Source organism: Sinohyriopsis cumingii, chromosome 12, assembly GCF_028554795.1.
Source record: "Sinohyriopsis cumingii isolate HCF-2022 chromosome 12, ASM2855479v2, whole genome shotgun sequence".
Taxonomy (NCBI): Eukaryota; Metazoa; Mollusca; class Bivalvia; order Unionida; family Unionidae; genus Sinohyriopsis; species Sinohyriopsis cumingii.
This window is the reverse complement of record NC_142972.1, coordinates 68,973,187-69,117,365: the sequence shown is the minus strand read 5'-3', so window position 1 is coordinate 69,117,365 and position 144,179 is coordinate 68,973,187. Positions and strand designations below refer to the sequence as shown.

The following is a 144,179-nucleotide window of genomic DNA, read 5'->3' as shown; positions in this document are numbered from 1 at the left end:
TTCCCAAACTTTGTTTATGAATGATGATATTGTCACATCTCTGTTTATGTTTGTAGTACAACTTCTTCCCAAATGCAGACATGTTCCCTCTTACATCATAACGTGCGACAAAACAGTTTAAATAAGATCACCCCACTTGCCTGACTGTACCTAAAAATGTCTAAGTATGTTATCATTGAATTTGCCACTAAGCATTTTTTCAAGGAATTTATACAATAATCTGCAATGGAATTTTGATGAACAAGGCAAAAAATAAATGGAATAAACACGATTTAAAGGAATTTGTAATCAAAATCTCCAAAATGACACCTATATCTGCAAAAAGTGACTTAGAACACATACATAAGCTTTGTGAGTTGTACTATATTTTTGTAATTCACAATGACTTTGATCTTTCTTTTCCTCCAATCATAATGACTATTATCAAATGACCAATAAAAAGAATCTGGTGATGGTATATTTAGTAAAAAACAGCATAAAATGTAGGAATTCAAATTCCTCTTGCTACAACACTGTGAGCTTACCTTTGCCTTTTCAATGCTGTTGTTAGTTTTGTTGTATCATGAGCAACAATGCTTAGTGGATATGCATTAAATACACTTCTCAGATCACAAACACAGTGAAGCTGTTGTGTTGCAACTTGGTTGTGTTGTTGCAGGGACATTTTCTGTACCTCATTCCACTATAATGTGTGATTATTTATTAAGTTAGGAGGTCAGTGACAGTTTTGTGTGACAGAATTTCCCCTGGGTTCACTCAAGGTGCATCAATGTCTTGACCTCTGACCACAATAACCAACAGGGTTATGTGGGAATCAACAAACTGTGCATGATAATTGGATGACAGCAACCCATAAACTAAATTTGGCAAAGGTATATGAAACAATTATCACCTACCATATAGAAATCAAATTGTTATTAAAAGAACTGAGAGAAAAAGGTGGATATAACCATAAAATAATGTGCCTCAACATATGTGAGTTAATTAAAAATGAAACAAAATTAAATGAGGCATTGTTATCTAGACTGTATAAATATCCATATATACTAATATTCAAATTGATATGTTAGTCATCCACTTTCTCCAAAATGATTAATTCAATTTCTTTATTCATAATTATAAAATTTCTGTGGTAAAGAAAGTGTTAGGATTTATTAAATGTATGCAATACTGCAAGATTCAAAACATTCTTGTTAAAACAATATTAATTGACAAAGTGCTGGAGTGAATCTGATCACATGGCCTCCTTATCTGCTTCTTAAATTGTTCAAGATTGGACAGCACATCTCATTTTTTTTCTAGCAAATATTTCAACAGGTTTTGCCACAAATAGATTTGAAGTTATTTACTCTGTTTTCCTTAGGGAATAATAAATTATGTTTACTTACCTATGTGAAGTATCCAATATGTCATGACTAACACTTCGCAGGATCTGAAATCATACAAGAGTCCTGAAATTATACAGTAACAAGTTCATTATTTTGAAAATTTGAGTGCAAAGGAATATTATTTACTACCTAATAAGTAGTTGGACTGTAATTCTTTTAATTTAATCATGTTGCCTTTCATAAACTGTAACTGAACAACCAAGCATTTATAATACCACAAATATTTTAATCTTTTTCATGATTTGTTCCCCACTAAACTAAAAGTTTAATCAGCTTAATAGCAAAAAAACCCAATCTTAATGAAAGCAGATTTAAAAACGTTTCATTAACCAAGCTATCAAATCTTTAATGATGTGCTTTAGATGCTGATTCCCTGTAACAGTCATTCTTACAATTTACTCAGTTTGTTTTTAAACTTGCCTAATCTATGCATGAAATGGTATGATTTCATAATTTATTTTCATTTCTTTTAACTGTGTAAATTTAATGTGACATTTAAATTATGTCATAATGTGACAATAATGTGACGTTTAAATTTTGTCATAATGTGACAATAATGCGACATTTAAATTCTGTCATAAAGTGACATTTAAATTCTGTCATAATGTAACATGTGACATTTAAATTCTGTCATAATGTGACAATAATGTGACATTTAAATTCTGTCATAAAGTGACATTTAAATTCTGTCATAATGTGACATGTGACATTTAAATTCTGTCATAATGTGACATGTAATACTCTTCATATTCATCAGAAATCATAATTACCACTATCCATCCTAATCAGGTATTTTGTACAAGAGGCAATGATTGAAACTGAAGGATTTTCATTGTTATTATTATTATTATTATTATTATTATTATCACCTGACAGTGAATTGTTCAGAAAAATGACATGCAGGGTCATTTTCTTTCTAAAGAGAATATGTGGGTCTGTTTATATCTGATACAAAAGCAGTATGTATGTATGTAATTTAACAGTAAAAGAGCTAAATAGTATTAATAAAATTAAGTTACATAAATGTAAAGGCCAAAAACTAAGAAAATAAACTCACCAACACATATGCATCACACACCCAATGAGAGAGAGAGAGAGAGAGAGAGAGAGAGAAATGTACTTCATTTCCTTTTGAAAGAAGGCCAATGGATGTTCTTACATACAGCAGCTTATCTTTGCATATCTTTGTGATAAAATATCCAGTCATCTCCTAGCCAGCCTCCAGTGATGGTGGTAGAAGTCTCTGATGGACAGAATGCAAAAGCTCTAAACTGAAAAAAGAAATATTCTTTGTAATTACTATTTGATTGTTGAAATAATCAAGTTTTCTAATTTCATTCATGCAATGAGTCTTAAAACTATTCCATTGTTTAAAAGTTACTAAAGGATCACATCACTGTAAATCATGATTCCAATAAAGCAATTAAGAAAAATGTACTATTTTCAAGGCCACATTATAAGAATTTAATATGCACTGTTATTCCTCCATATTTTTAGAACTCATTTGGGATACTGATAACTCTCATCCTGTATATCCATCCATTAGTACATGTTTGGAATACTGATAACTCCCATCCTGTACATCCATCCATTAGAACCTGTTTGGGATACTGATAACTCCCATCCTGTATATCCATCCATTAGTACATGTTTGGGATACTGATAACTCCCATCCTGTATCTCCATCCATTAGTACATGTTTGGGATACTGATAACTCCCATCCTGTATCTCCATCCATTAGTACATGTTTGGGATACTGATAACTCCCATCCTGTATCTCCATCCATTAGTACATGTTTGGGATACTGATAACTCCCATCCTGTATCTCCATCCATTAGTACATGTTTGGGATACTGATAACTCCCATCCTGTATATCCATCCATTAGTACATGTTTGGGATACTGATAACTCCCATCCTGTATATCCATCCATTAGTACATGTTTGGAATACTGATAACTCCCATCCTGTATATCCATCCATTAGTACATGTTTGGGATACTGATAACTCCCATCCTGTATCTCCGTCCATTAGTACATGTTTGGGATACTGATAACTCCCACCCTGTATCTCCGTCCATTAGTACATGTTTGGGATACTGCTAACTCCCATCCTGTATATCCGTCCATTAGTACATGTTTGGGATACTGATAATTCCCATCCTATATATCCATCTATTAGTACATGTTTGGGATACTGATAACTTCCATCCTGTATATCCATCCATTAGTACATGTTTAGAATAGCTGTATGTGATTTAAGCAACTCTGATCATTAGTTTGCCTACGTCATAGACCTTTTCAAAAAAGGTACCAGTTTTTACTTATCCCATGAGGTTGCTGAAACAAACATTTCTCTTTCCTTTTTTCAAACCTTGGTACATGCAGTCAGTCATACCTGGCAGACACATCATGTATATAAGGGGTTAATAATTCTTACCCTTGGATCATGGTGTTTTGGGGTGGTGCAGGTATGGACCATTATGGTGGGAAAGAGGAATGTGTCAGTGTAGATGTGAGCATCCACTGGAGAGCAAGCAAAGTTAATCTAGTGCTCTGCATTGTATTGGAAAATACCATGTCAACATTAAAAAGGTATATGTAACAAAAAAATCATGGTTGTGCAATACAGTCATGTTTATCTTTAAGTAAAGAAAGAAATCCAAAATTGCTATTTCAGATAACAACTTAATTTTAAAGTTATAGAGAGATTTTGGCATGTATACTCTAATTCTTCTACTACTATTCTCTGTACAATTACTGTAGGAAATTATACATATTTAACAGACAAAATGAACAGCAACTTCTGTTAAGAAAAATTTAACTGACTTCAAACATCAATACTTACTATAACTATATGATAAAAGATATTCATGTAGGTGATGACCAGTACAAGGTCAGACCTCTGAAATGAGATTAGATGGATATTCAAGAAGGTACAAATACAGGCTTCGACCATAATATTAAGTTAAACATAATTTACTTGAGTATAGATAGGCCATGCAAAAAAGCAAGTTCATAAGTGAAGGTTATAACCCAAGTCCACAACTTCTGTTCATTATTCAATATGTGGTGATCATCCACAAACTTTACTGTATTAATGATAGGGATGCTATACACTCATACACTTTATATAATGCATTTACTGCAATAAAAAGACATTTGGAACATGAACAGTAATATCTATGTAATATATACATGGTAAAACTCTCCCTTAAAAGGAGTGAACATGTATAATTGTAACCATCATTATTAAACAGTGGCATATATATCTTCAGTGAAAATATTGTTGGAGACATGCACTAATGTAAACTAAGAAAGTATGGCTTGAAAGCATAAACAGTTATTTACTTAGGTGGTGTCATCTTGGCATAACTGGAATATTATTATTATTATTATTATTATTATTGTATTTTGCACACAAAAAACTGGGTCATGTAACATACTGACAAGACAAATGTTGATAAAATTGCCAAATTTTGTAAGAGGTGTCTGGTGGCCTCATCATCAAGAATGGGCTTATCATTGCATAATGATGATCCTCACTGAACAGATCAATGAAAAAAACATGATTTGCACAACGAATTGATTTTAACAAAATACATGTACTGACTTGATTCCTGACACAACATAAAGCATCTTGCTGCTTGATAAAATATGTAGCTCATATTGAAAATTTGGCATTACCATTTACTATTAAAACTGTTTAATAGTGACAAAAGAGCAGGTGCATGGCCCTTGGATTAAAGCCTTAATAAATGACATTATTGTGCATTATAAATAGCCTCTTCTGGCTGCCCCAGTGATATGTTGATTTTGTCCTGTTGTCTATTTTCAATACTGTTCATTTCATCTTTACAACTACCCAACATTGAAAATATTTTTAAGCAAAGGACCAATTAAAAAATAAAAGATGTACAGTAACAAATCCATCAAAATTTTATGTTAAACTACTGTTGCGGTGAACAACATTATTACAATGACGTCTTAAGATGCCAGCAAATTATTTGACAGTAAAATTTGTCTAAAAAGAGCACCTGGCTTGAGACATGATACTCTATGCACAAATGAATCAAGCTGTTATATAGAGAACTTACCTCCAATTATGAAACATGTGTCTTGACAGACTGTGTTTTATTAGCACAAAGGGTTGTCTCCCAAAATACAAATCATGTATTCATAAAAAATTTCAATGACAAAATCATTTTGTTTAGGAAAACATTTCTTTTTTCACAGTTGTCTGCAGGAATCTGTCAATTTATCATGAAAGACATCATGAATTTTCTGAAGGATATGGTCATAAGACCATTCCTTCAAAAAATGAATGCCTTGCTTATAAAACCCATTATCCTGGATCAACTTGAACCTGACACCCTGCCTTGGCACAAGCTCTATCCTAGGATCTGGGATCAGCACCAAATCCTTAACAAAGGGTCCATTTTAACTAAATCTGCTGCCTATATATATATATATATATATATATATATATATATATATATATATATATATATAAAGGCTCCACAAAACAATTGTATTTGTAAAAGATGTATGCCCCCAATGCAGATTTGTAGACCAAACTAAGCAACAAAAAGGAACCTCATTACTACATGTATGGAATTCTTATTATCTACCTCGATTCTTGTATACGATGAATATCAATGTCCAAAGCTGATTTTGTCTTTTTTTTTAGGATCTTGTAAAATAATGATAAACATGTCCAAGCACAAAAACTTGTTCATGCAAATACGTGAATATTTTTGATGTTTGGAAAAAAATTCATCAATAGTTATTTCTTATTCTGTATAGATGCTCCAAAGAACATTATTCCACACAAGTTTCACTGGCCATAATCTGGCATTTATAGTGAATTTACAGTAATCTGAACTAACCATTCTGCACAGTGATATTACTAAGATGCTGTTAGAATTTGCTGAGGGGAGTATTTACATAATTTACAATCAGAAAATGTGTGATGTTTCCAGACAAAGGTAAAACAACTAAATTTACTTTTCATCTTGTGTACTGATATATGGCTTGACAGAGAGATAAATGACAGAACATCACTATTACAATAAACTGTGTACCTTCAGTTGGGAGGATATTATAACTGGAATACTGTTCAGAGAATACATAAAAACTCTGTCTAAATAATATATCTTGACTTGAACAGAACTCTCTGTGCCTGTGAATAGTATCGCTGTCTAAATAATATATCCAGACTTGAACTGAACTCTCTGTGAATGTGAATAGTATCAGTCTAAGTAATATACCCAGACTTGAACAGAACTATCTGTGCCTGTAAATAGTATCACTGTCTAAATAATATATCCAGACTTGAACAGAACTCTCTGTGACTATGAATAGTATCAGTCTAAGTAATATATCCAGACTTCAACAGAACTCTCTGTGACTGTGAATAAGCATCTCTGTCTAAATAATATATCCAGGCTTGAACAGAACTCTCTGTGACTGTGAACAGTATCAATCTATGAAATTTTCCTTGTTCAAAATTAACGTATTAAGCAGCAGAGAGGGCGAACAGGCTCTAATTGGTTCACCCGTATTTTCGCAAAATACGACTTCCTGGGAGATCGCAAAAAATCGCGATATTTTATAAGTATCCGCGTTGAGACGGTGTTGTTCGCCGAACTTAATAGACTCCAACCCCACTTACTGGTTATCGCGATTACCAGCGACAACACCGAAGGAAAAACGCGATAGTGTCAGTGACAAGCTGGAGCCGCGCCCTCTCTGCTGCTATGAATTAAAAAAATTGTTATATCATAGCATGGTGCATCCGGACTCTTACACAGCTAGACTAGCTAGAGAGCGGCTAAAAGCAATCAAAAAATTTATCCCCGTAAGAGATGAGTTCAGAAAAAACGTGCAGTCGCGACAAGAAGCACAAGTTGAGTACGCAGCGGAAACGGAACAGTTATTTAAACCCGTCACTGCGGTTACTGGAGAGGTTTTAACTTCTATTAGGGGACCTAAAAAGGAAGAGGGTGAGAAGGAAGAAAGTCTTATTCAAGTATTAAAACAAACTGCTGAAAAAATAGCTGCCGCACAACCTCAACCTGAAGGTGCTGTTGGTGAAGAACCAAAAAAGGGAAAAAAGGGAATCGATTTTAGGGAGAAATTTACTGAAGGAGGCATAGCAGCAATAAAAAAATTTCAGCCACTAAAATACAATGAATTAGTCGAGCTTGGTGCGTTTGCTGCTGTTGGTTATAATTCAAAGGAAGTTTTTTTTAAAACCCGAATATGTTAAAACTACAGGTCGTGATGAATGGATTGATTGGGTGTATAAAATAAACCGAAATATTGGTCGAATAAACAAACGAGAACAATTTTATAGGACATATTTATCAGGAATAGACAAACATGATGAAATGATGCAGAAACTAGAAGAACAAGAAGAACAAAAACAAGAACAAATAGAACAAAAACGAGAACAGCGGAGACAAAAAGAGCAGGAAAAACGATAAAAATGGAGCAACGACAAAAGAAAAACAACAAAGCAACAAAAAAAAAAAAAAAAAAAAAAAGCACCAGGAAGACCCCTCCTATCCCTCTCCTCCATCTCTGCAAGAAATAGAACGTCAAAAACCTCAACCCAAACCTCAATCCAAGGAATCAAGACCCCTTCCTGTAGAAATTTTTACCGATGAGGCTCTTGGTCTTCTTGCTGACCGGGATGAATACTCAATATTGCTGCACATGGTTATGATTCTAGACAAAACTATCTAAAATCTGAATATCTTGAAAAAGTATCGCCTGGAGAGTGGATTCCTGCATTATATTTTGCCCCCAGAAATTCACGGATTAATACAAAGAATCCCGAGTATCGAAAATTTAAGTATGATGTGGAAACCCATAGACTATCACAATCTCTACCAAAAGATGAGTTTTATGATGCGTCTGGTGCTACTGGCAGTGGTTTGGGAGATAATTTTGTTTGTCCCGATAATATTTTCAATGACGTGCAACGATTAGAAGTTTTCATAGGAGGGAAACGAGCTGGAAATAACTCCCCGGAAATAATTAATGAAGCAGCTGATATCTGTCGACGATTATTTTAAAGTGGTGTCATAAACACTAATATTTAGCGAGAGCTCATTGATGAACTCGTTGATGATTACAGCGATTAGATAAACAAGAGCAAATAGCATAACATGGTCATATTCAATAGACACTATACACACGTACAGGTCAGAGCAGTAAACTCACGATTACCAATCTACAGAGCAACTTACGGAGATGGACTCTGTGATGTTGTTCAGGGGTTATTTGCGGGGTTAGCGCCAAAAGTAGGTCCTCTTGCAAAGCAATTATCAATGAAAGCTATTAATGTTGTTAGTGAAAATGCTCCTGGTGCAATCGTCGATGTTGCTGGTAAGGCGTTCTCGGCGATCAAAGAAAGACTAGCACGATTAATAAAACGAAAATCACCACCGGTAAAACTGGCAAGCACCGAAATTATGTCCGTGGATGTCAGTAAGGTGATAAATCAAGCTGAAAATCAGAAACTAGCAGCGTTGATAGATCAAGGGGTATACGCAGAAAGAAATATAACAGCGAATTTGATAGCAGGAAGTGGACTTCGTGTGCGACGACGATAATCACCATATGGAAAATAGGCATTTGTATAAAATGTTCAAACGCATATCCGACCCAGCATTAAATATAGATGAGCCGGTTCAGCCAGATAAATCAGTGCGTGATTATCAATTGTATTCCTATGATGCAAACAAACCGGATCAACGAGGGCGTATCGAACTTCAAGTTCATGACACAAGTAGATATTACCTGCCCTGTGAGGCGTTTATTGAAGTAGAAGGTGAACTTGTAAAGGCGGATGATAATGAATACGATGCCAATGACAGAGTTGGTTTTGTCAATAATGGTTGTTGTTGTTGTTTTTGTGGGGTTTAACGCCATTTTCAGCACACGATAGGCTATAGATGGCGGCCAGTATTAATGGTGGAGGAAGAACCCGGGAAAACCCCGGAAAGAACCACCGACCCACGAGAAGCTACTGGCAAGCTTTCTCACATACCCACATTGGCTGAATCTGAATCCTAGACTCGAACCTCCGCAGACAGAGGTGAGATGGCAGTGATCCGTAACGAAGAACGCTTTAGACCACTCGGCCACTCGGGGCCCCCTGTCAATAATGGAATTATGGCACTGTTTAGTAGCGCCACATATATGATTGATGGAAAAAATATCGAATCCATTCAGAATGATGTTGATGTTGCTACAACAATAATTGGCCTAGCAAGATATTCTGATGATTACACAAAATCAGCTGGTCCATCGATGATGTTTGCTAAAGATATTACCAATCACGCCGATCATAATCCACATGTTGCAAGACGACCAAAAAAAGTCCTGGTGGTGGCGCTGATGACGCAGATGTGGAGCCGATAATTATTAGTGCTAACCCGAATCACAACTTAGGATTTGCAACACGCCGATTAATGTTGAAAGGAAATAAAAACAGTTTTTCGTGCGCGATTCCACTGTCTCACATCTTCGGATTTTGCAGAGATGTTAGAAAGGTTATTTTTGGAGCTAGACACACAGTTGTGATTTTTAGAAAAAGTGATGACAATGATGCGATCTGGAAATGGTGTCGATGCTGGTAAAGTAAATATAACAAAGCTCTCACTGTGGATCCCGGTATTAACTCCGTCGGTCACGGAAGAACCGCGATTACTCTCTTTTATGAATCAAGGCGGTAAATTAATGCTATCGTGGCTAACAGTAACCACAGACGCCACCCAAAGTGCCGTCAGAGGTTTTTTTTACTTGGCATATAGCATCACAGCAGGGTGTTTCTGCGCCGAGACATATTTTTATTGCGCTGCAAGATAAAAATCGGTTAAATAGTCAGGAACGCTCCCATATGATACTTGACAAACTTAAAGTTACTGGGGTTTCGTTGAGAATAAAGGGACAACAAGAACCGTCTGAGGATATATCATTAAATTTCGACCATAATCATGTGGCGCGCGCATACAATCGCTGGCTGACGTTTCTGGCGCGTAATATAAATATAGATACTGGGACGCGAATATCGCAGTTTGATTTTACAAAGCTGTACCCGATTTATTACTTTCCGTTGGAGCATCTTGATCTATCCAAGCAATCGCGGTTATCCTCAGCGACAAGGCAATGTTACTTGAAGGCATTAGTGGTCGAATGAGAGACGTTTGTGCGCCAGTGGAAAACATGTAGACAATTAGATCAATCGCGTTAATTATAAAAATGTCATACAATCACGTTAATGTCACTCTGACTCCTGATCAGGTAAAAAAATTACAATCAAAAAACGCGAGCGCGTGTGGGACAACGATAACACTAACGCGGGATCAAATTGCTAATGGCGGCCCAAAAAAGTTATCGTTGACTAAAACTCAACTAAATCACCTCAACAAAGCAAAGAAAGCAAAAACTGGAATTCAACTTAATTTTACTCCAAAAGTCATCAGCGACATGATTAAAACCGGTGGTATATTTCCACTTCTCGCAGCGTTACCAGCGATAATAGCTGCTGTTGCCCCAGCTGTCGCAAAATCAGCTGCGTTAGGTGCTGTTGGAACAGCTGCTGCAATGGCATTAAAGAAAGCAACTGGGCAGGGATTTAAAAAAGGGACGGGTCTAAGACTTCCAGGAACTCCGCCCTCATGGTACGGAAAGGGTTTAAGACTTCCAGGAACTCCGCCCTCATGGTATCCCAAACGCCGCTGACGCCAATGTTAAATTTTGATTTACTCGATGCCGCTAAACAATTAAATATAAAAAATTTCAGAGGTGTTTTTATGAGAGATCAGTTACCGAGACAACCGAATAATCCAGAAACTGGAATTATTAATCTCGATAACAGCGATGGTCCAGGAACTCACTGGGATGCTTACGCGATACATCCATGTGAAATTGTTTATTTCGATGCATATGGGTTAGCACCTCCAGTTCAATTTCTAAAATACGTGCAAAGTACTCCCATTCCAGTTTGGTATTCAACGCTACCAACACAAACATTAACCGATCCACCAATATGCGGCCGTGAAGTAATTAATGTGCTTGCAGCGTTATCTAAATCAACCAAACCACCTCACAAAGTCGTGCACGAGTATACCGCGGACCGATTTAACATTTTAAACAATCCCTAAAGAATAATGGTTGATATTTACGGAAGATCTTTCATCGAAGCAAAGAAAAAAAAAAAAGAAAAGAAACGCGGCGATATAGATTTATCAAAATATGCGACCAAAGATGAAATCGACAATCTTTTAACGTTATCCGGGATAGCCACATATGAGGTTGTTATTTTTCAGAACCGACATGGCAAGCTAAAACTAGCAATATCAAATGGAATGACATAGTTCGCAGGGTTCTTGGAGCTACCGCGGACAACATCCCTGTATTTATTGACAGCGGGAAAATCAGGGATTCAAGTATATCGTTTACAACCATCAGAGATTAAATCATGCAGAGAGTTACTAATCGCGTAAAAAATACCGGTGACACAATGACAGGTGAACTCAACATGAACGGGAACAAAATAGTGGTTTTAAGAGATCCAACCTCCCCGGAAGATGCCGCGACGAAAAAGTATGTTGACGTGCTATTTACAACCGTCGAAACCATATTCGCTACTCGTTTGAAAAACACCGGTGACACAATAACAGGTGAACTCAACATGAACGGGAACAAAATAGTGGTTTTAAGAGACCAAACATCCGACGAAGATGCCGCGACGAAAAAGTATGTTGACACCGTTGACGGTAAATTATCCACGTTGCGGGCCGAGTAGGACGTTCACGTAAACGCGTTTGCAAATCTCTGTAGAAACTTTAGAAAAATTAATGAAACCGCAGAGGAATTCTTTGGTACTCCGCCCACCGCTGGTATGAAACTTTCTGATATCAAAACTAACACTGACACGATCAAATGAACACAAGATGATGTCGTAAGTGGAATTCCTGAGATCGTTAACAAAATTAATCTGATTAAAATCCCACATGGAGTTACTCCCGGGCACATTACCAATATCGTATACACGGTGTCATCTGGATTTGCAACATGGTCAAAACAAAATAATACTACCAAATATACCGCAACAGTCACTGGCATGTACATACTGTCTGTGTTCAGTGCTGCAAAATTTGAGATATTCACAACATGTCCCTGGCGACATTCCACCGACAAGTTTTCCGAGGTTGTGACTATCATATTAAATAAGGGAACCGAAGAAACATTTATACTGGAAGCAGCTGATAAGAAATTAACCGCAACATCTTACTGGTGGTGTTTGGAATTCGTAACTGAAACACCTCAATTGGTTACTGCATGAAATAATAAACGGTGTTGACAGCGTCAATGACAGCATCAACAACAACATTGGATGGGCAACAATATAGATACGATCAAGTGCGCGAATGGCAGTCAGAGTTAAAAAATACCATCAAAGAGTATACGTTGAAAGTAAAAAAATACAAGCGGCGTGTAATTATCCTGGATGCGTTAGTGTACTCGGTATCCGCGTTAGCTGCATCCACTGAAGTAATATTATCAGCGCTAACGCCAGTAACAACTGCAATCTCAGTAACAATATGCGTTTCATCATCAGCGGCCGCGGCTGGTGTTTTTTATATAATCGCGAAAAAGATATCAACATGCACAAACACAAAACTACACGACGCGGTTACACGATTAAACACAGCAACAGCAGCATACGCAACATTGTCGTTGATATCATCAAGTCTCAACCACGAAACAACATCAGATTCCAAATTCACGAACATGGCAAACACACACAAACAAATTCACGTTTTGAAGGAAAATAAAATAAATAGCAATGACAGAATTACTGCAGCAGATAGCCACAAATACAAGCCCCGTGAAAACCTCAATGATAACAGTGAGCTCAACCAAGCCTGAATTCAGTATTAATTTTCCAACTGCGATTCCGGTGAATGAAATCGCGCTGGCACAGTTGAGAGTATATCACAGTTGGCCCAATATCAGATCAAAATCATTTCGCGGATTACCAGCAAATAATTCGTTTGTGTTTGCAAATAAAAACCGACCAGATGGTACATCCGACTGGAATGTCATTGGAATACCAACCGGGAGCTATCAAATCGAAGAAATCAATGAGGAATTACAACGTCGAATAAAAAATATCACTGGAATAGAATCCAAAATAGCAATAACCGCTCATGAACCAACGCTGTCTTCTGCAATCGAGATAAACTCTCCTGACTACGCCGTGAACATATATCATAGTTCGATCAGAACAGTGTTAGGATGGCCTGAAATTCAGCCACCAACACCACCAATGCCACCAGAACCTAAAAGGTTTGATTATGTCACGGATAAGACTTCACACCACGGAATTGAACCATCATACAAAGATCGTTTACTTGGGATAAAAAGTGCAAGGTTCACTGATAGGTTTTTATTCTTCAGCAAGGATAGTATGGAATGGCGTTTTGTTTCTGAGAAAGGTCCCATAAGAGAAGGAGGTCTTGCTTTTGGCTCAAGTCAAATCGTTGAATATTTTAAAATCATTAATCAAGAACATAAAACACAACGAGAAAAACTACGCCAGAGTTTACATAAGCATCTTTTTGATTTGTCATCGTCACGCGGCGAAATCATTACGCGAATTGAGATATTAAATCAGCTTGTATCCGACATGGAATATATTAACCGGCGATTAATTCAAGCAATAATTGGTGGCGTCTTCTACGACAACGCTAAACAGAAATTTTTAACTGCATATTCGTTAACAGAAGCTGATTTACCGAATTTTAAATTTCCAGGGTATAACGCAGACGAACTAAAAAAATCAGTCAATGATATCATCGATGAGTTCTTTCCTGATATACATGCCGAGTGGAGAAAAATACTGCCATCGGCAACTATTCTCCGGCACAACAATGACCGAACGGGGCAAGGACGACATGTATCCCCGGAAATCACAAATATAACTACTGTGGTCGCGGTCAATCTTGTGTGTGATTTAATCGATGGCAGCTACAGCACGGACACGACAGTATCAAATCAAGCCCAGCAAGGATTCATTCTTTATTCATTCACACCAAAAGAACCACCTGGATTTCTGATTGTGCAGGAGCCGATCAATCCGGTCTATCTACGATGCCATAGTCGACTGTCATCAAGAATAAATTTCAAACTAGCTGACCAATCAGGCCACTTATTGGATTTAAGTAATGAGACGGTTAAGATTAATTTACTTGTGAAATCCTAAGGATCTTAGCTTAGATTTTCTCAGGCGGATGTTACATTTTGCACGATTCGGAAAGTAATAAGGTCGTCAAAACCATGCGAATTCAACGTTTTTCAGTAAAAAGCAAAAATATTGAAATCTGCAAGTGCATCATAAGAAATTTATTTTTTACTGACAGACCTTGATTTCTAACTTAAATTAATCAAGCGAGTATCATATAATGTACCAACACGTGAAGGTTTTCATACACGACAATCAAGTACTTGAAAACTACATCAAAAAAGTGTTCACACAGTTTCTAGTCGGCCCAGTTGATCTGGTTATTGATGCATACGATAACGAAGATTTTTTATTGACACAATCGCATTTGGATAAACTACAGCGAGAACATATTTCTATGGCCACGTGTGATAAAGATCAGATTCTAAATTATGCACACTCTTGCATTAAATTTGATCGACTTAAGGAAATATTATCTAACTTATCAGATTGGTACAAGTAAAAAAATATATTGAAATCTGCAAGTGCACAAACAATATTATATTTTTTTACTGCACATGACACGATTTTGTTAATTTCATAGGAGTGATTACTAGTCAAAATCATGCACATCGACTGATTTGCTAATTCTGATTTGGTATTTACTAGTAAAAATCATGGAAATCGTCCGATTTGCTAATTCTGATAGGGTATTTACTAGTAAAAATCGTGTGCATCAACTGATTTCACAGGCGAGTATAATAATTTTATTTTTTGTGCACGGGCAACAGAAAAATATTTTATTTATATATATTTTATGCACATCGACTGATTTGCTAATTCTGATAGGGTATTTCCTAGTAAAAATCATGACAATCGTCGGATTTGCTAATTCTGATAGGGTTGTTACTAGTAAAAATCGTGCAAATCCAGCAATGTTCAGTGAAAACAAAAAAAAATATTGAAATCTGTCAACGGCGAAGGAAGTCTAACTTTCATTTTCGATCGATTCACGATCTGACATAATTTTCTTAGTTGCCTGAGAATTAATTATTTTCTTTGATTCGTATTCAAGAGATAATTCCGACCTAATTTTTTCAATTGCACGAAACAACAAAACAAAATCCTTTATTCGTGTTTCTTCTACTGTGGCTAGTGATTGATACATAGCCGTTTGAATGTTCTTTATAAATCTATACTGTGATGGCAGAGTATATCTTCCTTGTTGTTTATCCTCTTGCAGTGTTTCAAAATCATAAATGATTTTTTCAGGATTTAATTCATCAGATAAATTTATACCGCCATGTTCTAATTTTTTAATAGCAACAATTATATCATTGATATTTTCGTAATTCATTATACCGAATATTATATATTTAAAAGAAAAATATTTTAGACCAAAAATAAACAGTAGCTATGATGAGCGGTTATCAGTCATGTGTCTTTCATAGGAGTCCTTTGTTTGAGACTTTTGTCTTTGTTTGAGACTTTTGTCTTTGTTTGAGATCTTTTTTTTTGTTTGTTGATCTTCTCGGCTCCCATGACCGTTTCTTTTTGGCCGCATTCTTTCTGCAGGGTACCCATGTGACTTAGAGCTTATGCATCCACGCTACTGTTTATTTTGGGCGCCAGCAAAACGAAATGTCTGTGCATGTACACCCCCCCCCAAGATCAAATCCCGGGGCAAGGTCAAAAGACGCACTTACCACGTACCTGACGTGATGAGAGGGGGTACATGGGGCTGCTGATGCTGGCGCCCCACTTCTATAGGAAAATACAAATTATTACCGTCGACAATATGCCCGTTACGAGACTCGAACCGCCGACCCCTTGACAACGTCAAGGAACGAAAGTTAGCTGCTCTACCACTTGCGTCAATGGCTCTAATCTACTGATATAGGATTTTAAAATTATTATATAGTTAACCGTTTACAGACAGTTAACAATTCGCAGCTGAATTTTATTTCTGCACTGGATTTTAGTTGTAAGTTCTAAACATTACCCGTAGAAAAAGCCTACCTGTACAATTCTTGATTTTAGCAACAGGGAATGTTAACCTTACTGGTGCAGTGTGTATACAATAAGACGGTTACGCCACGAAACTATATGGCTGTAAAAAAATAACTGTATACAGTTCTGCCGCGCTGGATAATATATTATCTGTAAATTAGGTAATAATGTGTGTTGCACAATCTCAAGGGAGTATTGCGCAATCTCAGGGAGGTAATTGCATCCTTGACTTTTACACAATCGCTGCAGAGTTATCTCCGTTATCTGCATCTACATAGCAAAATGAAATCCGGTTTCCAAGCCGGTATGTAAAAGCTGATTTTGGATACTTCAACTGAAACACGTTGGACCGAACGCGGGTGAATACCGAAATACCTGCCAGCCGCGCCCATTGACTGAAAAATTCTCTCTTCACCGGTCGCTATATTTAAAGATTGAACCGCTCTCTTTCCAATACTCTTAAACCGACCAGTATTTCCTCGTGCAGAATTTTCGCGTTGTGTGATAGCTTGTAAATTTTGAAGAGAATTGTTCTTAGAGTTTCCGTCAATATGATCGATCACAAGACCGTCTCTGATCTCTCAAAAGAAACATTCAAATATGAAACGATGATAGTAATAATGTTCCCCCCCCCCCCCAGCGATAAATCTAAGATAACCAGAATTATTAACTGTACCAACTGGTTCCTTCAGCAGACAATTTCTAACTATTCCATCACGAGACGCTTCATAATCCTTGATGATGGGATGTCTGACAAATTCTTGATTCATTTATACAATAATGTATTTGTTTAAATTATAATTTGTCAGAAAACTTATTTAAATAATCCTCTTCATACGCTATAATTCTACCCCTGACTTTGTCAGGGACAGAGTCTGGTATTTTTTATCATAATATCTTTTGAGTTCCCTGTATCGCTTACCACCGAAACTCGCACACAACTGTGTCTTTCCCCGGACTCCGACACCACATCCTAAGCAGGGTATTGGACCTAAGCTTCCATTACGAACACATTGTGAATGTTACCCGCATAATTCGTTTACGCAGGATTTGCCACATGGAGTCACACATCTTACCTTAAGCCACTTGCACCGATTTCTTGTTTGAGACATTGTATATATAATATTTTTTATTTAAATGTTTGTCTTAATTATATATGGATGAGTTTGAGAGATTATCCAGAATCAAGCCCTGGAAGGCTTCTAGATCTGATCTTGACAGACTAACCCCTGACTCGCGGAGGCGAGCCCTGACTGATCTGATTGATATTATCAGAGGCGCCAAAAAAGAATTTCGTGATGATGGAGCATCTCACGTGTGGTCTACATTTAAAATTATACGCAATGCTGACGACGTCGACTCTGTCACTGATGCTACAATGAACGATGCACGAGCGAAAGCGATTATCGATTACCTCAATCAGAAATATCTTTTCAGAATAAAGTTTATTGTGCAAGCAGATTCCGATACGTGGATTATCCGTGACAAACTTGACCCTGTCCTTGCTAATGGAAAAACTGCTGTGTTAAGTACAGATTCCAAACCAGGAATGTTAACTGGGATTGACAGACCATATTACGCTCGATCGTATCCTGTGACCGCGGCTATTTATGGAATTTATCAGTTAAATGATAGACCTAACATTAATGATCTTGCCCCGATGAGATTTTCAAAGTTGAATTGTGTAGCCGAGCGAGTAATTGAATATTTTACAAATGCGAAGCGTGGAAATGGTTTAACTGATCTGCGACGTGAAAAAATAGCGAAGTGGGCTAAATCGGTCAAGGATATAGGAGCGTCAATAAACTGTGTGGCTGAGTTATCAGGCAAATTAAAATTTCCAATGGTAGTAAAAACGTTAACGGGGGAGGTTTTATATGAATCACCGAATAAGTCGAGAGGGACTCCAATTGAAATTATTGACCATAACACTCATGCTTGGACCAGTGCAGTAATAATATTTCCACGAGATCATATTGTGAGATATTACTCGTCAGAGAACTCTGGGGAAAACATATTTGATGCTATCAACCGGATAAGTAAACACGATCCCGTGCCAGTGTGGTTGTTTAAGAGCGTTGAAGATGGCGAGTATGACCAATTTGTAAGACCTAACGGTGAATTATATCGTAAAGAATCTCTACACGAAGAAATGAAAAAACTCGCACGGAAATATTCAGAAAACACTGAGCAATTATTAACCAATTGTTTTACAGTGCCGTCAGTTGCTGCCCATGCTGTTCGAGAAAAGAATTCATGGAAACCAACACGCGCTGAGTTTCTCGAAGATGTCCAGGCGAGTTGTGTCGAGTATGGTCACGGTGGTTTATGGAACACTCAGTATGATATCAAGGAGATGATTTCTGTGGACATGACCGCGTGTTATTTGGGAAGTTTTCTCAGAATGGGCGAGTGTAGTGAGTATTTTGCGCGATTTGGACATCTCACAAACGAGATGACACCAGTGGCGATTAATGGTCCATTACCCGATTTCCCCCTGACAGGATTCGCTCGCGTAATATCGTTTGAATTTGCTAAGAATCTTCATCCGTGTTGTTATATTTGGTTTGGCAGACACTTGTCGGAGCGACTCTGGGCACCAATAGTGTTATTGAAATATATGATCGACAACCGCGTATTGATATCGTTCACGGTCAGTGAAGCGATTATATCATATCGGAAGTAGACTTCGGTTTGGCTACCAACAACGGAGCGTATCAGTCTCGATGAAGTCATCGTAGAATATGCACGGGAATGCCCAATTACTCCTATTGATGTCATTGTTAATGATGCTCCTAATATTCTCAGGATTAAACTCAGCAACAGTGAAAAAGCAGCAAAAGATTTTGGTAGAAAAATAATCGGTAAATTTACTCAGGATGGTGCATATGATCACAAACGACACTGTACGAAATTGATTATGGATGATATTGAATTAGATTTTATAATTGCTGATGCCGCTATGAGAAATATATTTTGTATCGGGAAGATGCTTACTTGTCTGACGGAACACGGTTGGGCACAATTGTTACTTACACCGATGGAGAATCTCCTCAGTATACACATTTAAGATCTTCGATGCTCGCTTATGTTTCTATAAATTTGCTATCGATGATAAATAGATTTCCTCACACCGCAGTTAGAGTTGCAACAGATTCATTTTACTTGAATAAAAAATATTTAGAATTACTAGCTCGTTTCACAAGCAATGATGAATCATGGGGTTCGTGGAGAATAAAAAAGGAAATGCTACATTGTTATTGTGAATCCTCGGATGTTGCGGTTAAAGATAGTTATCGCAAATCAGAATTATCAGAATTGCCGTCGGAGCCATCCGTGTATGATCCAGTGTCCAGACACAAAACGGTTTATTTGAACGGGCCGGGAGGGTCTGGTAAGACAACTCGGGTAATCGAATTATTTCGACAGAAACGCGATGATATGATTGTGCTAACACCAACACACAGACATGCCAGGGAGATGAAACAACCAGGAGTCAATTCTTGTACTTATCAGTTTTTTTCAAATACAGCGGCGGTGTGTGGACTCTAGATCGAATGGAAGAGAAATATATTCCAAAGATCATCATTTGGGATGAAGTGTGCATAGTGTCGTTGGAAATATTAAAAACATTTCTCGATTGGTTGTTATTGAAAAATACAGACAAGATTATGTGCGGCGATCACGGTCAACCACCGCCGTTTGTTGGGCCATTTCCACACGATTGGTTGAAGAGTTTTGTTGATTATTACTCGGAGATAACTGATGATTATAGATCTCTTGATGCAAAATTAAACGAGTTTAAGAAATTAATCAGACTGCAAAATTCAATGTGAAATAGCGAGTAAAATAATTTCAGAAACTTCTATGAACGACTTTTGGGAAACATGGAGACCAAACGATTTAATAGTGGCAAGTAGAAAGATAGTCAGAGACACACTTCAAAACCGGTTGTTTCAGATACACAAAGAGAAATTCCCAACACTGCCAGTGCCATTGTGCTACAGACCAGCTGATACGCGACGGCAGAATATTGACATTGATATACCAGGACCCTTGACAGAGTCAAGGAGGAAGCAGAATCTTGTGTTAAATGATATTGTCGCAGTTGATGTCAATGTTGTTGAGAATGCTCTACGCGCTGATAATTCCCCGTGGACGCTAGGATATGCGATGACAATTCACTCATCACAAGGACTGACTATCACTGACATAGTTGTTTGGATCGTTGATGATCGCATCGAATGGTCGAACTTAGTTTACTTAGCGGTGTCCAGAGTTAGAAGAATATCTCAACTGCGAAGGATTATCTTAGATGAGTCAATGACCAATCAAATTAGCGACGATGACAAGTGCAACGAAGATATAATAAGAAAAAACTTAACTGGTTATAAACAAAGTGACAAAAAAATAATCGCGACTTTGATCTTGACGCTGAATTTATTAACGCGCTGCAACAACAGCAGAATAATCACTATGCGAGCTGTAATTGTGTAATGTTGTGGCAGTACTCGAGTAATAATCCAAGACAATTTACCGTAGACAGAAAAGATAATAGTCGCTGTCATACACGAGAAAATGTGATGCTGACCTGTCTTGAGTGTAATCGACGTAGGGGTGCTAGCTAGTTAAGTGATCTGGGCGGTAATTGTGTGTCCTCGGGAATTACTTGTAATTGTTCACGTGTGAATCCACGTTGAGGGGCAATTGAATCCAGCCTGTAGATTGCTGGCCTACCAGTAGATCTAGTTATGTTAGATATCTTGTGTGTCGTGATGCTCCAGATAGGATCAGTCGCACTTTTTTTACCACCTTCAAGTTCACCGGGCTCATATAAATATCTCAGTGTCATTGCCCAGCACTGGCTGTGTTGAAAAATCACGGCGTTGTACGGGTATATTCTTTTTGGTAATTGCGTTAATAGGTTTCATGTTGGTCGTTCGAGTAATTTCATTATTTAATGCAGTTATCACGCTTAGTAATCGTGCAACCCATTCGCGAGATCTCTTGTCCTGAATGAATTCCTTCGCGTATTGATATCCAAATAACCGCTCAGCAAATGTTCGATTAAATCGTTCAACAATTGCCTGATCACGAAGAATCTCAGTTTATCCTCGTCTGATGGTGACGTTATGTTATTTCATCAACGATGATACTGCACCCTGAAATTCTTTGCCAGGATCAACTTGTAGCAGCTGTGGCCATTGTAGAGGTCCTCGTTGATAAATTCGTTTAAACGCATCGGCTACTTCAGTTGCTGTCTTTGTGGACAACAGTTCTGCTTCTTTATATCTACTTGCAACATCAACGACAGTTAGCGTGTACTTGTATGTTATTTGACGTCTTTGGATTTTAACAGTATCATGTGGTAGAAATAATATATCAGCTTGATGAACTTCATTTGGAACACTAACATTGAATGTGCAAAGTGAATTTGTTTAGGCGGTGGTTGGTAAATTTGCCATATTGCCTGTTTGGATAACCACTTTTTAGCAGTAGCACGCGTAACTTTTGCTGCTTCAGCGAGCTTACTAATCGCTGCGGTACCCTTTCAGTATCCTCTTGGGGAATAATAAATCGATTCCATTTATAAATTACCAGCACCTAGCGCTAATTTACCTTTCTTTGCAGATTTTATTAACCAACTAGCTAACCTTTCTTGAAAGATTTATCAGTGATGGAATTTACCGCGTGAATTAATCTTACATCTGCGAGATGTCTATCTTGTAGATTTTTACTTTTATAAGCTACATCATGAGCATGACACGCTTTATCAATAGCGTTTATTGGTTCCTCGCCTGGTTTTGGTTGGTCTTGGTTGTCAAGTCTGATATCAAGTCGGGTTCCAGGCCCGCAGTAATTATATCCTGGAAGATGTTTTTCTCCTGGATATTTAGCCCACGGACTTCCAGGCAATTTTCCTAATTTTGCTGCAATATCACCTCCGTGTTGCTTTTTTTTTACTTGACTTTGGCTTATCGCCCGAGGGAATAAAATTAAATTTTTTTGTACCGCATCGTTCCCACTTACCCGTAACCGCATATTTGTTATTTTTTGTTGTAATGGTTGATAGATCACCTGTTGGGGTACGCCCCCTGCATTTCACACAATATAAATCCATATTCTTTTTATATATTTTCTATATGGAAATCACTGACTTTTCTGCAACAAGGAAACGAGAACCAGTTAAGCATCATGCAGCGCTACCAAATTCTGTTCGTATGATTATTATAGGTCCATCTGGAAGTGGTAAGACGCAGTTGTTACTTAGTTTAATAATGAAGTGGATCAAGTGGGATAAGTTGTATTTGGTAGCACCTTCAGTTGATGATCAACGATGCTATGATGTACTAAAGGATTTTAATGAAAGCGCAAAATTTTGTTAATGAGAACGGAGACGACTTTGTTGAATTTATCACTGATATGGATGAAGCACCAAGTATTGATTCCATTGATGGATTTATTAATAATTTAGTTGTTTACGAAGATGTAATGTTGGATAAACAATCAAATCCAGCTAGGATATTTTCCAGAGGTAGACACAAAAACACTGATGTGATTTATGTAACCCAACGGTATACACAAATTCCTAAAGTGATCAGAGATAATTGTAATATTCTTACTGTGTTTAACGGAGTTGATACTCACACGTTACGAAATATTCATCAGACCTGGTGTAGCGGTGATATGGATTATAATCTTTTTAAAAATTTCTTTAGTTGGGCTCAGTCAACCCCGCACGGATTTATAACAATAAATTTACATGATCCTCGAACACGATATCGAGTCGGTCTTGATACGATTTTTGGATGATAGCAGCAAGAGGGCGCGCCTCCAAATTATCACCGATGCAATCGCGTATTTTCCTTCGTGCTATCGCTGGTAATCGCGTTAACCAGTAAGTGGGGTTGGAGTCTATTAAGTTCGGCGAACAACACCGTCTCAACCCGGATACTTAGAAAATATCGCGATTTTTTGCGATCTCTCAGGAAGTCGCATTTTGCGAAAATACAGGTGAACCAATTAGAGCCTGTTCGCCCTCTCTGCTGCTTAATAGGTATGGAAACCTAGGTAGATATTACCATTATAGGGAGTGTAAATCGGAACTTGCAATAATAGATTCAACAAATATAATGGAGATACATGAAGTACAGCTAAAATTATTATCAGGCAAGGACTTTTCTTTAGAAATAAACAATACAGTTTTGACAATATAAGAGAAGTGTGTATTAATAGTTATCAGCTTTACCATTGACGTCTGTCATTGTGCCGCCAATAAGTGAAAGTTCGTAATGCAAATGCTGGTGCATGACCGCTTAGCTGTTGAGGCTGGTTTTGTAGCCTTGAATAAGGTGTTCTTGGTCTGCTTAAATATAAAATGGGTGTAAAATAATTAAGAACAATTTCTATATAATGATCTTGTGCATATCCATCCCAATCAACTCATTTCAATTAATTGTTATGAAGTTTTGACACTTTAGATACAGACACTAACGAATTTTGTCAAAAATTATTCCTCTTTATCTATTTGTTAACAGCATTGATATTTCTCTGATTTCTTAGTTCCAGTCTGTCATGAAATAAAACGTCAGCCATGTTTGGATCTTGTGACCACATGATTACAATTGACAGAAATGATAATAAAAACATCAGTCAAATGGGATTTCAAACATTCAGCATATATCACCAGTGTTGCATATCCAGCATACATTAACATTGTGGCACATAAGATTCCAAGGCCAGAGGATACTGTATCTCCCACTCAATAATAGATTTTAGGGGCATGGGGGATGAATGGGGCACACATATTACAGCAACACAGGAAAATAATGCCCTAGTGGTGCTAAATTAATGTGATAATCTTAACTGCGTGAAAAATTGCGATACCTTAACTTTGTCATCTGCACTGTACTGTAATATTTTCCTTGGACACTTTTACATTATTGCAATTAGAGTTTTAACATTTCATCAGATAACTCAGAAACATTAAAATGTTTCAATATCTGCTTAACTTGAAATGAGCTGCACCATAAAATTTTCCATTCCAGATCTTGCTCCCATTTAACTTTAGTGTTCACACATTACCTACCAGCCTGTATTATAGTAAATGCCCATGTTTTCTTAAAATGCTGATTTTCAAATTAATACATCGTTATTTAAATGACAACTTATGCATTTACATAAATTTATCATTAATTTCAACCTTAAAATAAATTAGATATTCCTCGAAAATATGATACATAAGTGACCATCAGAGACTTCACAATGCGACTATGCTAACTACCACAAACTTTGAATGTTTTTATTGCCAGGTACATTGTTTTAAAATTTGTATCCACTGCCTTGTTACAGATTTTATCACCTTTAGCGACTCAAGCCATTATTAGTACCAACACAATCATCAATATACATCCATTAAGAACAGCTGAATTTGTATTCCTTGATTTTGTCATGACAAAACACATGGAAGGTGTGGAACAGGCTCAAGATTTTGGGGACATGGGCAAAGAAATGGAAAACCTGTGATTACACAATGAAAGTGCAACACTATTAATGACTATACATTTAAACAATAATGGCACTTATATTTTCAATACACAATGCAAAAAATCTTTTTCACAAAACAATTTCTTCAATATATTACTGCCGAGTAGAAAATCTCCCAAAAATATGGCAAACATTCTCAAGTTAGGTAAAACAAAAAATGTGTTTCAGGTAGACTGTCCATCCCTGTTTTTCAGTGTCAACCCCAGCACCCCCCCCAACCCCCCGGTAAAAAATGTACCTACTTATCCTAATTTTGAAAACAGTGCAATGGGAAACATCTTTTTGTCCTTATAAAAAATAATCATATATGTTTACCTACAGTATTACACAAAGATTACCTAAAGTAATAACTAAAAGGATACAAAAATTGTCAAAACTTTAGGAAGGAAATATATCTCTGGCGGCAGTGTTTTGGAGAGAAGGTTCTACTACCCCCTTCCACCCACCCCCCCTTGCAGCCATACCAGTGTGTTCTAGTATTTAAAAAAATTCAATAAAACTGACCATTTCAAAGGAAAACATATGCTTATACCTTTTGAAAATTCTACACAATATACAATGCAAGAACCACCAATTCATTGACTGATCAGTATCTTGATTAAACAAAACCAGCAATGCTTCCGTGTAAATATCGTTAGAAAATTAATGTATGCTTATATACCAGGCTTTACAGGTAAACTTGACAGGTTGCTATGGCTGACTAGTGACCATTTACACAGCCTACATTCTTCATGCAGGGATTAACAAATGAGACAGTGCTCAAACCCTTAATAAGAGACAACCTACCATGAAAGACCCTATTTTGATAACAGAAAGGGTGGTTTCTTTAGACAATTTCTTTAAAAACATTTGCCAATAGACCATCTATTTTACCAATCAGAAATACCAGCTAAATACAGATGGTCTTTAATGAGGTCTAACATTATTACAAAGCTTGTCTTGGTACATAAAAATCAAGTCTCAAATTACATGTAGTCATCAAAAACAGTGTTCTCTCAAGACATGTTGGAATGTATTGTTCACTTCTTATAGAAAATTCTTCTCATCCCTCTTTCTTTACCAAACATTTCTTAGGAGATGTATGTAAAGAATGCAGTTTATCATGGCTTGAAATTGATGCTGGCAAGCTAGCATTCAGCTCGTTACAATTCTGACATACCAGTAAATTGCTACTTGATATAAAAATATGAACTGATATATTGGATTTATATTCCAAATACAAAATATGCTAGTGGACATTGAAAATAGCCCAACATTAAGTATCTGAAAAGACAACATCAAAGTACCACTTGTACAGAGAAAACGTTAATTTTATTGACCTTCAATTTACCAGTTTGCAATTTCCATGGGCTCACAATTGCTGTCTTTAACACAGTAGCAAATAGAAAAAGACACTGTAAATCTCAATGCCTTATTCAAAAACAAATTTATGGAAAAACGAAAATAACCTGTAGGCATCTGATTTTTAGCTAATTACATTTAGATGAACGAGTTTACAGTATCAATATGGCTTGGCAGGGAGAAATGTGGCGGGGGAGTGTCACATAAAAGAATACAAAACAAGTTGGGTTTCTTTTTTTTAAATATTTCAGAGCGTTATTAACATAGACACATGTTTGAATTCTATCCGAGTACTAATTTTCAAACAAAAGTTACGTACACTTCAAAAGTTCCGTTGCAACACGTGCGTGTATCCTTTACCTAAAGAGACTCCTCGCTTCGTCTTCAACTAAAGGTGGGTCCTGCCGTTCTAGATCTTGAAGACGACCGATCAAATATGTTGTTGATGGTTGGCGCCCTTCTGTCCCCATCTAGGTCTAACAAGGTAGCAGCTTAATCCAGCCCATTCCTGTCGGCTGTTAGATTCGCTAACATGTCACTCAAATTAGGGTTCAAGCTTACCCACCTTATCAGCGTAAATGCAAGAATTTGAATGTCATTAAAAATATATATTAAGTCCCGCAGCACATTACTACTGCTTGTCAAAATAATCCTATAATCTGAGGAGGAAATTCATAGTAATTCTCGACCTGTGAATGGTAACTTTCAAACTGTAAATGATAAAAGGTAATGGCACCGCACAACTGAATACACAAATGCCGTATCTTAATACTAGATATTATTCTGAATTGTTAAAGGGGGGTATTTTCATTATGTAGTGTAACTTTTAACACAAACATAAGATCTCACTATATAAAAAAAAATTCTGACTAGCACAATAAAAGGTCCAACCACCAACAGAATGCAACAGATACAATCTTAAAACTCGACATATGAAATGGAACTTTCAACACAAACAGTTTAATTCAAGACGTGAATTAAAAATTCTCGACATATTTCAACTACTGCCGTGTATTTCAAAAGACACAATCAAGAACCTCGACATAGAAAATATAACTTTTAATCACTGCTGTTTAATTCCAGAAACACAATCTAAAATCTCGACCTAGAAAATGCAACTTTCAGGACAAGCATTTTTGATACAACACGTGAAATAAGAATTCTGGACATCTGACATTAAAATTTCAACGGCAACAGTTTGATTGGACCAGCTTTTGTCCGCTACGGCGCCTCATAGTAAACCTCTGAGAAGTGCGTTCTGTTTGACTCTTCCATCTCCACAGATTGAAAACTAAATGAGTATATTTTCTTACAGTGAGGCGGGGTCTCTCTATGTTGAAGTACAGACAAAATCCACTCAAGAGAAAATACCCCTCACGATGAAATCACTCTAGGACACAATCCCCCAAGCAAGATGAAAGATATGACATTTTCCCCTCCCCCAGTCAAAGTTTTAAACTTTTTAATCTGTCACAAATATTCTGGCCTGTTTTGAAACGGGATAGGGAAAAAAAGAAGAAATGTGACATATCATCAATATAGCTCAGATGTAATTCAGTTATGGAATTTCATGTTTTTCCAATAAATTTATGGCTTAGCTTTTAAGGACTTAAACCTTAGGGGAAAAAGAAGACATGTGACATATCATCAATATACCACATATTTAATTTAATTATTGATTTTCATGTTTATCCAATAAAATTAAGGCTTAAGCGTTTAAGTACTTCACAAAATATAACAATAATGGTCAAATACAGTAAACCGAGTATTTATGAAAGCGAGGCGACAAAGCATTTGCACGTGTAATTAGTCATTAGATCAAAATGATCCTAAGGCATCTAAATCTTCTTGTCTGTTTCAATATAACATCTTACCCCCACAGAATACATGTGACTCACTTGAGTAAACAAAAGACGTACAATGTGCGGGTTAAACGTGATATGTGATATCTATATAAAAAAAATCCACAGGTTTAACATTGAGTCTCTTTGCCCTATAACCGAAAACTGAATGTTCAAACTACACTAACTACCCAATGCGCCATCTCGAGTGACCATAACTCAGTATCTACTATCCAAAACCCATTTATCTACTAGTCAGCACTCACACTATACCATCCGTTTGGAGTGACCATCACCCAGGTATATAATATCCATCACACAGTAATATACTATCCAAAACCCATTTATCTACTAGTCAACACCCAAACTACACCATCGTCACTCTTTTTGGGGTGACCATCACCCAGGTAAATAATATACATCACACAATTATCTACTATTCAAAACCCACACTATATAATCAACTCGCCGTTCGGAGAAACTAACATCAGGTTATTTAATATCTACCACCCACATTTACTATCAAAGGAATAGGCTGAGTTGTACTGGGAGGGATTATCAGAAATGACAACACTTACATTTTCAAAATCATTTATTTCCAAAGTGAATCTAAAATTTTATTTACGACTAAGGAATTTTCACTATTAGCCACGTTTGAAGAGATTGGCTGTATTTACAAATCAATTAATAATAATAATAATAATAATAATAATAATAATCTTTATTTGTAACAGAGATCACTGGACTATAAGAAAATACAGTAACATACAGTACATGACACAAGTTATCTACACTTAGTATAGGAAATATAAAAACATTCACACAAACAACAATGTTGAAGCATGATTTGTAATTATGAATATAAGAATTAAAATACGATTCAATAATAATAATAATAATAATAATAATTTATGTGATCTTCCAATCCTTATGGTGCTTTGATCATTGTTATCTAGGAGATGATCGACCATGGATCGAGTCAACAACAAAAAATATGAAATTAATGGATGGAAGAACAGAGATCTGAGCAGATATATAGAACAGAACAACACGAGCATCCGTATGTATAATATAACAATGTAATAAATTACATAAACGAAATGAATTTGAACATGACATCTGAATGATTCACTTTCTCTTAGAAATCGATACACAAAATTTTATGTGAAATTCAATTAGCCGTTCTGTTATACATATAGAACAAATTTCATCATTTGATTGAGTGACTGATCGAACTCAAATTGCCAGCATGTCATCATCTCCTGGTTCCTTCGGGTCTATACTAAATCACGTTGCCGTATTTTTCTTCTCTCTCTCTCTCTCTCTCTCTCTCTCTCTCTCTCTCTCTCTCTCGCCTCTTCGGGTTTTCCACCGTCTTGGTTGTAGACTGTGCGCTTTCCATGGTACGGTACAGGTATGGAGCTATTATTTCTTTCAAATAAATATACCCAACCTAAATACGTGTCAGGTTTTTTTATACTTCTCTTGTGATCAAATAATATTCCGACTCGTTTTACGTCATACATAGTCTATCGTAATTCAACAGTACTAAGCTATGGTCAGTTCGACACCTGATACACACTCACCCCATTATAAAAAATAATGTCTTTTCTATCCACTACTCGGATTCCTACTGGAACATGGCATAATTAGACTTCCTAGATAAAACATTACACCCTGCTATTGGCAATAAATCACTAGTTGAACTGTATCAGTTGATACACGTTCCTAATGCTCACATCACTGATTCTCGGTTGAAAACAAATCACAACTTGATTACACAAATAGCTTATGGACTTCACTCCTGATGCTAGGTATGTTACTTTGCTAATTAGCGATTCATTGACAAATACTTGGTAAAATCGATATTTAACATACATGATATATCATTTAAGATAATTCTTCGCAACTCGAATCAAGTGATGCAAGCAACTGCTACAATACATGATTTCTATTACATCTGAAAAAGGTAATTCGAACAAATTCATATAATCCATGATTCATATAACATTCGAGACAAAATGCACGCAAACAAAAAAACTCCTGATCTCATGGAAAATTTGAGAATGAATTTAAAACTGCTAATTTAGCAAATGATTATAAACTTACATCAATGAACATACAGTGTACACTTGAGACATACTTTTCTGCCTCGCTTATCATCATAGAATTCCATATGTCTCTCCTCTGACTCCTGGTCTCTCAACATTTTATAGACCAACATTCCTAAACGATTTATTTAACGAGATTAATTACTTACTAATTCTCATCGGAGCTAACTTTAGGCTTCCCTCTGAACTTATATTGATTAAATCCGCAAGGCGAATTTCTTAAAACCTTAGATTCCAACTGGAAACACCCCCACCCCTCGTTTAGCCTAGTGAATTAGGATTGCTTTCTCTAATCGCCTGGACCGCTCCGGTGGCCTCGTGTTTGGAGAGTCGAGTCATACCAAAGACTTATACAAATGATACTTACAGCTGCCTCGCTAGGCGCTCAGCATTAAGAGGTTAGTGTTAGGACTGGTCGGCCTGGTGTCAGGATAATGTGATTGGGTGGAACATCATGCTACATGTCTACGGCATGATGCCTCAGTGCCAGACATCACTATAAACTGCCACACTGCAGACATCGTAGCGATATGACTGAAACATTGTTAAGGCTACGTTAAAAAATCCATATCACCCACCCACCCACATTCCCTAATCGCCATTTTTTTTTACACTCCCATCAAAGTCAGAATAACTCTCTTTAGACCGCCTTTATTAATAACTATTCTGGAAAATATCATATTATGACGCCTGTTTCAAATGGCCCTAAATCGTTAGCTGGCTTGTCTCAACTCTGCTATTTTTCGATATTGATCTTACTTTAATATTGGTCTCTTTGTCCCTTTGATCTGCCTGAGCGAACGGACTCAAATGAAAATTTAGGTCATCCCCCAAACAGAGCATAGACCATGCCTAGCAGTCAGCAATTTATTGCAAGCCTAGCCCATACGTCAAATTTAATGGTCACGTGTCACGCAGACCACGACAGAATTTACTTCGAAAATATATACACAATTTTGAACCAATACATTTACATCGAATGGTTCGTGTCATAAGATAAATTTAGAAGTAGGCATTTTCTAATTCAACATTTGGTATTAATAATGGACTAATAAATACAGTTTCAAAAATGAAGGAAATATAACATTTTGCCAGATTACACCCATGAATTACGCTTGTCTCGCAATACATCGCACAATTTCACTATCATCTCTTAATTGGTTGGTAGCACGTTCTATTCTAATGGATATTCTGCAGGCATCAGAGATTAAAATTTGCCATAAAATCTTTTTTTTTTTTATAAAGACGTTATGCGTTGTATCTGTATCTAAAGATTTCCTCAAATTTGAGCATATCCTCAACTTATTGTTAAAAAACAAAAATACAGTCTCCTTGTGTTAAATTTCAAAATTTTTAATTTATTTTGCTTTCTCTTCACTGTCTGAACCTCTGACAAAAATACTGATATTATCTGAAGTATCATAAGCATAATAATGTAAAATATCAGCTTGGGGAAATTTTTGGTAAGGCCGGGACATGGAGGCTGTAAATGGTGCATAGGTAATGAATGTGGAAGAGCCCATTAAATAAAATTTCCGGTCTTTTAATGTATAATTTATTTCTTTCGAAAACATTCTCTGCCATGAGTAATTTTACAAGTGTCATAATTCACCATTATCAGCAATAAACAATCTATACAAGATGATCTGGCGATGGTAATAAGGTAGTTAGACAATGATCATAGAGAAACGTTACGATTCCACGATTTCTGTCTTTAATATGTAGACCGAAAGTAAGAACGGAAAATATAAATGGCCACCAATCTCTCTCTCTCTCTCTCTCTCTCACACACACACACACACACACACACACACACACACACACACATTGCAAAATGCTTTCAAAAGAAACGATGAATGAGACCTTTCAGTGTGCATGAGTAGGATGTAAAATCAAGAAATGACGCAACCTTTAAACTCCGTCCTTACACTATTTTGCTTATACATATCGGCGATAGCACTTTTATTTGTAAACTATCAGTTTACAAGTTTTCTATCAGAAAAATGCATAAGTTTTGAACTGTGTATTATGAAATAGAATTCAATCGTATTTTGCTGATTAAACGGGGTCACGATGATATAAACAAAGTTACTAAAGAATTTGTTCCTTGATGGATGACTAATGACGAAATAATAAAATCATAACGAACGGTGCGAAGATGAACTGAGGAAAATTTGCATAAATTTATTCAAAAATATGTGTGTGTTGGGGTGCGTGGTTACGTACTTTTTCTGAAAACATATCAGAATAATGCACAATCTTTATCGGATCAGTGGCGTAAAGTTACCTTTTTTGAGGAAGTTGGTGGTAGTCATCCTGAACCAACTTTGTCAACAGAACTCTTCAGTCAGACTACAATCAGATAATTATGAATGAAAACCACGTGCCAACACGAACATGGATAGAGATTAGTTGTCCAACTAAAAATGACATCTCTTTATAAGCATCAAGTTTCATAGATCAAAAATATGATTCAATCAGTTCATCACCTTTCTTTTGTCGTCTCCGGAAATGTCAAAAGATTTGGTGTTGATATTTGTCATGAAGTAAAGTCACAGTTGATTGGTTATACTCACGAGGCAAGCCGATCTGCACATGTAGAAAACGTGGCCGTTCTATATTTACAAACGAAAATCAGATAAAGCTATCGTCTGTATTCAGTCACAAGTCAAGTCCAACTGCAAACAAAATAACTATACCTGCCGTTGCAGGGAGATTATTGTCTATGCTGCTTGCTGTACTGATTATTCCTTTTAAAAACAAACTTCATAGACCCAGATCCGGGTCTCGACAGTTTGCAGTTAGGCTCGACTTAAAAGCGATTATATGAGGCACCTCTTGGTCAATGCACCGATAAGTCTTATGGGATTGAAACATCCGTCATTTTCTACATCGGACAGGTCGAAGAACTCATCATTACAGCGTTACTGAATTAAATAACATCATCCGGAATAAAATAAACGCAATAGACCAAGACCAATGGGATAAGTCGACCATAAGTAAATAATCGCACAATAGAGAAAAGAAAGCCATTAGGAACAGAAAGTACTCGACTTTCAAAAATCCATACGATGCAGTTATTAAAATTAGGATAAGGCCAGGCAGAACCCTATAAGCAGGGTGTGCAGGATAAAACATAAAGGGACTCACAAACACAAACTGATCGCACTGCCCAACTCCGGAGACACTCGAACATGTGATAAACAACTTCCCTCACAACGATATACAAAGGGCAGAGCTACAACCCATGCAGAAAACATAGGGGAACTTAGCACATATCCGAAATTAGAGGCCAGAAACGAAAACATAGGGAGACCATACAATAACATCGCAGAATACATACATAACATAGGTAAAAGAGGGCAAATCTGAAAAATAGACAATATGCAGCTTTAAAACAATAATAATAATAATAATAATAATAATAATAATAATACAGACCCCTAACCACGGCAAAAAGGGTCTGAGTGGTTGAAACATACCCAGCTCTATAGCAACGACCTAAATTGAAACAGCGGCGGGGAAGAAAAAGCAACAATAGTTAATAGTCTTTCCAAAAGCATTGAACTCGTTTAATTTTCTCCCCCTACCCTCTCTCAAGCCATGAGAAACAAGCAATCGAAGTGATAGAAAGACACAGCTTTATAGCAACGACTCAAACCAAACAGGATCTGGTGGGGGGAGGCTTAAATATCTAATAACACAGTGTGTGTGTGTGTGTGTGTGTGTGTGTGTTTTGGATTTTTAACTGCAAATATCACCCACCCAGATAAGGAAAGTCGAAGAAAAAGGGGAGAAAAAAAATTCCTAACCAATTATGCCAAATCCGGGACAAAAATAAACAAATAAAATTCATAAGTCCTTTAACTAAATGGTCCGTCAGGTAAGGGGTAGTATGGCGACCGAGACCCATGAACAAGGAAACACCAGGGGCAGCAAGAGTGGCGATAAAGATCATGCACTAATAGAGGTCTACGATATCACAGGGAAAGAAAAAGGCACAGCAAAATAACATCAGGAACAGGAAGAGAAACAACAACAATTAAGGAAAAGCAAGAAAAGAACAACACAGCTGTACAAGGAACAGAGCAGCAGCCGATGCAAAGAAGATCAGGAGCAGGAGTTAGAGCGGAAATGAGATATTAAGAATATTAAAGGAAGAGAAAGAAAACCAGGAAACAGCACAGAGCAAGGAAAGCAGCTGCCACCGAGAGGAAAAAGCAGTAAAACAGCGAAGCAACTGCTAACCCTTCCACTGAAATTAGCCGCCCCAAAAACTTTCCTCACAGAAAAGAGATTGTCATCCCCAAATAAATAAATAAATTTAAAAAACTTACCCACTCTTCCTCCACTCCCACCCCCGACCACAATAGAAACGCACATACTTAAAAGCACACAACCATTATCACACACACAGTACATATACATCTATAAAATGACATGCAGCATAATATACACCTAACTTTCACTTCCACGGACCCTCCCCCCAATATCATATAGGGCTTTCATTCTGACCCAATAGGGCTTTCCTCTTTATAATACAACTTGTATATCGGCCCTGAAAAGACATCGATTGGTGCTGCTACAAAACACACTGAGCTGAAACACCCGGATTAGGTTCGCAAAAATCAACGGCTGTTGCAAGCCAATACGATTCGGCGAACCTCTCGGAAAAGTACGCATAGTACAGAAAAATATTAACTTTCAGTAGTAGGTAAATTCACAACTCCGGACTAATCGACTCGGATGTGACTCTCACATGTTTGGCGTTATGCTAACGAGAGGTCCGCACCACATAGGAGACTGGACATAGATTCGGAACAAACTTGTATGACTTAAGTTTGCTGCTTGTGTACAAGGTCAGAACCTCGGTCAGAAGAAGATGGCGAGGACGTTCCCGTTATGCCCTGGCTTTCAGTGGCTTGCTCGAACAGCATGGACTAGCGGATTATCGCAAAAATTAAATAGCACGCAGACGCGTACAAACTAACGAGTCGTGCATGCCTAAGGGCAATATACAACTAAAATCCAACGAACGAACACACGAGTGCATCATCCTACAAAGTTATCCGGTCCGGTATGTGAATGTTCCTCTTGTGATGGCCATCTTTGCATCAGAACCTTATTTTTGTTTTGTTCATGTGCGGTTTACGACAGCGTTTGGTTTTTCCAATGCAAACTCAGTCTCCGGTCTTTAACACTTGTTTCTGTTTGGTGGTGCAATTACAGGAACAAATTTACAACAAATATTTGTTGTATGTTTATGCTATTGGCGTTACTTACTGACGTACATCTTTAATGACTACGGCTATAGTCTCGTTTGAGTCATAAGTGCCACGTGCTACTTACTTATGATGGAAGATACAAAGAGATGGACAAGGATATACGAGGATATTACTACATATCAGACATATCACATAAAACTATCATGTATTAAGCAACTACATTTGTAGTAATTGTTATAACATGATACACAATTCATCACAGGACATATCTTAGATAAGGAACACATTTTGCATCTTAAAAGTTTGAAAGTTGTCAGCAGGCTGTAGTCTAGCTCGAGGTCTTTTCAAGCATGGACCCCAAATATTTAAAAGATTTCTTCTGATCGCCACTAATATGTACAAAGGGCTTTGAAACTGATCTTGTCACGTAACATTAATATAAATTGAGATGTTACATTTTGTTTAGGAGTCTATCTGTGCACGACTTTCTACATCAAGGAACATTTACTGCAGATGATGTGTTCTGAAGTATTGAGTAGACTGAAATGGTAGGGCATACTATCATTCAGAGAGCAGTAATGACAGTCTAAAGGTTTGTAAACACAGAGATGTGGCATTTTCTAAGCCCATCGATGCAAGCCTTCGGCAGATCACACCAGATGCTATAACAATATTTGATACGGGGAAGAACGAGAGTGTTATACAAGATTTTCTTAGCATTTATTGGAAGGCGAGAATAAAGTATGTAAGAATCCAGATAGATATATCTAATCTGTCAACAGCTTTTATAATTGTCGTTTGAAAGTTAAATTATAATATAATGCAATATTTAGGTAGTCACAGTTCTCAACTCTTAAAATTGTTCCATTATTGCGTTTTTGGAGATTAGTTTGTGTAGAAACGTTTTGCACATTTTGTGTGTGGAAAAAAGAAGCATACAGTAGGTCTTGCCAAAGAAAATATTTAGTTTGTTGCCATTCTAATCTATATACTGGCAAGCTCAGTGTGAAAAACTTACCTTTTTGGGCCAACAATTGTGTCCAGAGCTTAAAGGGGTCTCAACCGCTTACTTGTTTATATCAGCTTCTTAAGCGAGATAGTTTGATCAGGCGATGAGCTCAAGTACGCGGATCTAACACCCACTGGTTACTCCATCAAGTCGTTCCCCTGCCACTCTCGCGGAGGTGGAATTGCTGTCATCACAAAGAACTCCATGATCAAACGTCTTAACCACAACTTTCAATTTCTACCACACATCGGTTTAACTAGTCCAAACCACACTTACACTGGAACAAATACCGCCCTCCTCCTAGTAAAAAAAAAAACAAGCTGACTGAATCTCTCTTTTTGGATCAGTTTCCTAATCTCCTGGACTATGGAAATTCGATAGATGGCAACCTGATTATTCTTGGAGATTTCTCCTTTCACTTTGACTGTTCCGGATACCCAAACACATCAAAACTCCAAGATTCCATTAATATTTTCAACCCCAAACAGTCAGTTAACCAACCCACTCATAAACATGGTCACATTTTAGACTGGATTCTTCATAGACCTGATGATAATATTCTACGTTCCTCCCTCGTATTCCATGAACTTGCATCAGATCACCTCTGCATTATATGCCATCTTGACGTATCAGTCCCTAACCCTCCACCTTTATTTGCTACTAAGAGAAACCTCCGTATGATAAATAGAACCAAACTAATGCATGACATCCAAGCAAACCTAACAACTTGCCTACCTCCTACAGCAGAACAACTCAATAACTGCCTGCGTTCACTGCTCGACAAACATGTTCCAGCCACCAAGTGCAGAGTATCAATTCAAAATGTTCTCCATGGTATAGCAGTTTTAGGGACCAGCTTCGCACTGCTAAAAGAGACCGCCATAAAGCTGAGAGGCTTTGGCTTTCCACCAGACTCACTATTCATAAGCAAATCTATGAAGCCGCTAAGAAGAACGTCTCAAACGTACTCCATTGCTGCGAAATCAGCCCACAACAGTACTAAGATCATGGAAAGTTCCAGCTACAAAGAGCTCTTGAGATTACTAACACTCTAATGTCAAGGAACAAATGTAAACCACTTCCAACCACCTTCTCTCTCGTCGACCTTCCGGACCTGTTTGCAAATTTCTTCCGTGACAACGTGCAGACCATTAGAGATAAGCTTGACAACAAAAATTTAAATTGGCTCGTCGTCACCATGCAGTTGGGATACAGAATTTGAGGGGCAACCATTAGCAGCATTTGAACCTGTCTCTATGGATTTCGTACGTACAATCCTGATGAAGAGTGCATCAAAGTCATGTGAACTTGATCTAATTCCACCATCACTGCTGCTTGAGTGCTTAGATCAAATATCGCCTTCACTAACTGATGTTATTAATACCCCTCTTTCATCCTGGGTATTCCCATAATTTTTCAAAACTGCCATTGCAAAGCTCTGCTGAAGAAACCAACACTCGACCATAACGATTTAAAGAACTACCGCCCAGTTTCTAATCTCCCATTCATATAAAAAAATCTTAGAAAAGGTTATTCTATCCCAGCTTTTATCTCATCTGAATTCAAACAGTCTTTTTAGCCATGTACAATCTGCATATCGCCCTTGCCACAATACTGAAAATACTCTTTTAAAAGTAGTTAATGACATTCTCTCTGCGTTGGATAGCGGAAAGATTACAGTCCTCACCCTCCTTGATTTGTCTGCAGCATTTGACACAATATACCATGATATATTACTTCACCGTCTCCAGTATGTATTTGGCATTCATGATACAGCCTTACTATGGTTCAAGTCTCTTCATTCTGTACACACAGCCGCTCTCAAGTGTCATAGATCATCATCCAGTGTCTCACCAATTGTACACTGACGACACCCAAATATACAAATCTAGCCACCCAACTGAAGTTGATGCTACCATCCAAGGTGTAGAGAGGTGTATTTCTGATGTGAAATCATGGATGACATGTAACAAGCTGCAGATGAATGATGATAAAACTGAGGCCATTCTGATCACAACACAAAGATTTTCTCAGTCACATCCTTTACCTCAAACAATAAATATCAGTAACACCAACATTAAATTCACAGTCAGTACGAAACCTAGGTGTCACTCTGGACAGTATTCTCACGTTGCACCAGCATGTCATGAACATATGCAAGGCTGCATATCTTGAGCTGAGAAGCACCAGCTCCATTTTCAAATATCTTTCAGTTGATGCCACTAAAACACTTGTATGTTCATTAGTACTTTCGAGACTGGACTATTGTAACTCAATTATGTCTGGTTCAAGAGTGCTCCTAAAACTCACTTATTTCGCCTGCAAGAACAAACTTAAAGACCTGATAATGTTCCCTACCTTAAATATTTTCAGCATGTTGTTTTTTTATTTTTTTATTTCATGGTGTTTGTTTTTTGTAATCATATAATTATATGTTTTGTTTATGTTATAAATGTTGTCTAATGTTGTAAAGCGCTTAGAGCTTCTAATGATTAGGCGCTATACAAAGTCCTCATTATTATTATTATTATTATTATTATTTGCATAAATAACAAACACATGTATGAATGATCTTGGAGTCAGAAACGTTACCATTAATTACAGCGAGTTGTCTCTGTTTGGTAGATATTTACAAATCCACCCTAATACAGGATCCAAAATGCAATAATGTTTTAGTTTTTGCAAAATTATTCATTTAAGTCCCGAATCAGTTGAGTTAATTTTTCTAAAACTATAGTGGACGGTGTGTGTGTGTGTGTGTGTGTGTGTGTGTGTTAACTGCTATTAAAATTACTATGTTACCACTTTTCTCGTCTTATGTATCCTCGTACCTTTTGTATATAGTCTGAAAAAATTGGTAATGAAATCGAAGAAAGAAACACACACACACGCGCGCGCGCGCGCGTGAGCGGAAAGAAAATTGTGAGATATGTTTTGTCCAACAACCTTATTTGGTTTGTAGACGGACGAACACTACCAATTCGCGCATGTTAGCGATGTTCTGGTCTTTGCACTGCATACTCTTTTTCGTTGACTAGTCAGACCTTTTTCAAAACTACATTGCAAGGTTGTTGTTGAGTCGATGTTTGCAATCTGCTTGCTGTTGCTCGGTAAGCACTATATCTTACGTATGCTACCATTTGGCATTTAGCCGACTAATCAAGCCCATTACATCAATGCAAGACTAAATTTGTAATGCTTGAACATGGCGTTCTTATCTGATTGGATACCATTATGTCATTCGTAATTTGTCTGAGGCAGACCCCAGGCCGTGAAGAATAGTTCACATTAAGAAGTGTTTATTATAGGCAAGCCATTCTTATGTAATACTGACACAATTAAGCTGATTGATCAAAATTAACTTTTTAGTTAACAACATAACAATAATTGATATGTAACGGAATGAGTGCTACACATTAATTTCCATGCGTAGGTTGGAATTTAAAAACTTCAAAAATATTTAAAATTCTATAAAATGACATAAAATAAGGTAGAAGTGAAAATTTAAAATCCTTTAACATGTGGTGTTACCATTAATTACAGAGAACTACGTTCTGTTGGTAGATATCTCACAAAGCCACAGTAATTAAGCATATATAAAGACTTACTGTTTTAGTTTTGACAAAAGAATCGAATGATAGTCCTTGTTAAACAAAGGACTACCATCATGCCATTCTTAAAAGTTTATGAACATATTCAGTTACTCTAATATGTCCCAAATCCTGCTGACTATCCCTTCCAAGAACAAGATTCGATGGTGAAGATATTACATAGGAAATAAATGTAGACGTAAGAATGAATAATTCATTCTTAAACTTTGGAAAGCAGTGTCCGAACAAATATTGTGCGCCTGCTACCAGACTATGATTTTCTACCTTTCTGAAATTTATTGGATATATGTGCATTTGTCTGGATGTTTGTAATCTAAAATGAAGGATGAAAGTCGATGTTCTGATACTTACTGTATCGTCATCAGTAGGTTAGTACTGAAACACACAATCGGGAGAATCTTCATGTAATTCACTGATTGCTCGTCTATTATGACTATGTAAACGTGTGATGCATGTGCGTTCGTTATCCTAAGGCTTTGTTGTTGTAAAATGTAATTTGTATGCACTGTTCCCTCTTATGCAACCCCGTACGTTTTGTAAATAGTCAGGGAAATTAGAAATGAAATTAATTAAACTAAGACAAGATTATGGAGAGTAATTTATTGTCCAATATCGTTATCTGCTCTGTATATCTAACAACACTCCTGAATCGTCAGTGTATTACCGATGTGTTTGTCCTTTTTGTTACTAATTTTTTTTTACTGAGTTTGTGATACGCTTTCTCAGAAAGCACCAGCTTTTCCTTGTGCTGCCAAATAACCTTTAGTCACCTTATCAATTCCCTCGCATCATTGCAGGACTAAATTTGTTATGCTAAGGGCGACGTTTCAAACCTTTCGATCTTATCTGACGGCTCTTTGGATAGCATCATGACATATCGAATTTTTCAAAGGGCATACCCCAAGCCATGAGAGACTTTCCACATTAGGCGGTATATATTGCAGATAATCTGTTCTGCAATACGGAGAACACTTTGGCTGAGCATATCAGCAGCGTGAGTGCGACAATGACCTATTAAAATTCGAACCCTGACCCAGTCATACCAAAGGCTTATACAAACTGTAATTACAGCTGCCTTGCTTGGCGCTCAACATTAAGAGGTTAGTGTTAGAACTGGTCGGCCTGGTGTAAGGATAATGTGACTGAGTGAAACATCATGCAAGATGTCTGCGGCATGATGCCCCATTGCTAGACATCACTGTAAACTGTCACAGTGCAGACATCGTAGCGATATGACTGAATATTTTTTAAAGCTATGTTAAAAAATTCCAAATCACACACACACACACACACACACACAACGCATATATGAACTCAGACTGCATATCTACTCCTATTTTGTAACATAATTTGTCACCAAAGTAACAAACAAGATCACCTATGTACTATTTTACTCAGCTCCTTACGAGACGTAGGTAGATCATTTACATTAATAAGAAACACATGCACTAAAATTGAATGACTACACCTAAATGAAGCGAATTGCTTTCTGTTTGGTAGATATTCGCAGATCTCAGTAGTTCGGTATCCTTAGCATCATGCTGGTTGTTTTTGTTTTGGTGGATATTTTTTTTTTTTACTGGAGTGATGCACGGTATCAAAAAACGTTCTTGGGGTCCCGAGTGGCCGAGTTGTCTAAAGCGCTCTCTCGGATTCAGCCAATGTGGGTATGTCAGAAAGTTTGCCAGTAGCTTCTCGTGGGTCGGTGGTTCTTTCCGGGGTTTTCCCGGGTTCTTCCTCCACCATTAATACTGGCCGCCGTGTATGGTCTATCGTGTGCTGAAAAATAGCGTTAAACCCTACAACAACAACAACAAAAAACGTTCTTAACATCAAAAGCCATCATTTAATTTATTTAAAAAAATGTTCAGTTAATCTCATAAGATCTGATTCAGTTGAATACCCGTTCCTAAAACCAACACTGGATGGTGGAGAAGAGATTATTATCCGTGAATCATTTTAGAGCTGAAAATGAACAATTCGCTCTAAAACTGCGGAAAGTAGTGACATAACAGATTTTGGGCGATATTAAACATGGCGTGAGTTACAATCTTTCTTGTATTTTATCTAATATATCTGTATTTTTCAGGATGTTTAGAGTCTAAGGGGGCGCTGACCAGTTATTATGTACTTCTGAGAGAGTGGCGTATGTAAGGTGAAGTTTTTTGCATTTAAAACATGCACAGTGGAGAGAATGTTGGCATACCCCTATGCTACATTAATGTAATGTGGATGATATTTCTTTGGACATTGTACTTTTGGAAATTGTACATAATTTAAACACACTGTTAACTAAAATGACTGCTCCCTTGTGCTACAAAATCAGCCTGAATTAGGCTAAAGTACACTATCCATAGCAGCTATTAAAATGGGAAAATGAAATTTGCCAGACTAGACAATACAGCTTCTGAAAGTGCAATGAATGAATTACAAAATTTATAAAATGTAAAAAAAAAGTTATCGCTTCTTTTTTATACAATTTACCTCTGAAGTTCAGGAAGTGAAAATGACCAAGTGGAGCTAGCACTTTTTTGAAATGTGCACATGTGGAGTAAGGCCAAGCTGTATACTCTATAACCCATATTACACCCATCAATCATACACCAAAATAAAGGGAATCAAAGGTTCTTTGAATTATACCTAAGATATACAAGGTCATTTTTTTAAATAGCCAGTATAACCAGTGAGGAAACCCGGGGAGAATCTTTTCTTTAAAATCCTAACCCTCCCTATGCAAAGTACGAAACTGTAGAGCGCCACCTAAAGAGATGGATGAAAGAGGATGTTGTAGATGCTAACTGTAACGCAAATAGTGTATAGTCCGAATGATATAATCTCGAGCACGTGTATGTGATGAATTCAGTGCTTGTCTTTGTGTGTGTGTGTGTGTGTGTGTGTGTGTGTGAATTAATCGTTGCTGTTAAAAGTTCTGTACTGATGCTATGTGTATCCGTATCCTCCGCAGATAGTCAAGGAAATTAGTTTGGTTTGGTGTTTAGCAACTACAAAATCCCACGCATCCTTTATAAATAGTCATGGAAATTAGCTTGTTTTGGTGTTTAACAACTACGAAATCCCACGCATCCTTTATAAATAGCCAAGGAAATTAGCTTGGTTTGGTGTTTAACAACTACCAAATCCCACACATCCTTTATAAATAGTCAAGGAAATTAGCTTGGTTTGGTGTTTAACAACTACGAAATCCCACGCAGCCTTTATAAATAGTCATGGAAATTAGCTTGGTTTGATGTTTAACAACTACGAAATACCACGCATCCTTTATAAATAGCCAAGGAAATTAGCTTGGTTTGGTGTTTAACAGCTACGAAATCCCACGCAGCCTTTATAAATAGTCACGGAAATTAGCTGGGTTTGGTGTTTAACAACTACGAAATTCCACCCATCCCTTATAAATAGCCAAGGAAATTAGCTTGGTTTGTTGTTTAACAACTACGAAATCCCACGCAGCCTTTGTAAATAGTCAAGGAAATTAGCTTGGTTTGGTGTTTAACAACTACGAAATCCCACGCAGCCTTTATAAATAGTCACGGAAATTAGCTCGGTTTGGTGCTTAACAGCTACGAAATTCCACGCATCCTTTACAAATAGTGAAGGACATTAGTTTGGTCTGGTGTTTTACGGAAAACAATACATTTATTTTATTTTGTACTCAGGCAGATGGAGAAAATTGCCTTTCCCAAAGACACACCACGGTATATAATTCTGGTCTGGTCTGGTTGTGTGATTCGAGCAAGGACCCTTTCAGCCGCGAGACGAGCACACTAAGCACTGCATGTGAGAACTGGAAATCAAATTGATAAAAGAAAAGAAAGTAGCACATCTTCATATGGTGTGTAGAACTATCAATACAAAATACTGTAGACCTACCAATACAACAGACTGTAGCCCAATCAGCACAACAAATTGTACACGTGCCAATACAACAGACTGTAGCCCTATCAGCACAACAGATTGTACACGTACCAATACAGCAGACTGTAGACCTACCATTACAACAGATTGCATACCTATCAACACAACAAATTGTAAACCTGCCATAACAAGAGATTTTAGATCTACCAATGCAACAGACTGTAGACCTATGAACGCAACAGACTGTATACCTATCAGCACAACATATTCACGACCTACTAATACAGCAGACTCTATACCTACCAATGCAACAGACTGTAGACCTACCAATGCAACACTCAAGATCTATCAACACAACAGACCTTAGACCTATCAACACAACATACTGTAGACCTATCAACACAACAGACTGTAGACCTACAAACACAACAGATTATAGACCTCTCAACACAACAGATTGTAATCCTACCAATACAACAGATCGTAGACCTATCAACACAACACATTACAAAACTACGAACACAACATAAGCTAGACATATAAATACAACAGATTGTAGACCTACCAGCACAACAGATTGTAGACCTACCAACACAGCATAGTGTAGACCTACCAATACAACAAATCGTAGACCTATCAACACAACAAATCGTAGACCTATCAACACAACACGTTATAGACCCACGAACACAACTGAATCTAGACCTATCAACACAACAGATTGTAGACCTACCAACATAACAGACTGTAGACCTACCAATGCAACAAATCGTAGACCTACAAACACAACAGTCTGTAAACCTATCAACACAACATCGTCCAGAGCTATCAACACAAAAGATTGTAGACATACCAACACAACAGATTTTAGACTACAAATACAACAAATTTTAAACCTACCAACACTGTGGTACCGCTCCGGTGGCCTAGTGGTTAGAGCGTCCGCCTCGGATGCGGGAGGTCGTGGGATCGATCCCCGGTCGAGTCATACCAAAGACTAACACAAATGGTACTAACAGCTGCCTCGCCTGGCGCTCAGAATAAAGAGGTTAGTGTTAGGACTGATCGGCCTGGTGTCAGGATAATGTGACTGTGAGACATCATGCTACATGTCTGCGGCATGATGCCCCAGTGCTAGACATCACTGTAAACTGTCACACTGCATACATTGAAGCGATATGACTGAAAAAATTGTTAAAGCTACGTTAAAAACCCAAATCACACACACACACAACAGATTGTAAACCTGCCAAAATTACAGATTCAAACTGTATCATGTACGTTAGTGTTTTTAAGGTCTTCTTTTACTGCATGCCGATTTTTTAGACATATCATACTGTTAAAAATTATTTAAACGTTTTTATACTTAAGTTTTGATGTTTGCGACATATTTGCAGTTTCTCAGTAAGCAATTTATATCACTTGTACTGCCATCTGACTTTCATCAGGTTTATCAGACCCTCGCATCGTTGCATACTAAATCTGTAATGCAAGAGCGACCTTTCAAAACCTCGCGATCTTATCTCTGGTTGGATACCATCATGTCATAAAATAAATTCTGTGAGACGCCCCAAACCAGGTATGACTTTCCAAATGAAGCAGCATCTATTGTAAAAAAATATTTTGCAATGGTGAGAAAATATGAGCTGGATGAGTATATCAACAATGTGATTTCGGTTATGACAGTTTAAAATTATGTGTACGTTTACTTCAGCTTCTTTAAATAAATAACAAACAACTGTATTGATGAACTTGGAATCAGTAAGGTTATTTTTAATTACAGCGAATTGCATTTTGTTTGATAGAGATTCACGAAAGTACAGTAATTCAGTATCCTTAATGTTTTATAATTCTAGCTTGTAATGTGTCCTTAATGTTCTATAATTCTAGCTTGTAATCTGGTCCAGAGGTTTCTTTTGGTCAAGGACTAAGAAATTCAATTCTTACCATCAAATTATATATTGAATGAGGATGAGCCTGTATTGGTTGTAATGTACTGGAAGATAAATATCATTTTCAATAAGAATAACAAAGGTGTTGTATTGTTCGGCTTCCTTTGCCGCTAAGAAAGAAGTACATAAATTCTCATTACAGGGAAGATCCAAGTATGGTGAATTTTATTAAATTGCTACTTTTCACGATATCTGCATGTGAATCTGGGACACTAGTTGCACAGAGCACTAACTGAGTACAATAATATGATAAACACTACTTAAAATGACACAAAATTTCATGATTTAATTAATGTGCTAATAATTACACAAAATTACATGATTTAATTAATGTGCTAATAATTACACAAAAATACATGATTTAATTAATGTGCTAATAATTACACAAAAATACATGATTTGATTAATGTGCTAACTATTATTACTATTGCTTTGATGTTGTTCTGGCCCGTCACATGTCCGTTTCTTATTACATACATGATGTTCTTATTTATAGTACTATGAAAATATTCGAATACTATTTATACACTGAATACACATTGTGTGTCTTTAACCTGAAGAGTATGCATTTGGATTTTTTTTAAAAAAATGTTTATCATTCTCTACATCTCGGATATCTGACATGACCTCTCTGTGCATGAACAAAGATGTATAGAAAGTTGTGGCAAAACAAAGAGTGCACGATATTGACCTGAATCTGATTTACGACTTTTCTTAAAGTTATCTAAAACACATACGTGCTGAATGTACTGAGGATTTTGGATCCTAAATTCAAGGATGAAAGTAAAGATTCTGACGCTAACTGTATCGTCAATCTAGTGATATTCCAAATTAACTGGTGGATGTACTGATGCTAACTATCGTCGATATAGTGGGTATACTGATGCTAACTGTGTCGTCGATATAGTGGGTATTCCTGGTGATATGATGGATCTACTGATGTTAACTGTATCGTCGATATAGTGCAGGGGTGCATAACCCCCGGCCCGCGATCGTTTTCTGTCCAGCCCTCAAGGCAAATTAAAACAACACAGATATATGGCCCATGAACAGTAATTATATTTTAAAAATTAGTGTTTGCGGCCCTCGTGTGGTCTTAGAAAATGCAATCTGGCCCATGGCCGGAAAAGGTTGTGCACCCCTGATTTAGTGGGTATTCCTACTGAGACATGGTGGATGTACTGATGCTAACTATATCGTCGATATAGTGGGAATTCCTGAGATGTTTAATCGGAAGCATGTCGATATAACTGTCTGATTAAAAATCCATATTGCGTGTGATGTAAGTATGTGAGCGCGTCGGTGTAACCACTGTTCTCGTCAATGTATCCCCGTAGCTCTAAATGATCTGGGAAATTAAAGATGAATTTCAGAAAAGGAAGAAAAAATGGACACAAATTTCATGTGCAACAGTTTACCACCTTTTTCGTTTCCCTTAGATAGTACTCGATGTTCAGACTACATGAGTGGTTAGATAAAACAAATTTTGTAACCACTATAGGATTCTAGCTTAGAAAACAACACATTGAATATTGACCCTGGCATATGTTGAGATGGTTCAGATGACGAAACAACCGAAGACTGGGAGAAAAAGAAAACCACGTCTGTACATTAGCATTTGCCTTTATGTACACTCCCTCCTATCGACCCGCGGGAATGAGAATATTTTTAAATGCAGCATTTCAAGCTAACTGGTGAGTCATAGGTTGGGTTTATTCACGTTTCGATGGAGAGACGTAACACACCGTATACGACCACGGTCTAGCTGGTTTCGTGGAGAGCGGAGCATTGGATAGATTTAAATTCGTTCACGATAACTACGGGACGTAAAATTCACTATGTAGGATGTACACAGATGTGAACAGTATGTGATCTACTATAAAGAATTTTAAACACTTTATGAGGGTGTGGCGTATTTGCTTCCCATACGGATGTCTTGCGGATGTTGAGGCTGATTTAAATAGGAATATGTATAGTATATACTTATAATCGTGCCAAGATTAGTTGTTCATCCACAATTTAGAAGCATCTGGTGGATACAACATCGTCTTTTAAGCTGATGATATAAGGTAATTATTGCTTGTACATATACATGTCTTCACTTTCACATATATGATCATCTGTTGCTATTATGTTTACGCGCATCTATCTCCCTCTTCCTCCTCCTCTCTCTCTCTCTCTCTCTCTCACACACACACATACCCCCTCCCCCCTTATCAGCACTATCCATAAGGGTTTCCACCACCCACTAAAGTTAATTTCCATATGTGGATAGCATCTTCTTCATAATCTGTTACTTAAGTGTTCTGGTTTCTGTTGATCCGTTTATGCTATTTGTGTGCTGCAAATGTATATATCATCGAATTTTAGTTTGCTAACTAGGACGAGAAATTAAAACAATAATAACAAAATTTTAAAAAATTAGGGATGAGCGAGTTTAAACGAAAGTTTGAACGTAAAAATACATAAATGTTTCAATAAAATTGGGATGCCGCCGCGAGTTCAGAACTCACGCCCTCTTGATTGACAGCCGGAACATACAGACAGATGAGTGCTTATATATAAGACTGCTTTAAAAAATAAGGGCCGATTTGCAAATCTTGAAGTCATCTCTGCCCCAAGTATATGGCCTGTCTATCAAAGTCTTCACTCAACTCCATATTTTACTCAAAAACATTCTGACAAATAAAAAAACTGCATGTGTACATCTCTTGCAAGATTTACATTTGATTATGAGTATTAATCGAAGTATTTAGTACAGGTTTGAAACGCGGAGGTCAAATGTATCAGTTGAAGGATCTTTTTTTGTTCGTATTAACAAGCATATTCTTCATCACACATTAAATAAAATACACTACAGTAAAACCCCATAAATGTGAAGAACTGCATAACTCGATTTGGTTTTAAAACTTCGAGGTCTTGGTTGTTTTAGCCTGTTCTCGATGTATCATACCAGTAAAGGCTTTACTCATGACCACTCTATTAAAAAATGTTTTATTAAAAATAACACAATATTTCTAATAATAAACGTTACTCGAAATCTGGCCTTCTGTCATAAAAACTTCGAGGATGATTTCGAGTAACCAAATGTTGCAGCATACTCAAATATCTTGCTCGAAATCGACAAAATGCCGTCTTTTGATTGTTCTGAATACTTTTGAGGAAGATTCGGAATAGAATAGCTTTATGATGGAGGGAACGGAAATTATGCTTAAGATGTACAAATACAGCCTTTGGACTGGTTAGAGTATTTTCTAGTAAGATTTGTACCCCTGTAAAGTTTTATGATGGAGGCCATTGGCCCGTTATTTGAAAACCATTAATTTCCAGATTACCGTTTAGTCTGGTCAAATCTTTACATTATATTGTCGTTGATCATCAATTCTCGTGTCGTGCTTAAAAAGTGTTGTAAACAAGGGGAGAGTGATTTTGATGTTCTTGTTGTTATTATTTTACTAATAAATCTTCAAGTCTGAATTATTCGAATCGAGTCTGTCGTTATCAAAAGGCGAATAAAGTCAACGGTTTTAAAATTACGCGCATTATAAGATACTGATACTCGGGTGTATTTGAGACAAAGAGCCGATTGTTGTAATTTCTCTTCACGTCAGTTTTGCCATATAAAACAGAAGCAGGGCCGTGCGTTACTCATGTAATTGCTTATAAGATGAATCAAACTACAAACAACAACGACCCTAATATGCCGTGTCATCATGCGCCTGAAGATCAGGGGTCTATAATGTTTGTTCTACTGATTACTCCTAACAAACTACACAGACCCAGGTCTGCCGGCGACAGCAGATCTGGGTCTGTGCAGTGTGCAGTTGGACTCGTCTTAAAATCCAGCATTTATATCTGCTTTTTTATTTGATGGTTACTAGCTGCGTAATTAACTATTTCGTAGATTTATCTTTATGACAAAATCCACTTAACGCTTGTGTCTAATTAGCGTGTTTTTCTTGCTTGAATTTGTCACGTATATATATATATATATATATATATATATATATATGCACAGAGTTTAACTGCATGTCAAGACTACAACGTTTTAAAAACAAATATGGTTTGTAAAACGATACTATAATATGTACCATCTAGAAGAAATCTTATTCCAGGGACAACTTGACAACAAAGATGTTTTGTATTTTTATCTTAGTGGTTTTAATATAAATGCAACTTTAAGGACTACATCCATCTTAAGTGACTAAAGAAAGCTTGTTTTATATAAGCGTTCTATTCTGACACTCCCACTTGACATGTTATTCGTATTTACATTGTAGGCGTTAAGGAATGTGCATTGTATTTATACGGTTGCAGATGACGTGCCAAGATGCGCTTCATTAAACCGTCTTTAATCTTGCGGCTGTTTACCTTGATGATTAAACTAGATCTTCAGTCAAAGACCGTAAAGTGAACAGAACCATGTTGCAATTGACGCGCGTTACATGTGCCTTGTGAACGACAGTGTGCAATTCAAAGTCGTGAATAATATGGTGGGCCTATATCTAAATTTTAAAAATTCCATATGTTGCAGTAATTTTAGCACTTAGATTAGTCCAATTTTACCAAATTTTGGAAGATTTTTGTTTCAGTGATGCAATGAAAACCGAGGATTTGTTTATAATTGAAACTACTGATTAGAGAACATTATTTTTTCTTCCTTGGTGAAAATGTGACTGTTATTTTATGATGTGCTCTTTTACTCGTTAAATCCATCAATTGGTTATTTCATAAATGAAATTTTTTTCTAAAAGAAAATCATAATTTGTTCAAAAAATTTTTTGAAAAAAAGGAACCGAAGTAACTTAACTTACAGAGCGTCGCACTCGTAATCCAAAAATGGCCGGTTTGATACACGTACAGGCCAGCCTGGGACGGCTGCCTCCGTGTGCCCTTGGGTAAGACACTTTGGTCCCAATTTCTCGGTATGATATCCAATATTCTCTTTAAAAAAAACGTTAAACGTTTATCAAATAGCAACATTTCTATGGAAACGTGACTAATAGAACTTATGACTTAACGCATGGAAGATACAATCACTGTACGCCATGTGAGTTAGGAGTTTGCACAAGTCTAGCAGTGTAAAAACTCGGGTTAGGATTAAGGATTTTGAACTTTGGTGATTAGTTGTACTTAAAATGACTATTTTTCTGTCCATCAGTGGGAGAATTAAATAATTCAATTGAGAGAAAGGGAGGTGGAGAGTTTCCATCACTCTACTATGAAAGACAGACAAATAGCAAAACAAGTGAATGCTAGACTGCATGTGAGGCATCTGAAACTGACATTTGACCTAACGGGTAACGTAAATAAGGTGCCTCATTGCACAACAATTGGTACCATTGATTACTTGCACGATGGTGTCATATTTGCTTGAGGCATGTTGATTAATATCCGTGCGACTCTCCTTTTTTTTCTCGGACAATTAACGAGGTTTTGGCTCCGTAAGGTTAAGTGAACCATTCTAATTGGCGGGGAACACGTCCCGTCTATAATAGGTCCCGGATGTAAAACTTCCATTTTCACGTAATGACTTTCACTCGACCTTTGTTGTCCTCGTCTTTCACACTTCAGTTCAATAGTTAACTCTGAAGTTAACCATACTTTTCCTACGTACTTTTAGCACAGTTACAATAATTATAGTCATTATTTTTGGGGCTACGTGCTTTGATTTAAAGGATACCTTCTTTTATGCCATGTTCACAAGTAAGCCTTTACAATTACAAATCAAAAGTGTTATCTCAATGAGACCCTCATTTTTTTTAGTATAGTATAATCCAAGAGACGTGTACTATGGTTGAACCTGTTTATTTCTGTGAGCTTGTTGTTTGCTAACTCCGGACCATAAAATGAGTTTCATTTTAATCTCGAGACTATAATTTGTAACTTTTGATAGGTCTCTTTCTCTTTTGATTTTTTAAGGGTTGATTGATAATATATCAAAAAAATTATTTAGGTTGAAATGTTTCTTCTTAAAAGTGCAATGCAATGAATAGAAAGTTACCCTCTAATTGGTCGACCGAAATGAAGTTACTACTGATAAGATCAATTTCTTTCGACCAATGAAAGGGCATTATTTCTTTAATCGCTTGCACTTGCGTATTAAGCGGGCGCGATCATGGCCCATCTTTGCTAGCCAAGGTTCCGATATGTTAGGAACAGTGTTTAAATTTGAACAACTTAATTTTGAATGGACACGGTGGCTTGCCGCCGCATACAATGGAACTCACAGACCAGAAGCACAGAAATATCTGCTCGATCCGCCAAGTTAATATATCGGAACCTTGGCTTGCGAAGATGGATCATGAACATCTCCAGCGGTAACGTTGGAAAACGGGCTGGAATTCAAAAAGTTGAGACAGTGGGTCAAATTTAATGCAGGTTTGAAAAGTCGAATCTCTTTGCTCAGTGGTAAAAGACCGTCCGTACTATTGATACGGAAGAATGGGAACCAGTCAAAATAGAGCACATAGGTTTGTCTGGCCACGACTGGTTGATAATGTACGTACACTTTTACACTTTCAGTGAAAAAAATCTTTTGAGAGTTCATCCTATACTATTTTGAGAGTTTATCTAGATAATATTGTATTGATAGAATTTCATTGCTTTTACGGTCTTGAGTCTGGACAACTCATTACTAACATTAGCAATTGACTTTTTGGTGCGAAATTGGAGCCGCATATTTCAAACTTATGTAAATCCAGAAATTGTCGCGACTCATATGGTTTTCTCTTAACAGAATCTGTCATCAAGGTTATGTTTCCAACGATAAACAGAGATTCGATAATGACATTGAAAAAATGTAACGTTATTGAATTGTTAATATTGTGGTATTTGCATATGATATCTATGGGAGTTAAATTAGTACCGCGAGTCCGAAAGTTATTACATTACGCGAAAATGAACCTAGCTTGCAGGAGGAAATAAGGGTCATCCCGTGTGCTGTTACATAGAGAACACATATAAATCTTGTAAGGCTCTGTCGTAATCCATATTTCAAAACGTTAAAAATGATCGGTTCAAAGTCCTGTTCTAAAAGTGTCTGCGACCTTCTGCTTAATTTATAGGATACGTTTAAGAAATTAGGAGAAAATAATTCAATCAGCAGTACACAATCTTATATGACTTGAAGTACTTGTGTGTCATCAACAACTCCAAACATTATCTATAATTTACTTATTCTGGTTTTATGATATATTATTATTATTATTATTATTATTACATTTATAAATGGCTAAATTGTAAAAGTAACCAGCAAGAAGCGTGTGACAGGATTGGCCACATATACGGACGGATGTTACCACTAAACACAGCATACAGTAATGACCTTATAAAGAAGTCGCATAGAACCCATCTCTCTCTCTCTCTCTCTCTCTGTTCCGGTGGCCATATGGCTAGAGCGTCCACCTCGGATGTGGGAGATCGTGGGTTCTAACCCCGGCCGAGTCATACCAAAGACATACAGATAGTACTAACAGCTACCCCGCTAGACACTCGGCATGGTGTCAGGTTAATGTGACGGGGTGGGACATCATGTTAGATGTATACGGCACGATACGCCAGTGCTAGATATCACTAAATAGTGCCACACTGCAGAGATCGCAGCAATATGACTGAAAAAAGTGTTAAAGCTACGTTAAAATTCCAAATCACAAACACCCATCCCCCACCCCATCCACCCACCCCCGACTCGCGCGCGCTTGTAGTAGACCGTGTTATCAAGAATACTGTTGTAGAAATGTTGGAGATGCTAGAAAAACCGACAAAGACAATACAGTGGAGATCTTTTAAGGCAATCTATGTTGTGACGTAGCATCCACTTGAGCGACAAACCACTATAAAACGAACTATTACTCACATATGGTTCAGGGACCTCGAGTGGCCGAGTGGTCTAAAGCGCTCTCCGTTACGGATCACTGCCATCTCACCTCTTTTGCGTGGGTTCGAGTCTCGGATTCAGCCAATGTAATGTGGGTATGTGAGAAAGCTTACCAGTAGCTTCTCGTGAGTCGGTGGTTCTTTCCAGGGTTTTCCCGGGTTCTTCCTCCACCATTAATACTGGCCGCCATGTATAGACTATCGTGTGCTGAAAAATGGCGTTAAACCTCCAAAAACAACAACAACAACATATGGTTCATGATAATGCATGCTATTTCAATTATTATTTATGTGTGTGTCTAAATGTATACCTGCTTATAAGGACCACTTTTAGATGGTTCTCTAAGTGGTTACTGTGGAAAGGTTGTCTACTTATATATGCGATTAAGTATCGAAATGTATTATAAATGAGACACGAATGTTGTACTTTCCTTTCATACACAGGTGGTTGTTGTATGGAGGTGGGCAGTATAGCTGGGTTGAATAGCATATTAAAATACAGTACTAATTCTGAACAATATAGATGAAAATGAGTCCCAGTAACTATAATCCTTTTTTTCAAAGGAGAAGTTTGTTGGAATAACATATGCCACGACACGACACGATATGACAGTGTCAGATACGACTTGATTATTCTTTTTATTCTCTCACTTACACATACGTACACGCGCACACACACACACATACATACACACATACAAGCATCCTGCACTTCCGCAAACCAGCCTTTTAAAACATATGTATCGCAGTCGAAACACATACTTAAACAAATTCTTCGAAGGACATCAACATAAGTTAACCTGGTAAAATGTCTTTTCTTCAACGTCGTGTTTTTCTTTGAGTGTGTGTTTGTGCGATTTAGATATTTAACGTAGATTTAACATTTTTAATCATATCGCAACGATGTTTGCAATGTTGCAGTTTATAATGATGTCTACCTCTGGGGCATCATGCTGCAGACACCCAGTCGCATTATCCTGACAACAGGACTACCAGTCCTAACACTAACCCTTTAATGTTGTGTACCAAGCGAGACAGCTGTTAGTACCATTGGTATGACTCAGCCGGGGTTCGAACCCCGCAACCTCCTACATTCGAAGCGGATGCTCTAACCTTTTCTGACACCGGAGCGATTGTGTTTTCCCCTGAAGTAGGCCTACAGCTTACACTTTAATAATATGTTCCGTGAAGTTTGTTCAAGATTGTGTTGTAGAAATTGAAGGCGTTGGTAAGAAGGCATTGCACTACATACATACATACATACATACATACATACATATACACGTACACACGTACGTACTTACGTGCGTGAATATATAGACATACATTTGCTCAACTTCAATGATTGTAAATCGGCTGACTTGTCGTTATGGTAAATGATACAAGAATTTAAATCTCTGTTTTGATGGATCGTGTCTTTGTTTCCTATATGTAAATGTATACTTTACATATTTGGGGTTTCTTAGATGATTAATTATTGAGAAACGCATTGCTCAACGTAGCACGTAATGCTGTAATGCTGTGTCGCATTGTTGTTCTGGGGAGAAAAATCAATGGATTCGTCATCACTCATGCAGAATACACTCAAACATGAACTATTTTATATTCATACATAGGTACACGCTAGGACAGTCAAACGGATATAGTATCGCTTAAATCTATTGAAGATCTGTGTTATAAGCAGGTGATCTTGGTTTATCGTAGAAGAAAGGACTTCAACGCCGAATATTGTACACAGACTATCCATGATAGACACCGCAGACATGTAGCATGATGTCCCACCCAGTCACATTATCCTGACATCAGGCCTACCAGTCCTAACACTAACCTCTTAATGCTGAGCGCCAAGCGAGGCAGTTGTTAGTATCATTTTTATAAGTCTTTGGTATGACTCGGCCGGGGATCGAACCCACGACATCCCGCAATGGCGGACGCTGTAACCACTAGGCCACCGGAACGGTCTATCCATGATAGAAGACCTGTCGATCTGTGACATAACTGAATATCCAGCACTGTATCATCTTCCATTCCGTTATGTGCAACATTTCGCAAATTAAAGTAATGTATGGTAATTTTCTTCCGCGCCGAAAGTTATCAAGACATTCTCTTGCTCAAATTCAGACTGAAATCGCACAAAATTCTGACATTCATTGAGCGTTCGACAACATAATGATTAGACACCAGGCCCGCCATCATATTTTACTCGACTCCAGAGCATGCTTTGAAATTATTCTGACCAATTAAAAGGCAGTATGTGCAGGTCTAGAGTGTTTTCTTTCCTTGCCCGACATGTAACAAGTTGTTTCTTGAAGGACTCAAAGTACTTATTATACGGAAAAATGGGGACCAGTTTAGAAATATCGGAAGATAAAACAGAGTATATATATATATATATATATATATATATATATATATATATATATATATATATATATATCTGGAGGGACATGACTGGTTGATAATGAAAAGCAAAAGTTTAATAATGAATGAATATTTGTAGAGCTTATTATATTTAAAAGTAAAATAATAGTGACAATGTTTGATTGATGGAATTTCAGTCCTTCTACAAACTTGACTTTAGGATATTGACAACTGAAATTAGTTCCTTTGGTTTCAAACACATGTCCATTTGTTTAAAACTTGCATCGGGATATATGGGTTTTCTCTGCACAAAAGCTTGCATCAAGGATGGGACTATACTGTGAAATACAGGTTTTACCATGGGCATTTAGGAATTAAAAGTTATGAAAACTTTTAATATCATGGTGTTTCCATGGGTTTCCTGTGAAATTTGTGTCATGAGCCATGAAGTACTGAGTAAATTTTTATGACGGACGGACTAAAGTTGAGTCCAAGTCTTTAAAAGAACAGTTGACTGAAAGTGCGGTTGACCCCTTTAGTTGCAACCTGTGTATACTATAAATTTAGCCAGCATAGTTCTGTCTGTCTGTCTGTCCTCTCTCTCTCTCTCCCTCCCTGAGACCAAACTGAATTTTAGACAGTTTGTATGTGTCCCATGATGTGACTGTGTTCTGGTTATTGTGACCTTATTTTAAAGGGCGGTACATTGCATTACATGTGAGTTAAATGCATTAATTTGTATGTAAGACATCTGCAGTATAGTCTGATCGAACTGGACCATATTCGATATGCAGATGTAATGAAGAGGAGGGGTGGGAAACTCATAATTTGTTAAGGTAGCGCTTAGTCTTCGGCTAAGACAGTGGTTAAGGATGTACCATCTCAGCTTGAAGCCAAACCCTATAAAGGTAAAACTCTATAACCACTCACATGTACATGTTTTCAATCTCATCTGAGAATGGAGGAACCAAAATAAGTCAAACGATTTGCACAGCCAAGCCATATAAAGACCACCAGTACCACGGCATCTCTAATTGGTGACACGGAATATTCACCGATATAAAGGTACACACTAACTATGCATGCAACGTTCCATAGTAGAGTTATGCTGCGGACGGCGAAGTTAAGAGAATGGATAGTTTTAGGTCATATCACTTCTAAATTGTGATTTGAAACACTTGAAGCTAGATCCATCCAGGGTCTCGTCACTATATAATTGCACTCCAAATTCAGTTCTATTTTTAGTAAAGTTATACTGCGAAAACCATATTAAGGAAGACTGCAATCATGGGACATCACTCTACGACTGCGCATACGTTAGTAACCATAGCATGCTCTCTGGCGGCCAGGTGGCAAGGGTAAAGGTTACGGAATAATCGAGAATCTGCACTCTGCTAAAACAAAAAGGCTTATCCATCGCACTAGAAAGGAAAGACCCCTGGTATTAAAGTAAAATGTGAATTGTGTTACTTTATTTCTTACACAAAACATGTTTATTCTTATTAAATTTCTTTTATATGTAGCACTTTTATGCAAAGCGTATAGTTTACAAACGGTAAAATCCACATTAGGAAATATAATTAGGTGGTCCGCCCAGGTCCCGCTTACACTGTTAGCAATGTTCAAGTTTGGTAACGCTGCTCTACCCGAGTGCGTGACATGGGATCCAAGAGTGTGCTCTTGACCTCGTTTGAATTTCTAAGCGGCTGGCAAACACTCGTGGAACCAAAATATTGGTCCTATTAGAATGAAGTGATTGTTGGAACAATTTTCTCAGTTTATATATGTTTGTCTGACAGTCTTTTCTCTCTCTCTCTCTCTCTTGACTACATAGTTTCAAGAACAAGAGCGCGGTTAAAGTGTGTATCTTGTATTGTTTTTTTTAGTGACCACAAAGCATGGGTTTTTTACCTGGAGTTTTCCATTATGATAATTTCTGCTCAATATCGCGTTAAACTATTATCTACTCCTCAGCAACACTACAAGTTCTGTGCTTTGCCCAATTACACAAGCGACGAGTTCACTTAAGCTTGAGCTAAATATGCATCTTGTTTCATTCCAACAATCTAACCTCAAGATTCGGTGGATGGTTGGTTGATTTGTTTTTGACGGCACTTTCAACATATTACTGGCTATCTAGCTTCAAGAGTCGAGCAATGGTTGGATTGGCTATCTAGCCTCACGAGTCGAGCGATGGTTGGATTGGTTATCTAGCCTCACGAGGCGAGCGATGGTTGGATGGCTATCTAGCCTCACGAGTCGAGCGATGGTTGGATGGCTATCTAGCCTCACGAGTTGAGCGATGGTTGGATTGGCTATCTAACTTAAGTAGTCGGGGCACAGTTGGTTGATTGTTTTTTGACGGCACTTGCAGCACATTATTGGCTGTATCATGCAGAGGAAATTAGAGTTAAGTTGGATTGAGTTCGCACTGCTAATTTTATTGATATGACCTCAGAGATGTTATGTGTATGGAGACTGTTTTACTCCGAATGACCTCTGACTTTCAGAGCTCTTCAACGCGTAAAAAGCAGCATTACAAGTGATGTGTCAATAGATCTTTTCATACACTTGTGTTACCTTACAATATTTACTGTTTCAGACGACTGCACTACCAATGTACACATTGTACAATTCAGTTCTATTTTCACAATTTTTTTTAAAATTACAAAATGTAAAGTGTATTTGTAAACTTTGAACATTGATGATCACTATTGTTTGAATAAATGACCGCTATGTTGTGTATACATGAATGCTGTCTTGTGCAGACATGACCGCTATGTTGTGCATACATGACCACTATGGTGGGTAGCCATGGCAGCTATTTTGGGTAGACATGATCGCTATGTTGTGTAGACATGACTGCTGTGTTGTGTAGACATGACTGCTATGGTGTGAAGACATGTCTGCTATGTTGTGAAGATATTTATTCATATGGTCTACTGTACAACTTACGGGCGTTATTTAAAAACAATTTTGAAAACGTTTGGACTTTGTCAGTTTTGAGTGCTGTTGGAAGCAATCAAACATAAATTGTTTGTTCGTGTGACTGCATATTACATATTTGTACCGTACATGTTATTATTATCATATAGCAATACAGGTACTACTACACGCAGTTAGAAATAATTAATTTAACTAGTTACCCATTTGAAGTAATGTGGCCAAGATACGTGGTGCAGTGACAAAAGTGTAAGCATGAACATTACGATTCATCATAACACTTCGGTGACATTTTAGAAAACAACAAAATGTTGTTTGTTCATGTGGTCATTTATTGAATATTTTGATTTATTAGCTATTTACCATACAGTAATATAAGTCCTATCAACCGTTATAAATTATTAGTATGTATGAATTTTGTTAGTCAGAGCTGTTAGATATTTTGACGTGATGTCAGATGAGAACGCATTGTCTATCTTCAATTTAAAATTCGCATACAGAGCGTGGTGTCGCCATGCAGTAACAGATTACTAGCCGGCCTATCAAATTTAAACCTACACATCGAGCCATACATGCTTGAATCGATAGGAAGGTGATTTATCTAATCATATATTGCGACTACACTATGTCTTTAATCCGCCGACAGTCGAGACGAAACTACAGCGTTGATGAACTTTAATTTGGTACTCACCATTTGCATTGCTAAACACGTGTCGACACAGATCTCGCAGCTTAAATGCTCATAACATCAACAGTCCAAAAGTCATGTGATAACAGCAAAAATTATCTTTCCTTTGATGTCCAAAACATTCAAAAATGTGAAACGAAAGTAACGTATTGTTTGTATATAAAAAAAACACAAAAAACAAACAAGTGACGCATAATTCTGAACATACTTATTATGAGAACAACGACCATAAATATGTCGCTGTTTCAGCAACCGATAGAAAACTCATTGATCAAAGCACATGGGAACACGTTAGTCATCTCAACAACAACAAAACACATCTTTCATATTCTGTTTGACCACGTGCTGATAAAGAGAAACGATGCACACATACAACATCGTCGATATTCAACATGATTGATGTAATACTGGAGAAAATACACTTTATCCAGAAAACATCCGTATGTTATAGATTTAGTCTCGCTGTTAGGGCAGTAATAACAAATTATGTATAGCGTATACCGACTAAACTGTACTTGTGCAGTCGTTTGTTATCGTGACCCTTTTGTACAGACCCCCCAGCAGTGAAGTTTGGAGAGGTTTCAGTGGCGCATCTAACTTGCTGTATGTCCCCCCATGTGAAGAAGAAACATTGTTCTCGTACAATAACATAAAACAAATTAATAATTTAAATAATAAAAAAATATCCATGTTGCCGTATCGCATGAGCTTTGGATGAAATATCTAATTCTGAAGGAGAAATGTTCCGTATATAAATATAAGAGCCATTAGAAACAAAGGTAGGCCTCTGTGTGTGTGTGTGTGTGTGATTTGGATTTTTAACGTAGCGTTAACAAATCGCTACGATGTCTACAGTGTGGCAGTGTATAGTGATGTCTAGTACTGGGGCATCATGCTACAGACATGTAGAATCATGTCCCACCCAGCCACATTATCCTGACACCCTAAAATATATTATTACATAATGATATACCATTTCAGGTACAACACGTTGCCATTTAATCTTGACAATCAGACACTTTATACAGACACAGTATATGCACACTCCTAAAAAGAAATAATTTCATTCACCGTGCTATAATTGTCGCTTTCTTTCTGTCGAGTACCACCGTCACAGAATGACATTAATTGTTTTGTCTGTATGGTCTTTGTGAACATTTATTTTGTTCCTACGACAAATGACTTATAGTTTAAAAACGCGGTTTATATGCTTCTCCGCACCGAAATATTGTCGTATCCAAAGCTAGATGTATATGGGGGTTTGAAGGATTAGTCAGGAGAATCTACATACAGGAAGAAAAGAAAAAGTAAAGGCAGACAATATTTCGGCAAGCTATACCGTATAGGAACAGAATTCTTCATCTGAGACGTAAAGTAAAATGACCCATAGTCTAAATATTTAAACTAAATATTCAAGAAATTAAAGTGGCAGACAAGATGCAACAACTGTCTGCTTCTCGTTCAAACCCCCCCCCCCCCACCACTTTGCAAGCAAGAACTCATGAGTATTACTCAATGTCCGATCAAACTTCATAGCGTTAAGTTGTAGACTCAGTTTCTACCCTCCCCTTTCTGAATGTGTTGAATTCACCCTGTAGAGGTCCAGATTAGACTCGATTTGACTCAACTATGCTTTATTCAGATAGAGTTAAGCCGATAAATCAGCTCTTCACCCGTGATGATATTGTTTTTCGGATGAGGGGCTGATATCACATATTTATTAAAAGCTGCAATTATCTGTATGCAAATTTGGCTGCACACATCGGTGTACATGTTATACACTTACCGGTATTTCTCGTATCTGTGCAATACCGTCGGCGGAAGGGTTCTTTGGTGACATGTAGATTATATTTTCTGAGCAAATCATGTGTTTGGTGACTTGTAAATCCTACTGGAATAGCACAACCATCTGTCATGTGGCCATTTTGAATTTCGCGCTTGATATGGCTGTTACCAATTACCGTTATGTGTCTAAAGTGTAATCGGGTTTGTTCTGGAATCATTTGCATGCAGAAAAATTGCACATTTTAATGAACAGGTGACATCATACCCACAACATCGTCCATCAGTATCAATACAGATTTGTGGGGTTGATTTATTGGACTAAGATAGAGTGGGAGCCGCCACAGTTCAGTTAGTAAAGCGTCTGACTAGTAATCGCAATGACTAGCATACCTTCCCGGGCCAGCCCGAATCGTCTGCTCCAGGATGTCCATGTAACAGATACTTAGCTCCCATGTCCTAGGCATGATATAATCTCTGTTGTGTTAAACAATATGCTTAAAACCACCCAAAAGTATAGAGATAGTGGATGAGCTGCATCCGTTTGCTTCCATATAGATACAAATATGGTGCTTATAAAAACTAGATGAAGGGAGACAGTGATATTTTTTAATTCTCATTTGATCCACTGTACGGAAAGGAACGATATTGTTTTCGCTGATTCGATTTGCTACGAACACAATTACTAGCATCTTACGGAATTATCAACAACTTATGATACATTGAGATATTTGCCCTATTGGATTCAAGATTTTGCTCTTGTTTTATCATATATGTGTGAGATAGCGTTGCGGGCTTTTTTATACGAGGAGTAACAATTCGGTCAATATTCACTCCTGTGTCAGTGCCCATAGTATTAGTCATAATAAGATAGAATATTAAGTTGTTGCATGCCTCAGAGTTCAATGCCCTTATCATTTCAACATATATAGGCCATTCGTCACAAATTAAGTGCAATTGACTTAATGCGGGATTCGTGCAGCAAATATAAATATTGTTTACATCCTCCTCAATATGGCTCTCGTTGATGTTTCTATTGTGATGTGGTTTTAACACCATTTTTCAATACATGACAGGCTAGTACATCTAGCGGAGGAAAAACCCAGGAAGAATCACCGACCCACGGTAAGCTACTGGGAAGCTTTTTCACATACCCATGATGGCCGAGCCTGAGACACTAATCCACGCTCACAGGTGATATGTCAGTGATCTGTAAAGAACAGCACCTTAGACAACTCGGGTCCCCGGGGCCCTACCTGGCTTTCATTGTTCAAACATTACCACACGAACGCTTTTATATGTGCTCTCATTGCAACGAATACTGATTCAATTACACACACACACACACACACACACACATATATATATATATATATATATATATATATATATATATGGTAGGTAAATATATAAATATATACCTGCAACGGTGAATAACTTGATCATCAATTTTTTGCATGAAATGCAAGTATACCACCCATAAATGAAAACTGAATCATTCGATGAAGATAAAGAAATAAGTCGGATTGGGAAGCTAGTGTTAAATATAGATGAAATGCAATAATTTCAGTCACTGACACCTAAGGATAACCCATGTTCGTTTCTCCGTCAGTTGTAGACTCTACTTTTGTACTTGTTATATTCACCTGTAAGTTGCGTCCAACTCCAAATTGCAATCAGTCGAACAAGCAACATGGACCATGATCTGCTCGTACATTAAGCAATGTCATATAAGGGCCATAGATGCATGTAGTTGGACCCGGCGAATATAAACAACATGATCTGATGCGTCTTGGTGAGTTAGATTCTTCTGCCAAAACGGAACATAACCTTACATGAGGACAGAACAGAACCTTTATCAGAAACACATTTTTTTTTTACCGCCACGTTTCCCCGAACTCAGCGTAAAATGAAGTTGTTTAAACTGGATGCCAGAATGATCATGCCACGGCGGTAGTTGACTGTTATGTATTTGACAGTACAATAACAGAAATAAAGGTGCAAATGTTTTTATTTCTCTAATTGTGTTGGGAGCATAAAAAAGTCGTTAATTTAATAAGCTGCACCCTTCAATGCTTCCCACATACTATGTATGTTTAAATCACAGACAAAGTGTTGTCAAGCCCGAATGTCGTTATTTTTTGATCCATATACTTTATCGGCTAATTCTGATTTAAAGGATATATGCTAATTACACGAGCTCACTCAAACATTTTTGTGTGCTGTATTAAGATGAGCCTGAAGTGAAGTTACTTCAGAGGATTAATAATGAATCACCATCCTTGATGACTAAAACCCATGTGCTATTCCCTGTCATATTTTGTTTTATTGATCAGCCTGTCTCCCGACCGTTTTTTTTCCTTCCAGTTCTTTGCTGTAGGTTTGACGGAACAGCAATCATCCTGTCTTAGTCTCGTATCTAATATCGGGATCGACAGGAGTGAAAAGTGCTCACAGTCTGAATGACATCGGCTATTTCTACGAGACAAAAATATGCCCTGGATGTATATCGACGCAGTCATTTACAAAAAGATGATATATTTTGTTCGCCAGAAATTTCATCACAATAAAGAAACCGCAGTATATTCGGACTACATTGGGTATATTTAAGACTGGATTGATCGCAGGACTTACACAGAAGTTACGAATGAATAAAAAAAATGTTTATACATAACTGAGGTGGTCTGAGTGGCAGCTAACAGGAGCTATCGGCGTACATTCTGGGTATGATCTGCAAGACTCATCCCGATAGTGCAAATGGTGCAAATGAAGTGACCAAAGAGAAAGAGAAAAAAAAAAAAAATCATTACATGAATGGACAGCTAAAAAGTAAAGGCTGTATCTATGCTTAGAAACTTGTTTTAATTATGCAAGAAATAGTCTTATTATGAAAAAGTGCTCTGGATCTTCTGTAGAAGGTGATTGACGATAGCAGCAATTACGTTTATGAGTATTTCTTTCTTAATTATTTTTCTGAAAAATCCGTGTCTTTGTTCTTAAAGGTATATTTGTACTGTGAAGAGTTTCTAAATGATATAGTATTCAACTCCGGCAAAAAAAAAAAAAAAACAACTTTAAAATCCTTCGAAAGATCTATTTACGCTATCTACACTGCATATGTACAATTGCATAACGCGTTCAGTATTTTCATAACCTTATATTACCATTGTGCATGCTGTGATTGTACATTTAATATTTATATAATTGCGATGGTGTCATAAATGTGTCACAAGTTCTAAAGTATTTCACAAGAAATGGAATTTTAATTAAACGTAATTCCAGAAGCAGTAACAGCCTATATAATATGTGTTACTTAATATTTATTTGAATAAACGGCAGTAGATTAAAAATGTTCGATAAAAATATGTCATGGTAGCATAATGAATCTCACTCAATTGTCTAAAATCATTTTGCTAACATGCTATAGGAACCGCATTACTAGAAGAAGCTGTATGCTCGCTTACTTGATACCGCAAGGCCTGGCACTTATTTCGTGAGAAACCACAGCTCTGTCTGGATATCAAAATTTAATAATATCGTTCTTACAGGAAATGCTAAACAAGCTGTTTCAGCTAAAACCCACACGTGTTGCAGGCTTTGTGTTTTAAAGGTTGATGGCAGATTAGCAGTTTTAATCTTTTGAGGATTGGTCGTTGGGGGGTGGGGTGAGGGGGACACATGCGAGTACATTACAGATTGCGTGAGTAGGCATAATTCAATTTAGAACAAAGGTAGAGATACAGCTTTAGAGATAAATAATTCATATTATTCACGGAATAGAATGGAAAATGCGAAGGGAATGGAATTAACGGAACGTAAGTTGGTTTACGGACTAAACGAAAGCAACAACAATAATTTCACGATAAGCATTTATACTCAGTATTTAGGTTATTATTCTACAAGAATGTTTGCATGATATTTTCGCAGTCCCCTCGAGTCCTTATGTGCCTCTTGCTCTTTACATTTGGGACATTTTGTTTAGCTTAAATGTTGATACCGGTAGTTAGATATTTGAATATTAATTTAATAAGTGCTTGGGGTTTTAAAAGAAGAATAATCCAGTCAACAATGGCCATGCAACGTGGATACAAATAAATATATTCCGTATAACATTACGGAATATATTTATTTGTATCCACGTTGCATGCCATTGTTGATTGGATTATTCTTCTTAAAATGTAAAATGGACATTTTCTAAAATTTTCTAATTTGAAGAAGAGTAAACTAATTTAAGTTTTACTTGATTTATCACTTTATTAAATAAAAAAGCTTTGGTTTGGTTTGGTACTTTACGTACCAGCAACACACGTTTTTGTTTTTGTTTTTTTGTTTGTTTTTTTTTTTTTTTTTATAGTGCAAATGCAAATGGAGTAAAGTGCACTGCAACGGTAGTCAACCTGGACTGATCCGATGATAGGATTTGAATTCGCACCTCGCTAACCAATGAGCCGACGCTGCTCATTTTATTAATACAAACCCAGCCCCCACCCCGCACCAGGGTACGTGTGCTGTTGTGTGAATGTCACTGCAAACAAGAACATTGTACTGCGTGTCTATGGAGATAGTTTTCCAGTTATCAATATCAAGATGGCACATTATTAGATTTATGTTTTTGGCTTAAAAACCTATATGAAATAATTACTATAGATTTTATCATTTACAGTCTTCTGAATAGAAACTGTGTTAAGTCTTCATCACCTGGAGCTAATCATCTGGCAAATGTCTGTCTATCCAACCAACACCATCTATACCTCACCATCGCTTATCGCCAACGAATCGCCAATCCCACCGTCATGCCGCCAACTACGCAACTACACCAAGTGCATACCGTGCCATTGTCCCTTGAGAGTGGAACATATTGTTGTCGAGTAATTCGACTTCCAGTTTGTGAGACATAAATCTTTTCATGCCAACTCAGTCAAGGAAGCTTACGATGATGTTTCAGCAAAGAAAAACCTTGTACTTTTTGAGGGAATGAGCATTATATAAATTATTTTGACCTTTATTTCCGGATGCTATGTTTCTACCTTCAATGTTTTATATACCTTTGACAGGATTTCAACGTCTTTTGATATATAGCTGCTATGATCATTTGAGTACAGCAGACACTCGCACAGGGACGAATTCCAAATATGTACTGGTAATGAGAAAAATCTATGATCGATAGTGAGTGCGATGTTAAGGCCGACACACATGTATTTTGTACATAGTGATGTACAATTCTTTGCGTAAATATTCTATTTAGTTGCTATACTTTTTGTAAATTTTAAATATGTACAACTGCAATGTACAATAATAACTCGACCAAAACCTTCAAGTAAATAATGCGGAACAAGGTACATATGTATAACATATACTTTTGACTAAATGCCACTTTTGAAATACATGCCGACATTAACAAGCACTGTGTCGTTTTAACAGTATCGAATAACGTTGATTCTGATAACGTGCTAGCTATGAAATATTTGTCTTTTGTATTTTCCTCTTTTATAAGAAAAAATGTGCAAACTGACTTTCAGAAAATGTCTTTCGTGTTGAGATGCAGTTTGAATACAGCTTCTATCATTATTATTGTTGTATATGTTAAAGAAATATTTCATATATTTTTAAAATGTGGAAAATGTGTAATTCTCTTCGTATATATTCTGACCTAAATCTAAATGATTATGTAATGAACCCCTCTGTCTGAAAGATGGCAGCCATTGAGACATATACGATGGTTAACTGATTAGCGGAATTTCGTATGGATTGGGAGTCATTGTGAAGTCCAAGCTGTTTACTCTGGTACAGTAATGTCCGTCTTTTGGAAATACTTGGTTTAAATTAAACTTGTCTATATTATGAAATCATGCCGGTAAAATATGTAGCACCTTTACATGGCCCATGTATTTCGATAATTAACTCATTTGCATGTCAGGTTCAGAGTGTTGGCAATCTCTCATTTTCTACCCACGTACATTCTGTATTATGTACAAAAAGTGTTAAGATCGGGGTTTAGCTTGAACTTTGCAATTGTTCATTTAAAAATTATTTTAGCAACGTGTTTTGACAGGGTACAATATGTACATGGCAATCAAATTTAAAAATAAATTCCACAGAAAGTATTGTGAATAAACAGAATTTGTATGAATTGTGCAGTTATGCACAAATCCTTGTAATTCCGGACCATTTTTGTCAGAACATTTTCATCCATCTTACGTGAAAACATAACGGCAGTTAATCTCAAACATTCAGTTAATACCTGGAATCAAAATAACAGTACAGTCTGCTGGAGGTTCAATTCACTTGTAAAATGTATATAATTTTGTTACTTGGTATATATATATATATATATATATATATATATATATATATATATATATATATATATATATATATGTGTGTGTGTGTGTGTGTGTGTGTGTAATCACCTAACAATATTATTGAGACAATAGTAAGACTTTTAATGTAGATTGTACATGGTTTGGTTGAAACCCTCCAATCTGAGTTCTGACAAGACGGATTCTTGGATTAATGGCAAATGAACATTTGTACCTTTTAATTTCTTTTTCGTCTTCTTAGATTAGCTCATTGTAATTTATCAGCACATTTAAGCGTTACCGTCACATATTTCTCGATTTAATAGGAGTTTGAAAACAGTAAATTATTCGAAATTGCGATATTTTTATAATCTTTTGAAAACCAAAACATAGCATGATATTAGTGACAGTTGCAAGCATGGTCACCCGCACACAGGGGCAAGCCACTTCCTCCCCCATTTCGCCTCTAAACATGTTTATACCTATATCAGTAAAACTTCATGTTGCCCTCCCCCCCCCCCAATAATTCTGCGGACGCCTCTGGTTACCAGTCTCATTTTTTAAAGTTTGTATTCATTCATGTAAGTCACAGACTTAACTGGTGTACAATATATTGTTTCCCTTTGGAGAGACATGTTTAGATTGAGTTACTAATAAGTGACTGTTTTGTTTTTAAACAGTGTTTTACAAGAAATCGTTTAATATAGATTTCCATTTTACATAGATCACTAAAAAATAGATCTTGTTATGTATGCATAGTTGTCACAAAACAGCGATTCTTCTGTAGTTAGTGATTCATTGCATAAGAGTAGTTTTAAATGTTTTTCTGCCGTATGAACGAACGATTAAACGCAATCCACTCCTTGTACAAGAACTTCATACCCATGCTAATGCAAGCATCAAAGCTAAATCCTACATCACTAAAAGAATTACCCTATTGTTCATTGATACATCTGATATATTTTATAGAGCGTTATAATGATTACTGCATTCCAGAATGATTTCCATTCAACAGGGACGTAGCCGCAATAGTATAATAATGTACGATGTCCTCTCTTCAGTATTTCACAAGTATTTTAATCACATCATTTTTAGATGCATTTAATTCATAGCATGGTACCAACGTCACTGGGTAACATAATATACAGATCACGTGCATGAATATGCAGGGTGAATACTAGTATTTTAAGTTTATGCCAGGTGAATTCTTATATTCTAAACAGACATATTGGTGAACTGTTTGCTAAAGCATTATTTAAATTATAGATTATATAAATCGAGTGCGCTGGTGCATGGAGTTAGGTTGTCTGGTTCTTGACTGATTCAGTGCTCCCGGGTTCAAAATTGATTATACTGAATATCTATTTCTGCAATACCTGTATTTCATCTCCAACCAACAGATTTACAGTCTTCAGAAATAATATTAATAAGAGATGTAAGAATTTGTGAACTATGAAATATCATTCCGCAGGAAGAAAACGAATAAAATTAATCGCAGACAACTGCTAGATGCAGAGGCAGACAACTGCACACATACTGGGAGCAATAGCGGTTTTTCTCTCTGAGAGAGCTTTCAAATTGTGGAGGTATTTTACGTTATTCAAGTGGACATTTTCAATACGATTACGACTAACATTTCAGATTTCTTGTGCAGGTAGAAGGTTATCGTCAGCGTCTCTGTCCTCGTTCGTTTCATCTCCAGTTCACAAGCCCTAGTCTGGTTCCCTGTTCGTTATGCTTCCCACGTTGCACTCTGCAATACGAATAGTGGAGTGCAGCGCAGCTAGCATACGAAGCAGGGAACCAGGCTACACAAGCTCCTGTGTTTGTTTTGTTGGTTTAAAAATATTCTTCACAGAATTAAACGAAACCGAAAATGACACATTTATGTTTAATCTGGATCCTGTTATTGACAGCCCTGCACTATCGACAATTTAATTGAACTCCACGAAGTAAACAAACAAACGAGAAAGCTGTTACTCCGGTCTGGTACGGTCTTCATAATGCCGACATTTCTTATTAGCTATCTACAGAGGCTTGAGCTTGTTTGTATTTCATTTATCGGATTTATTGGTTGACTGGACGAGTGACAGGCAGACCAGCAATGATACGTGTCTTTTCCCCGCTAGGAGATAGATGCCTAACATATCGGTAGACTAGTGACAAGAGATGTAAATTCATTCTGCAAGTTGGCCATGCAACTCTACGACGATGGATTTTCTCCCTGTCTAGACGGATCAGGCAGAAATGATGATTATAATACCTTTACACAGATTAAAGACGACTTTTGGGCATATGTATTTTCTATTCCACTTTATTTTCATCATATGTAGTACGTGTAAAGTCGAAGTACTGTGTGAAAATGGAAAGTGCGCCATGTTCTGATGTGTATCAGGAGCTTTATTGTTGGTAAAATATGTTGACATACCGTATGTACTCGCTTATAAGCCAAGTCCAACGGCAAATTGCACAGACTCAGATCTGCCGTCGCATAACGCGCCGTCAGACATGAGTTCTATGCAGTTTGTTAGGAGTAATCAGTAGAACAAACAACACATATCCTGGTCAGCAAACGCATTATGGCAGATAAGGATCATTTTTGTTTGCAGTATGACTCAACATGTAAACGAGTACATACGGCAATTATTTACCAATGAATGGGTTCTGCAGTTAGGGTTTCTTATTTTATTTTGAGATATGAGATAACACACACACACACACACACACACACACACACACACACACACTGTAGATAGTTTATGGTCATCTTGGTCCGTGATCAGTACTCTACCTACTCCTTTAAGTTCCCGAGGGAACATTTATTTAGAGCGGCCTTGTCTCAACCTGCCCGGTCTGTATGTGCATACATATTTTTCAGATATTACACTGACAAAATGTCAAATACTGGGCACTATTTGGGACTTGGATCTTATTCCATCAGTTAAGTATTAGCATCAGAGAGATAATGACGTTATGTACTTTGCATGACTCCAAAAATATTGCTAGGGTAATGAACATCTATATTTTGCTCTTACAAAACTCTGTATGAATGAATTTTCTTTTTTAAAGTTGTTTACCTTAAATATTTTCATTGGTAAGCTCTGTTTTCTAACCTAATTTGCGTTAGATCATGCTTAAGCTTATAGCGCCTTCTATCGACCGAAATGTTTGGAACCTTGCTTTCATTTCGATTCGTAAAGGCGAAGTGACTTAGGCTAAGAATCACAACGTCCTCTAACTTTTCTATCACATGCTAGAAAAAAATCAGATGTAAATATTGATTATTTCGAACTTAACTAAAACCCGAAATTATTACGTAATAATAACTCCATAACTTCACGATGTGTCATCACTAATTGCAACAACTACAGACAATTTAAACATTTTTATTACACATTTGCAGGAATAACATTAAAAATATAACGTTGTCTCTTTTTATCAACCAATAAGATGAAAGTGACCCTAAGCGGTCGCTGTCAGATCTTCACGTAGTACAGTGGAGATCTAATTTTAATCAGATTGGCAAAAACTTACCAATTAGGGAAATATCACTATGATTACTTCCGTTCCCTCTCAGCGAGTCAAAGGTCATTTGGCTCGCATTGCATAAAGACGATGATATCCCGAATGCCAGCATAAGGGACATTGGGAACACTTCTGCTTTTATGCGTATAAAATAGCGTCTCGAATGTGATTGTCAGATTTACTTGCTATATCGAAGTTGTATCGTTCTATCTGATTCGCGCGTGGCTCCATGAGATCCCCGCCACGCTAGGGAATCTCAGAGAGTAGTTTTTTTTTTAATGATCTATTGTAACGATTGAAGTTTATTAGGTATAACTTAGTAGAAGTAAAACAACAAAGACATATATAAAGTTTCAGTCAGCACTTAGGTTGTTTAGGTTTGTTTTGCATATGGGCCAGATCTCCGTGATAAATATTTCGGACGTGTAACGTCGCAGAAGTTGTTTAGCTAACCGCATTGGTTTAAAATTCAGGCACATCCCCACAATCAAGTGTTTAGAGGCGGATCTCGGCCACAGCAGTAATGCCCGAGGTGTTCCGTGTAAAGCCGACCTCAATCATTCTTAATGTTAAAAAATCCGCGAGGTTTTCTGAAATGGCCGAAATCTTCCACGAATGTAACTGCAAGAACATATGCAAATTTCAGAGAAATGTTAGCAACCTGGGTCACCAAGCCCGTTTCGGCTTTCATCGCCTGTAATGGATGTCAAGTCCAGACCTGGGAGGAAATATACAATCACAAAAGAAAATTAAATCTGATAATGAAAACAAAATATGTCAATTTACTTCTTCAAGGTTAAGAAACTAAATATGTATTTCATTATGGAATAATGCTGCGCAATGGGTGCAGTTGTCTGTACCTCCGACAGATCGCTTCAAAATCTCGCTGTCGATACATTCTGAGCATGCCGTTACTGAGACAAATGTGGTTACTTCGAAACCATCTGGGTTGCTATTCGCCGAAAACATACATCACCGAAATCTGGATATAGTAATGTAGACAACAGATCACTAGTTTGTGATACAACTTTGTAATACATTTTTTTAATATGGAATGACGTGAAGAAGATAGACTCTACAAATGAAGTGATATTAGGCATAAAAAGTAAAACTCCGACTGCAGCATTATATGACCTCATAAACTACACTGCTTACTGCTTAAATATATTTCAGTAGGAATCCTGGGGTCTACTTGCCAGAACGGGAAAAGAGCGATAGTATCGTCTAGTGAAGTCCTTATTTCATGTCACTTGCAAATGAATGATTATGGTGAAAAAGGATGTTTAAATTTCAGAGACACTTGAGATTGTTTAAAACTCTACTGTCACCCCCCCCCCAACAAAAATAGCCATTACCCACCCCCACCCCCGACATAAAAAAACTTTTGATATTGTGTAACACGGGGGCTTGGTAATGTAGATTTTGATGTTTCCTGTTTGCTTTATTTGCATTGTACTCCAACACAATTATTGTATATCAGGTCTATGGACAAAGGTCGAATATGTATACATTATTCCTGTGTGCTATTTATAGAATTCAAAACTGAAGTTGCCTTTTATAAAATCTGGAAGTTTGACTTACATGCAAGACAAATGTTTGACATTTACTTTATACAGCAGAAATTTGTTTTTACGAGTACAACACTCCTTTAGAGTTTCCTGGAATTTTATATATTTTCATATTATGCAGTAGTGTTCCATTAAACGACGATATATTTAGAACCGCCGTCACACAACACAGATGTATCTGATATTCATTCGACCTACAGATCTTCCGTTGTTCTGAAAATTGATACATGTTTTATTTTAGTTTTTGTATGGTAGTGAGTGCTGACTCTGAATTTACAAGTGGTCACCATAAAACACTTATATGCAGTAATGAACGAGCCTTGTAATTCTTGGAGAGAGAGAGAGAGAGAGAGAGAGAGAGAGAGATTTCTTGGATGTGTGTGTGCACATTACTTGCAACTTAAATTGAAATATCAGATTAACCAAACCGTAAAATTGTAAACAATTGAACAACATTCTAGTTTATGGTATATTAGGACTTTTTATATTTTTGGTTTCGTACAATGGGAATTAGCATTACAGCCCCCCCCCCCCGGGTCAGATTACGTACAATGGAAATTTAACATGGCGAAAAATCGTGGGTCAGATTACGTACAAGGGGAATTAACATGGGACTAAATCGTGGGTCACTTTACGTACAAAGGGAATTTAACATGGGGAATAGATCGTGGGACTGTCTAGGGACAATGGGAAATTTAACATGGGGAATAGATCGTGGGACTGTCTAGGGACAATAGGAAATTTAACATGGGGAATAGATCGTGGGACTGTCTAGGGACAATGGGAAATTTAACATTACGGAAACCCTTGGGGGATATAGCCTCAAGGGAATTTAACATATGGAAATTGAACAAGGTGGATCTGTATAGCGTCAAGGGGAATTGAACATGGTGGGACTATCTAGGGACAATGATGGTAGAGGGTCAAACACAACAGAGACAGAAACATACATACACTAGTACAAGCGTGGGATTTATATATAAAGCATTACCAAGACCTGAAATCTTGCTGGGGTGTTCAAAAATTTGCATAATTTGTAATGATGCTATAGCTATAATCAAGGAAATGCTCAACGACAAAATGGATGTGACTAAAAGTAACGTTAAAATGACGAAATTGTCCCAGAATTTAAAGGAAAATAAACATATCCCGGAAAATTAAGTTACAATGGTTTAGACTAAAATGGATAAAATTAGTAACTACTTACAATATCAACTTCTGTGACGATCGTGGATAAATACCTATGTATCTATAATCAGCTGAAATTCCTATGAAATCCCACTATCTATTTATAGCTCCAACTTGTGGGTTTTTCCTTTGGAAAATCCCACTATCTTTTTATAGCCTCAGCTTGAGTGACGTTCCTGTTTATGAATTCTAGTATATATGTATAGCTACAAAATGTGGAAATCCCCAAGTCGATATTTATAGTCTCAAAATTTCCAGCGTCAGTGACGTCACTGTACTGAACACTAGGGGATAAATGGCAACAGTGTTGCAAGTGGCTGACCTGAATACGTGCTACTGTAGGTAGGTAGGTAGAGTGTATCTGCTAGGGATAAAGTGAGTTTTATAGGGACAAACAGAGACCAATACACACACACACACACACACACAACATACGCGCGCAGACACACTCACACACACACACACACACACACACGCACACACACACACACACACAAACACACACACACACACACAGAGGGAAGAGGAAAAAACAAACCCCAAATATACTGTCCACACTCGGGAGGAAGAAAAAAAAAACAACCAAATATACGATCTACACAACGTACGCGAACACACACCCACACACACACACTATAAAATGGATAAAATTAGTAACTACTTATAATATCAACTTCTGTGACGATCGTGGTTAAATACCTATGTATCTATAATCAGCTGAAATTCCTATGAAATCCCACTATCTATTTATAGCTCCAACTTGTGGGTTTTTCCTTTGGAAAATCCCACTATCTTTTTATAGCCTCAGCTTGAGTGACGTTCCTGTTTATGAATTCTAGTATATATGTATAGCTACAAAATGTGGAAATCCCCAAGTCGATATTTATAGTCTCAAAATTTCCAGCGTCAGTGACGTCACTGTACTGAACACTAGGGGATAAATGGCAACAGTGTTGCAAGTGGCTGACCTGAATACGCGCTACTGTAGGTAGGTAGGTAGAGTGTATCTGCTAGGGATAAAGTGAGTTTTATAGGGACAAACAGAGACCAATACACACACACACACACACACAACATACGCGCGCAGACACACACACACACACACACACACACACACACACACACACACACACACACATACAGAGGGAAGAGGAAAAAACAAACCCCAAATATACTATCAACACAGAGGGGAGATAATACAAACCCCAAATAAACTATCCACACAAACGTACGCGAACGCATACAAACCCCAAATATACTATCCACACAAGGTCGCTAACGCATACAAACCCCAAATTTACTATCCACACTCGGAAGGAAGAAAAAAAACAACCAAATATACGATCTGCACAACGTACGCTAACACACACACACACACACATAAACACACCCACCGCACACACACACACACACACACACACACACACACGCACACACACACGCGCGCACACCACAGAGGGAAGAAGAATAAAACCATTATACACTATCCACACGGAGTGAAGAAATAACCCTTTATATATACTATCAAGAGAGAGTGAAGAAAATAACCCATTATATTCCATCAACACAGAGTGAAGAAGAAAAAGTTTTTTGAAAGCACCTAAGCCCTCACCTGCAATGACCAACTCTGCCAAACACCTACACCCCACCCCACCCCCACTCCCAACACTACAAAACCCATTTAACCCGTTATTTTATGGCATCAGTGTGTGCTTTAGGAAACATCAAGACACAAAAATGATGGATGAATAGACTGACTATTGTTTACGGACTTGCATGCCTAAAGAGCGTGCGTGAAGGAAAACATCCTTCCATTTCAATTCTAACTAAAACATGATCCAAAGGGATAGAGAGAGGTGAAAGAGCACAATTTCATAAAGTGTGAGTAAAAACAAAACGCGCCATCCTTATTATACAATGTCAAGACCAAGAGACACTTACGTTTTCTTTCTGGTCTATTCTCTTTTAGAAGGTAGTATGAAATTTCACATCAGGGCCAACGCATCGGCTCACATTGTCAATTTTTCCATTTCCATGTCTTTACTGGCACAAGTTCTTCATCATCTTCAATTTCTTCTTCTTCTTCTTCTGAATCCCTCTTCTCTGTTTCGTCTTGTTTTTTGTTTCTTCTCTTTTCTCGTAGGGCACTCTGAATTCCAGTGTCCTTTCTCCTGACAACGATATTAGGTATCTTGACTTTTGTCTCTCTTTCTTAGACGAAGCAGGTATTTTGGAGACAAATACCCATTTACCTTTGCAGATATAGCAAACTTCATTAGCACACACTTTCGTATGACTCTCATCAAATCAACGACCAAAAGAGTAAGTTTTGTTGCCACTTTCGCCTGTGAATTATGCTTTCGTATGACTTTTAGCAAATATTTGACCAGCAGGTCGATCTGTGCTGACTCTTCCATCTTCGTGATCGTTTGAGAGCGGAATGAATACTCTGACGCTAAGACACTCTCCTTATATACAGGGACCTGCTGCGTATGAAACCTAGTCAAATGTAATTTTGCAATAAGATGAAACGATTTCATTGAGGAAGTAAAAGGCAATGATGTACCGTATCGCCTTACACAAAACCTGAAGTGTTAGCTCAGATCCGTGTCAGCAATTTCGAAGACGACATAACTGAGCTTTCATCAATGCTCTCCAATTATGCCACAAAACCACGAGTCCTGATTCACGCCAAAAGAAATTTCGTTCGGTCCATAAAAAATAGTATCACATCTGAGAAACGCAAAAAACGAACTTCCAGAAAACTGAGAACGACGGCTTACACCTACAACTTAAATGTATGAGTTCAAGTAGTGCGTAAAACTTAGTCAAATTAAATTTTTATAGTCAAGACGAAACGATCTCTTTTCGAAGAAGAAAGCAGACACCAAGCGACAATGGCAATCCGTGTCACACAACACTTTTCAAAATGTATATTATCAGAGGTTTGTTCTAGCGATCTGCACGGTTAAATTAAATGTTGATGTATTTTGCAATAAGACGGACACAATTTCCATGGGATCGCCCATGGTACGATTGTTCGTGCATTAGTTTAATTTTTAAAAAGATTTTTTATATAAATCGCCTATAGGATAGACCCAGTAAAGCATGGCCATTCTCGTCACTGTCTGAATAGCTACTCAAGTCAATTCGAAGTGAACACGGTAAGAAAATAAGTATAGCCAATGAAATGGCTTACAACGGGTGATGCATTGTTTTGTTCTAGGACTGTGTGGCATAATAATCCCTATGTTCTTGCGTTGTTACCATTACAGTGCAGACCGACTGAAATGTGAACTTACAAGCCCTCTTTGTCTGTGTTGTACCATTTCTTCTTACCACATCAAAATACTGAGCGTCACAGTATTGGTTCGCGTTTTCAAGCTGACCATTTTTTTATATCTCACTTAAACATTTTAACATAAACACTCACACTCACATCGGTAGAGTCAGAACAGATGTGTTACAGTACTGAGGGGCATGTTATCTTTTTTTTTCAAACTAATAAATTTGGGGTTTGTATGAAGTAAAGAACCGAAAGTACAGTGAAACTCAAGGATGATGACCCAATCTGTCTGTCTATTGATGCGTGTATTTACTTAAGAAGAAATATGACCTCTAAAACACAAAGAGATACGGCAAGCATGATTAGAATGAACATAACGATGTTTTCCTTCACGCCCGTGTAATTTAGAGCTTCAATCCTCTTTGAAGACAAACTTGGTCTCCTTTTGTAGGGCTTGAAATAATAAAAAACCTGAAAAAATCTTAAGCACTTTGCTATAGATAATTTCATCAACAGACTAAACAACATAAATACCGTTACAACACTAGAAAGCCTTAAATCTTCTATCAAAAAGAAATGCATCAAAAAATTAAAGATTAACGATAACTAACCAATGAAACCGAATTTAACAAAGGCAGTGACATGTGAAGAAATGGCTCTCACTTTGGAAATGTAGGCGAATGTACTCTGTCATGCACCATCAACTTGAAAAAGAATTATAAACAGAGAGAAACCTTAATTCAAAATTCAGTTGTTTTTTCTTCAAAATTGTTTCGTCTCTTTTTTCTTTTTTGGAACAAATCTAAGCACTAATATAGAGTGGAAAAGGGAAAATGCACATGCAAGCTTTGATATTTCTGAAAAAATGAGGGGATATTCCTAACGTTCATAACCACCTATATATGCTTGGACTTGTCTGTGACTTATCCACAAAACAAGATGTACATATTTCTGGTCAAGCTGCAAGTGTGTGCGTGTTTTTGAAAATGGTAAAAATTGGATATACAATTTTCTCGTGACACTTATAAAGTGAAGAGTCTGTGCAAGTGTCAAAAGCCAAAGTCATATAAGTTTTGTATTTTGTACGGCTTGTAAAGATTTCCACTTTAGAAAATGTGAAGTATCACAAGTTATTATCACAAACAGAAGTGGAACATAGGGGCTTGCAAGAAAGAAAATAACCCAGACAGTTGGTGTCATCAAGAGTGCTAGAGACGGTGCCCGAACTTGCTTGCTTGCTTACTTGAATTAAAGTGATTTTCGCTCTAATGGAGCATATATCACTGGTTTAATAACGCACCGCGTGATTTTTAATTACTCCTGGGGAAGGAAAGAGAGCCTCATCCCCCAGGCTTTTATGTACTCACAGACTACTTTTAAATTTAGCCACTCAGGTGTAGGACTAACTAGTCCTTAACAACCTGACTGAAAAGCTTTAAACATGAGTGGGAATAGTCTCACCACACACTCATTTTTCTGTCCGAGCGTGGTAAAGGAGGGAAAAGGTGCTCAGCAAGACAGCCATGGGTGTTAAGTACTCAACAAAACGCTAGCCCATACTTATTTCAAATCAAGTCGTGTCACCAAAAAAGACGACGTGTACGACATCAAAGGCATTGTCAAACGCAGAAACCGTAAAGTGGATAAACGACGTGTCAAAGAAGTCAAAGTACGTTGGAAAGGATATCCACCCAGTTTTGATTCTTGCATCGACGCTTCGCACTATAAAAAGAAGTGACCATCATGCCCTTTCACACAGATTCAGCTACTGCGATCACTCCTTCACCCAATTCTTCTCTGCAAGATTTACAAACACAACCCTTGTGGGTGTGGTATGGAAAACGTGTGCCTAAAACGCAAATCGTCTTTTTCTGCCAAACCTTCGTGGTGTATTGTGTCATCGGTGCATCCATTGCCAATTTGAGTTTGCAACAAGGAGACAAACACTTGTGGACCATTGTATTGAGCAGTTACATCGGTTACCTGCTTCCTAATCCCTCCCTGAAATTCTCCTCGAACGAGAACCACGGGAACCTAGTGTCCAGTGCCAGTGTCAGTCACCAGTCGAACAACAACAACCACAACAACAACAACAACCCCATTTTGGGCGGAGACACTCCTCTAACTTCCAGTATCGCCTCGGAGAGCCACAAAACTCTGGAATTATGAGCAATAACAACCAATTTTACTTAACCTTACCCAGTGACAGTTCCATGGAGGTGTTTCCCAAGAACACGTTGTGCTGTTACACGGTCAAATTACCTCAGACCATCCAGTTAGATCACGAAGCCCATTGGGAAGTGGCTTTAGTGGAAATCATTCACCCAACACAAATCAAAAACATCACCGAAAAGCAAAACACTTTCGAGGTGGAAATCCTGAATGCCCAATTGGAGGAAGAAATCAACAAAGTCGGGTTTTTAGGGGACACAAGACCAGCCAGCAATCCAGCCTTCATTATCTACACCTTGAAAATTCCTTCAGGTTATTATTTTAGTGGTGAACATTTGGTGGACACTATTGCGGACAGGTTCAACTTAGCCTTTGGCAAAGCACTGAACAGAGCCAAAAAAAGTGTGAAGATTGAGTACCATAAAGTGGCTCATCGTCTCGTGATCAAATTTCAAGATACGGACACATTGTCCCTCAGGTTCAATGGTAGTTTGTTTGAAATTTTGGGTGGACATGCAGAAATGGTCGCAAACAATATGAGCCCCAAGATTAAAAGTAATATGGATTTTTAAAGAGCTTTTGGAAACCCGGTAGAACTGAACCAAGGACTTAATTTGATCTTTGTGTATTCCGATGTGGTGGAGTACAACGTGGTGGGACACACCTCTATTCCGTTACTGCGTGTCATTCCTTTCAAAGTGGATAGTACCACAAACAATGACCAAGAAGGTGCAAACACCTATCGCGTACACCGTGAATTTGTACATCCTCACTATTTGCCCGTCAGTAAGTCGTATTTAGACACTGTCAACATTGCTATAAAAGGAGATCTGGGACAAAATATTCCATTCTCCAAAGGGAAAGTTACAGTGAAACTCCATTTTCGAAAACGGTTCTCTAACGAATTGTAAGTCAAGACAGCGAGGAGGGACATTTTCACCCTATAAAATCCGGCCAGATGCGTGTGGAATTTCAGTTTGCAGAAAATCTACGCGCAGATAATACGGTGAACGTCATCCTGTATGCTGAATTGGACAATACGATATAAACCAACAGTTTGAGAGAAGTCATTCCAGACTATTAGAAGTCATGGAAGACTTTTATCAATGTTTGTATAGTAGGGATTCTTTGGACATGGAATGTGAAGATCCTGAGGAAGGAGAACCCCAAGACAAAGACGAAGAAGTCATCATGATGAAGTCTAGATGGCCAGAACAAGAATCACATTTAGTTTCCTGTTATGCTATAGTCTTGACAGAAAAAAAATTAAGGAATTGATCAAGAAAGATTGCTATGGATGTCATAACGATCATCCCAGTGAAATTCAACACGATAAATGCCTGATGCTGAGTCAAGAAGAAAAATTGGACGAATATCTGGACGAAGCTTGGAGTCTCATCTCGGAAGAAGACGTGTTACAGCAGTGGTATAAAGGCTTGCGTGAACATTATTGTCCTCCATTAACAACTCAAGAGATCCATCGCATCGAAGCTCTGTTGGATCAGAGTGAGGAGACAAGGTGAAGAAACGGTTACTTGTCAGACATTTTCAAGCAAAAAGTTAGGATCGAATTGATGACTTATCATTACCTGTGAAGAAGAAAAACAAAGCAAAAAATGGATACCTGAGAACGTTATTACCTTTTGAACCACAGTTTGTACACTGCTTCTTGGAATCCTGTCGTCTGTGCTAAAGATGAACTCCCTCATTGCACACCTCAAAACCATCAAGCTTATATGATCAACACGGACGACAGTCATCTCCCAGGAACCCACTGGGTAGCCGTCTACTTTCCTCAAGAAGGATGTGTGGAATATTTTGATTCCTATGGACTGCCCCCTTTGGAAGACGATATCATTGACTTTATGAGAAGAAATGCTCAGACCACACGATTCAATAATGTGAAATAACAAGGCACATATTCCTTGGTGTGTGGACAGTACTGTGTGTATTTTCTGCATCATTGCAGCCTGGACTATTCTTTAGAACATTTAGTGACTCATTTTGATCCTCGTCATTCTTCTAGAAACGATGTGAAAGTTGATCGATGGTTTTGTGACCAGTATGCTTATCTTTTGTCTCTAACTAGGAAACGTAGTGTCCATCAATGGCCTAATGACTTCCAACAGTGGAAATCACAATTTCATTCACAACGTTGTCAGCCCTGTTTAAAGTAGAGTGTGAATTGAAAAAAAATGTTTGGTATTTGAAAAAAATGTTTGATGTTATAGTGTTGGATTATTGTTAAAAAAATGTTAGAGTTGTTTGTTAGTATGAATAAAAAAATGTTGTGTTTTGAAGAAAAAAATGCCTTTGTGGTTTGTTTGGCTATAGGAATCTTGATTCATGCTCTTTGACTTCTCTCTATCCCTCCCATAACACTATTTGAACGTTCCGGCTAGAAAACCGTGTAGTAATGTTTTCCTTCACGTCCGCGCTTTGACTTTAAGAACCGGGGAAGTTTCCAGTCTGCCCGTCCATTGTTAACTCATCCTCCTACGAAGATGTGCTCCAAACTAGCTAAGTTAAACGAAGCTTACGTGAATTTGCACAGGTTCAGACACAGTCTGATACCGAAGCCAGAAGAGATAGAGAATGTGAGAATGCTAAAAGTCACTGAAGACCTGATAGAAGAGCTCTTCAGAGAAGAAGTGAAGAGGTAGAAAGAAGAATGGACAGAGAAGTACAGACTTCATAAACAGCAGAGAGAGCAGCAACAGCAGCAGCATGAACCTGACAAAGGCTTTGTCAACAGTTGTATCGACACCAAAGAGTTCTTCTTCTCTTTTCCGAAGAAGCAGACCTTATCCTGTGAGAAAGCCTGTCGTCAGAGGAGGTCGCCATCTTATAACCTAAGCGACCGCCATAGCTTCAAGTTCCAAAAAAAAATATTCAGGGCTACCCCATACTCTCGAAAAGAAATAACATTCCATTGCCTATGATATGTTAGTCAGTTAGAAGAAAAAATACAGAAGTGAGTCTATCAGCACATGATTTCTTTATCTTGGTTAGAAAGTGCGACTCTAAGTCCTTCGTTTCCGTCGCTTATCAAAATTTTGAAAATAGTAATGTTCTGTAAAAAAGTGAGTGAGTGTTTCTTTTAGGTTTGTGCGTTTTTTTTTTGTTGGTGATAATATGGATAATGTAAGTTCGGGTACAACGAAATTAAAAGAATTAGGCCCATAACTCGGTGTGGAGGGAAGAAATATACGCAACAGTAGCGGGAGCAAGAAATGCAGACCTAGCCAGTTAGCACTCCACCCACCTCGAGAACACAAATAACATCTAGTCAACATCCGACTATACCTAACAAACAACCTGCCCCGGAAAGAGTGGTGGCAAAACAAAGGGCCAATTATGTTAGACAAACGGTATGGCAAACTCAAATGTAATTATCGGAGGCACTACGTTCTTTTCTGGGGCCCCGAGTGGCCGAGTTGTCTAAAGCGCTCTCCGTTACGGATCACTGTCATCTCACCTTTGTCTGCGTGGGTTCGAGTCTCGGAATCGGCTAATGTGGGTATGTGAGAAAGCTTGCCAGTAGCTTCTCGTGGGTCGGTGGTTCTTTCCGGGTTTTTCCCGGGTTCTTCCTCCACCATTAATACTGGCCGCCATGTATAGCCTATCGTGTGCTGAAAAATGGCGTTAAACCCTACAACAACAACAACGTTCTTTTCTCACTCCGATACTACAGGCAATCTCAGCTGAAAGAACAACCACAGCAACAATAACAGCGACAGACACCATAACAGCGGATTTGAAACTATCTACCTCAACTAAAGAATTAGTATCAGAACCAGAAGAGGAAATTGAGGCGATTGAGGAGGAGGAGGAGGGGACGCTGACACTCTTTGAGAAGTACACCGAAATGGGACTAGATCAAGCATTGTATGACGTCAACAAAGCAGGGTAGTTTATTAGAGCCATACAATACGTTGCCTACAAATCTCTAGACACCTTTAAACCAAGACCTTCTCAATGGGGATTAGGGTCAGAGTTCTTCCCCAATTCTACAGACAAACCTACACTGGATACCCCCTCAGTCAACTGGTAGAAGCCGCTGCTTACATTGCCGCCCATCATGGCTACGCATTTCCTGATATCAAGAATCATGAGACTAGGAGTGCGGGAAAGAACGTGAAAGCAAAAGAGAGACGTGTTACCTTCTAACAGAAAAAAACAGCCTTTTTTAGGGCTCCAAAAGATTGCTTTTTATTAACTAGGGAACCATATTTGGCTTGGTATCCCTCCTTGACTAAACTATTCTCGAAACAAACTTGACCCATTGGAACACCGCAACAAACTTAACTTTTTAAACCTAACAGTGACCAAACTGGTATATGTCGCTTAGACATAATAATTTAAATAAGATCAGTATGGCTATTTTTATGCACACTAAGTACTAATATTAGATAGATATGTTAGGAAGTAGGAAATTTAACAGAATCGTTAGATTTGAACTAATTGCACAAGTGGTTAACACATTATTGGTACTTTTTACTGTCCATTAGCAAAAACGGGACTTGATTTGAAATAAGTACGGGCTAGCGTTTTGTTGAGTACTTAACACCCATGGCTGTCTTGCTGAGCACCTTTTCCCTCCTTTACCACGCTCGGACAGAAAAATGAGTGTGTGGTGAGACTATTCCCACTCATGTTTAAAGCTTTTCAGTCAGGTTGTTAAGGACTAGTTAGTCCTACACCTGAGTGGCTAAATTTAAAAGTAGTCTGTGAGTACATAAAAGCCTGGGGGATGAGGCTCTCTTTCCTTCCCCAGGAGTAATTAAAAATCACGCGGTGCGTTATTAAACCAGTGATATATGCTCCATTAGAGCGAAAATCACTTTAATTCAAGTAAGCAAGCAAGCAAGTTCGGGTACCGTCTCTAGCACTCTTGATGACACCAACTGTCTGGGTTATTTTCTTTCTTGCAAGCCCCTATGTTCCACTTCTGTTTGTGATAATAACTTGTGATACTTCACATTTTCTAAAGTGGAAATCTTTACAAGCCGTACAAAATACAAAACTTATATGACTTTGGCTTTTGACACTTGCACAGACTCTTCACTTTATAAGTGTCACGAGAAAATTGTATATCCAATTTTTACCATTTTCAAAAACACGCACACACTTGCAGCTTGACCAGAAATATGTACATCTTGTTTTGTGGATAAGTCACAGACAAGTCCAAGCATATATAGGTGGTTATGAACGTCAGGAATATCCCCTCATTTTTTCAGAAATATCAAAGCTTGCATGTGCATTTTCCCTTTTCCACTCTATATTAGTGCTTAGATTTGTTCCAAAAAAGAAAAAAGAGACGAAACAATTTTGAAGAAAAAAACAACTGAATTTTGAATTCAGGTTTCTCTCTGTTTATAATTTTTTTTCAAGTTGATGGTGCATAACAGAGTACATTCGTCTACCTTTCCAAAGTGAGAGCCATTTCTTCACATGTCACTGCCTTTGTTAAATTCGGTTTCATTGGTTAGTTATCGTTAATCTTTAATTTTTTGATGCATTTCTTTTTGATAGAAGATTTAAGGCTTTCTAGTGTTGTAACGGTATTTATGTTGTTTAGTCTGTTGATGAAATTATCTATAGCAAAGTGCTTAAGATTTTTTCAGGTTTTTTATTATTTCAAGCCCTACAAAAGGAGACCAAGTTTGTCTTCAAAGAGGATTGAAGCTCTAAATTACACGGGCGTGAAGGAAAACATCGTTATGTTCATTCTAATCATGCTTGCCGTATCTCTTTGTGTTTTAGAGGTCATATTTCTTCTTAAGTAAATACACGCATCAATAGACAGACAGATTGGGTCATCATCCTTGAGTTTCACTGTACTTTCGGTTCTTTACTTCATACAAACCCCAAATTTATTAGTTTGAAAAAAAAAGATAACATGCCCCTCAATACTGTAACACATCTGTTCTGACTCTACCGATGTGAGTGTGAGTGTTTATGTTAAAATGTTTAAGTGAGATATAAAAAAAATGGTCAGCTTGAAAATGCGAACCAATACTGTGACGCTCAGTATTTTGATGTGGTAAGAAGAAATGGTACAACACAGACAAAGAGGGCTTGTAAGTTCACATTTCAGTCTGTCTGCACTGTAATGGTAACAACGCAAGAACATAGGGATTATTATGCCACACAGTCCTAGAACAAAACAATGCATCACCCGTTGTAAGCAATTTCGTTGGCTATACTTATTTTCTTACCGCGTTCACTTCGAATTGACTTGAGTAGCTATTCAGACAGTGACGAGAATGGCCATGCTTTACTGGGTCTATCCTATAGGCGATTTATATAAAAAATCTTTTTAAAAATTAAACTAATGCACGAACAATCGTACCATGGGCGATCCCATGGAAATTGTGTCCGTCTTATTGCAAAATACATCAACATTTAATTTAACCGTGCAGATCGCTAGAACAAACCTCTGATAATATACATTTTGAAAAGTGTTGTGTGACACGGATTGCCATTGTCGCTTGGTGTCTGCTTTCTTCTTCGAAAAGAGATCGTTTCGTCTTGACTATAAAAATTTAATTTGACTAAGTTTTACGCACTACTTGAACTCATACATTTAAGTTGTAGGTGTAAGCCGTCGTTCTCAGTTTTCTGGAAGTTCGTTTTTTGCGTTTCTCAGATGTGATACTATTTTTTATGGACCGAACGAAATTTCTTTTGGCGTGAATCAGGACTCGTGGTTTTGTGGCATAATTGGAGAGCATTGATGAAAGCTCAGTTATGTCGTCTTCGAAATTGCTGACACGGATCTGAGCTAACACTTCAGGTTTTGTGTAAGGCGATACGGTACATCATTGCCTTTTACTTCCTCAATGAAATCGTTTCATCTTATTGCAAAATTACATTTGACTAGGTTTCATACGCAGCAGGTCCCTGTATATAAGGAGAGTGTCTTAGCGTCAGAGTATTCATTACGCTCTCAAACGATCACGAAGATGGAAGAGTCAGCACAGATCGACCTGCTGGTCAAATATTTGCTAAAAGTCATACGAAAGCATAATTCACAGGCGAAAGTGGCAACAAAACTTACTCTTTTGGTCGTTGATTTGATGAGAGTCATACGAAAGTGTGTGCTAATGAAGTTTGCTATATCTGCAAAGGTAAATGGGTATTTGTCTCCAAAATACCTGCTTCGTCTAAGAAAGAGAGACAAAAGTCAAGATACCTAATATCGTTGTCAGGAGAAAGGACACTGGAATTCAGAGTGCCCTACGAGAAAAGAGAAGAAACAAAAAACAAGACGAAACAGAGAAGAGGGATTCAGAAGAAGAAGAAGAAGAAATTGAAGATGATGAAGAACTTGTGCCAGTAAAGACATGGAAATGGAAAAATTGACAATGTGAGCCGATGCGTTGGCCCTGATGTGAAATTTCATACTACCTTCTAAAAGAGAATAGACCAGAAAGAAAACGTAAGTGTCTCTTGGTCTTGACATTGTATAATAAGGATGGCGTGTTTTGTTTTTACTCACACTTTATGAAATTGTGCTCTTTCACCTCTCTCTATCCCTCTGGATCATGTTTTAGTTAGAATTGAAATGGAAGGATGTTTTCCTTCACGCACGCTCTTTAGGCATGCAAGTCCGTAAACAATAGTCAGTCTATTCATCCATCATTTTTGTGTCTTGATGTTTCCTAAAGCACACACTGATGCCATAAAATAACGGGTTAAATGGGTTTTGTAGTGTTGGGAGTGGGGGTGGGGTGGGGTGTAGGTGTTTGGCAGAGTTGGTCATTGCAGGTGAGGGCTTAGGTGCTTTCAAAAAACTTTTTCTTCTTCACTCTGTGTTGATAGAATATAATGGGTTATTTTCTTCACTCTCTCTTGATAGTATATATAAAGGGTTATTTCTTCACTCCGTGTGGATAGTGTATAATGGTTTTATTCTTCTTCCCTCTGTGGTGTGCGCGCGTGTGTGTGTGCGTGTGTGTGTGTGTGTGGTGTGTGTGTGTGTGTGTGTGTGTGTGTGTGTGTGTGTGTTAGCGTACGTTATGTAGATCGTATATTTGGTTGTTTTTTTTTCTTCCTCCCGAGTGTGGATAGTATATTTGGGGTTTGTATGCGTTAGCGACCTTGTGTGGATAGTATATTTGGGGTTTGTATGCGTTCGCGTACGTTTGTGTGGATAGTTTATTTGGGGTTTGTATTATCTCCCCTCTGTGTTGATAGTATATTTGGGGTTTGTTTTTTCCTCTTCCCTCTGTGTGTGTGTGTGTGTGTGTGTGTGTGTGTCTGCGCGCGTATGTTGTGTGTGTGTGTGTGTGTGTGTATTGGTCTCTGTTTGTCCCTATAAAACTCACTTTATCCCTATCAGATACACTCTACCTACCTACCTACAGTAGCGCGTATTCAGGTCAGCCACTTGCAACACTGTTGCCATTTATCCCCTAGTGTTCAGTACAGTGACGTCACTGACGCTGGAAATTTTGAGACTATTAATATCGACTTGGGGATTTCCACATTTTGTAGCTATACATATATACTAGAATTCATAAACAGGAACGTCACTCAAGCTGAGGCTATAAAAAGATAGTGGGATTTTCCAAAGGAAAAACCCACAAGTTGGAGCTATAAATAGATAGTGGGATTTCATAGGAATTTCAGCTGATTATAGATACATAGGTATTTATCCACGATCGTCACAGAAGTTGATATTGTAAGTAGTTACTAATTTTATCCATTTTATAGCGTGTGTGTGTGTGTGTGTGTGTGTGTTCGCGTACGTTGTGTAGATCGTATATTTGGTTGTTTTTTTTTCTTCCTCCCGAGTGTGGATAGTATATTTGGGGTTTGTTTTTTCCTCTTCCCTCTGTGTGTGTGTGTGTGTGTGTGTGTATGTGAGTGTGTCTGCGCGCGTATGTTGTGTGTGTGTGTGTGTGTGTATTGGTCTCTGTTTGTCCCTATAAAACTCACTTTATCCCTAGCAGATACACTCTACCTACCTACCTACAGTAGCGCGTATTCAGGTCAGCCACTTGCAACACTGTTGCCATTTATCCCCTAGTGTTCAGTACAGTGACGTCACTGACGCTGGAAATTTTGAGACTATAAATATCGACTTGGGGATTTCCACATTTTGTAGCTATACATATATACTAGAATTCATAAACAGGAACGTCACTCAAGCTGAGGCTATAAAAAGATAGTGGGATTTTCCAAAGGAAAAACCCACAAGTTGGAGCTATAAATAGATAGTGGGATTTCATAGGAATTTCAGCTGATTATAGATACATAGGTATTTATCCACGATCGTCACAGAAGTTGATATTGTAAGTAGTTACTAATTTTATCCATTTTAGTCTAAACCATTGTAACTTAATTTTCCGGGATATGTTTATTTTCCTTTAAATTCTGGGACAATTTCGTCATTTTAACGTTACTTTTAGTCACATCCATTTTGTCATTGAGCATTTCCTTGATTATAGCTATTTATAGCATCATTACAATTATGCAAATTTTTGAACACCCCAGCAAGATTTCAGGTCTTGGTAATGCTTTATATATAAATCCCACGCTTGTACTAGTGTATGTATGTTTCTGTCTCTGTTGTGTTTGACCCTCTACCATCATTGTCCCTAGATAGTCCCACCATTTTCAATTCCCCTTGACGCTATACAGATCCACCATGTTCAATTTCCATATGTTAAATTCCAATGAGGCTATATCCCCCAGGGGTTTCCGTAATGTTAAATTTCCCATTGTCCCTAGACAGTCCCACGATCTATTCCCCATGTTAAATTTCCCATTGTCCCTAGACAGTCCCACGATCTATTCCTCATGTTAAATTCCCCTTGTACGTAAAGTGACCCACGATTTATTCCCATGTTAATTCCCATTGTACGTTATCTGACCCATGGGGGGTCTGTAATGCTAATTCCCATTGTACGTAATGTATCCCTTATTCACTACTTACATGCATACATACATACCCATCTACCCACCTACCTACCTACCTACCTACATACATACTTACCTACCTACCCACCTACCCACATACCTACCTACCTACCTACATACATCGAGTGGCCGAGTGGTCTAAAGCGCTCTTCGTTACGGATCACTGCCATCTCACCTCTGTCTGCGGCGGTTCGAGTCTAAGATTCAGCCAATGTGGGCATGTGAGAAAGCTTGCCAGTAGCTTCTCGTGGGTCGGTGGTTCTTTCCGGGGTTTTCCGGGTTCTTCCTCCACCATTAATACTGGCCGCCATGTATAGCCTATCGTGCTGAAAAATGGCGTTAAACCCCACAACAACAACAACAACCTACATACATGCATAAATAAATACACACATACATACATACAAGCAAACTAGTTGTCCTATATAGGCAAAATTCATTAAATCATTTATTTTACCTTATGCAATGATTTCTGTGGCATGGAGAGGCATCTGTTTGCAAAAATAGTATAATATGTGCAGTTAAAGTGGCGCTCTGCAGTTTCGTTTTCGTCACTGGTTATACCGGCTATTCAAAAATACTTTTTTTTTATCTTACGTATTATTAAAATAACTTTTAGTTCTCTTTATTTTGGCATATGATTGATAGGTGTAATTTGGGTTATAGATTATTCAGCTTGGCCTTACTTCACATGTGCACATATCAAAAAGCTGCTAGCTCCATTTGGCGATTTTCACTTAATAGACTTAAGAGGCAGATTTTCAAAAAGAGCCGATGATGTGTTTTTAAAAAAATAATATATAACATTTTATATATTTCGTTAATAATTCATCGCACTTTCAGTAGCTGGTGTTATCTAGACTGGCAATATTCTTTTTCTATTTTCATAACTGCTAATGATAGTGTACTTTTAAATACTTCATGTTGGTTTTTCGAGCACATGGGAACAGTCATATTGGTTAGGTGTGTGTGCTTATATCATTTACAGTTTCCCCAAGTTTAATGCCAACATTTTCTCCATTGCAAATACAGACAACTTCACCTTACACCACCTGTCACTGTCTCAGAAGTTCATATCTTAAAAATGTTTTAAAATAACTGAATTCATTTTTTAATGGTTTACACCCCCATATGACTTATTGAAGTATAGAATTTCTCTTTCACCAGGAACACTATTAAGAGATACTCAACCGATCAAATTGTCTTGGTGACCTTTTAACATTTCAAGTTGCATATATTTTTCTCTAATTATGCATTGCTTTATGTTATAGAAAAGTGGGCCATTGGATTTCTAATCAAGAGAGATATCTTTTAGGAAGAGAAATTGAAACAAAATATTAAAATTTAACATTCGTCTTGTGTTATCATGGCAGTAGACTGATATACCTGTCTTTTCATTGGAATTATATGACTATCTTTCCACACCGATATTCTCTTTTTTATTAATAATTTGTGGGATATCAATAAATAAGACTTACTGATAATGAGGCTAAAACGGTTTTATACCCCCTCCTTCCTTACTGCCATGGCCGGGAATAAATAAGTTAAACGTCTAGTATATTCTCTTCAAAAACACTGTCTTATATGATTCAATGAACATTCTGCGATTAAAAAAAAAACATACATACTTCTGTTTTAAATATGATATATGTACGCATTCTTCTTTACACAAGTAGCTAGGGTTACTCAGTGGTTATAGTGATGTATTCGTGACAGAAAGGGGTCAGGTTCGAATCCTATCAACAGCCATATTCAGCTACTGTCTTATTTTCTTGGACAAGGCACTTAAATCAAGCTGTCTCTGCACTAAATAACCAAATTAAAACTGACTGACATAATACATTAAACCATTATTTGAATTAAACAAATGAAATTATCTTTGAATACATCTTTTTAATTTTTTTCTTCAGATATTTTAATTTGCCATGTGCTTAACATTTTTTGAGTTTATGTAATTGTTCACAGCATCTAAAATACTGAGACCGTATACCACCTAAATGCTTTAAAATATGATACCTACCATTAAAAATAATACATTCTCATTAAAATGTTTGTTATGCATGTATGTATGTATATATCTATATCTATCTATCTATCTATCTATCTATCTATCTATCTATATATATATATATATATATATATATATATATATATATATATATATATATATATATATATATATATATATATTGGCGGCATCCCAATTTTAATAAAAAGACTTTTTCGGTATTTTTACGCTAAATCTTTCTTTTAAACTAGTTCATCCCAATTTTGTTTATGTTTTTTTATTCCAGTCATAAGACGGACAATTAACCTAGTTGTTAAAATAATTTAACCCAATTTCTTTCTTGATTTAAAAATGGGAAACGCATTTAAGCATTTTAAGTAAACTGTTCATCTGTCTCAAACATCGTATTGTTTCAAAACTGAGAGAGCTGTGCGAGGTGATAATAATTTAAATTATAGTCCGTTACCGGTATATGGTTTGGATTTCGCTCTCTCCGAGACAGCAGATGATAGCGTTCATACAAAACCAGTTCAAACAGAACCGGTTCTTCCTAATGCGTTTCTCTCTCAGTTTGTAAAACCAAGAGTCAGTTTCAAAGAAAGAACTTCGTTGTTCCTACTGCTATGAAGAATGTGATGCAGATGCATGCCATTTTGTTTCGAAAAAATATCGCTTGGCGTCAAAATTAGGTGATGTGTGCATGCGAAAAAGATGATGGCTTGGTATCAGTGATACAAATAGAATGCGTTCTGCTCCTATCAGCTGTTTCTGATTTCAAAAACAGCCATTTTCGTCATGAATGCTTACACATACGATCGTTGTAAGGACTATAATACGTATATGTGCAGTCTTTTACAAACAATAAAGACCAGACATATTGGAAAGTGATCTCAAGTTTCAAAATTTAAATTGCTACAAAATAAAACTCCGGACAGGCAGTCTGCTATACTATTGAGGATTGGCTATACGGTTCACAATGTCGTTCAAGTTTTGCTTGCATGTTATCTTCGTATGTTTGTTGACTAAATAAAAATCACACATGTAAGTCGCCAGAAAAAAACATCCAAACCTTTCTTTTCGACAATCACCAAAAAAACTAGCCATGTTAACTTAAGATTAAAAGCCGCCAGTTTTTGTGCTACTTGATATTCCCAAAAGTAAATCGCACACCAAAAGGTGCTGATTTATAGTTGAGTTTTTCATGGGGAAGTAGTTTTCATTAGTTTTCTTTTTGAAGAACTTTATTCGCTTATTAGAGGATGGTTCTTGGTATTTCTATTTAATTGGTTCTCGCTTAACCTGTAGTTTTTCTATTCAACGCCGATTATTAATATAAAGCTGGCAGCGTTATTTTGACACAGTTTTGAAACCTGAAGAGTTTTCTATCTTATGTAGATACAGATTAGTTCATGAAGAGTTCGCAGACTTCCTTTGACGCAATTCGGAGACGTGAACAAACTGTAATACTCCTAGGACAGGCCCCAGGTCTGACTATCTCTAGATTCTGTTGCTTGCCTGCCAGTGTTTGCTTTATCTGTCATCACCTTGTTATCAGCCAAGTGTGACTTTCACTCATGTCAAATATAATTGCTTTTAGACTCCCAGCTAACTGTCCAGTTATAATGCCCCTATTTCAGTTCCCTGTGTTTGAAAGCTAGCTTTAAATATGGGATTTCTATATTTATTGTATTGGGCATAATAAATGGTAGGTCTATATTTTGTACCAAAATAAGATTAGCTAACTGTTGTTGTGATGTATTTGATTGACAGATGCTTCAAATACATTGTCTAAATAGTTTTGTGACTTTTTACAAGAATACTTACAGTTTTATCTTGAAGACACGGAGTATGTAATATCATCAAGAATTTGAAGAGGAAGAAATGGTAAGAATTCTATATTACCTGCATTCAGTATTTTGTATTATCACTTAGTGTATCACATACATAAACTTTCTATTGTGAGTTTCTATTTGAGATACTTTATATATATATATATATATATATATATATATATATATATATATATATATATATATATGGAATTGTAGAAATATAATAGCCTTATACCACGGTCATTTGCAAAAGTTTATAGAATTAATGTATCAATCCAGTTTAAGTTCATTGACAGTTCAATAATAATAAGTTAGGTTCAATCTCCAAAATCCACAAAATCAAGAAACCCAGAGTTGATGTCGCTTTAATTCTCATGTTGGTCATTTATTTGTCTAATTGCAGCAAGAAGTAATTAAGGCATAACATTGTCTATGTCGGTAAATTAGAAGTGTATCATCATTAGATAGTAGTACTTCTTTGCCTAATGTATGATATAAGTAGCATAGATAAAGACTATGGTAATTAGCATATATGTTTGTAAATGATCATGGAAGTGTATAAAGCCTTTAATCATACATTGGAGCATAACTGACACCAGCCTTGTGTAAATAGCATTCAGGCAACAAACTGAAGCAATTGATATATGGTCATATGTGTTTGTAGTTTATATTTCTGTCCATCTCTCATATCACTGATCAATCATACTTGTAATCTTTTATCTTCCAATACATAAAATCTAGTACCAAAATTCTAACTTTATAGTTTATTATTTAGTTTGACAGAATTGTTGACATCAGATAGTTAAATAATTTCATTCTTCAACAGGTTTCCATCTGTATACCATCACTCGAGTCTCTACCTTTCAATAAAATCGAAGATGGAACTTTCATAGCCATAGATGATCTTGTAAAGTTCCTTAAGTCTAACCATTCGATTCATGACAAGAAAAAAATTGTGAAGAAAGAAAATATTGTACAAGAATTACAGCAACATGATACTGGGATAATCCAGAGAGAAGAAAAGAATTTGGTTTCTGTGTCGTCTTTCTTTCGATATATGTTCCATCACTATGATGACTTCCAGGTTTGCAAAGTGGTATGTGATGAACTCTTAGAAAAACAAACACAGTCTATATCTTCAAATAAATGGAATAAATCAACATGGAACCTTTATCAACAACTAGCGTCTGTTGAAATTTTAAGTTTGGGTCTGTATGAAGAACCAATTAATAAGCTACAACTTGAAGGGCTGAAGATTCCATCTTTAATTATTGATTATAAAACACAGTTCACCGACAGCGAATGGAATAAAATTCAATTGTTCGAATGGCATTATAGTTCCTTTTGTAAGAAAGAAGCATCAGACTATGAAGATGAGCAGGAAAGTAAATGGGAATTCTTTAGATTATGTAAAGAGTTGGCAGAAAAAGGACAAGAACTCAATCAGTTGTGCTTGAAGGTATGTCAGCGGAATGTTGCTCGAAAGTTTGCTGCTGATGCAATAAATGGAATTACTATCCATCTTGAAAGTATCCATCGACCTGAGAAAATAGAAACCGACACAGAAAATGCTCTTAGAGACATACCTGCTCCTCAGTTTCAAAATATTATTTGTTTTCAATACTCAAATGTGTGTGCACATAAAGCAGGAGTACACACTGGTATCGAATTGCAGGAATTGCAACATAATGTTGAAATGTATGATGATATGTCTCTGATAGTTCGTGCCTCTCTGAAGAAAAGTCACAATGTTTATGTGCCTGTCATACTCTTCTTTCCCAAAGGCTGCCTTCCGCCTGGTGAGCGTTTTCTTGCAAGAAGTCATCTAAAATCTGGAAAACTCCAACCCCATTATGTGTCACTTTCATCTTGTCTGGATGACCAAGATCTCCCAGAGGAATATAGAATTCTTGACTCCTTTTGCTTTCAATGTTTTAAAGAGGAGAAACATTGGCTTGCTGATCCCTTAGATATGAACCACTTTCAAATAATGAGAGAATGGCGCTTGCACGTTCCTTTACCAATCCAGTGTTTATTAGAACAAACACTACTGAACAAAGACAGCCTCAGGCGTCGATCATCAGATGATTTCTACACATCAAAACTATCCTCTTTATATTGCCATTTCGATTCATCACTGAACATACTTAACAGAAATTACAATGGTCTCATACAAGATATTGTCACAGACGAGTTGTTCATCAACTACTGTAACATCACATCTGTTTTTTCCATCACATCAGCTACCAATATGAGTCAAAGTCTACGAAATGGAGACAGACGTCTTAAGAAAGCTGCAGATCCAGACCTTTGTCACTTTAAAACGTATCTGAAACCATATCCACTTTGCTATATAAAAGCAAGTGATGTCTCATCTTCTGAACATTTGGTTTGTCTCAGAGACTGCCATCTTATATTTTTCATGGACAATCTGGTCCAGCTCACCATGAAAACTGACCCACAACCTGCTGAAAGGAGAATAAATCAACTATGCACCCTGCCCATTACAATCCAAGGCATTCCAAAAGATTCAAACGATGTATTAACATGGCATCTTCCACTGTGTGAAGAAAAAGAAGATTGTGCATGCAAGGAAGCACCACCGCTGGAAAAAGAAGATCATGAATGGGTTCTACTAAAGACGACCTCTGATGAAGAGTGTGCTTTTGAACGATTTCAGCAGCAAGCCAAATGGGGCCTGAAATACATATGGACAAGACTTACATCATTACAGCCCTTCACAAACATTCTAGGCAATGCGGCTTCGATGGAAAATTCAGAATTTCAGGAAGAAAACATGGATCTAGATGAAAGCTTTTCATCCTTGGCCATTCATGATTTGGAGAAAATGGATAAAATTAGTAATAATGATAGAACTGAAAACTTCCCACTAAACATCTCCAGTGAAGATATAGAGAGCATTAATGGAGCCATTACCTCCATTAGATCAGTTGACAGTAATGGGGATACAATCGAGGATGTGAAAAACATCCAGGATGATCCAAATGTATCTTGTGATTTGTTACCATATATTGATGTCAGTGATATAGATGAGGAGGATGTACATCCAATGTATAAAGATAAAATGAATAAAAAAAGAGGTAAAGAAGACGAAGAGGAGGAGGAAGAATATTCAAATATTAGGATAAAAGTTGGTGCTAATAAAGATATTCTCCAAGATGTTCAAGCCCTCCTTGAAGAAATACAGATACCATTTATGACAAACAAAGATGAAACTGTTGTCTGCAGTACTGATAGTAGCATACTAGAGTATCAGGATCTAAACAACACACCATCACCGCCACTATTATGCCGCCATCCTCCACCCTCCAGTGGTAGAGATGACGACATAACCACATTGAAAGTGGTTCTCGATGATTTTTTGGAGAAGGCTGAGCTGAGTGAAACAAATGATAAGGTTCTGTTTGCACCTGACTACAAGATTGCCAGAAATCTTTTTAAGCTTATAGATGAGAACAAAAAGTATGCAACATTTCTTCCAGAATTTCCAGTACTGCACTTGAGAAAGTCTAAAATCATGAATTTAATATCAGCTTATGAAACATCAGGCCTCATTCATATACTGAAATATATGAGAGATGATGATATTGAAAAAGACTGCAGTAAATTGGTAAGTATCGAGAACATCAAGACAGCCACGCGAAATGTTTGGCGATTGTCAGTAGCTTTGCATATCTCGGTTATCATCACTTTTATCAACTCGCTACCACATTCACATGCAGAGGAGCTGGAAAAAAATTTGTGTGATCAGGAGTTATCCGTCAGCCAGCTTGAATTGAGATGGGGACAAATGTTGAAAGAATTCATTAAGAAAACATCCACTGAGAATAAAACGTTTTCCCTGCATACTGATATAATGAGGCATTGTGACGAAATTGTAGCCATCGCCGTTGCTGAAAGACTAGGATGAAAAGATGGATACAACTTACTCCTGGCCGGTGTGAAGTCTTCACTTCCGTTCTCATTCTTAAATGGAGCTTCCAGTTATGCTGGATTTTGCACACGGCTTTTGATAGAACATTACAAATCAAATCACTTTCACAGACAAATGAAACATGCTCTATTCAGTACCTCTCATAATGGTAGTATTGTCAGGTTTGGATTAGACACTGCTCGAGAGATTGACCACAGAGATGCAAAGAAATGTATTCGACCAGGGGCCACACTAAGCAATGTAATGATAAAGATGTCCACAGTAGACGAGCAGAGACAAGTCCATAACGTAATCGAGTCTGTCATCTAAGAAGAGGATGCTTCAAAGATTAAGCAAGATGAGAAAAAAGATGAAGAGATAGCATCCAAAATTTCAGAAAGGTACATGGGAAGAAAAGCCAGTGATAACGACTTGGGCCATATTGTAAGAACAGTTGGTCTGATACATCGAAGAAAGGGAATGTCATCAAGTTTTGATCCCATTCTAAGAAATGTATATCACAAGGAGAATCCAGAGGTTCGGCAAGAGATGTTAGATTCAACCACAGAAGAGATAGGAACATTCATGATTCACAGATATGCAGCAAGAGAGTGTCTATTGGGTATGACACTTAGTGATTGTCCTAACATTGAATTGATAAACGGACCCAAACATCTCATTAACAGAATAAAAAGATCAAAAGGGTCAACAATCAAGAGGACTAAAGGCATACCAAAAAATACATCATGTAAGAGCATGAAAGAAAAAAGCGAGGAGAAAAGAAAAAAGACAGTAAAGAAGATGACAACGATTGTGGACTGTCTAAGCTCTTCCATGAATACTTGTCAGTCAATCTTTAAGCCAGATGGGACAAAATCATCCACTAATAAATCAGCTGGTGTGAAAAGAACTCTTCTCGAGTTGATAAAGAAAATATCTGATACCAGAGCTACAAGTGAGCAAAAGGACGATTTGCCAGACTTAGATGAGTTCATCCTAACAGATTTCAAAGCTGTTCCACCGACCATAAAGGAACAAACGAAAGCTTCAGTTGTAGAATTTGCCGGTGTGAAGTTCAAGACATCAGCTTCGACTGGAGACCAGTACATAGAGTACGTATCAAAGGCAATTCTTCACAAGCTGATAGGACACCTTCCAAATTTACGTCACATTGTTATATGTGAGGAAAAATATTCCTTCACACCAGACACACTAAAAGCACATACAAGAAAAATGCGGGATTCTAAAGGAAAAAATATCTATCTTACATTTGAAGGAAGAAAAAGAGGTGATCAGTGAAGATAAATTTCACAAGCCCTCTGTTGTGGGAACAGCGACCGGCAAGAAACTTGTAAGTTCCTATTTAGGCAATCACATTGATCAGCTTCTTCTTAAGCAAAATATTATACTGGATATAGACAGTGAAGCTCTGCTGACAGCATGTCATTGCCAAGAGGTCCCCTGCACATGTTGTCCTTTCACAACACCACTGAGAGTTCGATTTACTTCCGAATCAGGAATTGTTGGTATGGAGAAGCTGTCTAGCATCAGGCAGAGAAAGGGAGAAGCAGAAATGGCTCAACTTGATTGGATGAAGGAGCTTGACGCTGAGTTGTCTGATGGAGATTCTGTTGTCAACTTTGTATCATCAGCTGATATCGACACAGTCCTAATTCACCTATTTGGTATCAGTCTCCACTGGAAAAGAAACCAAACTGGAACCTTTACACGCCCTGTTTATGTTTGGCTACAGAAACAAAAGCCTGAGCTGTACAACATTTCCGAAAGCATAGAAAGTATTGAAAGATACTTCAATAAGAAGTATTCGGCGGCTCTGATTGCCATCATTTTGTACATGGGAGGAAATGACTTTTTGCCACGACATTATGGAATTTCACACAAAAAGATTTTAATGAAAGTCATTGAGAATCAAAGTCTTGAGCTTTTCAAACTCTTTCACATGGAAATCCATGAGACAGATGAGTCAATTTCATCCATAATGCTAAATATTGATGCATTCATTTCCTTTTTAAAGGATTTGTACTGTCCAAAGATCTACAATGCAGCTGCATTGTCCTTTGAAGAAGTAAGGCAAATGACAATCAAAATGCCTGGGAAAGAATTCCGACATCCACAAACATGGATGCCCCCAGAAAGTGCCCTGAGGAATTTAGGAAGCCGTATTCAAGTTCAGATAGATTATTTATTGACTATATGGGGTCACGAGGCCGCTTTGCCAGATCTTCTTCGATACTGTTGTATTTCCATGTGTCCAGACGGTGAAGTTTATTACAGTTTTGGAGATGATGTTCATGTATCTGACAAAGAACAATTATTATCAATACCAGAGGAGTACTCCAGGAGAAAATTAATTGTGCGAAACAAACTAGAGTACGAACATCAAAGAAACGTGCCTTGCATGATACACCATGCAAACAGAATCCGAGAAAACGACAGCCTCTAATGTCAACTCCAAGGTAAGCATACAAACATTTTTAACTCAACAAATTTCTTTTTTCTCTCTTTCTCTTTCTTTTTGGGTTCTTTATGAACAAGCTGTGCAGTTGAATTTGAATTGTAATTAAGCACACCACACATGCATACATGTACATTGCCGTTATACACAGTTTAAATTATTCTATTTGATCATAAAATGCTTCAGTAAGGTTTGTCAGATAGCTATTTATAAAATAAACAAAATTATTTTTAGACCATTTTAAATGCATAGCTACTTCTCATAGATTTCTGCTTCTCATTTTTCCTGGCAACATCTTTGAAAGAAAAACTGTTAACTTAGCCGCTAAATATGGGGAAAATTTGTACTGGACTGTTTTGGTCAAACGTCACATATCAAATGGCCAATTGTAGATCAATTTACATTTTATCAACATCAGTACTTATTTTCCTCAGTAGATACATTCTTCTTGGGACAAAAACTTTGCATGCATCTATGTGTTAATTATCCGTATTAAACTGATTTATATACCTTACCATGGTGCATCTATATATACAGTTTTGAGGAACCCATAAATCGCATTCCATCAAGATCTATTTTTGAATCTAAGTTTCATTGTTTACCATACAGCAGTGTACTTGGATGAATTTGTGTTCTTTTCCAGAAAGATGAAGTTTTCCTAGCGATCAGCAACCAGAGGTTGTAAAACACAACAAATAATGTACTACAGGACTTAGAAAGGAATGATGAAAATATTGAATGGCCATTAAAGTCCAATGCAATTCAGATAGGATAATGACTTATACCTTAAAAAGGAATTCATTTGAAATGGAAATAACACACAATGTGGACAGTGTACCCCATAGGGCAGCATTCTGAACAGTTGTAAATACTATGCTCAAATAATTCTAGGATCTTGTAATAAGCATGGATAGACGCATAGTTGATATCGTACCATAGATGTTACCTCTGATGTGTTCTGGTTCGGATGTACGAAATGTTTATGTAAACTTTGACAATACTTTTAATTTAGATATCATCATTTGGAAAATAGATATCAGATTCGTTCATTGGACTTTATTAATTTACAGTGCAGTCTGCAATAGATGTTAAACATATTTTGTACAAAAGTGTTACAGTAGAAGAGTCATATGTAAAAATGGGGCATAGCAAATGATTTTTTCATAAGTTCATGTGTTTACCATCTTAGAATTTCTAAAAGTATTATGTGATATTTTTTTTTAAAATGCACATTCATTGAAATTAAAAAAGCAGGTGCATTATTCTTTGAGACCGACAAATTACAATGTGGGATGTAACAACATTTATATGGACTATTCATAAAACCATATAGAATATTTCTATGTGGCTGGAAGAAAAATATCATATGAAGTAATAAGCCTTTATAGTACAGTAATGAAATGCATATAAAACTACACTCATTATATTGTCCAAACACTTGCTTCAGTTGCAATATTTGGAGGTTCTCTGAACTAATAACCGGGTTCATACAGTAGTTTACACCAGCCTGGAAGAACTCATCAGGCTCACACAGGCATGGGCTTGGGATGTTAATAGCAGAGGGCCATTCAGCTGGGGTGTCATATTACCTTGGATAGAAACTATCCAAATTTTTGGGGCCTGTCCTATGAGTAGTAAAGCTAAGTTGAATTCCTCCATCATACTCATAGGACAGGCCCCAAAAATTTGGATAGTTTCTATCCAAGGTAATATGACACCCCAGCTGAATGGCCCTCTGCTATTAACATCCTAAGCCCATGCCTGTGTGAGCCTGATGAGTTTTTCCAGGCTGGTGTAAACTACTGTATGAACCCGGTTATTAGTTCACAGAACCTCCAAATATTGCAATTGATGCAAGTGTTTGGACAATATAATGAGTGTCGTTTTATATGCATTTCATTACTGTACTATAAAGGCTTATTACTTCATATGATTTTTTTCTTCCAGCCACATAGAAACATTCTATATGGTTTTATGAATAGTCCATATAAATGTTGTTACATCCCACATTGTAATTTGTCGGTCTCAAAGAATAATGCACCTGCTTTTTTAATTTCAATGAATGTGCATTTTTAAAAAAAGATATCACATAATACTTTTAGAAATTCTAAAATGGTAAACACATGAACTTATGAAAAAATCATTTGCTATGCCCCATTTTTACATATGACTCTTCTACTGTAACACTTTTGTACAAAATATGTTTAACATCTATTGCAGACTGCACTGTAAATTAATAAAGTCCAATGAACGAATCTGATATTTATTTTCCAAATGATGATATGTAAATTAAAAGTATTGTCAAAGTTTACATAACATTTCGTACATCCGAACCAGAACACATCAGAGGTAACATCTATGGTACGATATCAACTATGCGTCTATCCATGCTTATTACAAGATCCTAGAATTATTTGAGCATAGTATTTACAACTGTTCAAAATGCTGCCCTATGGGGTACACTGTCCACATTGTGTGTTATTTCCATTTCAAATGAATTCCTTTTTAAGGTATGAGTCGTTATCCTATCTGAATTGCATTGGACTTTAATGGCCATTCAATATTTTCATCATTCCTTTCTAAGTCCTGTAGTACATTATTTGTTGTGTTTTACAACCTCTGGTTGCTGATCGCTAGGAAAACTTCATCTTTCTGGAAAAGAACACAAATTCATCCAAGTACACTGCTGTATGGTAAACAATGAAACTTAGATTCAAAAATAGATCTTGATGGAATGAGATTTATGGGTTCCTCAAAACTGTATATATAGATGCACCACGGTAAGGTATATAAATCAGTTTAATACGGATAATTAACACATAGATGCATGCAAAGTTTTTGTCCCAAGAAGAATGTATCTACTGAGGAAAATAAGTACTGATGTTGATAAAATGTAAATTGATCTACAATTGGCCATTCGATATGTGACGTTTAACCAAAACAGTCCAGTACAAATTTTCCCCATATTTAGCGGCTAATTTAACAGTTTTTCTTTCAAAGATGTTGCCAGGAAAAATGAGAAGCAGAAATCTATGAGAAGTAGCTATACATTTAAAATGGTCTAAAAATAATTTTATTTATTTTATGAATAGCTATCTGATAAACCTTACTGAAGCATTTTATGATCAAATAGAATAATTTAAACTGTGTATAACGGCAATGTACATGTATGCATGTGTGGTGTGCTTAATTACAATTCAAATTCAACTGTACAGCTTGTTCATAGAGAACCCAAAAAGAAAGAGAAAGAGAGAAAAAAGAAATTTGTTGAGTTAAAAATGTTTGTATGCTTACCTTGGAGTTGACATTAGAGGCTGTCGTTTTCTCGGATTCTGTTTGCATGGTGTATCATGCAAGGCACGTTTCTTTGATGTTCATACTCTAGTTTGTTTCGCACAATTAATTTTCTCCTGGAGTAGCTCCTCTGGTATTGATAATAATTGTTCTTTGTCAGATACATGAACATCATCTCCAAAACTGTAATAAACTTCACCGTCTGGACACATGGAAATACAACAGTATCGAAGAAGATCTGGCAAAGCGGCCTCGTGACACCATATAGTCAATAAATAATCTATCTGAACTTGAATAAGGTTTCCTAAATTCCTCAGGGCACTTTCCGGGGGCATCCATGTTTGTGGATGTCGGAATTCTTTCCCAGGCATTTTGATTGTCATTTGCCTTACTTCTTCAAAGGACAATGCAGCTGCATTGTAGATCTTTGGACAGTACAAATCCTTTAAAAAGGAAATGTATACATCAATAGTTAACATTATGGATGAAATTGACTCATCTGTCTCATGGATTTCCATGTGAAAGAGTTTGAAAAGCTCAAGACCTTGATTGTCAATGGCTTTCATTAAAATCTTTTCGTGTGAAATTCCATAATGTTGTGGCAAAAAGTTATTTCCTCCCATGCACAAAATGATGGCAATCAGAGCCGCCGAATACTTCTTATTGAAGTATCTTTCAATACTTTCTATGATTTTGGAAATGTTGTACAGCTCAGGCTTTTGTTTCTGTAGCCAAACATAAACATGGCGTGTAAAGGTTCCAGTTTGGTTTCTTTTCCATTGGAGACTGATACCAAATAGGTGAATTAGGACTGTGTCGATATCAGCTGATGATACAAAGTTGAAACAGAATCTCCATCAGACAACTCAGCATCAAGCTCCTTCATCCAATCAAGTTGAGCCATTTCTGCTTCTCCCTTTCTCTGCCTGATGTTAGACAGCTTCTCCATACCAAGAATTCCTGATTCGGAAGTAAATCGAACTCTCAGCGGTGTTGTGAAAGGGCAACATGTGCAGGGGACCTCTTGGCAATGACATGCTGTCAGCAGAGCTTCACTGTCTATATCCAGTATAATATTTTGCTTAAGAAGAAACTGATCAATGTGATTGCCTAAATAGGAATTTACAAGTTTCTTGCCGGTCGCTGTTCCCACAACAGAGGGCTTGTGAAATTTATCTTCACTGATCACCTCTTTTTCTTCCTTCAAATGTAAGATAGATATTTTTCCTTTAGAATCCCGCATTTTTCTTGTATGTGCTTTTAGTGTGTCTGGTGTGAAGGAATATTTTTCCTCACATATAACAATGTGACGTAAATTTGGAAGGTGTCCTATCAGCTTGTGAAGAATTGCCTTTGATACGTACTCTAAGTACTGGTCTCCAGTCGAAGCTGATGTCTTGAACTTCACACCGGCAAATTCTACAACTGAAGCTTTCGTTTGTTCCTTTATGGTCGGTGGAACAGCTTTGAAATCTGTTAGGATGAACTCATCTAAGTCTGGAAAATTGTCCTTTTGCTCACTTGTAGCTCTGGTGTCAGATATTTTCTTTATCAACTCGAGAAGAGCTCTTTTCACACCAGCTGATTTATTAGTGGATGATTTTGTCCCATGTGGCTTAAAGATTGACTGACAAGTATTCATGGAAGAGCTTAGACAGTCCACAATCGTTGTCATCTTCTTTACTGTCCTTTTTCTTTTCTCCTCGCTTTTTTCTTTCATGCTCTTACATGATGTATTTTTTGGTATGCCTTTAGTCCTCTTGATTGTTGACCCTTTTGATCTTTTTATTCTGTTAATGAGATGTTTGTGTCCGTTTATCAATTCAGTGTTAGGACAATCACTAAGTGTCATACCCAATAGACACTCTCTTGCTGCATATCTGTGAATCATGAATGTTCCTATCTCTTCTGTGGTTGAGTCTAACATCTCTTGCTGAACCTCTGGATTCTCCTTGTGATATACATTTCTTAGAATGGGATCAAAACTTGATGACATTCCCTTTCTTCGATGTATCAGACCAACTGTTCTTACAATATGGCCCAAGTCATTATCACTGGCTTTTCTTCCCATGTACCTTTCTGAAATTTTGGATGCTATCTCTTCATCTTTTTTCTCATCTTGCTTAATCTTTGAAGCATCCTCTCCTGAGATGACAGACTGGATTACTTTATGGACTTGTCTCTGCTCGTCTACTGTGGACATCCTTATGATTACATTGCTTAGTGTGGCCCCTGGTCGAATACATTTCTTTGCATCTCTGTGGTCAATCTCTCGAGCAGTGTCTAATCCAATCCTGACAATACTACCATTGTGAGAGGTACTGAATAGAGCATGTTTCATTTGTCTGTGAAAGTGACTTGATTTGTAATGTTCTATCAAAAGCCGTGTGCAAAATCCAGCATAACTGGAAGCTCCATTTAAGAATGAGAACGGAAGTGAAGACTTCACACCGGCCAGGAGTAAGTTGTATCCATCTTTTCCTCCTAGTCTTTCAGCAACGGCGATGGCTACAATTTCGTCACAATGCCTTGATATCAATATGCAGGGAAAACGTTTTATTCTCAGTGGATGTTTTCTTAATGAATTCTTTCAACATTTGTCCCCATCTCAATTCAAGCTGGCTGACGGATAACTCCTGATCACACAAATTTTTTTTCCAGCTCCTCTGCATGTGAATGTGGTAGCGAGTTGATAAACGTGATGATAACCGAGATATGCAAAGCTGCTGATAATCGCCAAACATTTCCCGTGGCTGTCTCGATGTTCTCGATACTTACCAATTTACTGCAGTCTTTTTCAATATCATCATCTCTCATATATTTTTCAGTATATGAATAAGGCCTGATGTTTCATAAGCTGATATTAAATTCATGATTTTAGACTTTCTCAAGTGCAGTACTGAAATTCTGGAAGAAATGTTGCATACTTTTTGTTCCTATCTATAAGCTTAAAAAGATTTCTGGCAATCTTGTAGTCAGGTGCAAACAGAACCTTATCATTTGTTTCACTCAGTTCATCCTTCTCCAAAAAATCGTCGAGAACCACTTTCAATGTGGTTATGTCGTCATCTCTACCACTGGAGGGTGGAGGATGGTGGCATAATAGTGGCGGTGATGGTGTGTTGTTTAGATCCTGATACTCTAGTATGCTACTATCAGTACTGCAGACAACAGTTTCATCTTTGTTTGTCATAAATGGTATCTGTATTTCTTCAAGGAGGGCTTGAACATCTTGGAGAATATCTTTATTAGCACCAACTTTTATCCTAATATTTGAATATTCTTCCTCCTCCTCTTCGTCTTCTTTTCCTCTTTTTTTATTCATTTTATCTTTATACATTGGATGTACATCCTCCTCATCTATATCACTGACATCAATATATGGTAACAAAACACAAGATACATTTAGATCATCCTGGATGTTTTTCACATCCTCGATTGTATCCCCATTACTGTCAACTGATCTAATGGAGGTAATGGCTCCATTAATGCTCTCTATATCTTCACTGGAGATGTTTAGTGGGAAGTTTTCAGTTCTATCATTATTACTAATTTTATCCATTTTCTCCAAATCATGAATGGCCAAGGATGAAAAGCTTTAATCTAGATCCATGTTTTCTTCCTGAAATTCTGAATGTTCCATCGAAGCCGCATTGCCTAGAATGTTTGTGAAGGGCTGTAATGATGTAAGTCTTGTCCATATGTATTTCAGGCCCCATTTGGCTTGCTGCTGAAAACGTTCAAAAGCACACTCTTCATCAGAGGTCATCTTTAGTAGAACCCATTCTAGATCTTCTTTTTCCAGCGGTGGTGCTTCCTTGCATGCACAATCTTCTTTTTCTTCACACAGTGGAAGATGCCATGTTAATACATCGTTTGAATCTTTTGGAATGCCTTTGATTGTAATGGGCAGGGTGCATAGTTGATTTATTCTCCTTTCAGCAGGTTGTGGGTCAGTTTTCATGGTGAGCTGGACCAGATTGTCCATGAAAAATATAAGATGGCAGTCTCTGAGACAAACCAAATGTTCAGAAGATGAGACATCACTTGCTTTTATATAGCAAAGTGGATATGGTTTCAGATACGTTTTAAAGTGACAAAGGTCTGGATCTGCAGCTTTCTTAAGACGTCTGTCTCCATTTCGTAGACTTTGACTCATATTGGTAGCTGATGTGATGGAAAAAACAGATGTGATGTTATAGTAGTTGATGAACAACTCATCTGTGACAATATCTTGTATGAGACCACTGTAATTTCTGTTAAGTATGTTCAGTGATGAATCGAAATGGCAATATAAAGAGGATAGTTTTGATGTGTAGAAATCATCTGATGATCGACGCCTGAGGCTGTCTTTGTTCAGTAGTGTTTGTTCTAATAAACACTGGAATGGTAAAGGAACGTGCAAGCGCCATTCTCTCATTATTTGAAAGTGGTTCATACCTAAGGGATCAGCAAGCCAATGTTTCTCCTCTTTAAAACACTGAAAGCAAAAGGAGTCAATAATTTTATATTCCTCTGGGAGATCTTGGTCATCCAGACAAGATGAAAGTGACACATAATGGGGTTGGAGTTTTCCAGATTTTAGATGACTTCTTGCAAGAAAACGCTCACCAGGCGGAAGGCAGCCTTTGGGAAAGAAAAGTATGACAGGCACATAAACATTGTGACTTTTCTTCAGAGAGGCACGAACTATCAGAGACATATCATCATACATTTCAACATTATGTTGCAATTCCTGCAATTCGATACCAGTGTGTACTCCTGCTTTATGTGCACACACATTTGTGCACTGAAAACAAATAATATTTTGAAACTGAGGAGCAGGTATGTCTCTAAGAGCATTTTCTGTGTCGGTTTCTATTTTCTCAGGTCGATGGATACTTTCAAGATGGATAGTAATTCCATTTATTGCGTCAGCAGCAAACTTCCGAGCAACATTCCGTTGACATACCTTCAAGCACAACTGTTTGAGTTCTTGTCCTTTTTCTGCAAACTCTTTACATAATCTAAAGAATTCCCATTTACTTTCCTGCTCATCTTCATAGTATGATGCTTCTTTCTTACAAAAGGAACTATAATGCCATTCGAACAATTGAATTTTATTTCATTCGCTGTCGGTGAGCTGTGTTTTATAATCAATAATTAAAGATGGAATCTTCAGCCCTTCAAGTTGTAGCTTATTAATTGTTTCTTCATACAGACCCAAACTTAAAATTTCAAGAGACGCTAGTTGTTGATAAAGGTTCCATGTTGATTTATTCCATTTGTTTGAAGATATAGACTGTGTTTGTTTTTCTAAGAGTTCATCACATACCACTTTGCAAACCTGGAAGTCATCATAGTGATGGAACATATATCGAAAGAAAGACGACAAAGAAACCAAATTCTTTTCTTCTCTCTGGATTATCCCAGTATCATGTCGCTGTAATTCTTGTACAATATTTTCTTTCTTCACAATTTTTTTCTTGTCATGAATCGAATGGTTAGATTTAAGGAACTTTACAAGATCATCTATGGCTATGAAAGTTCCATCTTCGATTTTATTGAAAGGTAGAGACTCGAGTGATGGTATACAGATGGAAACCTGTTGAAGAATGAAATTATTTAACTATCTGATGTCAACAATTCTGTCAAACTAGATAATAAAATATAAAGTTAGAATTTTGGTACTAGATTTTATGTATTGGAAGATAAAAGATTACAAGTATGATTGATCAGTGATATGAGAGATGGATAGAAATATAAACTACAAACACATATGACCATATATCAATTGCTTCAATTTGTTGCCTGAATGCTATTTACACAAGGCTGGTGTCAGTTATGCTCCAATGTATGATTAAAGGCTTTATACACTTCCATGATCATTTACAAACATATATGCTAATTACCATAGTCTCTATCTATGCTACTTATAATATACATTAGGACAAAAAAGTAGTACTATCTAATGATGATACACTTCTAATTTACGGACATAGACAATGTTATGCCTTAATTACTTCTTGCTGCAATTAGACAAATAAATGACCAACATGAGAATTAAAGCGACATGAACTCTGGGTTTCTTGATTTTGTGGATTTTGGAGATTGAACTTAACTTATTATTATTGAACTGTCAATGAACTTAAACTGGATTGATACATTAATTCTATAAACTTTTGCAAATGACCGTGGTATAATGCTATTATATATCTACAATTCCATATATATATATATATATATATATATATATATATATATATATATATATATATATATATAAAGTATCTCAAATAGAAACAATAGAAAGTTTATGTATGTGATACACTAAGTGATAATACAAATTACTGAATGCAGGTAGTATAGAATTCTTACCATTTCTTCCTCTTCAAATTCTTGATGATATTACATACTCCGTGTCTTCAAGATAAAACTGTAAGTATTCTTGTAAAAAGTCACAAAACTATTTAGACATTGTATTTGAAGCATCTGTCAATCAAATACATCACAACAACAGTCAGCTAATCTTATTTTGGTACAAAATATAGACCTACCATTTATTATGCCCAATACAATAAATATAGAAATTCCATATTTAAAGCTAGCTTTCAAACACAGGGAACTGAAATAGGGGCATTATAACTGGACAGTTAGCTGGGAGTCTAAAAGCAATTATATTTGACATGAGTGAAAGTCGCACTTGCTGATAACAAGGTGATGACAGATAAAGCAAACACTGGCAGGCAAGCAACATAATCTAGAGATATTCAGACCTGGGGCCTGTCCTAGGAGTAATCAAGTATTCCAGTCAGTCATATCTCCAACGAGACGCATACACGTATACCACAGAGTTAGTTCATTGCTTAATACGATAAAATGAGCGCTTTTATCAGGCGTTGTTTTAAGGACATTATGTCAGGATAATTTCCTTTTGATTGACAGAGTAGCTATCGTATCAGAAATGTATAATATTGTGTTCAGAATTCTCAAGAATCTTATTCACTCATGTATTCATTGCGGGTGGTGGGGGTGGTTGTAGCGAGATGGTTATTTGCACACATAACATTGAGGAAACTGCATGCATACTAATTTGAATACGCATTCTGCAATGTCTGTATGTTATTATACAGCTATCAAGAAGAAAAACGTTCCCATTTTGAGGATCACTTCGACCTATTTAAGAAAAATAATCTAAATATCATCGCAGAGGAAATTTTATTTTTCCTCAGGTGTACAAGATAAAGAGGCTAGTTCAGCTGCAACCCACAGATGTGTTTGGCAGATACGAAACTGATAACGAGATGTAAACAGGGTTTCAACTGTACAAACGCGTTGACATCGGGAGGGGCATTTTGAAACTAACTCCAGACGAGCATTTGCTGCAGTACACTGGCAGACTAAATACACTTTGAGAGAGAAAAAAATAACGTTCAATCTGTGAGTTTTATTCGGATAACGAACGAAAGACTGAGACAGGAGTGTGTGTGTGTGTGTGTGTGTGTGTGTGTGTGTGCGTGTGTGTGTTTGTTTGTTGTTGTTGTTGTAGGGTTTAACGCCATTTTTCAGCACACGATAATGCTATACATGGCGGCCATGATTAATGGTGGAGGAAGAACCCGGGAAATCCCCGGAAAGAACCACAGACCCACGAAAAGCTACTGGCAAGCTTTCTCACATTGTTTGTTTGTGTGTGTGTGTGATTTGGATTTTTAACGTAGCTTTAACTGTTTGTCAGTCATATCGCTACGGTGTCTGCAGTGTGACAGTTTATAGTGATGTCTTGCACTGTGGCGGGGCATCATGCGGCAGACATGTAACATGATGTACCACCCAGTCACATTATCCTGATCCTAGATAATTAAAAAATCCAGCCCCCCCCCCCCGGCTGACGTGTGTGAACTTATTTTATGTATGTTAGACATGCATCTCATTTGGCTTTCCGCTCCTACAATGGGAATATCTTTAACATTTTTGCTCTCAAACTGACCCACACCAACACCCTAATTCAAGATCGCGAATGCACTGAACAGATCGTTGATATAATAATAATAATAAATATAATAATGAGGACTTTGTATAGCGCCTAATCTTTAGAAGCTCTAAGCGCTTTACAACATTAGACAACACCTATAAGATAAAAAAACACATATAATAATATTATTACAAAAGCAAACACCATCAAAATTAGAAAAACATTAAAACATATAATACATGCTGAGAATATTTCAGGTAGGAAACGTTATTAGGTCTTTAAGTTTGTTCTTGCAGTCGAAATAAGTGAGTTTTGAGAGCCCTTTTGAATGTGATCACTGTGACTTTGTGTCTAAGTTCAGTGGGCAATTCATTCCACGTTGCTGGGCCCTGGTATGTAAAAGAACGCTGTCCATATGACTTTGTTTTCATAGTGGGAATAATGAGTATACGACTGTCACAAGAGGAGTGTAAGTATCTTGGTGTGTACACTTGGGTCAGGTCGGATAGGTATGTTGGACTAGAGTCCGACAGTGAAACGTAGCACAGAGAACACATTTTGTGTTTGATTCTGGATCGAATGGATAGCCAGTGTAGGGTTCAGAGCAGCGGCGAGGTGTGCTCTGATCGTGGTACTCTAAGTATGATCCAAGCAGGTGTTTTTTGAACTTTTTGAAGTTTCTGGAGCAGATATTGAGATGAACCAGACATAATTGAGTTACAATAGTCCAGTCTTGAAAGTAGTAATGAACACACAAGTGTTTTAGTGGCATCAGCTGAAAGATATTTACGAATTGAGCTGATGCATCTCAGCTCAATATATGCAGCCTTGCATATGTTCATGACATGTTGGTGCAATGTGAGAGTACTGTCCAGAATAACACATAGGGTTCGTACTGATTGTGTGAATTTAATGTTGGCGTTGCTGATATTTATTGTTTGAGGTAAAGGATGTGAATGAGAAAGTCTTTGTGTTGTGATCAGAATGGCCTCAGTTTTATCATCATTCATCTGCAGCTTGTTACATGTCATCCATGATTTCACATCAGAAATGCACCTCTCTACATCTTGGATGGTAGCATTAACTTCAGTTGGGTGGCTAGATTTGTATATTTGGGTGTCATCAGCGTACAATTAGTGAGACACTGGATGATGATCTATGACACTTGAGAGCGACTGAGTGTACAGAATGAAGAGAACAGGTCCAAGAACAGACCCCTGTGGAACACCACAACATAGATCAACTGTGCTGGAGTGTATTCCATTTGCAGATACAATTTGTGTCCTGTTGACCACGTATGACTTGAACCACAGTAAGGCTGTATCATGAATGCCAAATACATGCTGAAGACGGTGAAGTAACATATCATGGTATATTATGTCAAATGCTGCAGACAAATCAAGGAGGGTGAGGACTGAAATCTTTCCGCTATCCAACGCAGAGAGAATGTCATTAACCACTTTTAGAAGAGTAGTTTCAATACTGTGGCAAGGACGATATGCAGATTGTACATTGCTAAAAAGACTTTTTGAATTCAGATGAGATACAAGCTGGGATAGAACAACCTTTTCTAAGTTTTTTGATATGAATGGGAGATTAGAAACTGGGCCGTAGTTTTTTAAACCGTTATGGTCTAGTGTTGGTTTCTTCAGCAGAGGCTTTATAATGGCAGTTTTGAAAAATGATGGGAATTCCCCGGATGAGAGAGAGGTATTAATAACATCAGTTAGTGAAGGCAATACTGGATCTAAGCACTCAAGCAGCAGTGATGTTGGAATTGGATCAAGTTCACATGACTTTGGTGCACTCTTCATCAGGATTGTACGTACGAAATCCATAGAGACAGGTTCAAATGCTGCTAATGGTTGCCCCTCAATTTCTGTATCCCAACTGTATGGTGACGACGAGTCAATTGAAATTGTGGTGTCAAGCTTACCTCTAATGGTTTGTACTTTGTCACAGAAGAAATTTGCAAACATGTCTGGAAGGTCGACTGGAGAGAAGGTAGTTGGAAGTGGTGTTGATTTGTTCCTTGACGTTAGCTTGTTAGTAATCTCGTCGAGCTCTTTTGCAGCTGGAACTTTCCATGATCTTAGTTGTGTAGTGGGCTGATTTCGCTGCATAGACTATATCTGTAACATTCTTCTTAGCGGCTTCATAAATTTGCTTATGAATAGTGAGTCTGGTGGAAAGCCAGAGCCTCTCAGCTTTACAGCGGTCTCTTTTAGCAGTGCGAAGCTGGTCCCTAAAACTGCTATACCATGGAAAACACTTTTGAATTGATACTCTGCACTTGGCAGCTGGGGCATGTTTGTCAAGCAATGAACGCAGGCAGTTATCGAGTTGTTCTGCGGGAGGAGGTAAGCAAGTTGTTAGGTTAGCTTGGATGTCGTGCATTAGTTTGGTTCTATTTATCATACGGAAGTTTCTCTTAGTAGCAGATAAAGGTGGAGGGTTAGGGACTGATACGTCAAGATGGCATATAATGCAAAGGTGATCTGATGCAAGGTCATGGGATACCAGAGAGGACCGAAGAATGTTATCATCAGGTCTATGAAGAATCCAGTCTAAAATGTGACCATGTTTATGGGTGGGTTGATTAATTGACTGTTTGAGGTTGAAAACATTAATGGAATCTATGAGTTTTGATGTATTTGAGTTTCCGGGACAGTCAAAGTGAAAGCTGAAATCTCCAAGAATTATCAGGTTGCCACCTATAGAATTTCCATAGTCCAGGAGATTCGGAAACTGCTCCAAAAAGAGAGAGTAAGCCAGCTTGTTTTTTTTTTTTTTTCTACTAGGAGGAGGGCGGTATCGCAGACAAAATGGACTGACCTTTGCTCCAGTGTGAGCTTGGTTTGGACTAGTTCAAACGATGTGTGGTCGAAATTGAATGTTGTGGTGTAGTTAAGACGTTTTATCATGGAGTTCTTTGTGATGACAGCAATTCCACCTCCGCGAGAATTACGGGGGAACGACTTGAATGAATAACCAGTGGGTGTTAGATCGGTACACTAGGGCTCATCGCCTGATATTTTTAGCCTTGTTTCTGTCAGGTAAAATATGTCAACATTCTGGTCGTTGATAAAATTAGCTATTTCTGTGCGCTTTTCCGTTGGTCCTACTGACTGGGCATTGAATAATGCAATGCACAGAGGTATTTCTTGGATAGTTGACAAAAAGGTTGACGAATTAATTGGAATTTGATTTAGTTAGCTAAATTAACGGTCGAAGTTTTTTTTAAATGGTTGTGCCGAAGTAAGGGAGATAACTGGGATTTTTCTTCCTGTTCTACGCCGGCCAGCTTTGAAACTACGTTTCTTTTTTCGCTTTTGTTTACATTTAGGTAATGATGAATGTAGTCCCAGTTCGTTTAGTCTAGAGCACAATGTAGTGTGGAGAGCCAAGGAGTGATCATTTAAAGTAATTAATGAGGGTCCATCGTAGCATAAACGGGTTGACTGGCGAGTATCACGTGATGGCGGTTTGTTCAAAAACAGTGGAGCAAGACAGCTGAGAAAAAGTCTAATTTTTCTCGTTTCCAAAACAACGAGATGAAGAAACACATACGAATTTAACATCCAATACATAATGAACACAATAACGAAGATGAAAACAGGCAACAAGCACAAATGTCATGAAAACGGCACTAATAAACGGAACAGCTGCTTCAAGCCAGTTAAGCGATAGCGGCATCTTGTTCAGTCAATATAGTAATTTTCGGCGATTAAAAGAAATATTAAAAAATTAGCTCTAAAGATTTGCCCGTTCTAGCCTTACAGCGTCTGTAGTTCAAATTAGTTCTTTGCGAGTTCCTCGGGAAATGAGATAATAATTAGTGTAGTCGCGTCAGAAAAAAGTCGCGCAGATATCAGCGTATGGTGGCAGTGGTGCGATCAACATCGCTGCCTGGGGAGAACTTATGACAAAAAATGCTGATGATTTCCTGATTACATTTTCGTATGGTTTTGTAACAACAACTAATTGTTTCCACTCTACAGGTAGACTGAATTTCTGAAAGGGGGATAGGTATAAGATAAAGTAGTGCGCGATTGCAACTAGCACAGTGGTGAGAATGTTGCCATAACGTTGTGATACTTTCGTGTGCTGTGACTGAAATTTCTTCATTTGTATCAGGGAATCAATGCGCTGCCTAAAGGAGACAGCTGATCAAAATGGTTGCTACCGTGTTTTCCGAGATATGAACTGAAATTAACTTCAGCATTGTTACAACAAGGAAAATTAATTTTGCCAATGTTGACAATAGTAAAGCGCGAAAGTGAAAAAAAATGAATAAGAACTTTTTAGAAAAAGAAAAAAATACATAAAGTGATCAACTAGTTTTTAAAAGAAATTATCGACCAGTTTGGTTTTCAAAACTACCTCTAAAGAAAACACCATGTAGAGATAGCATTTTTGTGAGAAGGTGCATGCGTAAAGTGAAGACAAGCTGTATACGCTATAGTCGGATAAATCAAGTCCTCAGATCTGTGTTGATACTGATAGGCAATATTGGGGTCTGATGTCACCTATTTATTAAAATGTGCAATTTTCCTGCATGCAAATCTTTCCGGAACACACTGCGTTTAGACACTGACCTGTAGTTGGTAACAGCCATATCTAGCGCGAAATTCGAAATGGCCACAGGACAGAGGGTTGTGCTATTCCACGTGGATTTACAAGTCGCCAAACTAAGGATTTTATCCGGAAATAATTTGTAGATATTATCAAAAGAACCTTTCAGCCGATGTAGCTCAACAGCTGGTGGGGTACAAAATGTACACCGATATTTGCAGACAAGAGTGTCAAGTCTTCTTGAAATGTTTAGAATAAACAACAACAACAACGAAAACCTGAGATAGTTTGGTTGTTTAATCCAACTCTTTGCAAAGTACGAAAGTGTTGAGTGGAATCATTATTCCAGATAAGAATTTATCCCGTTTTAATGGCTTTGAATTCTTTTTCTTGCGTCTGTTGACAAGAGTTATCCCAAATAAAATACATTTCATGAGAAAGAAAGACGTGTTATTAAAGTGTAGATTTGCCTTTGATGAATCATCAATAGTAACTCATTCTGGCTTTTAACTTGCTCTTGATACACAAAGGCTCTCCATGACTCTTATCTGAATGATGCAAACATTTCCAAACTTAGGCTGGCACTTACATTTGTTTCATACTTTTTTGATGTATTTTTCATATTGCGGTTAGAACACTAATATCAGCTTAGATATAGAATCAATCAGCATCAATGACACTTCTGAGACACAATCAGGGTTTTATACCTGTCTAGACCGAAATTATTGAAATGACGATTATATTGCTTCCTTGCATATCGTCTACGTAGAGGTATATATCCCGTTTAATTATTAGATAGTTGCGTCCAATGATAATTAACTTTGCGCCATCGGTCAAACTCAGCACGTGTCGAAACCTTTAAACCGCCGATATATATTGTATTCAATCGCAAAATTCTCGGTCTATTCCGCAAGTCGTGAAGAACTTTAGGATGTAACTCGCAGCCATTTGGAACTGTATTTGTAATTTGTTCTCATGGCAGCATAAGGAGACAAGGTGACCATTGGATTATCGTTGACCATCTCTATCGCAACATATGTAACCACCAAATCGATTGCATATTTGTATTCATACAACTACTTCCGAGGTTATTTGTCTGTCTCGACGGAAATGGCCAAGCGATATTCTGATCGATATTAGGCTTTATATATACATTTCTCCGTTAGGCGTTGTTACATTTACGGTTTTGTATTTTCTTTTGGGAAGGTAAACTTTCGTCACTGTTTCCATCCGAGCATTCATAAAATTTACAACGCAGTAATGCACTGAAAGCTAGTACTAATATTAGTACCCTTACTCCTCCCTCGTGGACAGGGCACTAACGTGAGCATATACGAGTCAATGGAGCAAGCCGGGTGTGATACACACCCGGCGCTCTTTTAGCCTAATATCAACCATTTGAACACATTCCTTGCATATAATACAGTAAATTGAATAGTCCTCTTATTTAATACCGGAAGTATCAAAAATCATTGAAGAAATAGTTGTAAAATCTCGGTTAGCTTTTTATCCGATATTTTTGTTTAGATCGTCCGCCATATTAGTTCAAATAATGCTTACAGTGTACTTCAGTTCTCAGCCTCGTTTGTTTTGTGTGCCAGATAAAGACATTGAAGCCTTATTTGGAAACGGAAACAAATCGTTGTAAAATTATGGCGCGGTTTGAGTCAGAAATTCTGCGCATTAAAAGTAAATATGGTTTATCGGCAACTTTGAAATTCCACCAAGAAGCCATTATTCGCCACTTGATTGATAATAACATAGCGTAGAATATGCAAATATGGTCTGGCAAGCCTTACGTAGAATAGGTGGCACGGCGAGAGTCTCGCATTATCTGTCATAGCGGACACGGTGAGGTTAGTGTAACCATGCCAATTTATTTTATCGTGTTAGGGCTTAGTAAATTCAAAATAAGCCAAACTTCTTTCACACCATGATTGTACTTATGTAGTAGATTTCTACACTGTTTGTTTTTCTGACTTTAGTGATGATTAGTTTTGCTCCATTACTTGATATGGGATCAGTTCGTAGCCTCAACCACAACAAATCAAGTTGAGGCTACGGCATCGTAGCTACACTGAAAGCATGCTCAAACTATTAAGCAAGAGCTACAACGGATAATTAAACGTGTCGCAGTTAAAAAGAACGTCAAACTAAGTTCAGCCGAACACGTGCTTTGTTTCACTGATTTATTATTTGTAAATTTCATTAAAATAAAAATCTGACAATGTCATGTCAACCGCGTTCATTAAAAATATGCATGGCCATTGCACATGGAAATTATTATTTCTTTAACCAGTTTCCTAAAGGGTACTATGCTCGGACAACCAGGGCCGTATAATCCAGGAGACATTGTGCCTAGGGTCTTCGAATACTAAAAGGGCCTACAAAATGACCAGATTTTTTTCCTTTGTGTGATAAAACTGTAACAAAGATCTCTTCTTAAATAAATATATTAATGGATCCACGTTACTGAAAAGTGTATATACAAAGAGGCAGAGTCATGTCAATGTCAATCGTTTTATTAAAAACTAATTCGTCACAAAGCTTCATAAACAGAAATGCATAGGACCTAAAAGGACCTTAATCCGGCCCTGCGGCCGACATGGGTATGTGATAAAGTGTTTTCCCCAAGTTCTTCCTCCATAAACAGCCTATCATGTATTGAAAAATGGCGGTAAATCCATAGCAACCAACTAACCAACATTAAGGATAATTACGTAGATAAGTTGCAGACATTTGGAGTACCCCGTGACCAAGAAGAACCGTTAATTTAATTGACAATCTTGAAGACTACATCATTTTACAAAATATATTTTTGTCGCACAAATGCTGTTCTTTGCATCTGAATATTGTTGAAGCAATTAGCTTCTTACTCAAATACAAGAGCTCAGTACACTGGATTTCATCTGTTGTAAAGTCTATATATATATATAGTTTCTCTTTTTTCATTTTCACGTTGCTGTCAATTAAATGAATCAATCAATGGATATGCAAGGAAACGCGGTGTTCATAACCATGGTGTTATTAGCGATTGACATTAATTACTTTAGTTTAAGAATGCGTTCTGAAGACTTGCGGGCATTTATAACAAACGGATCATTTATAGCAAGCCGGTAGCGATACCAACGCGTCTGCAACAATATTTATACGCAGGGACACGTAAATGATACAGTCACTGACGATATTTTATATATAATGGCAGAAATATTGAATCTGAGTTGCTGTGCCGCTTGTCATAATAAAATCACAGCAACAAAACAATACCTATATATTATCTGTATGCGAAAACTGCTGGGATTATTTGTGGAATCATGCGCTCCCACGGTAAGTATATAGACTGACCTTGGTCTTGATATAATTTCCTCAAACAAACAACTTTTTTAAAATGCAAAATAACTAATGGGTTTTCCAACGGTGATCAGTTTGACCACTTAGCGTTGAGGAGTTCCTAATTACGGAAAATAAAGGCCAAATGTTGAATATCGTATACATTCCATGCCACTATAGCAGCAGCAACATTATTGCATTTGTATGAATAAAACCGAAACAGATAAATCACGAACCCTCTCTATTTCTCCTGGTTACGCAATTTTATCGTTGCCAGTGCGGTGACATCGTTCTTGGTGCGTTATGAAAGACCAGAGTAGATTTGAAATTTTTAAAGTTTACTGAGTACTTCATGGCATATCAAATGGCAAGAATTGAAGCGATTACAACCAAAATGTACATAATGAAAGTGCATGTTGTGATAGAAGTCTTCTGTGTGTGTGTGTGTGTGTGTGAGAGAGAGAGAGAGAGAGAGAGAGGGAGAGAGAGAGTAGCACCTGGTCGTTTTAACTTTGCATAATTGTAAATGTTCACTTATAGTCAGTGTGATATGGCATTATGTAATAATTTTTACGCAACCCGTTATTTATCGATACTATCAAAAGCAAACACAAATCGGAAAAGATGAGAAAATTATAATGTAAATGTAATATGCAACTCTATGAACGTATGAAATTGGCCAAATAGGTATGTGAACTTACGTTTTGATACTCCTTTTTCTACTAATTTGTTTTAATATTTTTTCTGACTCTTTTTTCCCTCACCATTTTTGTCCTTAATTAATAGATTTGTTTATTCGCTCTTCAACTGTGTCATATCTCTCCCTAATCAATTCACTCATTCTTCTTTCACTCATATACACATTCATTTACTCAGTCGTTTACTCACCTTTTTCAACACTACTCTTCCACGTTCACTTTTTCAGTCTCCCAGTCTTGCTCATTCATTCAGTCACCCACCACTTCTATGTATGCGCTCATTCATACTTTCTTCTTCTTCTTCCCTTTTACCCCTTCTTTCATTCATTAATTTGTAATTTATGCTCTTATTAATCTGTGACTATTGGTTTACAAAACTGTCTTAGCTCTGGAAAGCTCTGTCAGAGGTGTATAAGAGTTATTGCAAATGGAATTGCTTCACTTGTTGTCTATCGTATATTGTATCTATGTTAACTGCAGCCAAATCTACAGCATGTCCTGTAACACATTGGATGATTTTATAATGGATGTTTGTATTTTGCGTGAGTGTGAGTGTGAAAGCCATGCATACGATAAACTCCAGGTGATAATTGCTTCATACAAGGACATGTATTTGTAAATTTTATGCTGTTTTCATGGATAATAACATACAAATTGTATCTATAAATGTTAGAGGCCTGCAAGGTTCAGTCTTTAAACGAAGGGATATTTTCCACTGGATAAAACAAAAGAATGTATCTGTAATATGCTTGCAAGAAACTCATTGTACAAAGAACGATGAAATATATTGGGCAGCTGAATGGGGATACAATTGTATATTTAGCCACTGCCCTAGTAATAGTGCCGGGGTTGCAATATTTTTTAAAAAAACTTTTGAATTTATAATTCATAGAGAAAGATTGGACAGTCAAGGGAGATTTATTATTTTAGATATTACAATTAATGGCAACAGAATAACCCTCGTGAATTTGTATGGTTATAATGACGATACTCCTAGTTTTTTTTTAAAAAGTTAAAGAAGAGATCTTTTTTTCTTTTAAAGAACTCATCAATTATAATGTGTGGAGACTGGAACACTGTTCAAGAATTAGATTTAGATACATATAATAGTTTACATGACAAACACCAACAGTCTAGGGCAGCAATTCAAGACCTGAAAAACGAATTGGAATTAACTGATCCCGGCGAAATTCCAGTCAAGACTTAAAAATCTCCCTTGAAACAAAGTAGATTAGATTACTTTCTTGTATCAGATGACATTCATATGAATACAACTGATGCGTGTATCTTACCATGGTATAAGACTGATCAGTCAGCTATTGTTCTGAGTGTGGCTTTTTCGTGTCCAAGGGGAAAAGGATATTGGAAATTTTATGCCCAATTGTTGAGAAACATTGAGTATACTGATTTGGTCAAAAAGTGTATAACTGACACTGTAAATAAATATTATGTAGGGGGAAATAAAGGTGACTCTCTCCATGTTTCTCTTTCCTGTAATGATTAAACGTTCCTTGAAATTTTGAAAATGAAAATATGATCTGAAATTATATGTTATTCTATTAGGAAAACAAAAGAGAAGCGGGAAACATTAAAGAAAATTGAGCAGGAAATAATAGAAATTCAGAGGGGAAGGTCTAATTACATAGATGGGGAAACTCTGGAAAATTTAGAGAGAAAAAAGCAGAATTAGTGGAATCTAGGAAAAAATACATAGATTAAAGCTAGATGGTACGAATTTGGGGAAAAAAGCACAAAGTACTTTTTAAACCTTGAAAAAAGAAACTACATCAATAAGACAACAAAGGAAATTATTTTAGATGATGGGACAAATATATATGACCAACTATATATTTTAGAAGCTGAAAAACAGTTTTATATGGAAATGTAAAAAAGTATAATTGCTCAGCTTGATGATGAGGCTACTCAAGAAACTCGAAATAGATTTTTTAGTCACAATATTAAACTTAGTCAAGAAGAAAGAGAATCATGCGAGGGTCTGCTTACAAATCAATGAAGTCGGTATGTCTCTAAAACGGATGGAAAATGGAAAAAGTCCTGGCGCGGATGGATTCACTGTAGATTTCCAAATTCTTTTGGAAGTCTCTTGGGGGATTTATATGTATGGATATACTGTAGAAAACTTTCAGATTTTCAGACTCAAGGCGTCATCACATGTTGACCAAAGGAAGAAAAAGACGGAAGATATTTAAAAAACTGGAGACCTATATCACTTTTAAATGTTGAATATAAGATTGCTTCGGGAGCCATTGCAGCTAGGATTAAAAAAGGTTCTTCCATCAATAATCAGTGATACTCACAAAGGATATATGAAGGGTAGATTCATGGGAGAAAATACCAGGTTATTATACGATATCATGGATCAACTTGAGAACGAAAACATATATGGTTTATTATTGTTAATAGACTTTGAAAAAGCCTTTGATTCAATTAACTAGATCTTTGTGGAAGAAGCTTTACAATCTTTTAAATTTGGTGATTCCGTTTGTAAGTGGTTTAATCTGTTTTGTAATGACTCTGAAAGTTTTGTTGTAAATAATGGGCATAATGTCATCTTTTTTATACTAGAAGGAGGATGTCGTCAAGGAGGTCACCTTGCACCTTATTTATTTATCATTGGGGTTGAGATTTAAACTATTACTTTAAAGCAAAATGTGGATGTACGGGGACTAATCTTTGACGCCAGTGAATATAAATTTGGTCAGTATGCCGAGGACTCTTTTATTCTTCTTGATGGATCTCAACTTTCTCTTGAAGCAACCAACTATGAATAACTTGCAAGGATTTTCTCTATTATCTGGACGTAAATGTAACATAACAAAAACAAAAGCTATTTGGATTGGAAACAGGAACGTTTCTAATGAAAGAATATGTCCCGAAATGATCCTAATTTGGTTCTCTACTAACTTTACACTCCTTGGCATAAAATTTTCTCCAGATTTACACCCTGACACAGAGGACTAAAATAAATCTAAGATGTCAAATTTTCTCTGACTTAAAAAACAAAGCGTGTCTTTTTTATTTCTGATCAACGCATTATTCGTAGTAGATCTGTTGGATTAGTAGTCCTCACCTTGCGTAGCATTTGCTGTCTGATACATGTATTTTACAGTGGTTGTGTATTAAACAATTCAGTATTTCCTTGTGTTGAGAAGAAGGAAGTTTCAACCTAATTGTTTAATTCTATTTCATATATTGTAGACTGTAGGAGTTTGTTTGTAGCTATACATTTGTATAATCATACATAGAAGTAGCTATACATTTGTATAATCATACATAGAAGTAGCTATACATTTGTATAACCAAACATAGAAGTAGCTATACATTTGTATAATCATGCATAGAAGTAGCTATACATTTGTATAATCATACATAGAAGTAGCTATACATTTGTATAACCAAACATAGAAGTAGCTATACATTTGTATAATCATGCATAGAAGTAGCTATACATTTGTATAATCAAACATAGAAGTAGCTATACATTTGTATAATCAAACATAGAAGTAGCTATACATTTGTATAATCATACATAGAAGTAGATATACATCTGTATAATCATACATAGAAGTAGCTATCAATAATTTATTCCACTACGTGTAGTATGATGCCATTATAAACTAACTGTTAAGTATTAGCTGTATGTTGTTCGTAGTCACCGTTGTCGTGGTACTGATCGTCAGCGTCATTATCATAAGCACCCTCGTCTTCGTCGTCGTTAACAACATCAACAATTATAACGATTGCTGTTTACTAGCACTGCAGCAGCTACTACTTTCCGACGACGATGACAGCAACGGCGAAACTTAAGAGGATAATTAAGACCACTGCACCACAGCTGATACAAATAACACTGTCACAACTGCTCCTACTAATGTCACCACCATCGCCACCACTATCACTACCACTAGCACCACCAGCAGTGTGCCACCTTCACAACTACTACAACTTTCAACACCATTACTACTATTACTACTACCACTAGCAGAACCTCTATCACTATTACTACTACTACTACTACTACTACTACTACTACCACCACTACCGCTATTACTACTACTACTGGTATTGCTTTTATTAATGCTGCTTCGTAAAAATTACTGCCACTATCACACCTTTTTATTTATTTATTTATTCATTTATTTATTATTATTATTAATTAGTATTATTATTATTATTATTATTATTTCAGCCTTTAGAGGCAAAGAACAGTACATTCATCGCGCATCCTGAAACGTTTGTCAAAGTCTGACAAACGAAATTGTGATATCAGCGGGAGTTAGCTTCAAAATGATCAGCCCCTAAGCAGAGACTTCCGTCGTCCTGAATTCCATTTGCTTGATTCATGAATCACTTACATTATTAAATAGATATAACTTCTACCATTCCCGTCACACAGGGGTGAAAGAGCAGAGTTAAAGGTGACGTGGGGAAAATGAAGGGGCAGTAGTTTTACTTATCAACGAGATTTCCATCAAGGAAGATCATCGCATAAACAAAGTTGTCATTGTGTGGATTTTATTTATTGACAAGTAAATTGCTTCTCACTTCACTGTTAACGGAAACGAAACTTCACTGATAGATAACGTGGTGACTGAAGTGAACTCCAGCTTTCAGAAAGTAAAGACCGGAGCAGTAATAGATAAGTGAGTCATGTACAATCATGAATGTGATTTGCGTTTTCTGTAAGGATGATTAAGTTCTTAACCTGAGAAGAAGTATTCAAGTCAGCTTAATTGATTTTGAAATGTTGTAAAGGTTTTCTCCAGAAGAGAGCAGATATAGTTTATACATGTATTTCATATATTTATGAAATACTAGGAAAACAGTAATGACATTGGATAACAAGTTTTCGACCCAGATTGATAGAAGGCTAATTACCAATTAAACGCATAAGCTTGATTCTTTGATATCATAGTATGACGTATTTATTGTACGAATTTTGACTTAAGTGAGTCTGTGTAGTGTGTAGAAGCTCACAACTGTCAGTTTTATTGCGCATAAAAAATGTTGAAGTACAGGGTAAATCATTCATCAACGACGGCAGGGACTTCAGCAGTTATGGCCCCAGCTTGCAATGTGAAGGTCGCAGAGCAAGCACTCGTGTACGAAACTGCGGATTCACAACACGAGAGCAAAACGCAAAACGGGGAGGACAAGGAAGGACTTAAAATAATATCAGAGAAATATGATTCTTATGGGAACTTGTCTACCTCGTCTCTCTCCAAGAGCTCCTCCTCTATTTCAAGTCCTACGAGAGACAGTGTCTTCCTGTTTCCGGATCCAACTGGAAGCAAATTCCGTGAGGGCGTTACAGAGCAAGATTTACTCCAGGTGGAAATGTTCTACAAAAGCCATAAGTCCGAGGTGATTGTATGTGGGTGTCTTGCTAACCTCTATTTTGGTTCTGTTAAATCTTCGTTTTCCAGGGACCAGTGGACGTTCGCGCTGACCGGAATACCATATTTATTATTGGACACCGGGGAGCATCACCGTGAAAGGAAATTACAAATCGGTATAGCGGAAAAGGGTACAGGATTCACCCTGTGGAAGGAAGTGATCGATAGTTTGACTGGGTATAGAGCACCACACGACAGTTTTCATACATTGCACTTATCAACTGATCATACGAAGCTAGCGGGACTTAGTTTGGATGATGCTGGCTCCGCAGCGGAGTTTTATAGTCACCTATGCAAACTGACGTCCGACCCGGATGATATTTTGCTCAAGATCGGAGGAGGAAAGAAAAACAAAAAGGACAAAGTGAAGAAAAAGAAATACAAACCTCCTCAAAAGAATGAAATCTCACAACCTTGTTGTTTTGTTCACGTGACAAAGTTAGAAAAACCACAGATTAATATTTCTAACGCTCCGGAGTTTATTTCTGCACCATTCAATTTTGAATACAAGACAGCTGAAGATGAAGACTTGTCGGGCATTTTGTCCAATATGATGGACAGCAATTTGACTTTGAACAGCTCAGACAGTCAAAATTCTGGAATTTCGGATGACAGACAATCATCAGAACCAGGAAAATAAAAGAAGTGATTAAAAAATGGAATGTTTCATACTTCGCCGAAGGAATGGCTATTAAAATTTTCAATGTAGTATATTTTATATCTTTATGTTATAACTTTTACTGTCACAATGTCTTTCACAGACGCTCGGTGCTCTATTAAATATTCTGTAGATAACCGTAAAAACATATTTTCGTGTGCTTCTTCAGCTTGTGGTGATAAACAGCTTCAAAGAAAAGTCTTTCAAAGTTCGGATTGATGATGCTGATGATCGTTTATGATTCAAATACTCGTAAACAACGCATCGCATTTGACAATTTTCTTCCAAGGACCTGTACGCATACGCACATCACATTTGTGATAGCCTAAATAATCTATCGATATTTCTTGTTAATAACAGGTAATCAAAGATGTTTAGTCGTTCCTAGGTGGAATATGAATCATCAGACTTGATGCTCGCTGCAGAGTTCATTGAATTTGACAATGGACAGGTTAGTTGCAGTACAAGAAAAGTTTGTTGAAGTAATTTTTATGTCAGGTCTTTCATTTTCTCATATATGTGGAACTTATTTTGAAATAGACTGATGAATGTGGATATTAGATACTTACCGCCTGGATGTAGTATTGTAGTATCTCAACACCGTCTATGTTTTATTACTTCCTAAACAAACATTACAGTTTGTATTTGGGCTTCGTTTCTAATAAATTTAAGTACATGTATTGTGATGTATTGAGAAATTTAGTTGCACTGACCTTATTTGCTATTCTTTTATAACTTGTAAAATGACTTTCTGCAGCTTATGTAATGTTATATTAATAACAGATAATGCAATTTTATGTTGTTCAGCTAGTCCTAAGAATTTCAGTTTATCCATTCCGTGTAGATTTACTTAAATCGGTGCAGTATTTTTCCATTACTAAAATAAAGTATTACCAAGCATTACAAATGTAAATATGCTTGACAACATTATATTGTTATTATCTGATTTCGAACTATTTTATAACCAGTCAAGATGAATTCGGAATCTCTCTGATTGAAACTGTTATCCATAGAACCACATCCATTTTCTACAAATTTCATTCTTTCTCTACATTGCATCAAGCAGGATATACATATGTTCTTCCATGGTTGTACTTGCAATCTTAAAAGATAACTAGAACAAAGCAAAGAACGATAGACTTACAAATTCGATGACTGTTTTATTGGTAATATTCCCATTGGTTTGAGTACGTTACAGACCAGTTTTCGTATTGTATGACTGGGCTTCCTGCTCATCGCGTTTCGATTGGTTTTTCACTTATACTGGGCAAGGTGCTTTAAATTCAATTCATGTTATTTCTTCTGTCCATTGAATGTTTTTTTTTCTTCTTTATTTTTTCATTTACAAATTTCTTTTGTTATCAAATGCTACACATCAGGCTTCTGTTGGAAAGCATAGCCTAACAATGAATGTGTTAGATACCCACTATTTCATGAGGATGATCTGCAACCCGGGATCAGATACTCATCCGCTACAGAGTTCGATTTCTCGCTGTCAAGGGTAACGTCACTTAGCAACAGTCGTGTATTAGTAACTTTGTATGTAAGTGATGGATGGAATCAAAGTGAAAGTGAACGTCAACAACATAAACACGTTTCGTTTTATTGTAAAATAGGTGGTTAGGGTAAATAGGGTAAATAATACAAACATATGATAGCGGAATCCGATGTCCTTCCAAATGAACCTCGATTAGATACAAGAACCCAAACTTGAAGTTACGGTACTGAAAACCTTATAACCGGAATTAGTGCATGGCGGTTGGCTTGGACCCGGTACCGCGCCTGTCAGGCTCAGTTCTCCAATAATATTTATTAAAAATTTTTTAGCGTGGCGCTTTATGCCTCACAAACTTTAAAGCTGGGCCTGGATAACCAGTATATACTGGATCTGAAAAAGACCGTTCAGGCCACTTATACAAGTATGAGAAAAGGAAAAGAAAGCTAATTCATTTTAATATCATGTAAAATGACATCAATGAATGGATAAAAAATATGCAAACTATTCCAGATAAAACCATTGAAGTAAGATACAGATATCAATGCATGTAACCAGAAATCCTTGTCTTTGTTAAAGACCTAATGAATATTGGGCCGGTTACACGTGAACATTTGTTAATAGATATTTTCCTTCTTCAGATATTCAATCAAATACGCATTCTTACTTTAGATTTGATTGGTTGTACAATTTATGTAAAATTATTCCATATACTGCGGATTCACTTTTATTCGTGATAGGTAAATTTGGGTATTTCATGATTGCTACAATCAACAAATCCAAAGCCGCAATGAACAGTCATCTACCGGCAAAAGACCTCCTTCCCCTAATGGGGCGCTCACCAGTTAATATGTACTTTTGAGACAGTGACGTATGTAAGGTGAAGTAGTTCGCATTTAAAACATGCACAATGGAGAGAATGTTGACATACCTTTATGCTACATTAATGTAATGTGGATGATATTTCTTTGGATATTGTACTTTTGGAAATGTTACATGATTTAAGCATACTGCTAACTAAATGACTGCTCCCTTGAGTTAAAAAATCAGCCTGAATTAGTCTAAATAACACTATACATAGCAGCTATTAAAATAGGGGAAATGAATTTTGCCAGACCAGACAATACCAGCTTCTGAAAGGGCAATGAATGAAATACCAAATACATAAAAAGTAAAAAAAGTTATCGGCTTTTTTTTATACAATTTACCTCTGAAGTTCAGGAAGTGAAAATGACCAAGTAGAGCTAGCACTTTTTTGAAAGGCGCACATCTCAAGTAAGGCCAAGCTGTATGCTCTATAACCCATAGTACACCCATCAATCATATACTAAAATAAAGGGAATTAAAGGTTCTTTGAATTATACCATTAGATATACAATTTCTTTTTTAAATAGCCAGTATAACCAGTGAGGAAAGCCGGGGAATTATTTTTTCTTTAAAATCCTAACCCTCCCTATGCAAAATACGAAACTGCAGAGCGCCACCTAACTAACAGCAATCAGTCAGTAAAAAGAATAGGACCGCCTTCCCATTGAACAGTAATCCATCATGTCAACAATAGGACCACCTTCCCCTAATGAACAGTATTTCATCAATAAAAATACCACAACGAACTTCAATTCATGAACGCCCTTCCACAGTCCTGATTTAGGAACCGAATAAAATTAAGGGATAACTGTCTTTCATTTGAGGACTGGACTACGTGAATGGTGGATTTTACTATCGCGAATTGAATATGTAGAGAGTCAGTTAAATAGGTATAATTTTGCGACATTGAAACCACGATAAACGTCCTCAAAATATCAAACGCACGATTCTCGTACCTTCAATATAACATTCTTTGGACAATTTTGTGAAGATAGCATAAATTGTAATTCTACGTGGCACAAAGTAACAGGACAATTATAGCGTCGCAATGGTGTCGATATTTTTTTTCCCAAGGGTAGGCAAAGCCAGTATGTATTTTATGTATCGATGCAACCGTTATTCTGAATGGATTGATGTAAAAACGTTTTCGTTGACGTAATGTTGACCCTAACGTTATAATTCGAGCTGTAAATAAACACGGAACATCACAGCAAAAGACAATAACATAACAACAACGATCGACATTAAATTTATTTTGAAATGACATAAATTAAACCACTATTTTCAAAGTAAAAAAATAAGCTTTCACAGCAAAAAGAAAATTAAAAAAAATTCACCAACCAGTTTTTAACCAACCAGTTTTTAAACAAGAAGATTATTCCTCCTTTCACTTAGGAGGGTCTACAAGCGAAGTAAACCTTACCGGAATAAAGTTATAAGGAAGTAATATATATATATATATATATATATATATATATATATATATATATATATATATACACACAACTGAATACTGAAGAAACTTAATGAATCCGTTGTGTTTGAGAATTGTTGCGATATCGATTTAAATTTTAATTTTACTAATTTCATTTTTTTCGCAACATATAACAATATAGATTAAATATTAAATATCAGAGAGAGAGAGAGAGAGGACACTACACCAATTCAAACAGTAACGTTCACGCTGAAATAGCGGTGGATCACTGATTTTACGTTATAACAAATTTAATGATTTATTATGCTAAGCCCCCATCCCACCCCAAATGGAAAGTAATAAAGTTACAAGCGACGCTAATTTGCAATGTCTTCATACATGTGAAATAAATTACCATTCATGTAAATGAAAAAAAAAATACTTTAAAATTGGAAGTTTGGAATTACAAAAAGAACATGATGCATTCTGAAATATCTCGTTATGTTCCTATTTTTTATTTTCATTTTTATCGTTTAACAGTTCAGCGTGCACGCACATTTAAGATTTTTTCCCCTGGAAACGTTTCTCCCTCCGTCATTGATAGTAAACGTAATCATTAGATATATAGTAGGATAAATACACCTGTCAGGTGTTGCAAATGTCCTTAAAGTTATCGATAGTGCTATTTTCGTCCCCTTTCTGCCACATAGATAACATGTCAGGGAATTATATTGCTTGGGGAAAGTGCAATGCTAAAAAAATGAAGAAAGTTCTGCCTGCAATCCTGTTGTAGACACTTGTTTTAAATCATCTGCCTCGTCATAAATAGCTGGACTTTGACACTGTGTTGATACTTTTTTTATATATCTTTAGCTGATAATCGGAATCCTTTAGCAAGGATACAAAACCTCCATATTTTGTCGTAGACACACAATGATTCACTTGATAAAAAGCACATTTCCGCTTTCTTGAATCAATTCAACTATGAATGTTTTGTGTAACTAAAGTTGTCAAAACGCACAATTTGAAGTACGTAATGAATAACGGAATTGTTGTTTCACCCCCCTGCACCTCCCTTAGACTCAGGCACAATACATTTTTTTAAATGTCTGTAGTCTGGATAACATAAGAAAGACTCTTTGTACGCGATCTACATTACGGACGCGATATAATATATACGATTTATTAAGCCAGATTTGTAAACAGATAGTACATATTGACAATAAAATAATAAAGACCCAACACATTAAAATGCCATCAGTAACAACAGCTTAATAGCAAACAACAATATTTAAAGCATGCACGTATACATGTTTAAAAGACATTTGAAATGTAACATATGTGTATACATGACACATGGCAGAAGGCGCACATTGAACATTTAGAAAAGAAATATAGTTGTGTTGGTGCCATGTATGCACAAAGTACATGTTAATAATTATATTAGAAAACGAAGGTGATAAAACCTAAATTTAAAGTAAATAAAAAAGTAAAATAAATAATAAAAAGATCCAAAAGAAACTCAATACAGATTGCCAGTGACCGTTATTAAAACGACACATAGCACATTTACACTGAGGCAATGACCTTGTTGAATCAGCATGCTGAATTATTTGCAGTTCGATATTATTCTTAGTTTCCAAGCTCCGGGGTTTGGGGTGGGGGATATTGGTATCTGAAATTACATTGTTTGAATATCACCAAATTATTAAAATATTTAGCTGTTGACTTCTGAAGCATATTATATATACTTCCTCTGCCATGTATCTCAAACTACTAACATGCAAAATATGAAGATTTTCTTTTCTTAAAATGTGTGTGTGTGTGTGTGTGGTATTTGGATTTTCAACGTGGTTTTAACAGTTTTTCAGTCCTATCGCTACGACCTATGGAGTGAAGCAGTTTATAGTGATGTCTAGCAATTGGCATTATATACATGTAGCATCATGCCCCACCCAGTCACATTATCCTGACATCAATCCGACCTGTTCTAACACTAATCTCTGAATGCTGAGCGGTTTGAACCCGCATCCGATGTGGATGCTCTGACCACTTTGGCCACCGGAGCGGTGCATTTCTTAATAGCAAATCATATGAGCTATTGAGATCATAAAACAAGATTTCAGTTCCCTATACTGTAATTTTTTTCATCGTGACATATTGCTAATTTTCTACAAAAATGCTAAATAAATGGACAATAATTAAAAATTGTATGTTATATATAAAGTATTTGCGGAACATTAACCTGATATTAGTGGACACATATTGGTTGAGACTTTACGATAATTGTAATTGTTTTTCTTCCTTCTTCCAAATCTTTGATGTGCAGTACTGAAATTTTTGTTCCGAGTCAATATCTATTCTTATCGTATACTTCATAAAAAAGTCCCATTAGTTTAACATTATTGCTACTGGTCAATACCCAGCGGTATTGACCGTAGATAAGCAAAAATATTCACCTCTTCCTTATATGGTAATTACTTGCCCGCGTTCCAAGAACTGATTTTGTCTACGTCGAATAAAAATGGCAACGAACGCTGACTGCGTCCAATATTTTTACGTTTCCAACGTATTGCTTCTTCAACCGTTTGAGGAAGAAGTATAGGTGGAGGCAATTTACACATAAATCCAGGTGACGTTGATTCTTTAATTTTAAGTGGCGTGCGCACAATTGTGCATGTGCCATTGTAGGTGACGTGGACAATTTCATTGAAAATCAGAAAAAGCACAATACCAAAGTATAGTGTGTGGTTGCATGCGTTCGCATACGTTTTTGTTGATAGTAGATCTTGTGTTTGTATGTGTGCGCGTACTTTGTGTGAATAGAATATTTGGGTTTGTGTGGATAGTAGAGTGTGTGTTTGTGTGGATATTAGATTGTGTGTTTGTGTGGATAGTAGAGTATGTGTTTGTATGCGTTCGCCTACGTTTGTGTAGATAATAGAGTGTATGTTTTTATGCTTGCACGTACATTTGTGTGGCTGGTATGTTTGTTTTTGTTTATTTTGTTCTTCTTCCTATGTGTGGATAGTATATTTGGGGTTTGTATGCGTGTGCATTCGTTGTGTGGATATTATATTTGGGTTTGTGTGGATAGTAAATATTGATTTTATATAGTTAATATTCGGGTATGTTTGATAGCAGATATTGGGTTTGTTACCCTTCCGTTTTGTATGGATAAGAGAGAGTGTGTTTGTTTTTTCCGCTCTTTTATCTATGTGGATAGTATATTTTAGGTTTGTTTTTCTTCTTCCCTCTGTGGTGTTTGTGTGTGTTTGTTTGTTTGTTTGTGTGCATGTGTGCGCGCGTATATTTGTTTGTGTGTGTATGTACATATTGGTATTTGTTTGTCTCTATAAAACTCGCTTTATCCCTATCAAATGCATTTCACCTACCTACCTACAGCAGCGCGTATTCAGGTCAGCCACTTGCAAAAATGTTGCCATTATTCCCCTAGTGTTCAGTACAGTGAGGTCATTGAAGCTGGAAGTTTTGAGATATAATTATAGACTTGGGTTTTTCCACAGGTTGTAGCTATAAATAGATACTAGGGTTTTAAAACAGGAAAGTCAAACAAGTTGTGCTATGAATAGATAGTGGGTTTTCCAAAGGAATTTCCCACAAGTTGTAGCTATAAATAGATAATGGGATTTCTTAGGAATTTCAACAGTTATAGCAATAAATAGATACATGGGTGTTTATCCACGAAGCCATAAAAGTTGAGACTATAAATATTTACTAGGCTTATCCATTTTAGTCTAAACCAATATACTCTAATATTTGGGGATATGTTTAATCTCTTTTAAATGCTGGGACAATTTCGTCATTTTAGCGTTACATTTAGTCACATCCATTTAAGTGTTGGTCTTTTCATTGATTATAGCTATTTATAGCATCTTTACAATTATGCAAATTTTTGAACACCGCCAACCTAATTTCAGGTCAAGGTAATACCTTATATATAAATCTATGGCTTGTATTATTATATATCTGTTTCTGTCTCTGTTGTATTTGACCCTCTACAATCCTTGTCACTAGACAGACCTATACAATTTCCCCATTGTCCCTATACAGTCCCAACCTATGTTAAACTTTCCCTTGTCCCGACATAGTCCCACCCATTTTAATTTCCCCATGTTAAATTCTCCTTGTCTCTATATGTGTTGTTATGATGCAAATTTCTTTCGATCTATAACGAGCACATTAATTTGGGCCAGATAACAATTAATTAGATATATGGGGACAGGTGCCTGTTAAATCGCTATACTGCAATGCTTTCCAATGTTAGACGACTTATATCGCAATTGTCAGATTTGAAATTTTCCAGGTCTGATGTTTGGAATTCTATAAGTCATGCTGGCCACAATTTCGGCACCTAGTTATAAAAGGCGTTAAATATATTTCATCTTGACTGGTTACGCTAAATAAGGGGCGTGGCTCCCGCATGAAAATTTCTTGGGGTTAAATTGCCCTCATTGAAAGAAATCTGGTCAGTCCTGCAAGAGTAAAACATTGGTCAAAGGGACCGGATGTCTGGAAAGTCAACAGACTCAATTTTGCCGGTAGAAGCGAACAAAACTTGAAAGCACAAGGTATTTTCGTCAATTTCATGTAATTCGTTGACACCAATAAAATGATTTGCTTGAATTTAATTGTTTATATTTTCATAAATTTATTTGTTTAAATCCGTAGATCAATTCTATTGAAATAAGTGTAACTGTGTTTGAGTTAATCTATCTGAATCCGTACAATGATCTTCTTTATATAAGTTTGACGAATTGTTTGAATTAGCCGTCTTGATTGTTATAGGAATCTAAGAATTCCAAGCAGTATATTAGTTGTTAAAACGCTACGAGAATCCGTTTGAATTCATCGATATTAGATGATTTCACGCATGCTAAAGATTTGAATGCGTGTGTTCGCTGAAAATAACGTCGTTAAATCATATAATGAATTTCATTCATTCATTTGTGTAGTCGAGACGAGAACGGAACCGTTATGTCCCGTGTAATGTTAATGGGAATCAGTTATGAAATAGCCATTAGGAAGTACATTAATCTTGAGAAACTAGGTATGTTTATCGTCTGCCATGTTAAGCTTGACCAAAGAGCGTTTGGTCTGTTCGAAGTCTGCTAGAACGATATGTGACATAACGAGAAGGGAGTAATGATCTGTTCCCAGTAGGACAACCGACAGAATATTTAGGTTGCTTCACCGTTTATTTTGAAAGGGGAAACAGCTAAACGGACTTATCCACTGAAGTATCCACGGAATTATCCACTGGCGTATCCTACTTATCCTAGCATCTACGTATCTACGTACTTACGTATCCACCTACCCACAAAAAGTTTGAGGGCCGAAAGGAAGTGAGTCAATAGGGAGGTCGGAAAAGGTAAAAAGCGAAAGGACCTAGAACAACCACCACAGTGAAGTTGGAGTGGACCGGAATGAGCAGGTTATGAAGTTGTACAAGGCAATGACTTCGATCGTTCACTCAGTTATATGATGAACTAATTCTATCATCTAAAAACAGATCGGCTATTTATATAAATATATTTGTATTTGAAATTCGGTGAAAGATTTATTTTAAAAAAAGAAGTGTATCTTCATAATGTAATGTATAATGCCAGTTTTTTTATGTAATTAATTTTTTTTCATGAACCGGGGCTCGTGTCATTATGTTATATATATCTGCTCGGATCTCTATTTATTCCGTCTATAATTTCCCACCTTATTTTTATGTTTTCTAATTTCATGGTGTTTGTTTTTGTAATCATATAATTATGTTTTTTTATCTTATAGGTGTTGTCTAATGTTGTAAAGCGCTTAGAGCTTCTAAAGATTATGTGCTATACAAAGTCCTCATTATTATTATCATTTTTATTATTATTATTAGTATTATTATAAAATGTACTCGATCCGGGCAACAATACCGAGGGCAATCACCCTCCAGATAACGATAGCCAAATAAAGCGGACACCTTGTAAGAAGGTACAACGTCACAACACCAACACCAGTTGCAACCGCTGCATGTTCCCAGGGTGGTTTTTCCTTATATGTTTTCATTTGCCCTACGGTATCAATCTTTGTCTATTTGTTGTATGTGTTATATATGTCTATGTTTATATCTATGTCTCTCCTGTATTTGTCTCTCCATAGAGTAGCGTGTAGCAGGTCAGCCACATTGTTGCCAGTGTTGCGCCCAATTGAGGTCAGCCCCATGCCACATTGCTACCAATGTTCAGTACCGTGACGTCACCTCACATGTTCCATTCATATTATCCCTGTACAACAACCCTACTTTCCCATGTCGCTATACATTCCCAATATTCCCCATGTTTAATTCCCCTTGTCTCTATATCTTCCCAGGGTGATCTAAAAAGTCTTGTCGCTATATCGTCCCAGGGAGGTCTATAATGTATTTTCCCATTGTCACTATATCGTCCTCATACACTACTTAGATTACTCGAATGAGCATTATACGGTCTTCTCCTATGAGCATCATTCAGTCTATTCTGATGAGCTTCGTACAGTTTACTCCAATGAGCTTCCTAGGGCTTACTCAAATGAGCCTTATACATTCTCGTTCAGTTTCTGGGGATTGGCTTACATACCACTGTCTGCAAATCAGCGAATTAGTACCTTGCTCTTAATTTGTAAAAGAGATTTAGATTGTTTGGATATTTATTGGTGTAAGAGATGGTGTGGCCATCAAATCAAGCATGCAGTGTTGTTAAAGATATTAAAGAAGAGGTCTGAATATTAAGCATAACGGTACTCTTTTGGACACTTTATCACAGTCACTATGCGGTTAGGCAAGTGGATTTCATTTATTATTAGTTTTATATGCAATTACATTTTCAGTGATGAGGCTTTGCGGATGGCTGTTGAAAGTCTTGAGCATTACCAAAGGATTGCTCCCATATTGGAGCCAATGCCCATGGTGCCCCTGTATTCCTTTACCATTCTCAGTGCTGTGTTTATGACATCCATAAATGTTTCTAAATGCAGATAGAACATTAAGAAATGTTTGTTACCAAAATGATCACACTGAAGCCTTTGGAAGTGAAATTTCAAATACTAAGTGGTCTTTTAGCTGGTTTTTGTAGGTTTAACGCCATGTTTCAGTACATGATAGACTATACATGGCGACCAGTACATTTAGTGTAGGAAGAACCCATGAAAGCTGAGGGAAGAACCACTGATCCCCGGGAAGTTACTGGCAAGTTTTCTTACAACCTCATGTTGGCGGAGTCTGAGACCCGAGCCCACGCAGACAGAGGTGAGATGTCAGTGATCTTAGACCACTCGGCCAAATGCTGACCCTAACTGATCCGAAGTTCCCTTATCCGTGGGATCAAATTTTATTTTTGTAGATTGGGTTTAATCTATTATTATTTGTGACGATCTGGAAATTCCGTTAATGAATATAAAGAGTATGCTATTGTCGGAACATAAATCTGGTGTCAGAACATAATTTGAGAATATTAAGAGGTTTATTTTCATTGTATGTAATGTCTTTGCATCAAGGCATTTCAACGACGGCGTTTAGCGTAACAATGCTTTTGAGGTTTTTCTCCAGTGCGCCACAGCAGTGTCTGAACACCGATTGGCTCGTTTATATCATTAGCACATAGATCCAGAGAGACGGAATGTTGTATATGGCTCATACATTGCGCTATAATAATTATATACAGTTTGTCACAACGTCAAACACTGGTGGTGCGCTAACCGTGTTATTGACTGTGCTATCAGTTTGTGCTTAGAGTTAATCATCTACAGTTGCGCAATTTAACGAATCCTTATCAAATAGTTTATCAGCATCATCCTTTATAAGAGTTCGTATACAATTTCACAGGACTTTATTACTTTTTCATTTTGTTTTGAATGGAAGAATAGCAATACACTTATCACTGAGGTAAGACAGGCCATGTGAATGTCTTTTTCCTCTGAGAGAGGAAATCAATTTGACGGCATTCTTGAGAAAGTTTGATGCCTCAGCTGTTCATAGGAATTATTATACTTGTTAATGCTGTGCCGTTTTGTTGTTTCCAATGACTCTTTTCAAGGTTAACTTGTTGCAAAAGTTAGTCATTTAGAATACAAACGCCGTATTGTATTTTTTACCGCACCCTTCATGGCTTGTACATCTGTAGTGATCTGGCTAAGTAAAAGCACACTATCCCTAAAACTGAATGAAACTTATTCAATTGTTTTAATTATTTAAGTTTACCAACTAGCTTTCTTTGTGTCAGCATAATGACTTTCATATCAGTTACCAGACTAAACGAGGCTTTTTCAATGTTAATCCTGCGCCACCAAACCCTGGTTTCTTTGACATTCGTTAATAATCGATATCCTTAACACGCATATATTTTTAGACCAGTGAATCAGTTGGCGACTGCAGGAAAGTCCTTTTCAAGGTGTTCGGATACCTTCAGATACATCATTAAGCGACCTTGTAGAAATTTGGGTCTTTTCTGTAGCATTCTCTCGTCCCACAAAAAGAAATCATCTCGAAAGCATTTAGGTGAAATTAGTCAAGATCAATAATGGTGTATCGGGTTGCTCTGGAATGGCGCTGAGCGAACCACTTAAAATGGAACCCGATTGACAGTGACATGAGGAAGGTTAGTGCTTAAACATTCAAATATTGTTCAGTTGTTCGCAATATTGTGTGTTTATATTTAGTGAGATCTAGATAGATCAACAAGCTGCAGAAGATTATAATTAAAACCATAGCTGACTTTTTCGAGTGGGTGAAAGCATGTTTAAATTTTCTTCTTGATATTTGTGAAATTTAGCTTAATTTAAAAAATATAATGTTCAACACTATTTTATTTTTCAGTTTAATTGAAGTTCATTGTATCATTTGTTTTCTAAATAGTTTTAATTTAATCACTGACTAGTCATCAAGCATATCATACGTATTTAATCTTTTGGTGGCTGTCCATTTGGTTAGACAGGTGGGTGTTTTCTGCAGGCTGACCATTCGGTAAGACAGGTGGGTGTTTTCTGCAGGTTGTCCATTCGGTAAGACAAATGGGTGTTTTCTACAGACTGTTCATTCGGTAAGACAGGTGGGTGTTTCCTGCAGGCTGTCCATGGTAAGACAGGTGGATGTTTTCTGCAGGCTGTCCATACGCTAAGACAGGTGGATGTTTTCTGCAGGTTGTCCATACGGTAAGACAGGTGGATGTTTTCTGCAGGATGTCCATACGGTAAGACAGGTGGATGTTTTCTGGAGGCTGTCCATTCGGTAAAACAGATTGATGTTATCTGGGGGCTGTTCATTCATTAAGACAGGCGGATGTTTTCTCTTTTGGTGTCAAGTCATGATCAATGTTCAGATTTATTACAATGCAAAAGTATAAGAATTTAATGTTTTTGACCAGACGTCCAACATTTAATGTGGGATCAACCCCACACGCACATAGACAGAAATTGTTTCTGATGCACAGTAATTACCGGAAAAGTGTTATGAACTCGTACCCTGATATAGAATTTCGCACTGGAAACAACCCTTGTATCCAACACAAGATCATGCCACTGAAATGTTATATGTTGCCTTTCAGGTACCATGCTACGTCTCTTATGTTTACAAATTGTTTTGTCATTAACTTTTTCCGTCAGTTAATTTTCACTTCCAAGTGTTCTTTTCGTGCACAAGAATCCCTCAGATGCCACTCTTAGAGAGATGGTTTAATTGAGCATATACACCCATAGTGTGCTTATGTGCCGTTAAACCCTGTTCATAACATGGTATTTAATGTATTGCTGTCCTCCTTACTACGGAGGGGGATTACCATCATAATTCAGGATAGCAGATTTACATCTGCCAACAATATTTACTTCTAAATTTGATATACGTGATTTTGGGATACTGCCATTTCATATCTTCAAAATCTGTGTGCATATTGTCAGTATGACACACGTCACCATTCTACACTGCATTAATCCATTTCGAAGTCTCCTCCTCGTCTTCTGACAGATTATTTGATTACATATTAATCACAACGCCTAAAATACATAACATTGTAGAAGTCACAATGTTGCGCGGTGAAAGTGACAACTATCATACAATGTAGCAAAGTGAAAGTTACAACTTATATGTTACATAATGCAAGTTAGAATGTTGTAATCAAAGGCATATGTTGTCATAATGGGACATTAATGTAATGACCCATGATGACAATAGATGGAGTTGTTGGATAAATCAGTGAAGACGCAGAACTGTCCTGGATTCGCTATATTGCAGATTTAAAGCACCTTAGCATGGAAAACATAGTAACGGAGTCCCAAATCCACCAACAGACATTGGATAACTTGCCGTATCTGGGCACAAGAGAGAGAGAGAGAGAGAGAGAGAGAGAGAGAGAGAGAGAGAGAGATTGTTAGTAATCGTCTCATGCAATCTCATTCCAACTATATCGACAAAATGGAAGGCACTTTCTTTAAAACTTTATCTTTGGATTTATTGATTTATTTCTCTGATCAGGCTAATGGGGAATGTGGCATTATTCATCGCAATCGCACGAAAATTGGAAAATCATCAGATATAGATGCTCCAGTATAGCATGATATAGAACACGCTTCAGTGTCAGGGGATATAAGTAGTGAATGGGGGCACCCTAGCCTCAATGGGAATTAGCATTACAGACAGGATCCCGGCACTCTAGCCTCAATGGAAATTTAACATGGGGAATACAAGCTCGGCACTCTAGCCTCAAGGGGAATTGAACATGGGAAAAAGTCTTGGGCAACTCTAGCCTCAATGGGAATTACCATTACAGGACCCCATGGGACAATCTGGGGACTATGTAAATTTAACATGGGAATAGATTGTGGGTCTGTTGAGCGACAAAATCGAACAGGGTCGGGACCCTATTTTAATAAGGTCCCGACCTGAGGGGTCTATGGAAAGGGAACAGGGGAGAGGGATAGAACACACACACACATATTAAATAAAAAAAGGGGTAGGCAATTGAAAGTCGATCTCTTTTCGAGAAATGTGGGTGGCCCTGAAAAGGGCCTTTGGTTCATCATCATCTTCTTCTTTTATTTCCTTCACTTCTGTAGCCATCTTCTAACTTTTGCCATTATTCCTGTCTTCTTCTGTATTTCTGATTCAGGCATCCAGTCAGGATGACCTATCGCTCGGAATTTCTCCTGTATTCGTATCCAGTTATTGTTGAGTTTCTCAAAGCTTTCTTTTCTCTTTCTATTTTCTTCTTCTCTTCTTTCCTTAGTCCACATTTCTTTGATGTTCTTTACCTCTTCCATCATCACTTTCCTTATTACTTCTTCCCTTTTTGTCAGCTGGTCCAACCCCCATTTTACGTATCGCCACTCCGTCCAATTCAATATCTTTTCAAAGAAGCACCTGACTTCGATGACATTTTCAAGTGCTTCCTTTAAACTTCCCACTCTTACATAAGGCGGGTCAATAAATCCTCTCAATCTCTTTTCCTCTTCTTCCATCATTCCTTTTACTATCTCCTTTGCTTCCTTCAGAGTATTAAAACAGTCAAGACACTTTTCTAACTTGAATTCTTTCTCTATCTTTTCCATGACAAACGTAACATCTACTGTCTAATAATAAATACCTATCAAATGATTCAGTAACGCTGTTGCTACCACCATTTTCTTTGTCTTTATTCCGTGGAATGGGTTTTAATGGCTAACACTGTTAGCTTTATAGCTAAAGCGCGGACGTGATAGAAAACATCCCCCTAAAACAAAATTGATATTACCCCGATTATCACTTAAAACGCGCGGACGTGAAGGAAAACATCCCATACTTTTCTCATTTTATATGATCTACTATCCACATACGTGAAGCAGCAATTAACAAACCCAAAATCTACTATCCACACACGCAAAGCATTAAAATGAAACCCTAATCTACTATTCACACTAACCAACTTAACCTCTTACATAACCCAATAATCTACTATCCACACAAACGTACGTGAGCGCTTACAAACACACACACACACACACACACACACACACACACACACACACACACACACACAAAACACACACTCACACAAATAAAAAGAGTCAGTGTTTACATTCACACTACTCTACATACACACATTGGCAAATCGATTACTATTTCTTTTCTAGAGTATTGGGTAGCCCTGAAAAGGGCTGTTTGTTTTTGAACTCCAGTGACACCTGGTTAATGATGGCACCTTCCAGGCCTGGCACCACATACACATCTTCTTCCCCAGTCTCTTTTCACTCTTTTTTGGGGGAGAGCAGAGGCGGGATAAGTGGCTTCAGAACCCCAATCTTCTGTCTCTGGGATTCTGAAATTTCCTCTCTCCTTTTCTTCCTCTTCTTTGTTTCTTCTCTCCTCCTCTTCTTTGTTTCTTCTCTCCTCCTCTTTCATCCTTCCCTCTTCTACGATGGCCTCTGCAGCCAGCTCATTCACTATACGCCTGGCATATTCCAGGTGTACATGAAGTTCAAGCAGTTTAGCTAGTCTGGTGTTCATTCTGGTGGTGTTGATCAATCAACAAAGGTAGCTAGACTCCCGAACGATTTTTAATTTAACTGAAAGCGCGGACGTGATGGAAAACATCCCCCTAAAACAAAATTGATCTTACCTAGATAATAACCAAACAACGCGCGGACCTAAAAGAAACACTCACTCACTTTTATACTACCCATCACTATTCTAAAAAATTTTATTAAACCAATAATATACTATCCACATACGCAAACCAATCCAATCAAACCCCAAATCTACTCTCCCCACACGTCAAACAGCAAAAAAAAAACATCATCATAATCTACTATCCACACAAACGTACGTGAGCACTTCCAAACATACAATCATATACACAAACACATACACTCACACTATAAAAAAAGAGTCTTGTGTTTATATTCACACTACTCTACCTACACACATTGGCAAATGGATTACTATTTCTTTTCTAGAGTATTGGGTAGCCCTGAAAAGGGCTGTTGTTTTGTTTGCTATGGCAATCTTTTAGTTTCTAAGAATGCGATGTCCTCTGACGATAGACTTTCTGACGATAGGTCTGCTTCTTCGGAAAGAGAAGAACTCTTTGGTGTCGATACGACAATCGACAAAGCCTCTGTCAGGTTCAGGTTGCTGCTGCTGTTGCTGCTGTTTCTGAAGTCTGTACTTCTCTGTCCATTCTTCTTTCTTCCTGTTCACTTCTTCTCTGAAGAGCTCATCCATCAGGTCTTCAGTGACTTTTAGCATTCTCACATTCTCTATCTCTTCTGGCTTCGGTATCAGACTGTGTCTGACCCTGTGCAAATTCACGTAGGCTTCGTTTAGCTTAGCTAGTTTGGAGCACATCTTCGTAGGAGGATGAGTCGACAATGGATGGTTAGACTGGAGGCTACCCCGGCTTTAAAGTCAAAGCGCGGACATGAAGGAAAACATCCCTCCACAGTTTTCGAGCCGGAACGTTCAATGAGTGCCATGAGAGGGATAGTAAGAAGTCAAAGAGCATGAATCAAGATTTCTATAGTCAAACAAACCACAAAGGCATTTTTTTTTTCAAAGCACAACATTTTTTTATTCAAAATCACTTAACACTAACAAACAACTCTAACATTTTTAACAATAATCCAACAATATAACATCAAACATTTTGTTTCAAATGACAAACATTTTTTTCCAACTAACACATTATTTTGGACAGGGCTGACAACGTTGTGAATGAAATTGTGATTTCCACTGTTGGAAGTCATTAGGCCATTGATGGACACTACGTTTCCTAGCTTGAGACAAAAGATAAGCATAATGGTCACAAAACCATTGATCTACTTTCACATCGTTTCTAGAAGAAAAACGAGGATCAAAATGAGTCACTAAATGTTCTAAGGAATAACCCAGACTGCGATGATGCAGAAAATACACACAGTACTGTCCACACACCAAGGAATTTGTGCCTTGTAATTTCACATTATTGAATCGGGTGGTCTGAGCATTTCTTCTCATAAAGTCAATGATATCGTCTTCCAAAGGGGGCAATCCATACGAATCAAAATATTCCACCCATCCTTCTTGAGGAAAGTAGACGGCTACCCAGTGGGTTCCTGGGAGATGACTTTCGTCCGTGTTGATCACATAAGCTAGATGGTCTTGAGGTTTGCGATGAGGGAGTTCATCTTTAGCACATACGACAAGATTCCAAGAAGCCGTGTACGAACTGTGGTTCAAAAGGTAATAAAGTTCCCAGGTATCCATGTTTTGTGTGTTTTTTTCTTCTTCACAGGTAATGATAAGTGATCAATTCGATCCTGACTTTTTGCTTGAAAATGTCAGACAAATAACCGTTTCTTCGTTTCGTCTCCCCACTCTGATTCAGGAGAGCTTCGATACGATGGATCTCTTGAGTGGTTAATGGTGGACAAGAATGTTCACGCAAGTCTTTATACCACTGATGCAACACGACTTCGT

General features: G+C 37.1%; 1 protein-coding gene and 1 long non-coding RNA gene across 9 annotated transcripts in view; one reads left to right on the top strand and one right to left on the bottom strand.

Annotated features, from left to right (window-relative positions):
• The window catches only part of LOC149786669 (uncharacterized), a 12,381-nt gene extending 5,103 nt beyond the window's left edge, over nt 1-7,278 (bottom strand). The window contains exons 1-4 of one of the 4 annotated variants that reach the window (XR_016425008.1): nt 6,474-7,278; nt 4,238-4,294; nt 2,509-2,659; nt 1,389-1,451 (exon numbers count right to left, since the gene is read on the bottom strand). This is a non-coding gene — a long non-coding RNA (uncharacterized LOC149786669). The remainder of the gene's footprint in view (nt 1-1,388; nt 1,452-2,508; nt 2,660-4,237; nt 4,295-6,473) is intronic. The other 3 variants (XR_016425011.1, XR_016425009.1, XR_016425010.1) reach the window with 3 other exon arrangements.
• Nucleotides 7,279-47,023: 39,745 nt separating this feature from the next.
• On the top strand, nt 47,024-126,875 carry LOC149786668 (uncharacterized). 5 transcript variants are annotated; one of them, XM_089977202.1, is made up of 3 exons: nt 47,507-48,221; nt 110,528-110,735; nt 124,084-126,875. In XM_089977202.1, exon 3 carries the CDS (start codon nt 124,899-124,901, stop codon nt 125,928-125,930), a length of 1,032 nt encoding a protein of 343 aa, XP_089833328.1. In that variant the 5' UTR covers nt 47,507-48,221; nt 110,528-110,735; nt 124,084-124,898; the 3' UTR covers nt 125,931-126,875. The 5 variants fall into 5 exon arrangements, 2 of the variants coding, with proteins under 2 accessions (XP_089833328.1, XP_089833327.1); XR_016425006.1 differs by lacking the exons at nt 110,528-110,735; nt 124,084-126,875 and adding an exon at nt 66,468-68,461 and having other exon boundaries at nt 47,024-48,221; XR_016425007.1 differs by lacking the exons at nt 110,528-110,735; nt 124,084-126,875 and adding an exon at nt 66,159-66,461 and having other exon boundaries at nt 47,024-48,221.
• Nucleotides 126,876-144,179: the final 17,304 nt, after the last annotated feature.

Coding starts and splice junctions, on each gene's coding strand:
- LOC149786668 (XM_089977201.1), top strand. CDS start 124,899: ATGTTGAAGTACAGGGTAAATCATTCATCAACGACGGCAGGGACTTCA.